This window comes from Arachis stenosperma, chromosome 5, assembly GCF_014773155.1.
Source record: "Arachis stenosperma cultivar V10309 chromosome 5, arast.V10309.gnm1.PFL2, whole genome shotgun sequence".
Classification (NCBI taxonomy): domain Eukaryota; kingdom Viridiplantae; phylum Streptophyta; class Magnoliopsida; order Fabales; family Fabaceae; genus Arachis; species Arachis stenosperma.
In genome coordinates, this window is record NC_080381.1 from 134,575,618 (window position 1) to 134,719,796 (window position 144,179).

The 144,179-nt window shown below is 36.8% G+C and overlaps 4 protein-coding genes and 2 non-coding genes across 13 annotated transcripts; 3 read left to right on the plus strand and 3 right to left on the minus strand.

The window, feature by feature from the left end:
- The first annotated feature begins 24,004 nt into the window (after positions 1 to 24,004).
- Positions 24,005 to 24,112, plus strand: LOC130984903 (small nucleolar RNA R71). Its single transcript, XR_009088807.1, has one exon. It is a non-coding gene; the product is annotated as a small nucleolar RNA R71 (small nucleolar RNA).
- An 11,162-nt stretch (positions 24,113 to 35,274) lies between these two features.
- Positions 35,275 to 38,680, plus strand: LOC130979632 (mediator of RNA polymerase II transcription subunit 18). Of its 2 annotated transcripts, none has more exons than XM_057903113.1 (6): positions 35,275 to 35,394; positions 35,515 to 35,566; positions 36,298 to 36,397; positions 37,138 to 37,195; positions 37,285 to 37,641; positions 38,377 to 38,680. In XM_057903113.1, the coding sequence occupies exons 2-6, from the start codon at positions 35,531 to 35,533 to the stop codon at positions 38,477 to 38,479; spliced, it is 654 nt and encodes a 217-aa protein (XP_057759096.1). In that variant the 5' UTR covers positions 35,275 to 35,394; positions 35,515 to 35,530; the 3' UTR covers positions 38,480 to 38,680. The 2 variants fall into 2 exon arrangements, with proteins under 2 accessions (XP_057759096.1, XP_057759097.1); XM_057903114.1 differs by having other exon boundaries at positions 35,281 to 35,394; positions 35,488 to 35,566.
- A 325-nt stretch (positions 38,681 to 39,005) lies between these two features.
- On the minus strand, positions 39,006 to 63,103 carry LOC130981768 (uncharacterized). Of its 7 annotated transcripts, XM_057905455.1 has the most exons (10): positions 62,963 to 63,103; positions 62,601 to 62,726; positions 62,383 to 62,477; positions 62,154 to 62,227; positions 61,753 to 61,862; positions 58,714 to 58,811; positions 57,262 to 57,735; positions 56,332 to 56,487; positions 40,255 to 40,667; positions 39,006 to 39,659 (listed from the first exon to the last, which is right to left on the minus strand). In XM_057905455.1, the coding sequence occupies exons 5-10, from the start codon at positions 61,761 to 61,763 to the stop codon at positions 39,075 to 39,077; spliced, it is 1,737 nt and encodes a 578-aa protein (XP_057761438.1). In that variant the 5' UTR covers positions 61,764 to 61,862; positions 62,154 to 62,227; positions 62,383 to 62,477; positions 62,601 to 62,726; positions 62,963 to 63,103; the 3' UTR covers positions 39,006 to 39,074. The 7 variants fall into 7 exon arrangements, with proteins under 7 accessions (XP_057761438.1, XP_057761437.1, XP_057761436.1 ...); XM_057905454.1 differs by lacking the exon at positions 62,154 to 62,227 and having other exon boundaries at positions 61,753 to 61,857; XM_057905453.1 differs by lacking the exon at positions 62,154 to 62,227.
- A 390-nt stretch (positions 63,104 to 63,493) lies between these two features.
- On the plus strand, positions 63,494 to 65,519 carry LOC130981457 (uncharacterized). Its single transcript, XM_057905053.1, has 3 exons — positions 63,494 to 64,010; positions 64,156 to 64,303; positions 64,413 to 65,519. The coding sequence occupies exons 1-3, from the start codon at positions 63,494 to 63,496 to the stop codon at positions 64,609 to 64,611; spliced, it is 864 nt and encodes a 287-aa protein (XP_057761036.1). The 3' UTR covers positions 64,612 to 65,519.
- Positions 65,520 to 65,593: 74 nt separating this feature from the next.
- LOC130979860 (protein ACCELERATED CELL DEATH 6-like) lies at positions 65,594 to 74,358 on the minus strand. Its single transcript, XM_057903404.1, has 6 exons — positions 74,102 to 74,358; positions 72,851 to 72,942; positions 72,037 to 72,513; positions 71,219 to 71,383; positions 67,096 to 67,508; positions 65,594 to 66,281 (listed from the first exon to the last, which is right to left on the minus strand). Exons 1-6 carry the CDS (start codon positions 74,170 to 74,172, stop codon positions 65,667 to 65,669), a joined length of 1,833 nt encoding a protein of 610 aa, XP_057759387.1. The 5' UTR covers positions 74,173 to 74,358; the 3' UTR covers positions 65,594 to 65,666.
- A 21,176-nt stretch (positions 74,359 to 95,534) lies between these two features.
- On the minus strand, positions 95,535 to 95,642 carry LOC130983895 (small nucleolar RNA R71). Its single transcript, XR_009087864.1, has one exon. It is a non-coding gene; the product is annotated as a small nucleolar RNA R71 (small nucleolar RNA).
- Positions 95,643 to 144,179: the final 48,537 nt, after the last annotated feature.

The following is a 144,179-nucleotide window of genomic DNA, read 5'->3' on the forward strand; positions in this document are numbered from 1 at the left end:
CTATAACTCATCATGGAGAAATCATCCAAATTTCTCATGGAAGGATCAACAAAAGCCTCAACAAGGCTTTAACAATGGTGGACGTAATAGGCTGATCAATAGCAAGCCATATCCATCTTCTTCTCAGCAACAGACAGAGAATTCTAAACAAAACACTTCTAATTTAGCCAATCTAGTCTCTGATCTGTCAAAGGCCACTTTCAGTTTCATGAGTGAAACAAGATCCTCCATCAGAAATCTGGAGGCACAAGTGGGCCAGCTGAGTAAGAAAGTCATTGAAACTCCTCCCAGTATTCTCCCAAGCAATACAGAGGAGAATCCAAAAGGAGAGTGCAAGGCCATTGATGTAATCAACATGGCCGAATGCACAAGGGAGGAGGAGGACGAAAATCTTAGTGAGGAAGACCTCCTGGGACGTCTCTCAAGCAAGAAGAAATTTCCTATTAAGGATCCAAAGGAATCTGAGGCTCATATAGAGACCATAGAGATTCCATTAAATCTTCTTCTGCCATTCATGAGCTCTGAATACTATTCTTCCTCTGAAGAGGATGAAGATGTAACTGGAGAGCAAGTTGCTCAATACTTAGGAGCTATCATGGAGCTGAATGCCAAGTTGTTTGGTAATGAGACTTGGGAAAGTGAACCTCCCTTGCTCATTAGTGAACTGGATACCTGGATTCAGCAAATTCTACCTCAAAAGAAACAAGATCCTGGCAAGTTCTTAATACCTTGTACCATAGGCACCATGACCTTTGCAAAAGATCTGTGTGATCTGGGGTCAGGGATAAATCTTATGCCACTCTCTGTAATGGAGAAGCTGGGGATCATTGAGGTACAACCTGCCTTGTTCTCATTACAATTGGAAGACAAGTCATTGAGACAAGCTTATGGAATAGTAGAGGACGTGTTAGTAAAGGTTGAAGGCCTTTACATCCCTGCTGATTTCATAATCTTAGACACTAGGAAGGAAGAGGATGATTGCATCATCCTTGGAAGACCTTTCCTAGCCACAGCAGGAGCTGTGATAGATGTCAACAGAGGTGAATTAGTACTTCAATTGAATGGGGACTACCTTGTGTTTAAAGCACATGGCCATCCCTCTGTGACAAAAGAGAGTAAGCATGAAGAGCTTCTCTCAGTTCAGAGTCAAGAAGAGCCCACACAGTCAAACTCTAAGTTTCGTGTTGTGAGGCCACAACCAAACTCTAAGTTTGGTGTTAAGGCCCCATATCCAAACTCTAAGTTTGGTGTTGGGACTATACAACATTGACCTGATTACCTTGTGGCTCCATGAGAGCCACTGTCAAGCTATTGACATTAAAGAAGCGCTTGTTGGGAGGCAACCCAATTTTATTTATCTAATTTTTATTTTATTCTATATTATTGTTATTTTGTGTTTTATTAGGTACATGATCATGAGAAGTCACGAAAAAATCATAAAAATTAAAAACAGAGTCAAAAACAGCAGAAAAAAATTCGCACCCTGGAGAAAGCACAGGCTGGCGTTCAACGCCAGTAAGATGCATCTGGCCGGCGTTCAATGCCAGAACAGAGCATCATTCTGGTGCTGAACGCCAGAAACAAGCAACATTCTGGCGCTGAACGCCAGGAATGTGCCCAGAGAAGAAAAGCTGGCGCTGAACGCCAGTAACAAGCATGAAACTGGCGTTCAACGCCAGTAACAAGCATGAAACTGGCGTTCAACGCCAGAAACATGCTTTACATGGGCGTTGAACGCCCAGAATGTGCACCACACGGTGTTTAAATGCCAGAATGGTGTGCAAAGGCAATTTACATGCCTATTTGGTGCAGGGATGGAATTCCTTAACACCTCAGGATCTGTAGACGCCACAGGATCACCTCAGGATCTGTGGACCCCACAGGATCCCCACCTACCATATTCCCACCTTACCTCCTAATCCTAGTTTTTGTGATTACTCTTCCCCATGTCACACTTCCCAACACTCTTCACCAATCACCTCAACTCCTCTTCCCAATCACCCCCTTCACCACTCACATCCATCCACTCTTCCCCATAAACCCCACCTACCTTCATAAATTCAAAACCATTTTTCCCACCCATTCCCACCCTAAATGGCCGAACATACACTCCCCCCTCTCCCTATAAATACCCTTCCATTCTACTTCATTTTCACACAACACAAACCGCTCTTCTCCCACTTGGCCGAACCTACATCTCTCCCTCTCTACCAAATTTTCTTCTTCTTCTTCGTCTTCTCTTCTTTCTTCTATTGCTCGAGGGCAAGCAATATTTTAAGTTTGGTGTGGTAAAAGCATAAGCTTTTTTGTTTTTCCATTACCATCAATGGCACCTAAGGCCGGAGTATCCTCTAGAAAAGGAAAAGGGATGACAAAAGCTTCCACCTCCGAGTCATGGGAGATGGAAAGATTCATCTCCAAAAGCCATCAAGACCACTTCTATGATGTTGTGGCAAAGAAGAAGGTGATCCCTGAGGTCCCTTTCAAGCTCAAGAAAAATGAGTATCCGGAGATCCGACATGAGATCCGAAGAAGAGGTTGGGAAGTCCTAACCAACCCCATGCAACAAGTTGGCATCTTAATGGTTCAAGAGTTCTATGCCAATGCATGGATCACTAGGAACCATGATCAAAGTATGAACCCGAGTCCAAAGAATTATCTCACAATGGTTCGGGGGAAATACTTAGATTTTAGTCCGGAAAATGTGAGGTTGGCATTCCACTTGCCCATGATGCAAGGAGATGAACGCCCCTACACTAGAAGGGTCAACTTTAATCAAAGGTTGGACCAAGTCCTTATGGACATATGTGTGGAAGGAGCTCAATGGAAGAGAGACTCCAAAGGCAAGCCAGTCCAACTAAGAAGACTGGACCTCAAGCCTGTGGCTAGAGGATGGTTGGAGTTCATTCAACGCTCCATCATTCTTACTAGCAACCGATATGAAGTTACTGTGGATCGGGCCATCATGATTCATAGCATCATGATTGGAGAGGAAATAGAAGTTCATGAGGTCATCTCCAATGAAATCTACAAAATAGCCGACAAGCCTTCACCCATGGCACGGCTAGCTTTTCCTCACCTTATTTGCCATCTATGTTACTCAGCTGGAGTTATCATAGATGGAGACATTCTCATTGAAGAGGATAAGCCCATCACCAAGAAGAGGATGGAGCAAGCAAGAGAGACCCTTCACGGTTCTCAAGAGATGCATGAGGAAGCTCATCATCAAGAAATCCCTGAGATGCCTCAAGGGATGCACTTTCCTCCCAACAACTATTGGGAACAACTCAACACTTCCTTAGAAGATTTGAGCCACAATGTTGAACAACTAAGGGTGGAACATCATGAGCACTCCATCATTCTCCATGAAATAAGAGAAGATCAAAGAGCAATGAGGGAGGAGCAACAAAGGCAAGGAAGGGACATAGAAGAGCTTAAGAACATCATTGGTCCTTCAAGAAGAAGACGCCACTAAAGGTGGATTCATTCCTTGTTCTTTATTTCTTTCTGTTTTCGGTTTTTAATGTTGTGTTTATCTATGTTTTGTGTCTCTACTTCATGATCATTAGTATGTAGTAACTATGTCTTAAAGCTATGAATAAATTCCATTAGTCCTTCACCTCTCTTAAATGAAAAATGTTTTAATTCAAAAGAACAAGAAGTACATGAATTTCGAATTTATCCTTGAATTTAGTTTAATTATATTGATGTGGTGACAATACTTTTGTTTTCTAAATGAATGCTTGAACAGTGCATATGTCTTTTGATCTTGTTGTTTATGAATGTTAAAATTGTTGGCTCTTGAAAGAATGATGAACAAAGAGAAATGTTATTGAGGATCTGAAAAATCATGAAATTGATTCTTGAAGCAAGAAAAAGCAGTGAATAGCAAAAGCTTGTGGAAAAAAAATTTGGCGAAAAAAAAATAGAAAGAAAAAGAAAAAGCCAATAGCCCTTAAAACCAAAAGGCAAGGGTAAAAAGGATCCAAGGCTTTGAGCATCAATGGATAGGAGGGCCCAAGGAAATGAAATCCAGGCCTAAGCGGCTAAACCAAGCTGTCCCTAACCATGTGCTTGTGTCATGAAGGTCCAAGTGAAAAACTTGAGACTGAGTGGTTAAAGTCGTGATCCAAAGCAAAAAGAGTGTGCTTAAGAGCTCTGGACACCTCTAACTGGGGACTCTAGCAAAGCTGAGTCACAATCTGAAAAGGTTCACCCAGTCATGTGTCTGTGGCATTTATGTATCCGGTGGTAATACTGGAAAACAAAGTGCTTAGGGTCACGGCCAAGACTCATGAGTAGCTGTGTTCAAGAATCAACATGCTTAACTAGGAAAGTCAATAACACTATCCGAAATTCTAAGTTCCTAGAGAAGCCAATCATTCTAAACTTCAAAGGAAAAAGTGAGATGCCAAAACTGTTTAGAAGCAAAAAGCTACAAGTCCCGCTCATCTAATTAGAATTAATATTCATTGATATTTTGGAATTTATAGTATATTCTCTTCTTTTTATCCTATTTTATTTTCAGTTGCTTGGGGACAAGTAACAATTTAAGTTTGGTGTTGTGATGAGCGGATAATTTATACGCTTTTTGACATTGTTTTTAGGTAGTTTTTAGTAAGTTCAAGCTACTTATAGGGATGTTTTCATTAGTTTTTATGTTAAATTCACATTTCTGGACTTTACTATGAGTTTGTGTGCTTTTTTGTGATTTCAGGTAATTTCTGGCTGAAATTGAAGGACTTGAGCAAAACTCTGAAAAAGGCTGACAAAAGGACTGCTGATGCTGTTGGAATCTGACCTCCCTGCACTCAAAATGGATTTTCTGGAGCTACAGAACTCCAAATGGCGCGCTCTCAACGGCGTTGGAAAGTAGACATCTAGAGCTTTCCATCCATATATAATAGTCCATACTTTTTTCGGAAATTGACGACATAACTTGGCGTTGAACGCCAAGTACATGCTGCTGTCTGGAGTTAAACGCCAGAAAAACGTCATGATCCGGAGTTGAACGCCCAAAACACGTTATAACTTGGAGTTCAACTCCAAGAAAAGCCTCAGCTCATGGATAGATCAAGCTCAGACCAAGCATACACCAAGTGGGCCCAGGAAGTGGATTTATGCATCAATTACTTATTCATGTAAACCCTAGTAGCTAGTCTAGTATAAATAGGATGATTTACTATTGTATTAGACATCTTTTGATCACTTTAGATCTGAAGAGCATCTTGGGGACGATTAGTTCTCAGATCATGGGGGCTGGCCATTCGGCCATGCCTGAACCTTTCACTTATATATTTTCAACGGTGGAGTTTCTGCACACCATATATTAAGGGTGTGGAGCTCTGCTGTACCTCAAGTTTCAATACAATTATTATTACTTTCTATTCAATTCTCTTTTATTCTTATTCCAAGATATACGTTGCACAACACTTTGATGAATGTGATGATCAGTGACACTCATCATCATTCTCACCTATGAATGCGCGTGACTGACAACCACTTCCGTTCTACTCTAGGCCGGGCGCATATCTCTTAGATTCCCCAACAGAATCTTCGTGGTATAAGCTAGATAGATGGCGGCATTCATGGGGATCCGGAAAGTCTAACCTTGTCTGTGGTATTCCGAGTAGGATCCTGGGAATCCGGAAAGTCTAACCTTGTCTGTGGTATTCCGAGTAGGATTCCGTTATTGAATGACTGTGACGAGCTTCAAACTCCTGAAGGCTGGGCGTGATGACAAACGCAAAAGAATCAATGGATTCTATTCCAACCTGATTGAGAACCGACAGATGATTAGCCGTGCTGTGACAGAGCATTTGGACCATTTTCACTGAGAGGATGGGATGTAGCTATCAACAAGGGTGATGCCTCCAGACGATTAGCCGTGCAGTGACAGCGCATAGGACCATTTTCCCGAGAGGATTAAAAGTAGCCATTGATGATAGTGATGCCCTACATACATCTTGCCATGGAAAGGAGTAAGAAGGATTGGATGAAAGTAGTAAGAAAGTAGAGATTCGAAAGGATTCTAGCATCTCCACACGCCTATCTGAAATTCCCACTATTGATTTACGTAAGTATTTCTATCCTTTTTTTATTTTCTATTTACTATTAATTATTCGAAAATCCATAAACCAATTTAATCTGCCTAACTGAGATTTACAAGGTGACCATAGCTTGCTTCATACCAACAATCTCTGTGGGATCGACCCTTACTCGCGTAAGGTTTATTACTTGGACGACCCAGTACACTTGCTGGTTAGTTGAGCGGAGTTGTGAATTCAAATAAAGCCAATTATTAAATTTCATACAAGTACAAAGAGCATGTGATCACAATTTCATCCACCATTTATCTTGTGCTAATTTGAGTGGTTTTTATCAACTCCTTGTCCACTTATCCATATGATTTGCATGATTTTACAATTCCTTCCTAGTGTTATTCTATGGTTGAAAACTTGCTTCCTAGAGTCTTTAATTTGTGTATTTTAATTCTCCTTTATACCATTCGATGCCATGATTCGTGTGTTAAGTGTTTTAGGCTTCACAGGGCAGGAATGGCTTAGAGAATAGAGAGAAAGCTTGCAAAAATAGAAGGAACACAAGAAACTAAGGAGATGACCAGCGAGCATCGACGCGCGCGCGTGGCTCACGTGAACGCGCGGAATGGAGAATGTCGCAGCAACGTGTGCGCGTGCCTGACGCGTACGCGCGAATTGGAGTCTGCACGAATGACGCGCATGCGTGGACGACGCGTACGCGTGATAAGGAAAATCACTGAATGACGTGCATGCATGACTGACGCGTACGTGAGACCTGCATGAAGAGTCATCAACTCCATTGAAGATACTATTCTAGTTTGTTTCCTTACTTGCTCTTTTATTTATTCCATATTCTTAATTCTTGTTTAAAGTGGTAGTTGGATTATTTTCATGGATTGTTGATACAGAGGATTACTTTTATTTTAATTAATTTATTATGTCTTCTTCTTATATTTTTCTGAGTATTATATTCATGTCAATGGAGTAGATTCCCTACTTGACATGAGGGTTGATTAAAAGGAGACTCTTGAGTTGGAAGGCTTAAGTGAAGATTAAACTGGAAGTTGTTGGCTACGTTAGACCTTCCCAAGGGAGAGGACTAGGATTTGTGAATAAGAGTTAGCTCAATCACTTGACTTTCCTTTATTTAGTAAGGGTTAACTAAGTGAAAACAACAACCTTTTTTATACTACACCTAAGAGATCCCAACAAGGATAGAACTTCCAATTTATCATTCCCCCAGTCAAGGCCTTTTTATTTAGAATATTAATAATCATTCTTAGTTTTTATTTCTTTAATTTACAACTATTTAATTGCTCATTATCCAAACTCAACTCTCTTGAAAACCCCTAATTAATAAATTAGCATTCTCTCTGCAACTCGTTGGGAGACGACCTAGGACTCATACTCCCAGTATTTTATTTCTAAATTTCGTGACAACTCTTTTAAATTGATACGCGAAATCTTCAGCGTCCGCACAAAGGTGTGCGTACGCACGCCCAGGAAAATTTTAAAAGTGTGTGTATGCACATGGATGTGCGTACGCACAGGTATCAAAATATAAAAGGGTCTATTCACTCGCACAACCTGTGTGAGCACCCCTAACAGACTGGCCTCCCCAACGTGTGCATGCGCACAGGTCTGTCCGTACGCACATGTTGCAATTTTTCCTTTGTTGTGCGCGCGCACAAGCTGTGCCAACACTGCAGACAGATTGCCTGCCTCTGCGTGTGTGGATGCACAGGTCTGTGCATGCGCACAGGTCACCATTTATGCAGAGTGTGCGTGCGCACACACCAGAACACTCAAAATTTTGTAACTTTGCAAAATTTTCAGATTTTTAACACCAACTTTGAATGATCATAACTTTCTCTACAAAATTCTAAATTTCACAAACTTTATGCCGATTTAAAGGGTTTTCAAAGATCTTTAATTCTAAACAAATTTCAACCAATTTTAAAAATCGAAGCAAAAGTTATGATCAGACAAAGTTCACCAAAATTCCACTTTTACCCAAAATCACAATTTTCACAATTGCATTGCAAATCGCAACCAAAATCAAACCAACCCAGTTCAAACTCCACCTTTCATCATAATCAACCTCCTTTGTCATTTTACACCAAATTTACCATATTTTCTTCACTTTTTTCTCATCCACAACATCCATATCAATACATCTCATATATCAAACTTCATTAACAATTTCCGACTACATTACCAATCATTCAACACCAAAATCACATTTATCAACATAATTCACTCCTCAATTTCATAATTTATTTATTCTCATCATATCACTATTAATCATCATTTCATCAAACATCATCATACAACCACATCCAACAATTCAACAACCATTCAAATCCAATCCTATCCTATGGATCACTAGCCTAAGTGTCCATGAATATTATATACTACACAGAGAAAACCGAAACTATACCTTGGCTGATTCCCAATATGAACCAAATGAGCTTTTGACCAAAATCCAACCACCAATGTAGCTCCAACAAGCACCAATAAGCTCCAAACTCACAATAATCAAGCTATATACATATAAATCACCACAAATCAACTTAGGGCTCATCATAAATCAAAAGTTCACAAGAGTTCAAAGCCTCTTACCTCTTCCAACAGATTTGGATGTCAAAACCCAAAGCTAAGCAAGGATTATAGTGAACCTATTCATCAAGAATCACAAAAATTCACTTAGCCATAAACCCTAGGTACCCGAAATTTTTAAGAGAAAAATTGGGGAGATTTTGACCTTACATCTATAGTTTCTTGGACGGATTTTGTAGAGCTCTTCACAAGGAACGCGTAGCCACTGACGGCACGCAAATCGGAGCATTATAGCTCAAGATATGAGCTTGGAAAGATTGAGGTGAAAAGGATTTTCTTCTTCCTCTTCCCCCTTTCTCAATTTCTGAAGTGTGTGTGTGTTTGTGAGGCTAGGGTTCATTAAATAAACCTTTATATATGTTGGACTTGGGCCCAACTTGGGTCCGATTCAACCCGTTAGAGTTTTTAGCCCGTTTTGGCCCAACTTCGGGCCAAACCTTTAAAATTAACGCCTGATTTTCCATTTCTAATATTTTTCTAAGGTTCTTGACTATTTCAACTTTTTCCCATGCAGCACTGAGCAGACTTGAACCAGTTCAACCGGTTCAACTGTCGGTTTACAGTTTTTTATGCTTTTTTGCAGGAAACACATTTTCTTACTCAGAAAGACCCAGTGAGTCCAAAAATGATGTTTAAAACATCAAATTCTCACTCTAACTTTTCGGAATCAAATCGGGACACTATAACCACTTAATTAACTGGTTCGATTAATTGCGGTTCTTACATGTACCACATGGACTATCACGTTTGAGAAGGCACTTGGTGGACGAAATTGTGATCAATGTATTCTTTGAGTAGTACTTATATAGAAATTGAAATTGGCACGAGTGAAATCACAACTCCGTTCAACTAACCAGCAAGTGTACTGGGTCGTCCAAGTAATACCTTACGTGAGTAAGGGTCGAATCCACAGAGATTGTTGGTATGAAGCAAGCTATGGTCACCTTGCAAATCTCAGTTAGGAAGATTAAAGAGTAATTGTGATTATCATTAAATAGAAAGGAATAATAAAAGGGATAGAAGTACTTATGTAGATTCATTGGTAGGAATTTCAGATAAGCGGAATGGAGGTGCTGTAGAGCTCTAGGACGCCTGCTCTCCTATTCCTTCTACCCAATCCTTCTTACTCCTCTCCATGGCAAGCTTTGTATAGGGGTTCACTATCAGCTGTGGCTACTTTCATTCCTCTCGGGGAAATAACCTGCACGGCTGTCACTCGCACAGCTAACCAGTCTGGAGGCATCACCCATGGTTGATAGCTACATCCCATCCTCGCAGTGAAAGCTATGCACGCACTCTGTCACAGTACGGCCAATCACCGGTTGGTTCCCGCTCCTACTGGAATAGAATCCCTCTTTTGCGTTTGTCACTAACGCCCAGCAGGTTAAAGTTTGAAGCACGTCACAGTCATTCATGAACGGAATCCTACTCGGAATACCACAGACAAGGTGAGACTTTCCGGATTCCCAGGATCCTACTCGGAACACCACAGACAAGGTTGGACTTTCCGGATCTAGATGAATGCCGCCATCTATCTAGCTTATACCACGAAGATTCTGTTGGGGAATCTAAGAGATATACATTCAAGCCTTGTTACACGCAGAACGGAAGTGGTTGTCAATCACGCGCGTTCATAAGTGAGAATGATGATGAGAGTTATTAGCTCATCACATTCATCATGTTCTTGAGTACGAATGAATATCTTGGAATAAGAATAAGATAGAGAATTGAATAAAAGAAAATAGAACTTCATTAATCTTTGAGGTACAGCAGAGCTCCACACCCTTAATCTATGGTGTGCAGAAACTCCACCGTTGAAAATACATAAGCAAAAGGTCCAGGCATGGCCGAATGGCCAGCCCCCTAAACGTGATCACAGGATAGAAGAATACTATCCAGGATCCAGGATGAAATTATGATAGTTAAATGTTCTATTTATAATAAACTAGCTCCTAGGGTTTACATGAGTAAGTAATTGATGCATAAATCCACTTCCGGGGCCCACTTGGTGTATGTTTGGGCTGAGCTTGATCAATCCACGAGCTGAGGCTTCTCTTGGAGTTGAATTTCGAGTTATGATGTGTTTTGGGCGTTCAACTCCGGATCATGACGTTTTTCTGGCGTTTAACTTCGGATAGCAGCATGTACTTGGCATTCAACGCCAAGTTACGTCGTCATTCTTCGAATAAAGTATGGACTATTATATATGCTGGAAAGCTCTGGATGTCTACTTTCCAACGCCGTTGAGAGCGCGCCATTTGGAGTTCTGTAGCTCCAGAAAATCCATTTTGAGTGCAGGGAGGTCAGATTCCAACAGCATCAGCAGTCCTTTTGTCAGCCTTTTTCAGAGTTTTGCTCAAGTCCCTCAATTTCAGTCAGAATTTACCTGAAATCACAGAAAAACACACAAACTCATAGTAAAGTCCAGAAATGTGAATTTAACATAAAAACTAATGAAAACATCCCTAAAAGTAGCTTGAACTTACTAAAAACTACCTAAAAACAATGCCAAAAAGCGTATAAATTATCCGCTCATCACAACACCAAACTTAAATTGTTGCTTGTCCCCAAGCAACTGAAAATCAATTAGGATAAAAGAAGAGAATATACTATAAATTCAGAAATATCAATGAATATTAATTATAATTAAATGAGCGGGACTTGTAGCTTTTTGCTTCTGAATAGTTTTGGCATCTCACTTTTTCCTTTGAAGTTTAGAATGATTGGCTTCTCTAGGAACTTAGAATTTCGGATAGTGTTATTGACTTTCCTAGTTAAGCATGTTGATTCTTGAACACAGCTACTAATGAGTCTTGGCCGTGGCCCTAAGCACTTTGTTTTCCAGTATTACCACCGGATACATAAATGCCACAGACACATAACTGGGTGAACCTTTTCAGATTGTGACTTAGCTTTGCTAGAGTCCCCAGTTAGTGGTGTCCAGAGCTCTTAAGCACACTCTTTTGCCTTGGATCACGACTTTAACCACTTAGTCTCAAGCTTTTTTTTTTTTTTTTTACTTGGACCTTCATGACACAAGCACATGGTTAGGGACAGCTTGATTTAGCCGCTTAGGCCTGGATTTTATTTCCTTGGGCCCTCCTATCCATTGATGCTCAAAGCCTTGGATCCTTTTTACCCTTGCCTTTTGGTTTTAAGGGCTATTGGCTTTTTCTACTGCTTCTTCTTTTTCTATATACTCTTTTTAGATCCCCCTTTTTTTTTTCACTGCTTTTTCTTGCTTCAAGAATCAATTTCATGATTTTTCAGATCCTCAATAACATTTCTCCTTGTTCATCATTCTTTCAAGAGCCAACAATTTTAACACTCATAAACAAGATCAAAAGACATATGCACTGTTCAAGCATTCATTCAGAAAACAAAAAGTATTGTCACCACATCAATATAATTAAACTAAATTCAAGAGCTATTTTCGAAATTTATGTACTTCTTGTTCTTTTGAATTAAAACATTTTTCTTTTAAGAGAGGTGAAGGATTCATGGAATTATTCATAATCTTTAAGGCATAGTTACTACATACCAATGATCATGTAATAGATAAACATATATAAAAAAAAAACGAAAAATAGGAAAAAAAAATTTAGAACAAGGAATGAATCCACCTGAGTGAGGGTGGCGCCTTCTTGAAGGTCCAATGGTGCTCTTTGAGCTCCTCTATGTCTCTTCCTTGCTTCTTTTGAATGATTCCTAGTAATTTTGGTGTTCCTCCCCTTAGTTGCTTCCAATATTTGTGTGGAGGACCACTTATCCCCTGAGGTATCTCAGGGATCTCTTGATTTGCAGCCACATGTTCTACCACTGAGCTATGACGGCTTATATTTTAGTCTTTCCATCTCCCATGACTTGGAGGTGGAAGCTTTTTGTCTTTCCTTTTTCTCTTTTTTTTTTTTTGAAAGCCTTTTTCCTTGTTCCTGCTCATATGGGGAAGAAGAGAACAAGAAAAGAAAGAGGAATCCTCTATGTCACAGTAAAGAGGTTCCTTATTGTTAGTAGAAGAAAGAAAGGGGATAAGGAAAGGAGAATGGTTCGGATTTTTAGATGAAGAGAAGTGAAGAGAAGTGTTAGTAAATAATTAATTAAATAAAATAAGAAAAGAAAAGGAGAATTTTCGAAAATAATTTTGAAAAATGGGTTAGTAATTTTCGAAAATTAAAACTAAAATTTGAAACAATTAATGAATTAAAAAGAATTTTTTGAAAAAGAGGGAGGTATTTTCGAAAATTAGAGAGGGAAAAGTAGTTAGGTGGTTTTGAAAAAGATAAGAAACAAACAAAAAATTAATTAGTTAGTTGAAAAAGATATTAAAATCAAATTTGAAAAGATAAGAGGATAAGAAGTTAGAAAAGATATTTTAAAATCAAATTTTTGAAAAAGATAAAATTTTGAAAAAGATATGATATAAAAGATATGATAAAAAGATATGATTTTTGAAAAGATAAGATTGAAAAGATATTTTTGAAAAGATATTATTGAAGTTAGTTTTGAAAAAGATTTGAATTTTAAAATCACAATTAATGACTTGACTCACAAGAAATCACAAGATATGATTCTAGAACTTAAAATTTGAATCTTTCTTAATAAGAAAGTAACAAACTTGAAATTTTTGAATCAAAACATTAATTTTTGATGCAATTTTCGAAAATATGATGTAAAGATAAGAAAAAGATTTTGAAAATATTTTGAAAAAGATTTTTGAAATTTTCGAAAATGATGAAAAAATGGAAAAGATATGATTTTTGAAAAAGATTTTAAAAAGATAAGATTTAAAAAGATAAGATATTTTTTTTATTTTTGAATTTTTTTTTTGATGAGAGAGAAAAACACTAAAAATACTCAATGCATGAAAATTTTGAATCAAAACACATGATGCATGCAAGAACACTATGAATGTCAAGATGAACACCAAGAACACTTTGAAGATCATGATGAACATCAAGAACATATTTTTGAAAAAATTTTCAATGTAAAGAAAACATGCAAGACACCAAACTTAGAAATTTTTCATGTTTAGACTCTATGAATGCAAGAATGCATATGAAAAACACCATACAACACAAAACAAGAAAATATGAAGATCAAACAAGAAAGTTCATCAAGAACAACTTGAAGATCATGATGAATGCTATGAATGCATGAATTTTTCGAAAATTTTATGCAAGGAAAAGATGAACATGCAATTGACACCAAACTTATGACTTGACACAAGACTCAAACAAGAAACACAAAATATTTTTTTATTTTTATGATTTTTTAATTTTTTTGTATTTTATTTGATTTTTTTCGAAAAACATTTAAGAAAAGGAAAATAAGAAATTCAAAATTTTTAATATGAATTCCAGGAATCATGCAATGTTAGTCTAAAGCTTCGGTCCAGGAATTAGACATGGCTTAATAGCCAGCCAAGCTTTCAATGAAAGCTCCAGTCCAAAACACTAGACATGGCCAATGGCCAGCCAAGCTTTAACTGAAACATTCTATACAGTAGCCAATTTGCTAAGAAAGACAAAGAAGCTCTTCTATAAGGATGAGTGAAACCTCGGTCCAAAAGAATTTAGACATGGCTTTTACAGCCAGCCAGGCTTCAACATGCTTCATGAAGCTCTAGAATGCATATTAAATTTTTTTTTTTTTTGAATAATTTTCGAAAATAGGGAGAAAATTTTGAAAAGATTTTCGAAATTTTTTTTTTTAATAAAATAAAAATTACCTAATCTGAGCAACAAGATGAACCGTCAGTTGTCCATACTCGAACAATCCCCGGCAACGGCGCCAAAAACTTGGTGGACGAAATTGTGATTCCTTCTTTTCCAACTCGAAACAATCCCCGGCAACGGCGCCAAAAACTTGGTGGACGAAATTGTGATCAATGTATTCTTTGAGTAGTACTTATATAGAAATTGAAATTGGCACAAGTGAAATCACAACTCCGTTCAACTAACCAGCAAGTGTACTGGGTCGTCCAAGTAATACCTTACGTGAGTAAGGGTCGAATCCACAGAGATTGTTGGTATGAAGCAAGCTATGGTCACCTTGCAAATCTCAGTTAGGAAGATTAAAGAGTAATTGTGATTATCATTAAATAGAAAGGAATAATAAAAGGGATAGAAGTACTTATGTAGATTCATTGGTAGGAATTTCAGATAAGCGGAATGGAGGTGCTGTAGAGCTCTAGGACGCCTGCTCTCCTATTCCTTCTACCCAATCCTTCTTACTCCTCTCCATGGCAAGCTTTGTATAGGGGTTCACTATCAGCTGTGGCTACTTTCATTCCTCTCGGGGAAATAACCTGCACGGCTGTCACTCGCACAGCTAACCAGTCTGGAGGCATCACCCATGGTTGATAGCTACATCCCATCCTCGCAGTGAAAGCTATGCACGCACTCTGTCACAGTACGGCCAATCACCGGTTGGTTCCCGCTCCTACTGGAATAGAATCCCTCTTTTGCGTTTGTCACTAACGCCCAGCAGGTTAAAGTTTGAAGCACGTCACAGTCATTCATGAACGGAATCCTACTCGGAATACCACAGACAAGGTGAGACTTTCCGGATTCCCAGGATCCTACTCGGAACACCACAGACAAGGTTGGACTTTCCGGATCTAGATGAATGCCGCCATCTATCTAGCTTATACCACGAAGATTCTGTTGGGGAATCTAAGAGATATACATTCAAGCCTTGTTACACGCAGAACGGAAGTGGTTGTCAATCACGCGCGTTCATAAGTGAGAATGATGATGAGAGTTATTAGCTCATCACATTCATCATGTTCTTGAGTACGAATGAATATCTTGGAATAAGAATAAGATAGAGAATTGAATAAAAGAAAATAGAACTTCATTAATCTTTGAGGTACAGCAGAGCTCCACACCTTAATCTATGGTGTGCAGAAACTCCACCGTTGAAAATACATAAGCAAAAGGTCCAGGCATGGCCGAATGGCCAGCCCCCTAAACGTGATCACAGGATAGAAGAATACTATCCAGGATCCAGGATGAAATTATGATAGTTAAATGTTCTATTTATAATAAACTAGCTCCTAGGGTTTACATGAGTAAGTAATTGATGCATAAATCCACTTCCGGGGCCCACTTGGTGTATGTTTGGGCTGAGCTTGATCAATCCACGAGCTGAGGCTTCTCTTGGAGTTGAATTTCGAGTTATGATGTGTTTTGGGCGTTCAACTCCGGATCATGACGTTTTTCTGGCGTTTAACTTCGGATAGCAGCATGTACTTGGCATTCAACGCCAAGTTACGTCGTCATTCTTCGAATAAAGTATGGACTATTATATATTGCTGGAAAGCTCTGGATGTCTACTTTCCAACGCCGTTGAGAGCGCGCCATTTGGAGTTCTGTAGCTCCAGAAAATCCATTTTGAGTGCAGGGAGGTCAGATTCCAACAGCATCAGCAGTCCTTTTGTCAGCCTTTTTCAGAGTTTTGCTCAAGTCCCTCAATTTCAGTCAGAATTTACCTGAAATCACAGAAAAACACACAAACTCATAGTAAAGTCCAGAAATGTGAATTTAACATAAAAACTAATGAAAACATCCCTAAAAGTAGCTTGAACTTACTAAAAACTACCTAAAAATAATGCCAAAAAGCGTATAAATTATCCGCTCATCAGCACTCTATGACTTTGGTTTAAACATAAATCTGATGCCTCTATCTGTAATGAAAAAGTTGGGAATCCAAGAGGTACAACTAACAAGGATCAACCTATAAATGGCTGACAAGTCTTTGAGGCAAGCATATTGGCTAGTGGAGAATGTCCTAGTCAAGGTTGAAGACCTATTTCTCCCTGTGAATTTTGTTATACTTGACATGGGAAAAGATGCAAATGACTCTATCATCCTAGGAAGACCATTTCTAACCACTGGAAGAGCCTTAATTGATGTTGAGAGGGGCGAATTAGTTCTGAGGATGTGGGAAGACTACTTGGTTTTCAAAGTGTTTAAACCTCTACCACTCTCTGACAAAGGAGGTAGTTACACACAGAATTTAGTGTTTAAGCCTTCTTCCTTTAGTTGGAACTGATACTATCCCCCCTGACATCAAACCTAAGTTTGGTGTTGGATGTACACTGTCCACTAAGGAGGGAGAACCCAAGAAGAAGGTACCTAAAGGCTGGAGGAACAAGAGGATCCCTACTGAGGACTTCTCACCTGGCATGAAGGTGGTGTTCATAAGAAGCCCAGTCATACCACATACTGTGAACAGAATCCTGTCACTTGAACATGTTAAGCTGATTCATAATAGTACAGGAAGGAAATTCACAATGAGGGGTGAAGATTTGAGCCCCTATGATCCTCCTCCTTGGAGGAGCTGCACGTCAAGCTAATGATGGTAAAAAAGCATTTGTTGGAGGCAACCCAACCATAAGTATCCTTTAGTTTATTTCTATTTTGATTTCAGTTTTCTTATAGTTTGAGTTCCTTTTAGTTAATTTTTATTTGTCATTGATTTTCATAGTTTTTATAGTTTTTCTAATGTTTGTGATCATGTATAGTACTTAGAACAAGGATAGGAGAGCTCAGACAAAAGAATAGAACACCGTGGAGCAAAACAGCTTTAGGCGCTAAACGCTAGGGAGGACGTTTAGCGCCAAGAGAGGGAGCTTTAGCATAGGCGTTTAATGCCCAAAAGGGGGCATTCCAACACAATTTGTTGCTCCCCCTAGGGCGTTTAACGCCCATTACTGGCGTCTAACGTCACAAAAAAAAAAGAAGTTTGATCCCATGCTGGCGCTAAACGCCAGAACTGGCGTTTAGCGCCCAGGGAGCTATTGCGAGAATGAAAGAAGAGTTTTCACCATTGGTTAAACTCCAACCCCAACCACTTTTGACCAATTCAAACCCCCTCTTCTCTCTCCTCCTTACCCACTTTTTCATCCACATTCATCCATCTTATCACCCATCAAATCCCTTGATTCTCCCAACCAACCTCCCACTTCATCCAATCCATACTCATCTTTCCCATCAATCTCTCCTTCCGACAACCCAAATTCAAATTCAATTTCCCTTCCACCCCATACTCCATAACCACTCTCCCCCTCTCCCCACCTATAAATACCTGGTGCGCGAAATTGTGATTCACTACACAACTTTGCACAACTAACCAGCAAGTGCACTGGGTCGTCCAAGTAATACCTTACGTGAGTAAGGGTCGATCCCACGAAGATTGTTGGTATAAAGCAAGCTATGGTCACCTTGTAAATCTTAGTCAGGCAGACTCAAATGGGTATGGTGATATACGAATAAAGCATAAAGATAAAGATAGAGATACTTATGTATATCATTGGTGAGAGCTTCAGATAAGTGTATGAAGATGCTTTCCCTTCCGTCTCTCTGCTTTCCTACTATCTTCATCCAATCCTTCTTACTCCTTTCCATGGCAAGCTTATGCAAGGGTTTCACCGTTGTCAGTGGCTACCTCCCATCCTTTCAGTGAAAATGTTCCTATGCTCTGTCACAGCATATGGCTAATCAGCTGTCGGTTCTCGGTCAGGCCGGAATAGAATCCATCGATTCTTTTGCGTCTGTCACTAACGCCCCGCCTGCTAGGAGTTTGAAGCACGTCACAGTCATTCAATCATTGAATCCTACTCAGAATACCACAGACAAGGTTAGACCTTCCGGATTCTCTTGAATGCCGCCATCAGTTCTCGCCTATACCACGAAGACTCTGATCTCACGGAATGGCTGGCTCGGTTGTCAGGCGAGCACTCGGTTGTCAGGCGATCAACCATGCATCGTGTATCAGGAATCCAAGAGATAAACACTAGAGCCTTGATTGCTTGTAGAACAAGAGTGGTTGTCAGTCACTTTGTTCATGGGTGAGAATGATGATGAGTGTCACGGATCATCACATTCATCAAGTTGAAGAACAAGTGATATCTTGGACAAAGAACAAGCGGAATTGAATAGAAGAACAATAGTAATTGCATTAATACTCAAGGTACAGCAGAGCTCCACACCTTAATCTATGGTGTGTAGAAACTCCACCGTTGAAAATACATAAGAACAAGGTCTAGGCATGGCCGAATGGCCAGCCTCCCAAAGAGGGTTCAATCATAAAAACATGATACAAAGATTCTAAGATTGAAAGATCTCCCTTAATACAATAGTAAAAGGTCCTATTTATAGAGAACTAGTAGCCTAGGAATGAGTAAATGACATAAAAATCCACTTCCGGGCCCACTTGGTGTGTGCTTGGGCTGAGCAATGAAGCATTTTCGTGTAGAGACTCTTCTTGGAGTTAAACGCCAGCTTTTATGCCAGTTTGGGCGTTTAACTCCCATTTAGGTGCCAGTTCCGGCGTTTAACGCTGGAAATTCTGTAGGTGACTTTGAACGCCAGTTTGGGCCATCAAATCTTGGGCAAAGTATGGACTATCATATATTGCTGGAAAGCCCAGGATGTCTACTTTCCAACGCCGTTGAGAGCGCGTCAATTGGGCTTCTGTAGCTCCAGAAAATCCACTTCGATTGCAGGGAGGTCAGAATCCAACAGCATCTGTAGTCCTTTTCAGTCTCTGAATCAGATTTTTGCTCAGGTCCCTCATTTCAGCCAGAAAATACCTGAAATCACAGAAAAACACACAAACTCATAGTAAAGTCCAGAAAAGTGAATTTTAACTAAAAACTAATAAAAATATACTAAAAACTCAACTCAAACTACTAAAAACATACTAAAAATAATGCCAAAAAGCGTATAAATTATCCGCTCATCACAACACCAAACTTAAATTGTTGCTTGTCCTCAAGCAACTGAAAATCAAATAAGATGAAAAGAAGAGAATATACTATAGACTCCAAATTATCAATGAAACTTAGCTCCAAATTAGATGAGCGGGACTAGTAGCTTTTTGCCTCCGAACAGTTTTGGCATCTCACTCTATCCTTTGAAATTCAGAATGATTGGCTTCTTTAGGAACTCAGAATCCAGATAGTGTTATTGATTCTCCTAGTTAAGTATGATGATTCTTGAACACAGCTACTTATTGAGTCTTGGCCGTGGCCCAAAGCATTCTGTCTTCCAGTATTACCACCGGATACATACATGCCACAGACACATAATTGGGTGAACCATTTCAGATTGTGACTCAGCTTTGCTAGAGTCCCCAATTAGAGGTGTCCAGGGTTCTTAAGCACACTCTTATTGCCTTGGATCACAACTTTATTTCTTTCTTTTTCTTTTTTTTTCGTTTTTTTTTTTTTGTATTCACTGCTTTTTCTTGCTTCAAGAATCATTTTTGTGATTTTTCAGATCCTCAGTAACATGTCTCCTTTTTCATCATTCTTTCAAGAGCCAACAATTTTAACATTCATGAACCATAAATTCAAAAGACATATGCACTGTTCAAGCATACATTCAGAAAACAAAAAGTATTGTCACCACATCAAACTAATTAAGCTAGTTTTAAAGATGAATTTGAAATCCTGTACTTCTTGTTCTTTTGTGATTAAAAACAGTTTTCATTTAAGAAAGGTGATGGATTCATAGGACATTCATAACTTTAAGGCATAGACACTAAGACACTAATGATCATAAGACACAAACATAGACAAACATAAAGCATAAATTTTCGAAAAACAAGAAAATAAAGAACAAGGAGATTAAAGAACGGGTCCACCTTAGTGATGGCGGCTTGTTCTTCCTCTTGAAGGTCTTATGGAGTGCTTGAGCTCCTCAATATCTCTTCCTTGTCTTTGTTGCTCCTCTCTCATGATTCTTTGATCTTCTCTAATTTCATGGAGGATGATGGAGTGTTCTTGATGCTCCACCCTTAGTTGTCCCATGTTGGAACTCAATTCTCCTAGGGAGGTGTTTAGTTGCTCCCAATAGTCTTGTGGAGGAAAGTGCATCCCTTGAGGCATCTCAGGGATCTCATGATGAGAGGGATCTCTTGTTTGCTCCATCCTTTTCTTGGTGATGGGCTTGTCCTCATCAATAAGGACGTCTCCCTCTATGTCAACTCCAACTGAATAACAGAGGTGACAAATGAGATGAGGAAAGGCTAACCTTGCTAAGGTAGAGGACTTATCCGCCACCTTATAGAGTTCTTGGGCTATAACCTCATGAACTTCCACTTCTTCTCCAATCATGATGCTATGAACCATGATGGCCCGGTCTAGAGTAACTTCGGACCGGTTGCTAGTGGGAATGATTGAGCGTTGGATAAACTCCAACCATCCTCTAGCCACGGGTTTGAGGTCATGCCTTCTCAATTGAACCGGCTTCCCTCTTGAATCTCTCTTCCATTGTGCGCCCTCTTCACATATGACTGTGAGGACTTGGTCCAACCTTTGATCAAAGTTGACCCTTCTAGTGTAAGGATGTTCATCTCCTTGTATCATAGGCAAGTTGAATGCTAACCTTACATTTTCCGGACTAAAATCCAAGTATTTCCCCCGAACCATAGTAAGCCAATTCTTTGGATCCGGGTTCACACTTTGATCATGGTTCTTGGTGATCCATGCATTGGCATAGAACTCTTGAACCATCAAGATTCCGACTTGTTGAATGGGGTTGGTAAGAACTTCCCAACCTCTTCTTTGGATCTCATGTCGGATCTCCGGATATTCACTCTTTTTGAGTGAAAAAGGGACCTCGGGGATCACCTTCTTCAAGGCCACAACTTCATAGAAGTGATCTTGATGCACCCTTGAGATGAATCTTTCCATCTCCCATGACTCGGAGGTGGAAGCTTTTTCCTTCCCTTTCCTCTTTCTAGAGGTTTCTCCGGCCTTGGATGCCATAAATGGTTATGGAAAAATGAAAAAGCAACGCTTTTACCACACCAAACTTAAAAGGTTTGCTCGTCCTCGAGCAAAAGAAGAAAGAAGAGAGTAGAAGAAGAAGAAATGAGGAAGAAGGGAGTGGCTTAGTGTTCGGCCAAATAGGGGGAGAAGTGGTGTTTAGGTTGTGTGAAAATGAAGGGGTGAAGAAGGGTATATATAGGAGAGGGGGGCTCATGGTTCGGTCATGTGTGGGTGGGTTTGGGAGGGAAAGTGGTTTGAATTTGAAGGGTGAGGTAGGTGGGGTTTTATGAAGGATGGATGTGAGTGGTGAAGAGAAAGATGGGATTTGATAGGTGAAGGGTTTTTGGGAAAGAGGTGTTGAGGTGATTGGTGAATGGGTGAAGAAGAGAGAGAGTGGTTGGGTTGGTGGGGATCCTGTGGGGTCCACAGATCCTGAGGTGTCAAGGAAAAGTCATCCCTGCACCAAATGGCTTTCAAAATCACGTTTTGAGCCAATTCTGGCGTTAAACGCCGGGCTGGTGCCCATTTCTGGCGTTTAACGCCAGGTTCTTGCCCTTTTCTGGCGTTTAACGCCAGTCTGGTGCCCCTTTCTGGCGTTAAACGCCCAGAATGGTGCCAAACTGGGCGTTAAACGCCCACCTGCTAACCTCACTGGCGTTTAAACGCCAGCAGGTTCCTCCTCCAGGGTGTGCTGTTTTTCTTCCTGTTTTTCATTCTGTTTTTGCTTTTTCAATTGATTTTGTGACTTCTCATGATCATCAACCTACAAAAAACATAAAATAACAAAAGAAAATAGATAAAATGTAACATTGGGTTGCCTCCCAACAAGCGCTTCTTTAATGTCATTAGCTTGACAGAGGGCTCTCATGGAGCCTCACAGATACTCAGAGCAATGTTGGAACCTCCCAACACCAAACTTAGAGTTTGAATGTGGGGGTTCAACACCAAACTTAGAGTTTGGTTGTGGCCTCCCAACACCAAACTTAGAGTTTGACTGTGGGGGCTCTGTTCGACTCTGATTTGAGAGAAGCTCTTCATGCTTCCTCTCCATGGTGACAGAGGGATATCCTTGAGCTTTAAACACAAAGGATTCTTCATTCACTTGAATGATTAGTTCACCTCTATCAACATCAATTACAGCCTTAGCTGTGGCTAGGAAGGGTCTGCCAAGGATGATGGTTTCATCCATGCACTTCCCAGTCTCTAGGACTATGAAATCAGTAGGGATGTAGCGGTCTTCAATCTTCACCAAAACATCCTCTACAAGTCCGTGAGCTTGTTTTCTTGAGTTGTCTGCCATCTCTAACGAGATTCTTGCAGCTTGCACCTCAAAGATCCCTAGCTTCTCCATTACAGAGAGAGGCATGAGGTTTACACTTGACCCTAAGTCACACAGAGCCTTCTTGAAGGTCATGGTGCCTATGGTACAAGGTATGGAAAACTTCCCAGGATCTTGTCTCTTTTGAGGTAATTTCTGCCTAGACAAGTCATCCAGTTCTTTGGTGAGCAAAGGGGGTTCATCCTCCCAAGTCTCATTTCCAAATAACTTGTCATTTAGCTTCATGATTGCTCCAAGGTATTTAGCAACTTGCTCTTCAGTGACATACTCATCCTCTTCAGAGGAAGAATGCTCATCAGAGCTCATGAATGGCAGAAGTAAATCCAATGGAATCTCTATGGTCTCATTTTGAGCCTCAGATTCCCATGGTTCCTCATTGGGGAACTCATTGGAGGCCAGTGCGCGCCCATTGAGGTCTTCCTCAGTGGCGTTCACTTCCTCTCCTTCCTCTCCAGATTCGGCCATGTTTATGGCCTTGCACTCTCCTTTTGGATTTTCTTCTGTATTGCTTGGGAGAGTACTTGGAGGGAGTTCAGTAACTTTCTTGCTCAGCTGTCCCACTTGTGCCTCCAAGTTCCTAATGGAGGACCTTGTTTCAGTCATGAAACTTTGAGTGGTTTTGATTAGATCAGAGACCATGGTTGCTAAGTCAGAGGGGTTCTGCTTAGAATTCTCTGTCTGTTGCTGAGAAGATGATGGAAAAGGCTTGCCATTGCTAAACCTGTTTCTTCCACCATTATTGTTGTTGGAACCTTGTTGAGGTCTCTCTTGATTCTTCCATGAGAAATTTGGGTGATTTCTCCATGAAGAATTATAGGTGTTTCCATAGGGTTCTCCTAGGTAATTCACCTCTTCCATTGAAGGGTTCTCAGGATCATAGGCTTCTTCCTCAGATGAAGCATCCTTAGTACTGCTTGGTGCATTTTGCATTCCAGACAGACTTTGAGAAATCAAATTGACTTGTTGAGTCAATATTTTATTCTGAGCCACTATGGCATTCAGAGTATCAATCTCAAGAACTCCTTTCTTCTGACTTGTCCCATTGTTCACAGGATTTCTTTCAGAAGTGTACATGAATTGGTTATTTGCAACCATTTCAATTAGCTCTTGAGCTTCTGTAGGCGTCTTCTTCAGATGAAGAGATCCTCCAGCAGAGCTATCCAAAGACATCTTGGATAGTTCAGAAAGACCATCATAGAGAATACCTATGATGCTCCATTCAGAAAGCATGTCAGAAGGACATTTTCTGATCAATTGTTTGTATCTTTCCCAAGCTTCATAGAGGGATTCTCCATCCTTCTGTCTGAAGGTTTGGACTTCCACTCTAAGCTTACTCAATTTTTGAGGTGGAAAGAACTTTGCCAAGAAGGCATTGACTAGCTTTTCCCATGAGTCCAGGCTTTCTTTAGGTTGTGAGTCCAACCATGTTCTAGCTCTGTCTCTTACAGCAAAAGGGAATAGCATAAGTCTGTAGACCTCAGGGTCAACCCCATTAGTCTTGACAGTGTCACAGATTTGCAAGAATTCAGCTAAGAACTGATGAGGATCTTCCAGTGGAAGTCCATGGAACTTGCAATTCTGTTGCATTAGAGAAACTAATTGAGGCTTAAGCTCAAAGTTGTTTGCTCCAATGGCAGGGATAGAGATGCTTCTCCCATAGAAGTCGGGAGTAGGTGCAGTAAAGTCACCCAGCACCTTCCTTGCATTGTTGGCATTGTTGTTGTTTTCGGCTGCCATGTGTTCTTCTTCTTTGAAGAATTCGGTTAGGTCCTCTACAGAGAGTTGTGCCTTAGCTTCTCTTAGCTTTCGCTTCAAGGTCCTTTCAGGTTCAGGGTCAGCTTCAACAAGAATGCCTTTGTCTTTGTTCCTGCTCATATGAAAGAGAGGAGAACAAGAAAATGCGGAATCCTCTATGTCACAGTATAGAGATTCCTTGAGGTGTTAAAGGAACAGAAAAATAGAAGGAAGAGGTAGAAGAATTCGGACTTTAATCAGATAGAGTTCGAATTGTGCATTGAGGAGGAGTGGTACTCCATAAATAGAAGGATGTGGGAAGAGAGGAAGTAATTTTCGAAAATTAAGTGAAAGATTTTGAAAACATTTTTGAAAAACTTTAATTTGATTTTCGAAAAACAAGAGTGAGAAAGAGATCAAGTAATTTTTGAAAAAGATTTGAAATTTAGAAATCAAAAAGATATGATTTGAAAAACTATTTTGAAAAAAATGTGATTAAAAAGATTTGATTGAGAAGTTATGGTTTTAAAAAGATATGATTGAAAAGATATGATTTGAAAACAATTTTAAAAAAAAGATTTGATTTTTTAAAAAAAATTGATGACTTGCCTAACAAGAAAAGATATGATTCAAACATTAAACCTTTCTCAACAGAAAAGGCAACATACTTGAAATGTTCAATCAAATCATTAATTGTTAGCAAGTATCTTTGAAAAAGGAAAGAAATTGATTTTGAAAACATTTGATTGAAAAGATATGATTTAAAAAAGATTTGATTTTAAAAAAAACTTTGAAAACTTGAAAAAAAAATTGATTTGAAAACAAAATCCTCCCCCTTGTGCCATCCTGGCGTTAAACGCCCAGAATGGTGCACATTCTGGCGTTTAACGCCCAATGCACTACCTTTTTGGGCGTTAAACGCCCAACCAGGTACCCTGGCTGGCGTTTAAACGCCAGTCTGTCCTTCTTCACTGGGCGTTTTGAATGCCCAGCTTTTTCTGTGTAATTCCTCTGCTGCATGTTCTGAATCTTCAGTTCCCTGTACTCTTGACTTGAAAATAGAACCAAGATCAAATAAACAATGCATGCAAGACACCAAACTTAAAATTAGACACTAGACTCAAACAAGAAACATAAAATATTTTCGGTTTTTATGATTTTTATAATTTTTTTGTGCTTTTTTTCGAAAATTATGTGAAAATAGACAATAAAAGTTTCAGAATTCTTAATTTGAATTCCAGGAATCATTGCAATGCTAGTCTGAGACTCCGGTCCAGGAATTAGACATGACTTCACAGCCAGCCAAGCTCTCAAAGAAAGCTTCGGTCCAAAACACTAGACATGGCCAATGGCCAGCCAAGCCTTAGCAGATCATTGCTCCAATAGCAAGATTGATAGAAATCAACAAGCTATTGTGATGATCAGTTGAAACCTCGGTCCAATAAGATTAGACATGGCTTCTCAGCCAGCCAAATTTCAATAGATCATCATGAAACACTAGAATTCATTCTTAAGAACTCTGAAGAAAAATACCTAATCTAAGCAACAAGATGAACCGTCAATTGTCCATACTCAAAACAATCCCCGGCAACGGCGCCAAAAACTTGGTGTTGTTGTCGGATCAAAATTTGGCACTGTTATTGCAGGGAACAAATGCGAAACCGTAGTTAGGACATTTAATTCCCCGGCAACGGCGCCAAAAACTTGGTGCGCGAAATTGTGATTCACTACACAACTTTGCACAACTAACCAGCAAGTGCACTGGGTCGTCCAAGTAATACCTTACGTGAGTAAGGGTCGATCCCACGGAGATTGTTGGTATGAAGCAAGCTATGGTCACCTTGTAAATCTTAGTCAGGCAGACTCAAATGGGTATGGTGATATACGAATAAAGCATAAAGATAAAGATAGAGATACTTATGTATATCATTGGTGAGAGCTTCAGATAAGTGTATGAAGATGCTTTCCCTTCCGTCTCTCTGCTTTCCTACTGTCTTCATCCAATCCTTCTTACTCCTTTCCATGGCAAGCTTATGCAAGGGTTTCACCGTTGTCAGTGGCTACCTCCCATCCTCTCAGTGAAAATGTTCCTATGCTCTGTCACAGCATATGGCTAATCAGCTGTCGGTTCTCGGTCAGGCCGGAATAGAATCCATCGATTCTTTTGCGTCTGTCACTAACGCCCCGCCTGCTAGGAGTTTGAAGCACGTCACAGTCATTCAATCATTGAATCCTACTCAGAATACCACAGACAAGGTTAGACCTTCCGGATTCTCTTGAATGCCGCCATCAGTTCTCGCCTATACCACGAAGACTCTGATCTCACGGAATGGCTGGCTCGGTTGTCAGGCGAGCACTCGGTTGTCAGGCGATCAACCATGCATCGTGTATCAGGAATCCAAGAGATAAACACTAGAGCCTTGATTGCTTGTAGAACAAGAGTGGTTGTCAGTCACTTTGTTCATGGGTGAGAATGATGATGAGTGTCACGGATCATCACATTCATCAAGTTGAAGAACAAGTGATATCTTGGACAAAGAACAAGCGGAATTGAATAGAAGAACAATAGTAATTGCATTAATACTCGAGGTACAGCAGAGCTCCACACCTTAATCTATGGTGTGTAGAAACTCCACCGTTGAAAATACATAAGAACAAGGTCTAGGCATGGCCGAATGGCCAGCCTCCCAAAGAGGGTTCAATCATAAAAACATGATACAAAGATTCTAAGATTGAAAGATCTCCCTTAATACAATAGTAAAAGGTCCTATTTATAGAGAACTAGTAGCCTAGGAATGAGTAAATGACATAAAAATCCACTTCCGGGCCCACTTGGTGTGTGCTTGGGCTGAGCAATGAAGCATTTTCGTGTAGAGACTCTTCTTGGAGTTAAACGCCAGCTTTTATGCCAGTTTGGGCGTTTAACTCCCATTTAGGTGCCAGTTCCGGCGTTTAACGCTGGAAATTCTGTAGGTGACTTTGAACGCCGGTTTGGGCCATCAAATCTTGGGCAAAGTATGGACTATCATATATTGCTGGAAAGCCCAGGATGTCTACTTTCCAACGCCGTTAAGAGCGCGCCAATTGGGCTTCTGTAGCTCCAGAAAATCCACTTCGAATGCAGGAAGGTCAGAATCCAACAGCATCTGTAGTCCTTTTCAGTCTCTGAATCAGATTTTTGCTCAGGTCCCTCAATTTCAGCCAGAAAATACCTGAAATCACAGAAAAACACACAAACTCATAGTAAAGTCCAGAAAAGTGAATTTTAACTAAAAACTAATAAAAATATACTAAAAACTCAACTCAAACTACTAAAAACATACTAAAAATAATGCCAAAAAGCGTATAAATTATCCGCTCATCAATACCCCACTCCACTTTCACTTTCACCACACCTCCACTTATCCTCTTCTATCCTTTCTTACTTACTTCTACCTTCTTTATACTTCCCACTTCCCTTTTCTTTTTAGCCAAGGCTGAAGCTCTCTTCCCCATTCTCTTATATCTTTTTCCTTATTTTCCATTTTTAATTTTGTTCGGAAACAAGAAAAACTTTTAAGTTTGGTGTTGGGCGCTCCACTTTTTGCTTCTTTACTTTATATCCATGGCACCCAAGACCGGTGAATCCTCAAAGAAGAGAAAGAAAAAGACTCCCACCTCCGGCTCATGGGACTTCCTCCGGGTCTTTACAAAGACCCATGAGAAACATTTTATGAGGTGGTGTACAAGAAGAAGGTGAATCCTGAGGTCCGTTTTGATCTCCAACTAGGGGATTATCCGGAGATCCAAGAGGAGATTCTGAGGTGGGGTTGGAAAGTTTTGACCAACCCCGTAACTGAGGTTGGAGCCTTAATGGTTTGAAAGTTCTATGCTAATGCTTGGATCACTTATAAGCATGTTAGAGGCGTGAACTCGGAGCCAAAGAATTGGCGTACCGTGATCAGAGGGCACATCATGAATTTCAGTCCAGAGAGTATGAGGGTGCCGCTATAGTTATCAGAGCCACGAGGAGACCCTCATTCCTACACTCGGAGGGTCAACACTGACCAGCGGCTGGATCAGATTCTTGTTGACATTTACCTATCCAGAGCTCAGTGGAGGAGGGATGCTAAAGGTCAACCTTACCAGCTGGGTATGCATGACCTTAAGCCAATAGCTTGAGGATGGTTGGAATTCATCCAACGCTCCATCTTCCCTACGAGTAACCGCTCTGAGGTTACCATCGAGCGAGCAGTGATGATTCACTATATCATGCTCTGGAACGAGGTGGAGATGCATGAGGTGATCCCTCAAGAGCTTTACAGAATAGCAGACAAGCCTTCCACCACTGCGAGACTGGATTTTCCTCACCTCATCTACCGCCTATGTACAGCAGTTGGAGCGCACATTGAGGGAGATACCCCGATCGACGTGGATAGGCCGATGACTAAGAGGTGTATGGAGCATGCTAGAGAGCTCGAGCAAGGACATCAACAGGAGCCAGTTCCTCCTCCTCCTCAGCAACCTGAGATGTCTCAGAGATATTACTTTCCTCCTCGTGACTACTAGGACCAGTTGAATGCATCCCTTAGAGAACTATCATATTCTGTGGATCAGCTGAGAATAGAGCATCAAGACCAAGCAACAGAGGCAGGGGCATGAGCTGGAGGAGCTGAGACGCCAAAGAGGATTTCCCAGAGGGAGCAGCAGCCACTATGACTGAGGTGGTTGAGTTTCATTCTCCCTTCTTTTATCTTATTTTGTGTTTTTCAGAAGTTTATTCTATTTTATGCTTTCTATTTTAGTCTTGCATGATCACTAGTAGGATTTTCTTGTTTTCTAGTTTAGTTGTTATTTTAAAATTTTTCTGTTATTTTAAAAGATGCCTCATGTATTACTCACTGAGCTTAAACAAAAATCAAAAGAAAAAGAAGTAGCAAAATGCATGAGATCTTGAGTTGTATATTATGAGTATTATAGTTACTTTGATGTGGTGGCACTATCTCTATTTCTGAATGTATGAACTGAATAGTGCATATTTGATATTAAAGTTGAGAATATTGGTTCTTGAGGAATAGGAATTTAGAGAAGTATTATTAATTCTCTTAAATAAGAAAGAGATTGATTCTTGAAGCAAAGCAAACAGCAAAAAGAAACAAAAAGAAAGAAAAATAAAAATCAAAAGAAAAGACCAAAGGCTTTGAGCATTAATGGTTAGAAGAAACTGATCTAAAGCTCAAAAGAGTGATTTTTCTAACCATATGTTTGTGGTGTGAAAGTGTCAAGTAACCCTTGAGACTGAACACTTAAAGTCGTGACCAATTGCTGTTATAGAGTATGCCAAAAGCTCCGAGCACAGCTGTCTGGGAGAAATAAAAAGAAAAATTAGAACTCAAAGAGTTTCCCAGTTAAGTGCTTGTGGTGTTCTTGTATCAAGTTAAGCTTGAAGACAAAACACTTAGAGTCACGGCTAGGCTCAAGATGCAAAGCACCAAAGAAAAGAAAAGAAAAACCAGTTTTCAAGAATCAATTAGAGTCAAAAGAAGAGAATCTATAATATCATCCAAGTTCTAGTTCTGAAGGATATCAATATTTCTCAACTTTAAAGGATAGTGAGATGCCAAAACTGTTCAGAAATAGAGTGTCATTAATCCCATTCAGTAACTAGACCTAAGCTTACATGATAACTCAAGTCTTAAGTATTTTCTCTTCCTGGTCCTCTACTGTTTTGGTTGCTTGAGGACAAACAACAATTTAAGTTTGGTGTTGTGATGCGTGAGCATCTTGTACCCTTTTTCTTACCATTTTCTAGTTATTTTTAGTTAGATTTTATTTAAGTTCATAGTATTTTGATGCAAAAAATTCTCTGTAGATGCTACTTTGAGTTGTTCTTATATTTTTATGATTTCAGGTGAAATTCGGGGCAGTTTGGCAGAGTTTGGAGCTGAAACAAAAAAGTTGGCGTATTCCCCTTGGGGCGCTAGCGCCAGCAGAATGCACGAAGTTACTCCCACTAAGGCGCTAAATGCCCAATATGGTGTTTAGCGCCAGCAAGCTTGGCCCAAATTCACTCTCCTTGGCATCTTAAGTGGATTTAGCATTTATTAGTTATATTTTATTTTCTTTTTGTAACTTTTTATTCACAAATAATATCTTTTAGTCTTAGGATTTATTATTATTTTTATTTTATTTCCGTATCAAATTAGGTTAGTATAAAAGGAAAAAGATCTCTTAGGATACAGATCTTCTTCCTCTCGCACGTTTTTAGAGCCATAGTTTCTCTGTAAGTCATGAGAAACTAAACCTCCTTGGTTAAGCTTAGGAGCTTTGTTTAATTCTATGGATTAAGACTATTACTTTTCTATTTTAATTAATGTACTAATTCAGTTTCAAGGATTGTTTTCGTTCTTAATCTTATGAATCTGGGTGGAACAAGAGTTTGACCCTTATTCTACATGAGTTCTTGTGATTCTCGAGAGAGTTATCTTGCATGGAACAACAGCTTGAAAACAAATTCCTCCTAAATTGCTTATTACATGAACTAATTGGTATGTGTGACATATAATCCTGCTAGCTTTGGATAATTACGATTTTTGTGACTATAAACTAGTTTTTGAATTTAACCCTCTAAGTGGAACTAAGTGACCACGAGAGTGGCAGTTAATGAAGATTAGAGGAGATTAGATCACTAAGAGATTTGGGTTTAATCATTTACAGTTTTCCATGGAATGAATTATGCATTGTTAAAATAGTTGGTAGGAACTTTTAATCCGAAAAAGTAAACATTTCCGAAGCCTTAACTGTTTTCTCATACCATTTTTACACCAAACCTTTTATTTGCTTTCTTTACTTTATTATTCATTTTCTTATGCGAATTACACCAATAATCAACCCTTTTCTACTTGCTTAACTAAGCCAATTAGATAACCATTGTTGCTCAGTCCAGCAATCTTTGTGAGATTGACTCTCACTCACCTGAGATATTATTTGAATGACTCAGTACACTTGCCGATTAAGTTGTGTAAAATCCTAATTTGCGCACCAAAAAGCAAATGAAAGCATTTCAAGAGCAAGGAAAAATTCTTCAATATCAACAACAACAATTGGATGCAATGTTTTCTCACTATGAAATTCACAAGCCACCACTTTAAGAATGAAGACTTGTGGATGGATGATGGTTGTTGATGAAGTATGGAAAATTTTATTTGTTGCACTTTATATCTTTATGCTTATGGACTAACGCTATTAGGCTTTTCATTATGCTTTATAATCTTGTATAATTGAATGCTTGAATTTGCTTATGTTTGCTTGTTTATGCTTGAATGCTTATGGTTATGCTTATTAATAGCATAACAAGTGATTAAATGATTATTTGGCTAATGGTAGATTAATAAAAGGCCAAGTTTATATTTTCTAAAACAAGTATTATGTTTGTGAACTTATTATCCCTTTTTTTTGTTAATGTCAAAAGGGAGAAACTAAGTACGTTTTGAAACTTGTTTAAAATTTTTTTGATTAAAAATAGCTTTTCAAAAACTTATATATGCTATGTTTCCAAAAGATAAATTTTAAGGGGAACATAAAATATTTTCAAAAGGGATAACATTTTTTGTTTTTGAAAACGGTGTTTTCAAAGCTTCCACATGCAAAAGGTTTTCACAAACCGATATACTTAGTTTTAGAGAGAATTTTTGCAATTTTTTCAAAAAAATTTAATATATGACATTTATTTTGTTATTTATTATGTTGCAAGCTTTTCAAAACATAAGGTGTTTATCATTATCAAAAGGAAAAAATGTTAGAAATGTTATTTTTGTTGAATTCGTACTCTTAACCTTGCATTATATGTATTATTATGGTTTTCATGAATGAAAACATGTAATCCAAAATTGTACTATAATAAGCCATAAACTTATCATTGCTATCTCTAAAGATACTACCACAAGACGCTCTGCCATCCTTATTAACAGAGCCATTCGAATTCAGCTTGATAAAAAGAAGAGGAGGTGGCTGCCACTTTATAAGCTTCTCTGCAAAAGTTTCCACCTTTCTCCTAAATCGCATAGATTCAGAATGAGTCCTGTGTCATATACTAAGTTATTTCATGAATCTTTCTTTCATCTAGACTCTATTCTTATCAAAGATAAAGGTATTTTTTTGAAATCACAAAAAATTTAAAGTACTAGTAAAGCCGAGGGGGTCATAAAGCTCCTTTGAAAGAAAGTTGGGAAGACAAATTCTCTATAACTATGGTATCAATCAAAATGTACCAAAGGATAATAATGCAGTACTTTTATTTTGAATATTTTAAAGTTTATATTAGAATATAATTATATTTAGTATGTTTATTAATATTTTATTATAAAAATAATTATTTCAGTTGAATTATAATTGAACTGATTAAACTAGTAAATTAATAAATTAGTAATTAGAATCATTTTATGACTGGTTTAATTGGGTTAACGGAGAACGAATCTCATATTAAAAAATCAATTGACAAAAAACTAGTGAAAAAACTTGTTAAATTGACAGTTAATCAATAAATTGGAGAACCGATCCAGTCTTTTAAAATGTGTCCGATTCTTTTTGATGTCTCTAAAATCTAAAGTCTAAACTGCTTTGTTTTATAATTTTAAGAGAAAAAAAAAACAAATTTTTTCCTAGTTGAGAAGAGAGACATTGCCCTAGGCCTTATCAGCCTCTCACCCCACCTTCTCTATCGCCGAACAACTCTCCGTCGGCTAGAGGGTGCCATCGCCACCGGTGTTGCCACATATTATTCTAATTTTTGTGCATTATTTATTATTCTAATTTTTTATAATATGTATTATTGTTTCTATTAGAAATGATAAATTAAATAAAAAAATTAATTATAAATACCAATAAAAATATAATTAATAAAAAATTAGAATCTAAAATAATAATAAAAATAAGATTATTAAGAGTATTTAAAAAGAATATTAAAATATATTATTTTATATATTATTTTTAATTTAATAAATAAATATTAATTTTTATTGTAAAAAATATTTATAAAATTGTTCATTTTTATGTTATTTTTAATTTTATAAATAAATATTAATTTTTATTATAATAATAAAAAGGACAATTCACCTAAATAAATTGTTTCACCTTTAAAATTACGCAAATACATTATTTCCAAAACGAATACATAAATGCATTGTTTCACATATCTATAAAAACTGCTAGTTCTCATAGATATGTGAAACAATGCATTTGCGTCTTTTTCTGTTCAAGCTAGTTCTCTCTCTCCGATTTCACTCTATCTCACCGTGGGTAAGCTTCCACTGCTTCTTTAGTTTCATTTAGGTGTAAAGATAGATAGGATTACTGGCCCTAAGTTTTATTTTGGTTTTGATAAATCCAATTTTATTCTTCAATCTCACCTAACACATTATTCTATTTTCTCGATTCAAACTTCAGTTCGTAGCATATTAGAAAAACACATCATATAAAATTCTTGGGTCATAATTAATGTCTATGTCACTTGCAATCTACCCTATAATTTCTAGACTTGTATGATTTATAGATTCAATTTTGAAGAATTCAAATTCATTTCATTATACATTCAATATTATTTAACCACTGAACTATGTTGCAAATTGGATAAACAAAAAATTTCTGTACTAAAGTTTTCACCAACTAAAAATTTAATCACTTTAAGAGATTTTGAAGTTGTGATCAGAAGGAACCACAAACTAAGTGAGCGATTCATTAACAACATCGTCATTAGTTTTTTTGTCTTTCTCTTTGGACATCTGAGTATATTTGGACTGATCTCCATTTGTCTGTTCTCTGTTTTGGTATTTTCGGCTTTTTTCTTTTTGATAGATGAGACTTGCATCATCTTTTTTTTTATCATCTGAGTATATGACTTGATCGGTTCACTAGCCAGTTCGGCTCTCATAATCTTATATTTATAGTGATACAAGCATGTGATGCAATTGTATTAACTAACTGTGCCAGCTAAGGCTCATTGTGCCAGCTCAGCCTAACTCCTTAACTGGTATTAACTAATTGTTAAGGCTAGCTAGTGAAATGACTCATCCAATCCATGTATCTATTCTCTTTCAACAGATTTCATAGAAAAACTTGTTCGTACTAGGTTTGTAGAGAAAACAATTTCACCTGCTGTTTTAAGTGCTTACAGTTTGAAAGTAAGTTTAGAATCAAGCTTTGTAAGAAGGCTAATAAAACGAGGAAATAAGTGTTTAATTACTTTTAAATTAAGACAGTACATTTTCATATGATAATACTTACAAATTCAATAAAAATTAATATCTCACTATATCATTTTTTCAATCTTCTCATTTTAGAGAATTAATCCCTAATTTTAAAATTCGAACTCAATTCTTAACTAATCCAATAAAAAATGGATAAGATTGGGTTAACATATTATGTTGAAAATTATATATACCAAATTAATAAAATGTTAAACTTAAATATTAAAGTATATAAATATTATATTATGTTTATATCAAAATAAATGATTATAAAATAAAAATAACACTATATAATATAAAAATATTACTAAAGTATAAAATATAACATTTCTTTATTAATTTTATTAGAAATATATTTTTAGTTATCAAATATAATCGGACCTCATCAAATCTACTCAAGTCCAACCAAAAATAATATTAAATCAAAAGATAAATCCAAACCGTTAAAATATGATTAACCGAATTTAGGATTAAATCCAACATTACTTGAGAGAATAGAATTTAAGGACCACAGTGCACCTTAAATAGTGTAGGTCCTGCTAAGCCCCTCTTTCTTTTTCTTCTTTCTTGATTCGTCTTCCAGAGTTCGCACACTCCGTACTTCTTGTTAGAGCATCTCAACCACCGTCCGCCACCACCGTGTACTCTCTCTCTACTGTGAGTTTCCTCTCTCTTTCCTCTTCTACGTTCTTCTTTCACATTTTTTCTATTGCATGAAATAGGGAAATATTTGACGAGTTGCATAAACAGCTTTGTAACACTTGGTGTCTAATGCAGTGGAACAAAGGTGAATATGGAATGCGTGGTTCAGGGTATTATAGAGACACAGGTGATTTTATGCATTTTCTTTTGATTTTTAAATTTATTTGTTTTTCCCTAGAGTTTGAGATGTTTCAGTTGCTTCAAATTATAGCTATCTAGGGTGTGAATTGTTCCCTTGAAAGGTAGCATAGGATTTCGGTACTCGTATAATTTCAAAAACATAGTACCTTATTGAATGTATCATATTCTTAATTTCCTGGAGTGTGTGTTTTACATTGAGAAGCTTTCATAAAGAACCAAAACTTTGACTATCACAATTATCTAAATATATGCTATTGTAATGCTCAAATATTACACGCTGATATTTGAACAGAACCTTCTAATATTATAAAAATACTCAATTTTCCTCACAAAGTATCACTTCAGCGATACTTTTCATGTAAATTGCTTTAAACCTTGTTGAATATTTATGTTGACACCTTGTGTTCTCATTATCTTTCTTGTTGGACTGAGGTATTCGACTATTTTGAATGAGTATACAAGGTGGTGTATCATAGTGGAGTTTATTTTGTTAAGAATCTCTATGTGCAAGAAAAGTAGGAAACAAGTTTATTTCTGAATCAAACGCCCATCAATGTGTGCATTTCTCTGGTTCCACTTTCTAAATAAGAATTAAGTGAACATTTCTTTTAGCTCGATAATTCTATCTTTATGTATTATTTTAAATTTTTAATAAGGAAAGGAAAGCATTGTGTTCAAGTTGACCTTGGCATCTGATATTTTGTAATCTTTTTGCAGCATGTTGAGGCCCTTGAGATTCTTCTTCAAGGGCTATGTGGCGTCCAAAGAGAGCGATTAAGGATTCATGAAATTTGCCTCAAGAGTGGTCCAAATCTTGGTTAGTTTTTTCTTGTGATAATATGTGATATTGTAGCCAGCAAGGCAAATGCATTATCTGTCAGTGTTCCTTTATTCCAAGGTGAAAGAAATTTTATTGCTAAAGAATAAGGAAATAGTATTATTTATCATTTTGTAAACAAACAGTTAATAACTCACCTTAGGAATGAGGGAAACATACTTCAATCCAACAAAGCCTCCAATCCCACTGCATGTCTATCAAAGCATACTTACTAACTTTTCATGTTATAAACTCCATAGGAAAGAGTGATAAACTATTCCATTTCATAACAATGGCAAAGATAAATGCTTGTTTTTAAGCATTCAAGCACCATTTTCTGTCTAACTTGGTGGAAGCAAATCAGGAAAACAGAATTACATCTCTAAACCAAGCCTCTGTAGGCTGAAGTGTCATGTACTCTTTTTTTTTTTCTCTGAAGTTCAGCTTGCCATGATTTGTTGATTTATCATTTCTATGCTGTTACTTAGTAACTATTGTGCTCTTCTATTGATTTTTCAATTAATGCATGAATTACCAAAGAATTATACTTATCCCAGTATATGATGTGTTTGCTGTTCTGGATTTTTCCTACATTGATGTGGGATGTTTCCACACCTTTAGTGATTCTCTTAACATTATTATTCTAGTGTTACTTAATCACTTGAAAACAACATCGAGTATATGACATAAGAATTTGGAGTTTTTCAAGTTGGACATGATTTTATTGGCTTTCTTTCCAGGCCCTGTAGCATCTGAGGTTCGACTTTTATGTGATCTTGAGCAGGCTGAACCATCATGGTAAACCATGAAGTATTATTGCCATTCACTTATTAGAACTTTTCTCATGTCCATATGAAAATCTATTAAATGCTTGGTGACTTGTTCAGGACTGTAAGACATATTGGGGGTGCAATGAGGGGTGCCGGTGCCGAACAAATTTCAGTTCTGGTTAGGACAATGGTTGAAAGCAAAGCAAGCAAGAATGTGCTTCGTATGTTTTATTTACTTGGGTACAAGTTAGACCATGAACTGCTTAGAGTGGGATTTTCTTTCCATTTTAACAGAGGTGCACAAATCACTGTAACGGTGTCATCAATCAATAAAATGCTAAAGGTGCATGCAACGGACGAGGCTGTACCGGTAACGCCTGGTATACAGTTGGTTGAAGTAACTGCACCTGCAACTGGTGAAACCTATGCTGAAGTTGCTTCTGCAGTTTCATCCTTTTGTGAATATCTTGCACCGTAAGAAACTTTTACTGTCTTCCTTCTGCAAATTTTCTATATTGTATGTTTTCAACTTTTCCGGGGCTAAAGTGGTAGCTTTTGTATACCTGGTGGCGGCTAATTGTCGGATATAGTCTATTGCCAACTTACAGGTTGAATTGGTGCAATGGTAAAGTTGTTGCCTTGCTACTTGGAACTTACAAATTTAAATTCTGGAAACAATCTTTCTATTTGTACAAGGCTGCATACACCTACTCTTTTTAGACTGTATGAGGCTAAGTTTTGAACAAATTACACTAACACCCGAAGATTTGGCGATATTACATATAAGATTCCACAATTTATAAAAAATATATGCTAATCTCCCATGAGAATAATACATACTCTGTATCCCATCATTTTATAAAATGTGACGGACCTCCCATATAAACATTTGGAGAATTCAGTGTAGGTATGACAAATCAAGGGGATCTTGTGTGATATAATCTAACTTGGGAGGTTAAAATAATATCCCCTAAAATTTTAATCTGGAATGTTTTGTCACATTGCCATGCATGCTCTTGTAAAGTCTAACTATCCTATTCGAATAAGTCACGAGGTAGATTATCATTTATGGTGGACGATATATCTCTTTTTGGACCCTTCTGTCATATCATATTTCTAACATATCCTTCTGTCATGAAGATTATCATACTTTGTATTGTTCATTCATATTACTAACACGTACAACTGTTTGACTTCAATTTTTATCAGGCTTTTGCATCTGTCAAAACCAGGCATTTCAACTGGAGTTGTTCCTACGGCTGCTGCAGCTGCAGCATCCCTTATGTCTGACGGTGGTGGTACAACTTTGTAGTGTGCTTGTAATGTATAGATACAAAATTCTTGTACACTCTTAAACTTATCATGTTACACATGATTAGTTGTTAATTAAACAAGGAATGAATCTTAATTGACACAAGTTTGTTTGGAGTGGCAAACGTTTTATAACGGAAAAGAAGAGAAATGCGTGAAAACTGTTATTGCTCACCAACTTCCAAACTTAAGTGTATTTTTTAATAATATTTGTTTGGGTAAAAGTATATTTCGAAAAATATTAATAATGCCGGTAACTTTTTAATTAATTTTATTTTATTCTTAACATTTGAAATAAATTTTATTTTGTCTCTAATTTTAATATTTTGACGATGAACATATGGTTGATCTTTTTTCCCTTTATATTATTATCATTCCGCATCCCTTATTGTAATTATTCCTTTTTTTTTACTTCATTTTTGTTGACAAATTATCATCTTCAACATGTGAGACGATCTGAATCCAATTATAGCTGTACACACAACTGGAATGTAAAATTATGCATAGAAGAAAAACCTACGTAGTACGTATCAGAAAAATGGAACCGATTTCTATTGATATACTCCCATTATTCTAAGGAAGCGTGAGTTTCTTGGTCAAGAGAGAGAACTAGAAATGTAAGCTGAATACATCATATCAAACCATAGGGGAAACTGAAGAGTTACAAATAGGGGTATTGTTAAAAATGCAACCCCAGAGATGGAACTAGGAACCCACTTCAAATATTCGTAATTTGTTATGAAGAAGGTACTACTAAATGCTAAGATCATGCTTATAATTGAGATAAATAATGCCACTAGGCCAGATATCAACTTGAGCGGTAGTGACTTGAGAAAGTCCTCTTCAGAAAAACGTGAGATGACGGTAGAGAAGAAAATGGAGACAGAGGCTAAAGATGACATCAGTGCTACGGTATCTGCTAATGCAAATATCTGGGATGCTAGTCTCTTGGAATCGTTTTGACTTCCTTTATTGTCATCATTATTGTTACCAGTTAACCAGCTGTAGCAAGCAGAGAAAATTAGGGTCGAAACAATAATGCAAGCCTTTGCGGTTTTGTTCATCCATGATACTCCTTTCTTGAGCAATGGTTCATGCTCCATGGTAAACAGTTGGCGTGGAGTAAGACCTGCATAGTTTCTCATTTCCACTGATGATGGCGGCATCAACTTCTTCACCACCTGCCATGCCAAGGATAATGCCCACATTACAACTTCAAGTTTCGATAGAATCAAATAGTTAACTAATATAGTAACAATGTTTAATTTTTGACAGGAAACTAAAAGAAAAAATTTTGAGGGGACGACTAACAATTTTAATTTATATTGACCCGTACTTTTAACCAACAACTCAATTACTTTTAGTCTAACAGTTCAGTATCATATTTATAGCCACTCTTAGATATTATTGGCCAATTACGGGCTAAAAACAATAAATTACACCGACCCTATAATATTACTCAAACTAAAGTGAAGGTTTTGTGCATTAGACAATTTTATGTCTTTCTTTTCAATATATATTAACCCATTTTTTAAGGGTGAAAATTTATATCTACAATTATTTTTATATCAAAATCATAGTTAAAAATTATTAAATAATTTATTATATTTAACTAAATTATCATCTAATAATTTTCAATTATCAAATTCATATAAAAATATCTGCACAAAAATTTCAAAAATCACTTTCTTCATTCTTCTCTCTGCACACCTCCCCCAAAGAGCCTTTTCTTTTTTAGATATATACGCACACAAACACACCCCACGCACCAAATACCTTATACCATGTCGACTCAAGCATCATTTGAAGCGTTTCTCCAGAGACCAATTTAAGTTTGTCTGGTGGTGCTAATTTTGCAGCACAATGCAATAGATTGTTTCCTTCGGCATCAATGGAAGTTACTATGGAATCTATGATTGGGCCCGCACGATGTATTAATAAATTGAAGACACTAGCATGACGATGCAAAACAGCTGCGCGGATTATGCGTTGGCTCGTGTCTTCAGAGTCCCATACCAATTCGGGGTCTATGCTCATAATCACAGATAGAAACTCAAGATTTCCTACCTCCGCGGCAATTAGTGTTACAGGAGGTGTGGACATGGTATTCGTCATCACTCTACCATCAAGGCTAATAAGTATTCCCATGATGCGTTCTACAAGTTTGATTGACCAGGTATCCTTCTTACCTGGTACATATAATTTGATATGTTTCAATGTTTCATTATATGAAAGGTCATGTATTGGTACTCGTATATATAGATAAGCTAATTTGTACAAAACTCTACAAGAGAAAAACAATGAGTACATCAAAGTTATCACCCCAATATCAAAACTATTCTTTCAAATTAAAAAAGGTGGAAATTCAGATGCAGTTGATTTCACATAAAATTGATACCTAAAAGCCGTTAGATGATTTGACTAATTTGACTAAATTTTCATCTAATAGTTCTCCGTTATAAACTTTACGTGAAGTTAACTACACCTAAGTTTTCACCATTAAAGAAACATCACCGAACTTAGGGACGGATGCAAAGGAGTGGGGAGTCAACGCCTCGGCCTCAGTTTTTTTTTAAATAATAGTAATAAGTTATTAAGTATGATTTAATTTTTTAAAAAATATATTTAGAATTTAGTCTAGTATAAAAAAAAGTTAAATCTAACTTAAATATTAATAATCTCTAATATCTAAAAAATAAGTAACAATATTAAAAAAATTTAAAAAAGATATTATTATTAATATTTTTTAATTAAATAAAATTTTTTAAATTTTATAAAGTCAATTTTTTTGTAACTGTCTTTCTTGATTCATTTGGTATTAATTTTTTTTGTTTTAAAGTTGAAAAATGATATGATACTACTTCAAAAGTTTAAACTCATAAAAGATATTTTGATAGTTATATCTTTATCGTATTCTTTCACGCAAGAGTTCTTTTCGAATTTGGCTGAACTTTTACATAAACTTCTTTTTTTAAAAAAAATGTCTTATTCTAAATTTTTTTTCTTTTGAGATAATAAGAATTAAATTTTAAATTTTTTTATTATAAATATATTAATATTATGTCATAGTACTATTTTTTTAAAAAAAAGTGAAGTTGACAGGAAGAAGAGTAGGAATAATTATATTTCTAATAAAAATTAAAACCTACTGTAAGGATAACCGTGAGATTCTGTGGGAGTTGAGAACCAATGAAAAATGTTCTCTGTCCTCCTCACACTCTTGTTTCATATTTTTTTTTTGATGACTTCTTGTTTCATATTTTTATTTATAATTATATTAGATATACATAAAAATTAATTATTAAATTAGATTTTTGTATAATATATATATAAAAATATAAATATATATTAAAATAAATTAAATAATATTTGTATATATATAAATATATAACGACTGATTTAATAGCTAATTTTTAGTATGTGTATATAATATTTTTCTTTTTCATAACTAAGAAGGCAAATCTCCGCATATATTTACGGTTTTAGTAAAAAAATTATTAAAAAACTTTAAAATAAAAACAAAACATAATAAAAATAAAACAGAAGAATTCAACTTAAAAGTTTAAAATCAATAATATATTAATGGAAAAAAAAATAAACATTCATTTATGTCATTTTGAGGATAATTTATTATAAACATATATGGAATATTGTCCAAGGGTTAGAGAGAATGACAGGAAGATCAAGAACAAGATCTCTGAACTGAGATTGGGAGCCCGGACTAGGGATTTGAGTGGTATGGACGATGGAGTAAGATTTCTAATCAAATAAAATATATATTTTTTTTGTTTCTAACAGTTTTTAAAAAGTGTTAAAAGAACCTCTAATTTCTTTTATTTCAAACATTTCAATATGTTTTAACTATATTCTCAGGACTTATCACCGTTGATGTAGATATTCAAGGGCAAAAAATATATTTATATTTATATTTAGGAATTTTTATTTTAATAAATTAAATAAATATAATAATTATTGAAATAAATAATTTAAAAAATATTTATTGAAATAGATATTTCTCTTTTATCTCGTTTATACGGTAAACGACATAATTTTACACGTATTTTGTTTACAGTGTAAACGAAATATGTGTAGTTTTTTAATTTTTATATATCTCGTTATATGTATTTGTAAATATAAAAAATATTTTTTTTAAAAATAATAAAAAATGTTAATAATATTAATAATCCAAATTTTTAGTATGCAATTAGTACTTGAAAAAGTTGGTAGAAGAGATTAAAATGGATATGTTTGATCAATTAGTAAGAGTACATAAAAAATTTTAGATTAAATTATAGATCAAATTTGATTGATTTAAATTTGAAAAATAAAAAACTCTGTATGATGTTCAAGAAAGATGAACAAGAAAAATGGAGTAAGTGGCGGTGACAAAGAAAGGAGAGAGCAGTATAAAATTGAAGAAGTACATAGAGGTTGTGAAGATGGAAGCAGTGATTTTGAGGAATCAGAGGAATTGCTTGGTGAATGGAAGTCATAAACCTGAGAAGAATGAAGAAATGAGAGCAGAGCATGCTGATGAGGAAAGGAAAATCATATCTTCGGACTCTAGTGAAGTTGGGTTTGATGTCGGAAGTGAGGCTGGTAATGAAGATCATGAGATGAAATGGCTGAGAACAGAAAGGTTTGGAATTCAACAGTGGAGTCAGGTCCGGTTTAAACAATAAATATGATGATATTATGGACATCTTGCAAGCACAAAATGAAGCCATTCGTCAGAAGAAAAGATTAACAAAGCAAAAAGATAAAATAAGAAAATGTTAAGGGGTTGGGGGTGTTGGGAGGTTGAGTACAGTGAAAAATTTTAAAAAGAAATATAGATTAAATATGTTAAATTTGGTAGAGATTAAGAAAGAAGTGGTGACTAAATTTGATGTAAAAAATATTTTAAGTAGTAGTGAAGTGGATTGGGAGTTTGTGGGATTCAAAAAAGTTATTTTTTGAGTATTATTATTAACTAGGATGGAATGATGTTTAAGATAAAAATTTATTATAAAGAAAATAGGTGATTGTGTGTTAAAGAAATTTTCATAAGCTTTTTGTTTGGTTTATGATGCTCATGTGAGAGATGAGAAGCTTGTTATGTGAAAAGAATTAAGTTATATTTTTGGATTATGTCAAGTTTTATTTTGTTATATAGAGGATTCAATGAAATTGTAAAGATAAAAGAAAGGAAGGGAGCTACTAATTTGCAAGCGTATGCGAAAGAGTTTAAGAAATGAATATAAGAGATGAAGTTGATTGACTTAGCATTAAATGATTGCAAATTTACCTGGTTTAGAGACTAATTATGTAGCTGCATTGCATCATGGTAAATTTGAAATGGTTAAAAAAGTTTTTTGATTTGGGATTAAAAAGAGGCCCCTGAAATTTGTCAAATCATTATCCTTTGATAATAGAAGATATAAGGTTGCATAGGAGTCCAAAATTATGTCGGAGTTTGGATTGCATGGTTTATTCATGAACATTTCTTGCAAATGGTGAAAGAAGAATAGAGAAGATTATGGAAGTATCATTTACTAATAAATTAAAAGCTTTGATGTTTTTTTCAAGTAGGTGGTATAAGGAGAATTTTGAAGATATAGATAACATGATAAAGAAAATTGAGGACGAGATAAAGAAGATTGATGTATATGATGCAACAATAGAGGCGAAAAAAAAGAATTTGGATTCTTTGAATTTTGAATTTTCACTTTAGAGGATAAAGTGTGATCTCTCACTCTGAATGGTTTCTCTATCATATTTTCTCTTAGTCTCACCTATAAAATAAATAGTGAGAGATCATACTTTACCCTCTAAAATAAAATTCAAAATTTAGAGGATTCAAATAGACAATAGTTGGATGTTATAAGAAATGATATGTTAGAAAAAAAAATTTGTAATAACAAAAAAATAATTAAATAAATAGAAGGTAAGTAAATTAAAAAAAGGAACCCGCTAACAATATTAATAATGGCGAAGCAAAGCAATAGAAAATCTTTGCAGTAGAGAAAAAAAAAGTAGAAGACAATGACAACGACGTCACCATCTGAGGATTTCATTGTCACCGCCGTCAAACTAGAGAGGAAGAGATAGAGAGAGGAGGAGGAATAATAAACAAGAGAGAATAATGAATAAGGATTTGGATCCTCTAAAGTTTGGATCCTCTAAAGTTTGGATCCTCTACCTTTAAATAATTTTTCTGTCATATTTATTTTTTGGTCCCATGTATGAAATAAATTGTGAAAGATCACACTTTACTCTCTAAAGTGAAATTTAAATTTTATAGGATCCAAATCCAATGAACAAAGTAGGAATTAAAGAAAAAAGAAGGGATAAAATTGAAAAAGTTTGTGTATTATAAATTGTGTCTTAGTATCTCAAGATAAAAGAGAGACATGAAAGACATGTATTTTATGTGCTCTTATGTGCCACCATGTCCATAAAAAAATTGTGTCTAATAAACTAAACGACGGACACTATCACTGTGTTCATCAAGGCTCCGTTTGGTTGATGTATACGATGAGACATAGACATAAATACACAGACATTAAAGACATGGACATAAAATATTTGTGTCTATGAATTGTGTTTGGCAAAAATAAGAATAAGCTAAGACACACATATTTAAGAAACACTGAATTATCCTTCATTTAACCACAAAATTTACCACTGTCACTGTACACCCATTACCCTAAACACTGCATCAGGGCGGAGCTTAGTTGAGGCAAGGAGGGCCATCAAATTTTTTATAAAAAATTATTAGTACTTCTTCAAAAAATAAAAAATAATTTAGTTGGCTCAAATACTTTACAATGATTTAAAGCACTTAGACTCAATCCTCATTTCTTGCTTTTATTGCACAGTAATTTTTAGTTTGAAACATTAAAAACATGTTGAATTTGGACTGAAATGGGTGGGTCTTTGTTAGCTTTCACAAAAAAAAAAGATAAAAATAAAAAAATAATCTAACAATCAAATCAAATAAAAAAGTTATCTATTTAAATAAATTAGGACAAGCAATCTTTTAAATTCTTTTCAACATTTGTTCCTTTAAACTCATTTTTTCACCATATACAAAGTGGAAACCCTAATACGAGAGATAGTACATGAGAGTACGTGAAATAGAGAGCGGAGAGAGCGGGAGAGAGTCTTCGAAGGTGAAAAGGAGGGGGGCATGCATCAGGTGAAAAGGAGGAGGATTAAAGGAGACAGTAACAAGATTCAAAGTCAGCGGATATCGTTCAGAGATAAAGTTGTTGGTGCCTCAGCAAGGAGAGTTTTGGAGGTTGCTAATTCTCTTGATGGGGATAAGATGGCTACAGTAGTTGGTAAGAAAGGCGATTCGGAGATACCAACTGTGACGTTCACTGAAGAAGCAAAAGAGATATTAGCAGAGCCCTACAAAGATGCCATCGTGATCAAAGTTCCTGGAAAAAATTTTAGCTATACGGCGATCACGCACAGGCTTAAAGGTGCCTGGAGAACCAAAGGAGGATATGAGGTACTAGATATCGATTTTGGCTATTTTTTAGTCAAATTTGATCTCTTGGAGGATAGAAAAAAAATTTTCAGGACCGTGGATGATTACTGGTAGTTATGTTGCGGTTAAACCTTGGAGTTCTTCATTCAGACCTCGTGAAAACACTTTTGGGTCTACCATGGTTTGGATAAAAATCACAGGTTTTAACATTAACTATTATCAAGAGAGAGCCATGAAAATGATTGCATCAGCTGTTGGCAAATCAATCCGCATTGACTTAGCCACCAAGTCTGCAGAGAGGGAAAAGTATGCAAGAGCATGTGTACAAATTAACTTGGGACTTCCAGTCATAAAAAAATTCAAGTTGATGGTTATATATATGACATAGAATATGAGCACTTGAATTTAATTTGTGAAAAGTATAGCTACTTTGGGCACATAACAAGAGAATGTGCGAAAGAGAACAACAATGGCATTGGAAAGGAAAGCACGGTGGATAACAACGAGAAAACAGCGAAAGGTAATCAAATCCCAGTAAAAAAAATCAAAATTCAACTTTTGAATTTAGAATTAATGCCAAATCAATTCCAATTATGGAGAAGCATGGAGCAGCGGATCTTGTGCATGACAATTTGCAATAATCACGCATGGATAGGGATACTCATGCAAAAGAGGGTGAATGGGTTACAGTTAATAAAAAAGGCAAGAAAAAGGTGGGTAAAGACCCAATGTGGTGCCAAAAAAAGCCAATGTAGCAATATGCTCTAATTTGATGAGTAAGAAATTTTTTTTTTGGGTCTAATAACATGCATGCTGGATCCTCATCAAATGCAAAGGTGAAGTCCTTATCAAATGCAAAGGTGGGGTCTAAGGAAAAGAAGGATCCTCCATCCATGCTTGACTCTTTGGGAACAACTCAGGTGACTTTCAAGGATCAGAGTACTCCCTTTTTTAAAGCAGGACACAAAAGACAGCGTCCTATTTCTCTTCAAAACTCACCTACTTAAGCATTGTCAATGGATTCTCGAGAACAAAAAGAGCTTGATAAAGCTAGTACAACAACAATCTTGGAGAATCAACCTCAACAGAAGAATGATGGTTTTGCAGTGCAAGTCCACGAGAAGACACTTAGAGACAGGGGTTCATCAACGTGAGGTAAAATAATTAAACATTCCAATTATTTAATTTTTTTTTATGGATTGTGACCATTTAAATATTATTAGTTGAAATGTAAGGGGGCGTCAAATAAGATATCTCAGGTGCACTGTAAGGAGTTGGTACAAAAATTTCAACCAAATTTTTTTTATTTTGGTGGAAACTCATATTAGGTTTGAAACTATGAAAGAATTTTGAGGGAGATTATGTTATTATCCTATAGGGACTGTAGATGCTGTTAGATACAAAGGAGGAATTTGGTTCCTCTCTGCTAATTTAAAATTTTCTTGTAAAATTCTTTGGGTTACGAATCAATGTGTAACTTTGGAAATTGATGGTGGTGGGCAAAGATGGATCTGCAGTGCGGTTTATGGAAGCCCTCAAGCCACTAATAGAGTAGAATTATGGAGTCATTTGCTTGATATTGGTTTGTGCATTCAAGACCCTAGGTGATGGTTGGGGATTTTAATGATATTTTGAGTGTTCATGAGGTAAAGGGGAGTAATTTCTATTCGAATCGCAGTAGTTGAGGTTAATTGCATGGGAGAAATTCCTATGCCATCTATTAGCCAGGATGCTTGTGATAATTTGTCTAAACCAGTAACAATGTTGGAGGTTAAAGAAGCTCTGGATAATATGAGCTCGTTCAAAGCTCCTGGACCGGATGGTTTTCAAACTTTTTTCTTCAAGGAATATTGGGATGTGGTGGGTCATAAGGTGTAGCGTACTGTTCAGAAAGCATTCTTAGGGGAGACGTTAAGCCATTCTTTGTTGAAAACTTTGATTGTTCTTATCCCTAAGTGCGACCCTCCAACTAGATTGAAGGATTTTTTGCCAATAAGCCTTTGTAATGTAATTTATAAGCTAGTGACTAAAGTGCTGGTTAATAGATTACGAGCATTTTTGGATGAGATTGTTAGCTCAACTCAGGGAGGGTTTATTCATGGTAGAGGAGCGCCTGATAATATTATTGTCGCCCAAGAAGTTCTTCACTTTCTTAAGCGGACAAAGTCTAAAAAAGGAGCTATGGCTTTTAAGATTGATTTAGAAAAGGCTTATGATAGAGTTGATGGGAATTTTCTTGAGCACACTCTTGAATCTTTTGGCTTTCCTTCTCTAATTATTCGGCTTGTAATGAATTGTGTTCAGGTCTCAAATCTTTCCATCTTTTGGAATGGGAATAGATTGGACAGCTTCCAACCTTGTAGAGGGTTCAGGCAAGGAGATCCAATTTCTCCTTATTTATTTGTTTTGTGCATGGAGAGATTGGCATGCTTCATTTCCAAACAAGTTGACGAGAATATTTGGGATGATGTGGCTGTTTCTAGAGGGAGACCTAGAGTTTCTCACTTGATGTTTGCAGATGACCTTCTCCTTTTTTGTAAAGCGAAGAAAAATCAAGTTCAGAATGTTGTGCACACTTTGGAGTTGTTCTGCAAAGCTTCAGTTATGAAGGTTAACATTGAAAAATCTAAAGCTATTTGTTCTAGAAATATCTCTAATAGAAGGAAGGAAATGTTGTCTGGTGTTTCTCATATTCCTTTTGCTAGTGACCTAGGTAAATACTTGGGGGTGAGCCTTAATCATCCTTGAGCTACTAGGTCTATTTTTTGTACTCTTTAAAGAAGATCAAGAATAGGCTGGCTAGTTGAAAAGGTCGGCTCCTTAACAGAGCATGTAGACTTTGCTTAATTAAATCTGTTACTTCTTCTCTTCCTATTTATCAGATGCAAGTGACTCTTTTTCCTACTTCGATTTGTCAAAAGATTGATTCTGTGCTTAGACAATTCTTGTGGAAGGGAAAGGTGGGGGAGCATTGCTTAAATTTGGTCAAGTGGAACAAAGTTGTCACTCCAAGAAAATATGGAGGCTTGGGAATTAGAGATACCCAATGTGTACATTTTGCTTTATTAGAAAAGTTTGTTTGGCAATTATTACATAATAAATATAAGCTTTGGGTAAGAATTTTGTTGGCAAAATATTTATTTGGGAGTGTTTGTTTTTCACCCAAATTTTCTAATAATGTTTCAAACACTTGGCAAGCGATTTATAAGACAATAAAAAAGTTTCGTGATAGTTTTGATTGGTGTACAGGCAGTATGTCTCAATCCTTTTGGTATCATGCTTGGCGACCATGTAGAACGCTAGCTCCTTTGGTTCCCTTTGTGCACATTTCTGATTCTCACTTGAAGCTAGAACATGTCTGGCACCATGGACATTGACGGTGGGATATTCTTTGCACAATGATTCCGGAAGAAGTTAAACTTGATTTGATGCTCTTTGATCTTATCAAGCAAGTAGGAGATAAAATAGGTTGGTTTTGGACAAACTCAAATATTCTCACCTACTCAATTAAAAGCGGGTATGAATGGCTATTAAAGAAGAAATTTGCCTGAAATGATAATGAAAATTGGCTTTGGCTTTGGCGCTTGAGAATATCGGAGAAGATAAAGTATCTGCTCTACATTTGCCTCAACAACGGAGTTCTCACAGCTAGTTACCGATTTCAAAGAGGTCTTGTTACTTCTGATTTTTGTCAGAGATGTTATCTTGCTCTAGAGGATATTAACCACTGCTTTAGGACTTACCAAAAAGCTCATCAGATTTGGATTAACTTAAATTTGGGAATGACCGCTGAGGACTCTAATTTGGATTTTGTGTCTTGGATTCGTTCTAATCTCAACAAAAATGAGTTTCTCTTTGCAGCGGTCTTTTGGTGGATTTGGAGAGATAGGAACAATGACATCTTCCATCAAGTTGATCCATGGAGTAAGGAGAAAATTGTTCACTTAGTTAAACATGCTGCTTGAGATTTCTCTAATGTTGTTACCAACCAAAAATATATTATTCCTCCCTCTTTGCAATATAACTAGGAACCACCTCCAATGAATGTCTGTAAAGTGAACTGCGATGTAAGAGTTTTTGAAAATAAGTAATTAGCTGGCTTTGGATGTATTATTAGAGACAACATGGGAATTTGGATAAAAAGTTGTTCTGCCAATATACCTCTTTCTAGTGTTCTCTATTGTGAGCTTCATGCTATTTGGAGAGGGCTTGTTATGGTTTGGGATTGCGGGTGCAAAGAGGTCATATGTGAAATTGATAATCTTGATGCATTTCTTCTTATTTCGCAAGGCACAACCAGCATGATTAGGAATGACTTTGATCTGCTTGACAAAATTAAAGAGATGCTCCAGCGCAATTAGATAGCTACTTTAGTGCTCATCCAGCGCACAGCAAACAGAGCGGCTGATTTAATGGCTAAGACTGCTGCTTTAAACAAGCAGGTGTACCTAGAGTGGTTACTGCCCCCTAATAATTTAGACATTATTATTAGAGAGGAGTGCTACTCTTTCTCTTAGGTCATTTTTCTTTGTTATGTTCAATCACCAAAAAAAAAAATTAGGACAAGCAACACTTCCTCTATCTTTGAGTTCAAATACAAAAAATTAGGGTTTTTTATTTTTATTTATTTAATTTAATATTATTTTATATTTTACTATTTATTTAATTTAATTTTTTATATGATAAAATATATTAGAATATTCAATAAATATTGATATTATTATACCATTATAAATTATTTTATATTTTTTATCTATAGAATTATTTATTTATTATCTTATTAAACTTAAAAAATAATTATATTTATAAATTTTATTTTAATATAAATATTATTATTAAATTTTTATATTAAATTTTTGTCCCTTCAAAATTTTGTTTCAAGCTCCGCCACAGACGGCATGTCATCACCATTAAATTTTATTTCTTCTAATATTTTTTATTTTTTCAATATCATCTTAAATTATCATTTAAATATTAAATATATAATTTTTTTAAAAAAAATAAAAAACTAAAGCTCAAAATTTATCAAAGATTAATCAAAATTTAAATAAACAAAAAAATTAAATGTATAATATTTTTTTTAAAGAAAATAGAAGGATAAATTTAGTTGTAGAATCTAAAAGAGGAAGAGAAAAAAAAAGTTTAGGGAGATAAGAAGATAAATTTTAGGGCAAATCACGATAATAAATTAGGGAGAGTAAAATTTTACATAAATCCGCCAAACTAAAATTTAGTTCAAGAATTTACCAATGCACGTTTTTATATAATTTGAACTAGATCAATTCGAACTCAAACTACACGTCATTCGAATCATATTGATTCGAACTATGTACACATACACAATTCGAATAAGCCTGATTCAAATTACACCCATGCAGGCGTTTTCAAGTAATTCGAATTTGACTGTTATGCTGTTAAAAAATTAATAATTTATTAAAAAAATTTATTAAAAAAGTTAATAATTATTAAAAATTTTTATTAAAAAAATTAATAATTTAAAAATTAAAAAATATATATCTTATTTCATATATTAAAAAGCTAACAAAATATTTAATTACGAGACTTCTTTAAAATATTAATGAGCTATCAATTCGAATTTCATATAATACTCTTTTGTTCATTTTTGAATTGGTCATGAATATTTTTTTAATAAATTTATTTAAATTATACTAAAAAAAATATTTTATTCTATGTAAAATAATTTAAAATAAATGGCTTAAAAAATGTTAAGAGTACTATAAAAATTTGTAATGTTCTAATGACTTAGGTAAATACATGCATGTACTCAAATTTTAAATAAAATACTCTACATAGTCAATAATAATTTAAAAATTAAAAAAATATTTTATTCCATACAAAACAATTAAAAAATATATTTTATTCTATACAAAATAATTTAAAAAATAGCTTAAAAAATGTTACGAGTACTATAAAAGTTTGTAATATTTTAGTGATTTAGGTAAATATATGATAAAAATATATTTTTTTTAATTTTTAAATTATTATTAACTATGTAGAGTATATCTTTAATGTCCTAAATTATTAGGACATTACAAATTTTTATAGTATTCCTAACATCTTTTAAGTTATTTTTTAAATTATTTTGCATAGAAAAAATATTTTTTTGTGGTATAATTTAAATAAATTTATTAAAAAATATTCATGATAATTTTTTAATAAAATTATTTAAATTATATGGTGAGATATTACATGATTCGAATTACTATGGGGAAGTTCGAATCACTCTTATTCAAATTATACGGTGAGCACTTCGAATTCTATACAATACTTTTCTGCCCATTCTTGATAGTTCATGAATATTTTTTAATAAATTTTTTAAAATTATACCATAAAAAAATATTTTATTCTATGCAAAATAATTTAAAAAAACATTTTTAAGTCATTTTTTAAAAATTATTTTGCATTGAATAAAATATTTTTTGTAGTATAACTTAAATAAATTTATTAAAAAATTTATTAAAAAATATTCATGAGCTATTAAAAATAGACAAAAGAGTATTGTATGGAATTCGAATTGATAGTTTATTAATATTTTAAAGAAATCTCGTAATTAAATATTTTGTTAGCTTTTTTTAATGTATGAAATAAAATATATATATTTTAAAATTTTTAAATTATTAATTTTTTTAATAAATTTTTTAACAGCATAATTCAAATTATACCATGAATAATTCGAATCAATCAAATTCGAATTACTGGGAAACGCGTGCAAGGGTGTAATTCGAATCAGGCTAATTCGAATTACTTGGTGTGTGCATGTGTACATAATTCGAATCAATATGATTCGAATTATGTGTAGTTTGAGTTCGAATTGATCTGATTCGAACTATATAAAAACATGCATTGGTGGATTCTTGAACTAGATTTTGGTTTGGCGGATTTGTGTAAAATTTTGCTCTTCCTGGCTTATTATCGTGATTTGCCCTAAATTTTAAAAATTGAAGAAGGATAAAAGAGTAAAAAATTAGTGTCTCACAAGTTATGTCTTAGTGTCTCACTAAATTAGAGGTGCACAAATTTAGTGTTTCTGTGTCTATTCGTGTCCTCCCATGTCTTTCGAAAATTTGTGTCTCACCAAACCAAACGGCAGACATGTGTTACTGTGTCCACAACCAAACACTATCCAAGTGATGGACATGTCCAGCAAAACAAACACTGCACTAGATACATCTGGGTCAAACCTTAGCTAGTAAGGACATTACTAGCTTAATGTATACTCAATATGTTAGATCTGTTATTCTATATAGACACACAAGAAAAAAGAGCTGCCCTTAAAGATGGAGCTATCCAAGTGTAGACTATTTAATTCGATTTCTATATTGAGAACTCCCTTATTAATTCACTTATTTGTATAAATACTATTTTCTAAGTAAAATATGTTTCGATAACACACTCACTCCATTTTTCTTTTAAATTTTCAGGAACATATACTCGAATACTCGAATATGTGAGTTTTTCTATTTAAAGGTAATTATGTGCACTAGGTACTTATTCTTTATTCTTTGTTGAGTTTCTAAATATTATATGTTTTATGTTACAGGTAAAATCCAACCGTATCAATTTATTTTATGTTTTTGTTAAAAATAATGTATAACGTATTCATCTTAGTACTTATAATTTATTAAAAATATTTATAACTCATTTAATTTAAATTTAAAATTGTTAGACTTGCTAAAAAAAAATTTCTGTGCACCTCTCATTATTATTTTGAACCGCGACAAAATTTATTAGAAACAGATGTTTCGATTTAGATATGCCAAAAATATGAGTAAAAATACTAGATGTTTCTATAGTGTTGCCTCGGCAAAACAGAAGAGCAATCAGAACAACCTGATTGAGTCTTTGGTGATTGATCGGAGATTGATAAAGAATCAGACAATAACCAAATTGTGATTACGGATTTCTAAAAAAAACTATATCATCGGGAATCTTCTCCTATAATTGGCTTCCATGATGGATTGGTTCGTCGAATAGATAAAGAAGAATCTTCTTCTATGGTTGACTTTCGAGATATGATGCCATTTAAAATTAATATTTAAGTATATTATTTGTAAATTTAATTTTAAAAAAATTTACACATAATAAATTAAAAATAATTACTTTTCAAACTCATTATTTAAAAAGATATTTAAACACATAAATTTAATTAAATAATTATATAAAATTATTTATAATATTAATATATCAAAATTAGATTTTTTAGTATTTATATCAAAATTAGATTTATTATTTATATTATATATATAGACTAGTGTTTAATTTGGACCAAATAATCTTTTGTCATCGTTCTTAAAACTTTTGTTTTTAACATCTATTTAATTTTTTTATTATCATATGTTATACCTATATTTAAAATTCATTATATTATACATTACATGTGTTATATAATATATGGTATTTTTAATGTCAAAAATTAAATTTAATTTAGTTATCTCTGTTAAATTCCAATTGAACTTGTAAACCTAAACTAGCAGCAGGAAATCTCATCTACTTGTATTAACACCGCATGCATATATTAATAAAATCCTTATTTAAAATATATCAGAAAAAATGCATAGCAAAGGCAAACAAACAGAAAATATCAAATTTAGTCTTTAATTTGGACCAAATAATCTTTTGTCATCGTTCTTAAAACTTTTGTTTTTAACATCTATTTAATTTTTTATTATCATATGTTATACCTATATTTAAAATTCATTATATTATACATTACATGTGTTATATAATATATGGTATTTTAATGTCAAAAATTAAATTTAATTTAGTTATCTCTGTTAAATTCCAATTGAACTTGTAAACCTAAACTAGCAGCAGGAAATCTCATCTACTTGTATTAACACCGCATGCATATATTAATAAAATCCTTATTTAAAATATATCAGAAAAAATGCATAGCAAAGGCAAACAAACAGAAAATATCAAATTTAGTCTTTAATTTGGACCAAATAATCTTTTGTCATCGTTCTTAAAACTTTTGTTTTTAACATCTATTTAATTTTTTTATTATCATATGTTATACCTATATTTAAAATTCATTATATTATACATTACATGTGTTATATAATATATGGTATTTTTAATGTCAAAAATTAAATTTAATTTAGTTATCTCTGTTAAATTCCAATTGAACTTGTAAACCTAAACTAGCAGCAGGAAATCTCATCTACTTGTATTAACACCGCATGCATATATTAATAAAATCCTTATTTAAAATATATCAGAAAAAATGCATAGCAAAGGCAAACAAACAGAAAATATCAAATTTAGTCTTTAATTTGGACCAAATAATCTTTGTCATCGTTCTTAAAACTTTTGTTTTTAACATCTATTTAATTTTTTTATTATCATATGTTATACCTATATTTAAAATTCATTATATTATACATTACATGTGTTATATAATATATGGTATTTTTAATGTCAAAAATTAAATTTAATTTAGTTATCTCTGTTAAATTCCAATTGAACTTGTAAACCTAAACTAGCAGCAGGAAATCTCATCTACTTGTATTAACACCGCATGCATATATTAATAAAATCCTTATTTAAAATATATCAGAAAAATGCATAGCAAAGGCAAACAAACAGAAAATATCAAATTTAGTCTTTAATTTGGACCAAATAATCTTTTGTCATCGTTCTTAAAACTTTTGTTTTTAACATCTATTTAATTTTTTTATTATCATATGTTATACCTATATTTAAAATTCATTATATTATACATTACATGTGTTATATATATGGTATTTTTAATGTCAAAAATTAAATTTAATTTAGTTATCTCTGTTAAATTCCAATTGAACTTGTAAACCTAAACTAGCAGCAGGAAATCTCATCTACTTGTATTAACACCGCATGCATATATTAATAAAATCCTTATTTAAAATATATCAGAAAAAATGCATAGCAAAGGCAAACAAACAGAAAATATCAAATTTAGTCTTTAATTTGGACCAAATAATCTTTTGTCATCGTTCTTAAAACTTTTGTTTTTAACATCTATTTAATTTTTTTATTATCATATGTTATACCTATATTTAAAATTCATTATATTATACATTACATGTGTTATATAATATATGGTATTTTTAATGTCAAAAATTAAATTTAATTTAGTTATCTCTGTTAAATTCCAATTGAACTTGTAAACCTAAACTAGCAGCAGGAAATCTCATCTACTTGTATTAACACCGCATGCATATATTAATAAAATCCTTATTTAAAATATATCAGAAAAAATGCATAGCAAAGGCAAACAAACAGAAAATATCAAATAACAATTGTAAATATAAACCAAGTAGAAGCGTTTTTCCTAATGCAAGAACAAGAAGTCAAGAAGGGTTATAGACACTTACATAAATGCAGGAGGTGCTTCCGAGACTCTAGATTTTGGCAGCAACAAAGTGAAGACCTACGAGCCAAGGCATGTAAAGCCGTCTCATTGTTACCACCACCGCTCCTAGCAGTAGCTAGTAGTGTTTCCTTTTCATTTAACATTTCCAAGGCTACGTCTGCATGACATTTAATACAGAGTATTACGAATAGTATGTTCATATATAAATTTCACAAGTCTTAGTATTAACAAATAACCAAAGAGCATATTTTTAAAAATATTGTACATAGTTTTTAATACATTAAATGTATTAATAATGCATTAAAAGAGTAATAAAATTTTTAGAGTCTTACTAATATATACTATAAGAGCACATTTTAAGAATAATGTAAAAAAAATATTATACTTACTTAATCTTTTTGACTTTTCAAAATAGTTAAATAGTTAAATTCTTAAATATACTCATCCAAATAAAATTAAAAAAATAATAAATTATACGAAAAGGACAAATAGGTCATTGACATTTTGACCCGCAGACATTTAAATTCTCAACAATTTAAAAATACATTTAAGTTCCTAACCTTCTTAAAATCTAGACACATCGATTCTTCTTATCACTTGGGTCGGGCAGATCCAACGAAAAAATCAAACATAACTTCTGTTGTACTGGCCTGGCCGATATACGGATGCACACGTGAAAGAATTTTTAAAATGGGACAAATTAGACCCAAGAATCAATATGTCCAGATTTTGAGAAAATTAGAGACTTACATGTATTTTCAAATCCTCAAGGATATAGATATTTACAGACTAAAAGTTCAAGGACCTATTTATCATTTTCTCTAAATTATATTTTCTATCAAAAATTTATCTTTTAAGAGTCTAATTACTTATTAGCAATATCATATTTATATTGAGATTTATTAGAAAATATAAGAAGTTTATTGCTCACCAGAGATCTGCGAGTTTACACAAGTGAGGAAGAGGGGAATCCATTCATCTTCTTGCAGTATACCTTTGGTTTGAGGGTACAGATACCGTGCCATTTCCTTTCTTCCTCGCAAGGCAGCAAGGTGAAGAGGAGTTCCTCCTTCTCTATCCCTGATTCCTGGCAACGAATCATTTTGTCTCCTCAATATCTCGGCGATTCGCACATTCCCAGCTATTGCAGCTAAGCAGAACGCCGTTCTCCCTTTTTGATCTTGCAATGCCAAGTCACCAGGTTGCAACCAATTCACCAGCTCCTTCACAAAGCGAACACGATTCGCACTCACTGCAACATGAAGGATTGTTTCCCACCTTTTTGTTATGCCATAGGTCAGCAGCGTCCGATCCTGTTCTAAGATTTTCTTAGCTTTTTTCCAGTGACCGTTTTCTGCTGCATTTTGAAGGTGAATACACTGGATGCGATATCTACGTCTTTCTTCTGCACCAGAATATAATCCAAGTCATTTTAGGGTCCATGGTTTGTACCATCCTATTTGGTTGCTTTTTATTTTTCCCAAGAACTAATCTATTTAAAAGTGTGGTGCTAGCTAATAAATTACTACATATAGAAATCAAGATTTGAATTTCAAAACTTGCTTTTAAGTCATCTTATTCTTTCTAATATTGTCATATCAGTAATATTAAAAACTCTTTTAAATAAGTTCAAATTTAGCTCAATATCTACTTCCTAAGTACATTCAAAATATCATGAGTATATAAAGTTAATTCATAATTTTATATTACATGTTTGATGTTTTTAATATCATGAGTATAAAGTTAATTTATAATTTCATATAACTTGTTTGAGAGTCAAACTTAGAGCTTGTTTGAAAATTATTTAATATGAAAAAAGAAATTCATTTCTATTTAAAATTCAATTTCATGATTTAGAATGACTATAATATATTAATAGAATGAAATTCAATTCTTTAGTTTGGAATAACTTTTATATACATTAAATTTTCTTCTTTTATAATTTTATCTTTGACAAAGTTATTTTATTAATTGTAAATAAGAATATTTTTAACATTTGACATAATAAATTTAAATTTGAAAGATGTGAGAATTGATTTGGAAATTAGATTTCTTTTAATTTGATTTACAAATGAGAAAAAAAATGACAATTGAAATTCTTAAAAAAAAATAAATCATTCATTTTTAGTGGTTCCAAAACAAAAAAATAAGTTTAACTTGAGTAAATTTTAATTTCTAACATTCCAAACAAATTCTTAAATTTTACAAATAAAATGAGCTAAACGATAAGTCGAGCTCAATTTTTGTAGGCCAAATTTAAATTTGGCATCACTCGCCTCAACTCAATTCAATTCATTTTCAATACTAGTAAAAAAAAGTCAAAATAGTTATTTATTCAAAATTAAGGGTAACGTTTGAAGATGGGGGCAGTGAGAGAGCCTACGTGAAGACATAAGATACGGAAGATCTGGCCTCACAATATGAGCTGATTCAGCACCTTGAGGCTGTTGGGAAGCAGTTGTGCCTTGTACAGACATCTCTCTGCAAAGAAAACGCACATTATAACTCTTAGTTCAGCACTAAAAACGAATTAGTCATATATTTCTTCTGTATTATATAATATCTGTTTCATTTATATGTTGTTATTAGTGATGATTAGTTATTACGAACGTATAATTAAGGTCTCTTTCACTTTAGTAATTTACTTTCAAAACTTATTTAATGTGAATTATATGACTAATGAATAAAGGTTTTAGTGACTCAGTAATAATTTTACATTAAAACTAGAATAATTTTACAGTGAAGGGAACAAGCAAACGGCAAAAGATACAACAATAAAATCTACGTGAGGAAGAAACATTATATACTTATTAATTTTTTTTATTAAACTAATGGATTAATATACAATGTTTTTGCAAACATTGTAGAGTAAATCCTCGTAATAGTCCTTGAGATTTGCGTGAATACTCAATGTAGTTCTCAAGATCCCAATTTTTTTATAGTAGTCCTCCAGATAGAACTCCCAGCACTCATAATGGTCCTGAGCATATTTCTGGTGATGAGTCATCATTGGAGCGCTTACGTGGCGTCGTTTCGCCATGTTGGAGCCAGCTTAGTTGACACGTTTCCAATGTATACCCACATTGGTCCCTTCCTCTATATTTAACCCTAAATTCCAAAATCCAAATCCCTAATCTTCTTCTCCGACAACTCCCAGACCTTGTCAAACACCGAACGGCAGTCCAATTCTTTATTCAAATGCAAAGAAGACAGAAATCTTTTTCAAAGTTCACACATCACAACAAATGCAAACATTCCATACTTCTTTTTTTCTAAGCTTCCTCAACAACCAAACATTAATCACCAAGCAAGAATGAAAAGTTCAAAACTAGAAGAGAAGAGATCAGCGAAGAGATCGGACCGGTGGCGAGAGAAAGTATAGAGGAAGTGACCGAGATTGAGAGTACCATGCAATTGGACAGGTGTGCAATGCACCCATTCATCATTGATAACTTCCGTTAAACTCTACCACCTTAATCTATCTGGCACTTTATCTCTTAGAATCTGTGACCTTCCAAGGCTAATTGAGTTGAATCTTTCAAAAAATTTTCTTTCTGGTCCAAATCCGGATGATTTTGCTAATTGCCATAGTTTGGAGATTCTAGATCTTTGTGCAAACATGCTTCAAGGAGAAATTCTAATCTCAATTTGGAATATAACAAAACTTAGGAAACTTTACCTTTGTGAAAATTATATGCATGGTGAGGTATCTAAAGATCTTGAGAACTTAGCCTCACCTGAGGAGTTAGTTATATATAGCAACAACTTAACAGGGAGAATTCCTAAATCAATTAGCAAGTTGAAGAAGCTTTGGGTTATTCGGGCGGGACTGAATGCTCTCTTGGAGCCAATACCAGCCGAGATTAGTGAGTGTGACATCTTGGAGACATTGTGTTTGTTGCAGAATAAGCTAGAAGGTTCTATTCCAAGGGAGCTTCAAAAGTTTCAGAACCTTACCAACTTGATTCTATGGCAAAGTCACTGTCCGGGGAGATTCCTCTTGAGATTGGGCACAATTGCTTGCTTTCCATATGATTTCGTTTGTCGGTGATGTCCCGAAGGAGCTTGGAAGAAAGAAGTGGGCTGCTGACAGGGTCAGAGACTGGGAGCTGTCGAACAAGAAGATTAGGGATTTGAATTTTGGAATTTAGGGTTAAATAAAGAGGGAGGGACCAATGTGGGTATAAATTGGAAACGTGCCAGCTAAGCTGACTCCAACATGGCAAAACGACGCCACGTAAACGCTCCGGTGATTACTCATCACAAAAAATATGCCCAAGGACCACTACGAGTGCTCGGAGCTCTATCTGGAGGACTATTATGAGAAAATTGGGATCTTAAAGACTACATCGAATATTCACGCGAATCTCAAGAACTATTATAGGAATTTACTCAAACATTGTAACGTTTCTTTTTTGGTATAGAAATGGAACAAGAGAAGTGTAACTAGGGGTGGCAACATTACCCGAACCCGCGGGTACCCACTCCGCCCCTATCCGTTCGGGGCGGGTTTTAGCGGGGCGGTTTCTTGGGCGGGGCAGGACAGGGTCGGGTTTAGGTTAAACCCGTCCCGGTATATATAATAGATATATAATATATGTCATATATATAAAATAATTAGTAAAATGATTAATAATATTGTATCATATTTAAATTTTTACTTTAATTTATGTTATGAATGTAAATAATGGTTATATAATTTTTAAAATTTTATTTTATTTTTTGGATTTAATAATTATTGGGACCGGTAGGGGCGGGGCGGGTACCCACAATAGTGGGTTAGGGTTTAACATTTTACTATCCGCGGGTAGAAGAGGGGCGGGTTCGATGCGGGTTTTTGTAGAGTGGAGCGGGGTCGGATAGAGCAAAAACCCGCCCCTACCCGCCCCGTTGCCACCCCTAAGTGTAACATTAAATACAATTCATATTTATCTCATAAAAAATTGGATTTTTATTGTTATATAGGCATGATCCAGTGACAAGCACAAATGCACAATGGATCCTTTAATAATTAAGCAACTTGTGATTACCATTTTTACACCAAAAGGAAGAGTTATCATGCCTTTTGAAGTTACAATTATGTTTTATTTTAATTTTCAAAATTTAAAATGTTAAATTTTGCTTCTAAAGATGCATTTTCTATGTCATTAGTTAGTTGATCAATTATTAATCAACTATTATTATTTTACTAAAGTGTCGTATTAAAAGTAAAATAGTAGTAATTAACTTACTTAAAACTAAAATAAATAGAAAATATAATTTTAAAATCTAAATTAATATTTTAATATTTCAAGAATTAAAATAAGACCCGACTTAAAATCTAGAAAGCAAATTGAAGACAATGGGTTCAGCTCCTACAAATTAATAAACTTTTGGAAAAAGTGATTAATGATCAAGTGCTTCATGTTATTGATATACTTACAGAGATATCATTTTATATGAATACTGTGTACAGGTTTTAACAGCGGAATTCCACCCGAACTTCTATACACCTGCGCTGTGTTTTAGGCTTGTAGCTAGCTTTCGCCTTCGCTGCAAGAAGAATCTACTTTATTTGCAAGCATTTTTTTTAATCCAATTAATATACAATACAATTGCGAATGCTAAGTAAAAATAGAAAGGGTAAAAATGTGAGGGTTAGTTCGGTTTGGCCTTTTTATTTTTAGTATTTACCATTTTTAAGATTTTATAAGATAAATAAAAAGAAATAGCAAAATAATAAAATTTTATTTTTTATCCTCGACTCTATTGATTTTACTTTGGAAAACCTACACTCTATCAATTAAAACATGACAAATCGGCCTCTGAATTCAGCTCCTTTACCCTTTTGTTAATGTCTCGAGCAAGACTTGACGGATTACATCTAGTGTTAGGCTTCTGAGCTGAACTGCAGTTGGCTGAAGTGGATGGTAACGATTAGTTTGGGACAACTAAGTCTCAGCATGATCATCAAAACGGCGTCGCATTCGAACTAATGACACTACGTAACCTAACAGAGCCACCTAACCTCAGGACAAGAATAAACTATGTGTGATGCAGACCAATGTTCTACCTTTCAGCGGCGTTTTGGACGGAGGAAGACTGCAAAGTTCATGGGTTCGAATAGCAATGCAAGTGGAGGTAGTAGGAGGAGAAAGTTCGAGCACCCTAGATGCGAATGTGAAGCGTACGCTGTTATGCAAGTCGATGAGAAAAAAAAGAAGGGGGGGGGGGGTGGTCTACTCAAGTAAAATTTACTTAAAGAAAATAAAATACAAACCCAGGTCACACCTTAATTTTCCGCCATTACTCGATGACCTATTCTGATCTAATAATCCCGAAGTGGATGCGAGATATACATCCTGTCCTGTTTGCAATATAGTTAGACACTAGCAGGATAGATCGGCCAAGTGGAAGCTGCATACACAACAAGACGGAATTTAAAATTTCCACACTTACTTGGGGACCATCCAAGAAAAGCATTTAAATTAGGACGTGTCCAGAAATAAATTCCCCAAAATACTTTTTCTGGTTAAATCATAACGATAAAAAAGAGCTTTTTTTTAATCCATTAACAAGCAAGGGAGAGAAACAAGGAAAAACAAGAGGGAAGAAAGAAGCAAATTTCAGGAACAAGATTTGATCATTATTACCTCTCAAGTCTCAAGAGATTCAGGAAACTTCCTTGGCTCCTTTGTTAGCGCTGCAGGGTTTATTGATTGGCTTCTCTCAGATTGCTGAAACAGAAGCAAAAGTCCCCAGTGGCGTAGTTTAGGGTCTGTCAGACCGGAGACTGGATCTTGATTTTTCTAAGTCTACCCAAAAATTATTAAAATAATACACATTACACACACACACACTCTCTCTCTCTCTCTCTCTCTCTGACGAAAATTGAAAAATTAATTACGGTAGCAATATTAAACTTAATTGCCATTTTGTAGTTAGTTTTAATTTTGTTACTCTACAGAGGTGTAAAGGACGTAATAATATGTACAAGAATATGCATGCATTATTAGCAAGATTTTGTAAACCGGACCAGATCGATCGGTTCGACCGAATCAATCGGAAATCGATTATCTGGCCGATATGATTGATATCTAAAATCGCTTTAAAAAAACCGATTAAAAATTGGTTGAACTGACCCAGGTTTTTAAATGTTTAGTTCTCTGATCAACGCTAAAACGATGCCGTTTTGGTCCAACCAAAAAAAAAAAAAAAAACCCGTCAGCTCACCCCTCCCCCTTCAATCTCTCACAAACGCCCAAAGCCTCGAATTTGACCATCCTAACCCTAACAAAGCAAAATCAACAAAGCTTTTCAGCCACCACCAGCCCCCACCACTATCGGCGGTGACAACCAGCGATTGCCATCCTCGCTTCTCGAAGGTATTCTCTCCTCCTCGCGTCGTCAAGCCGGAGGGTGCCGTCAATCCCGGACCTATCCTCGTCGTCATCGGCAGAAGGTCGTCAAGCCCGGACCTGTCCTCGTCGTCGTCGAGCCCGAGGTCCCGTCGTTGCCGCCGAACGTTTTTGTTGCTCGACGTCGCAAACGTCTACTCAGCCCTGTTCTCCTCGCCGTCGCAAACGTGCTTGTTCTCTTCGCCGTCGTTCCAGTGCCTCCAGAATTTTCCTTCCTCCAACAACAAGTTCACCTACAACTGCGACAACCACACCTTCAACTTCCTCGTCGATTATGGCTTCAGTCGGTTCCTCTCTTTTTCTCTCTAGATCTGTTTTCCTCTGATTCAATTTTGCGTATATATGTATGCATTTTTGCTCAGATGATTGTTAGAGTGGAATTCTCATTGTGTTTGAGTGATTTGAAATGCTGCATTGTCCTTTTTCAGTTTACTGTGTTGTTGCGGATGAATCTGCTGGAAGGCAGGTTCCTATTGCGTTTCTGGAGCGAGTGAAGGATGATTTTGTTTCCAAATATGGTGCCTCCCATAAGGCCGGTACTAATGCTGCCGCCAACAGCCTTAACAAGGAGTTTGGGTAATTTTGTGTTTTGTACTGTTGTGAGAATTGAGACTAATTGATTATGGAGGTTGATTTGTTTGAATTTGTGTAAATTGTGTTGTTTTGTTTTGTTTGGATGGTGCAGGCTGAAATTGAAGGAGCATATGCAGTACTGCATCGATCACCCTGAGGAGATAAGCAAGCTTGCCAAGGTTCAGAATCAGGTCTCTGAAGTTAAGGGTGTCATGATCGAGAATATTGAAAAGGTACATACAGATGCCTTGCAAGTTGCGATTTATCGGCACTGCCCACGCTGGTGTGTTAATTGGCTTATGGCGATATAGTTGTTACTGCTGAAATCGAAGAGATCAAATTGGTGGATTATAGATGTTGTGTTTCTACAAAGCATAGATGCTGTTTAAAATTTCAAAAATAAAAAAGACATGTCATAACACAGAGTGGATCATTAGAAAATTAACATAATACTTAATCATCATAAATGAGGCTGTTATATTAGTTTAGTCAGCAACTTTTTCAAACTTCTCAAACTCATGCCGTTATAGGGTTGATATTTTAACTAGCTTTGATTAAGCATGTCAGATTTGGATCCGAGTTATTATCAGTTATATATTCTTGTTCTTTTTGGATTCCAAGTCACTAAAAACGTGAGAATTTTCTTTCAATTAGATGTGCAGTTTTCTTTTCCCCATAGTATCTGTTGATCTAGTTTTGAAACTTTAATTAAAATAAAACAGGAAACTTTAGTTGTGCATGTAGCTTAGCCAATTAATTTAGTAAAAAGGAAGCCTTTGGATGAACAGGGCCAGGGGGAGTAAGGAAAATTTGGTATATTTAATTTTATATATTGAATTTTTATATAATTTTAGTGTATATTTAATTAAATCAGTTTAACTAAGGTTCAACTCCAGTTGGACTATTGAACTATTGAATTGGTCACTTGACTGGTTCAATAACCGGTTCGATTCTCACAACTTTGATTATTAGAAACTCGTGCTGTCATAACAAATAATATAGCATATTTAAAAATGATTATGCATTGCATTATAACGGTGCTATATATAAATTGATAATAGTAATACCTCTTTATTTCAAAAGAAATACTATTCCAATTTCCAAACACATTACATTACACACATAGGGGTAAAAGAGAAGGATGATATAATTTAGGGTTTACACTTCTTGTGTGCAAGTAATACTAGTTCCTCGTGTGTTCTGATCTACAATTTAAGCAAGCTTACCATGTCTCAAATTGAGTCTTAGTGTCTTGTAATCATCATAATAAGTCAAAAACAGGTAATCAGGAAATTGAAACTCACAACTTAGCAGATATATCCATTAGGAAATTCAAATTCATTACATGGCATAAGGTTTCATATTTCTAGGTAATCTTGGGTTTGCGTAGCCTAAAAAGAGAACTACAAATGTAGGTAGAATACACAATGTCAGACCACAGAGGAAACTGAAGACATACAAATAAGGGTATTGGTACAAATGTTAGTACAGAAATGAAGATAGGTATCCACTTCAAACCCTGGAAACATGTCACAAAGTAAGCACTGCTGAATGTTATTATCATGCTTATGATAGAGATGAACAGTGTCACTAATCCGGATATGAGCTTCATGGGCAGTGAGCATAGAAAGTCATATTCAGCATACCGCGAGATGAGGATGGACAAGAATATAAGTATTGAGGCTGAGGATGAGATCAATGCGGTGGCATCCGATATTGCAAATACCAAGAAAGATGGTTTCTTCAGATACTTTGGACTTCCTATATTGTCAATGTTGCCACCTGGCAAGGTGAAGGCAGCAGAAAAGACTCCGGTGGCAATGAGAGTTGAGACAACCATGCAAGATTCTGCTGTTCTCTTCATCCATGACTCTCCCTGTTTCAGCAATTCTTCGTGCTCCATGGTGAACAGCTTTCGGGGACTAAAGCCTGCATTATTTCTCATTTCAAGGTACATTGGCGGCGTTATCTTTTTCACCTCCTGCCACATCAAGACGGCATGTAATGAGTAATCCTCCACAATAAGAAAGAAATCAAGAGCAGTTAAATTCTTTTACAGAAGCTAAACTACTTGTTTATTAATCAATAGGGAACCATAACTATACCATTACGCCAAGTATAAATTTGACACTTAATACTTTTCAAACACATTACCATGTTCAAAGATAAATGTATAATTCATCACTTTCATGGGATTTATACTTAAGGAATAAAAGCTGTTACATATCCTATACATTATATAAGTATATAATAATTTAAAAATATACTTGCTTCATAAAAATAAGTATGCAGGATTAATTGGTCCTAGTTAGGAATTGGCATGTTAAGGTTTAGCCTGTGTCCAGGAAAGGAAACAGAACTGCTGATGCTTTAATTATTTATTTTTCTGTCACATGTATTTAATTATTATATATTACTAATAATAAATAATATAACCACATAACAGTCTTTTTACATTACCTAGTAAAGAAAAATTTATAAATTTGTTAACTAATGACCAAATAATTTTTATCCCGTTACTTTTTCATATTTACTTTGGAGTCTTTCTATTTTTATGTGTACGCATTTAGATTATCTATCAGATTTTTTTTTCCGAATAATGATTTATTAAATAAAAAGTTATTTAATGGTGTAACAATTACTTAAAATAACAGAGATGCCATTTGAGCCTAACTCATATATACGTGTGTTTGCGTGCACACTATCTCTCAAATGTAAGTCATGTTAATAATTTCTTATATACTATAAATTTCACCTATAAAGTAAAACATGGGAGAAGACAGTCGGAGGGATACCTCAAACCATGACAATTCAAGCATCATTTGTAAAGCAGCTCCAGAAACAATGTTAAGTCTATCTGGTGGTGCTAATTTTGCAGCACAATGCAACAAATTGTTCCCTTTGTCATCAAGGAAAGTGACTATGATATCTTTGATTGAGCCAACTTCATGTATAAGATTGAAGATGCTTGCATGACGATGCAAAACAGCTGTGTGAATTATACTTCGACCCGTTGTGTCCAATTCCCATATCAAATCAGGGTAAGTGCTCAAGAGCACAGATAGAAACTCAAAGTTTCCCACTTCTGCAGCAATAAATATTGCTTGAGAAGGTTCTGTTATGGTTTCTATGATGATTTCATCTTCAAGGGTGAGAAATATTTGCCACATCCGTTTTGTGAGTTTGAGAATGGAGGTGTCCTTTTTACCTGGAACAGATAATTTGACATATTAGCTATCTAATAATGACAAAAATCAAAGCTGCTTTTTCTCTCTCCCATAACGGTTAGAAAGTGATTAATTCCTAGAGAAGCAGCAGAAAATATAATGAAAGCACTCCCAATCTCAAAGTTACAAAACAAAATTAAAACTTCAACCCACAAAACAATACAACAAAATAAATGTGCTTGTTTGGGCGTCATTATTTTATTAAAAAAAATCTTTTTTTTTTTTATTTTTAGCGTGTTTGGCAAATTTCTAGTAATAAAAGTAAAAGCACTAGAAAAATAAAAAAAAATATCTTTTTTGAGAAGCTGTAATTTATATCTTTTTTAAAAGATTTTTTTTAAAAAAAAGGATATTTTTCATGTAATAAATAAATAAAAAAGTACTTTTATATTGTTATACCCAAACATAATTGATAGATAAAAAGATCTTTTTGCATGAGATATCCAAACATAAAATTTCTTTTACTTCTCCATAAGATCTTTTAAAGAAAGATAATTCGAAAAAAGATATTTTCTTAGAAGCTCACACAAACAAGCTATGTACACTAAAAATTAGCTACCATAAAGAATTCATGTTTACATACATTTATACACAAATATATAGTATTTTTAATAAACTATATTGATAAATATTTCTCGTTCTTCATTTCACGAAATACAATAAGATTATTGTCAATGAAAGCTCATATGGCAATCCAACAGAGACAAACTGAGAGCCAAAACTTGATCAATTTTAGTGCCATTTGATTCTCTTTTTAAGCTAATGCCATCAAGTGAGACCAGGTTTTGTTGTTATTGTTGATTTTTTTTATAAAAAAGTCCTTTTGGTTCAGTTTCTATTCTTATTTTAATTCATAAAACAAATAAAAAAACCTAATCAAGTAAGTATAAATGAACTAATAGTTAGAAATTTAAACAATTTGCATAACATTGCAAGTTAACCTTTAATGCCACCGCTTTTTCATTTTTTTTAAAAACTCAAGTTAAATATATTGGTTTTTTTTATAAATCACGTCAATGGATAATAAGAAATGCTATGTGCACACTAAAAATCAGCCACCATATATTTATGTATAAACACATATGTTATTTAAATAATTTTCAATGTGTTTTTTATATTTCAACATATATTTTATATAAATGGCTGATCTGCTAGCTGATTTTTTGTTTTCACATAGCATGGTTGATGGATAATTACATTGCTTAACATGAATATAGGAGATTATACTTCATTTATATATGTTAGTTTATATGGGAATATTTAGGTCACTATTGTTTATAGTTATCTAATAATTTTATTAGGATTCTTGAGCTAATTCACTATTTTTTTAGTAGTTTGTATTCTTCTAGGTTAACCAGTGCCCTTGGTGGTTTCTTTTCTTCTTTCTTTTCATTGCGGCAGTTTTGTTGTTCTAGTAATAATTGTGATCTTGATTGTCCAATTTTTTTAGTTATAGTGGATATTTTCCCGACTTCTCTATTCTACCTTGGTTCATTGATTTGCAAACATTTTTTAAATATGGTTTCAAGTTTTATCCTCCATAAAACCGATTTTATAGTAGATGCAATCATGGGTTTAGCCTTTTTTTTCCCTACTATAAAATCGGTTTAAAGCTATAACAAATTTATATTAGAAAACAAATTTTAAGATTCCAAACCATTAAACTGGTTTTGGTTTGTTTAACTGGTTTATAAGTCGGTTTTTACCAAATTGGTTAACCGCCTTTTTAAACTGGTTATAATTTATAAATTATTTTAAAAAACCAGTTATTTAAATTTGATTAAGGTCTTTTAACTGGTTAACCAGTTTTTGGTTTTGTTATGAACAGTCCTAAAAATAATCTGCATCCTGAGGTTTGGAACAGTACATCTTGAGGTTTACAGCTATAATACTTTAGTTGTACTACGGATGAAGATTATCTCTTCCATACAGTAATACATAGAATGGCTTGTTAATCTTTAATAACGTGATTAAATGATATTAGTTGAAAACAAAAATGTTTAAGAATGTTTAAGATTTGATAGATTATTGAGGTCCTTTCATATTAATTATGGTGACCTGGTTCAACAAGCATTTATACACTTCGCTTTTAGAAGGAAAAACATATTAATCCACCATTTTATTTATTATTACATACTTTGTTCTTTTAGTTCAGAGTCTTAGATTAAATCTTAAAAATAACAAAAGTAATTATTAGGTTTACATTTTCATTTTTACAGTTTTCAGTTTTTAGGATTTTGTAGAGGAAAAGAGAAAAAAAATAATGAAAACAAAAAAAATCCCGTTTTCTGTTTTCATTTTTTTTTTACAAAATTCTAGAAACAGGAAATGCTTAAAATTGAAACAGAAACCAAAACCAAAACCAAAGCAGAAATGGAACACAAACCAAACAACATCTAAAGTACTTACCATCTTAGTCAATGACATATTTACTACACACATTAAAAAAAAAAAAAAAAGAGATCTTGTTAACATGTTAAGGATACTACAAATGAAAAGTATCAAGGTAGGTGCTAATAAAATCAAAATTCAAGATAAGTTTAGGGCTAAAAAACTAATTTTAACCAATTATTTATGTGACCCTTAGCCCCATATAGTCCCATTCTAATTAAAACAAACTTATAGTTTAAAACCGTTTAGTGGAAGTATAGTAAAGGTCAAATATCCTAATTACGCCATGCAAAGTAATGGAAAGTGAATTCCCTATTAGTTGACAAACTTTGAGGCGGATTACACATAGGCTGGAAGTGAGTCGAGCTGAGCCGAACTAGACCAAACTCAAACTCGGCTCGTAAAAATTAAGCTCGGCTCATTAACAATGGAGCCTATTTCTTAAGCTCAAGTTCAGCTCACCAAAAACTCACGAGCTGACTCAAATAATAGGAACATAATCTATAATTCTATATCAATAAATTATAACTTATATATTTTAAGAAATATTTAAAAAGATCAATTTTATATGTTGTTTATCTATCAATAAATTATAAATTTTTTATTTATATCCTACATCAAAATTATATATATAAAATTTTAAATAATTAAGATCATTAATATATATAATTATATATTACTATTTCATATGTATATATATAATATTAAAAGTATAGATTAAATGTATATAAGATATATGTATTAATAATTTTATATATATAGAATCGAACCAGCTCATGAGTTAATGAACTGAGCTTGAGCTAATGAGCTGAGCTTATCCAAGCTCAAGCTCGACTCATTTAATTTATGAGCTTAATTCCAGGCTCAACCTTGGTTCACCAGCTCACGAGTTTAACTTATCGAATTATTAACGAGTCGAGCTCGAGCTGGCTCATGAGCTGGGTTGACTCCCTTCCAACCCTAATTACACATTGTTAAATAATAAAATGACATTTCATAGCAATATGTCGAGAAATTCTTAGATCCTTAATAGAGAACGATTTTCTTCCTCCATATGGATCTTATACTATTAAATAACATTGAAAAATTAAAAAGATATACTCCATGGAGTAAGCTAGAATTTCTCAGATGCTATTATAGAGGCTACTGAAATGTAATTTTATTATTAAATAGAACACAACTCATCTGAATGTTCTATTAGCGTAGAGGAGTTTCAAATATCAATAGATTTATGTTGGTAACAATCGAAGAGATAATCCAAAGTAAGGAATTCTTCATTGTGATAATGTTGGGAACTTACAGAAATGCATGAAGCCTTTTCCATATTGTTGACTTTGGCAACTGCAGATTGGAAGCTTCCGAGCCAGGACATGTAAACCTGTCTCACAGTCATCTCCCCTTGCAGTAGCTAGTTTGACCTCCGAAATTGGCTTGTCCTTCTGATTCAACATTTCAAGGGCTAAATCTGCAAGACGTTCCAAATTATGTAAGCTGCAAAACTCTGATAACAGCATGATCAAGGTGGGAATTGATTAACATTCGTATATTCATGTTATAGTGGATCAATGCACAGGTGAAGTGTATTTATGAAAATATTCATGGCTATGACGGATATGATCTGCAGTATGCATTTCACAAGGGGAAAAGAAATAGTAAAATAAAAACATGATGCAACTCGAAGGAAACCAATGGTTAAGAATCAAGTAGTATCCATGATATCGTAACTTCAAGCCTTATTACTATCAAAGTAACCATAAATTATAAATAAATAAATAAATAATCTCTAAATTATTATGGATTTTTGTCATTAAGCAATTAAGGGCTAAATCTTCAAATAAGCTTTTTGTTCTGTGTTTCCATGTCATAAAATTAAGAGCTTTAAAAGCTAAAAAGGGAAAACTTTCATGCAGATTTAGTCCTTCATTTTTTTTCCTCCTCCTATTTTTTAAAAATTCAATAAGGTTGGCGATTTTCACATTTAATTATCTCACATCCCTTCATTTTCCTCCTGTTCTATATCTAAAGACAGCCCCAAGCAATATGCTAGTAATCAGTAAAATGACTAGCTTAGTGCCTTAGTTTTTTCATAAACAAATGCTTGAGATCAGGTATGCCTACCAAAGAGTCCCGAATTTATACAAATGAAGAACAGGGAAATCCAATCCTCTTCTTGCAGGATTCCTTTCGTTTGAGGGAATAGGTACCATGCCATCTCACTCCTTCCTTGCATAGCAGCAAGGTGAAGAGGAGTCATTCCACTTCTAACCCTAATTTGTGGCAACAAATCGTTTTTTCTCCTCATTATCTCAGCAATCTGCACATTCCCAACTGCTGCAGCAAAGCAAAAGGCAGTGTTGCCTTTATTGTCCTGCAATTCAAGATCACCAGGTTGCATTAGTTGCACCAGCTCCTTTGCAATGTGGACGTGGTTTGCTCCCACTGCAACATGGAGGGGTGTTGCCCACCCTTTTGTTATGGCAGCAGTCAGTAGCAATTCATCATGTTCTAGGATCTTCTTTGCTTTTTTCCAGTCACCTTTCAGTGCCGCTTTGTGAAGTGGAACACAATGGGTGAGGTATCTATCTCTATCTTTTCCTGCAGCAAGTTTGAGTATGGAAATCATTTGAGTGTCTAAGCATTTAACCTGATGCGAAGCTATAGTATTCGAAATAGATATTGCTATCTATACATCCATACAAGGGATGCACTCACTGTTAGGACAGCAGTGCAGAGTAACCGCCTAATCAGGGATACCCTTGGCATGTTGCATTCAATAGATCTCATTAGTATGCAATTTACAATTTGTATATATGACAGTGTTCTTTTTGTGTAATGCTTACAAGACAGTCAAACAATGTAACAACAATAGCAATTAGTTCCGTAAGTGATAAGTACATTGGTCAGATTTAAAGATGTTGCAGCGACAGCTTACCTAAGTACACTAGGTTTGGACACCGAAATTGAGCAGGGATAGCCTGATGAAGAATTGTGTCAACACAAGCTGAGTCTACGTCAGCCATTTCTCTGCAAAGAAAGCACATATCAGACCAATTTCAGTAATTAGTTAAGTACCTTAATATATATGAGATGAAAATCTTCTCAATTCTTTTTTTTTATCTTTTTATCCTTTATGGGGGGTCTTATATGCTACTTTCGCCTTGTTAGCTTATATATAGATCAGAGGTGCATGAAAAAACTATTCCTTTTTCTTCGGGATACTCATTTTCAGGGACTATGATATCAATAATAATTCAAAATTAAATTATGTTATTTCATTGAAAACAAATTATAGCTTAAATTAAAATTGAATTTTGAAAGAAAGTATTCATGCATAAGTATATAACATTTAAATTTAGTATAATATTTTGTTTGTAAAAACGGTCTTATATTATGGAAATTATAAATACTACATTAGGGAAGCATTTTGATAGGTTTTAAAGGATAATGTAACGAACTAAAGTGGTTGCTTAACACCATGAGAGCCTTATTCAATAAACAGAGTCACTAGTGCCTAGAGTCTAGGATAAGTTACACATTGTGGTAATGAAGCTGATTGATGTTCTTCCACTCCTCACATATTAAGAAAATGAAGCACACTAGAAGTACCATTTTTGTAGACTATCCATATTTCGTGAGACCCTCATACACCAAATGACGATTTTTTTAACACAACAACCGCCATGACTTCCACCACTCCTTCATCTATTCTAATGTAGTAATGTAACATAAAAAAACTCTCAAACAAGAACATCAATAATATAATATCTATCTGCAAGAAAGCATGGTCCCACTGCAGGATGCACAGGAGAACAGAGTAGTACTCACGGATATGGATCTTCAGAATTGACTCAGCTATTCTCAGTTTTATTTCTTCATTTATCTGAAATACTTTGAAATTTCCTGATGTTACGGCTCCACGGCCGAAGCGTACAGATGTTTAGATCAAAGATATTTCCAGATCATGAACAAACCTATATAACTTTGGCAGAAGAAGAAATTCTTTCAAGATGTGTGAAGGAAAGCGTTCTAATTAACCATTAACTACTAAAAAGAGCTCAGATCTTTGGTCAATCTAACGAGATTCTTCGCAGCAAGAAAGACGGGGGGGAGGGGGGGCGCCTATAGAAGAAGAACAAAGATGGAAAAATAAAAAGCAAAAGTTACAAGATAATGTTATTATTACCTCTCACGAGATTCAGGAAATTTCTTTGTTTCCATTGTTGGAGCTGCAGCGTTTATTGATTGATTTTCCATTCGGATTGCAGCACCCAAGTGCACGATGGTACAGGCAGAAGCCCTGGTGGTGGTGATTTTGTCAAGGGAACTACAAGGGAACTACGATGAATAAATTTTGCCAAGGGAGGAAGTGTAAGTCTGGGGCTAAACGGGGAATGAAGAAAACAGCATAATCAGAAGTCAACTGGGTTTTTTTTTTTTTTTTTCAAACTCAACGTTTGAAATAAAAATAATTAAATTGGTTTAGATGGAATTGAATTTTAAAAATTTCTGGAGGTTAGTAATTTTTAATATTTTTTATTATTATTTAATTAATATAAATATTAAATTATTATTTTATTAATTTATGTGTGTAAATTTTAAAAAAAATATAAATATAAATTATATTGATTTATGGATATAAAATAAATTAATTTATGTGTATAAAATTTTAATAAATATAGGTATAATTATATATTTTTATATATAAATATCTGTAAATATAAGTATAAATTATTACTGGTTAAGTATTGATTAACAATAATAATATTTATTAGTTATGTAGTATTGCTTTTTTAATTCAATTTCATTGTTTTCATAGATTCGAATTGAAATTTTATTCTATTAGAATTTCATGTAAAATTTAAAATATCTAAAATATTTTTATAATCTAATTACTTTTTTTTAATTTTTTTTTTCATCCAATGCCTCTTACTTTTCACCACCTTCATTTCCTTTCCTTTTCTTCAATTCATTTAATATAATATATATCTTTTTTTTAAGATTTACTATGTAGATCTAAAAAAATATCGACACCTATAAATTTAATGTGTTTAACTTAGATTAATGACACTAAACATTTGTTAATACAAAATATTTCAAGTGAAATTATATCAATCATGATATTAGCAAAAAATAACATAATTTTGTTTTATTTTAATAGAATGAATTAGTTGTTATAATTTACTGTTAATAACTAATTTTTTCTTTACTTGCTATATATATATATCATTATACCACTCAGCAAATTAGTTGTTGACAATTCATGTTTGTTTTTTGTTGTTGATTTGTTGTAATTAACAATAAACAATTATTTAATTTTTTTAATTAATAATAATATTTTTTAAATTTAATATTTTTAAATTAATCTAATTTTTTTAAAAGAAAAAAATTAGTTAAAAAAATTAATTAAAAAATACAATTTTTTATTTTGTATATTTTAATAAATAAATAAATATATTTATTATTTAAATATAATATTATAATAATAAAATTAAAATTATTTTTATTACAATTTTAATTTATATAATAAATATTTTAAATACTGAAATTTAATTCGATTTTATTATTTTACTAATTTATTTTAAGCACTAAAATTTAATTTAATTTTATCTAAAATTTAATTTAATAAAATACCACCCCCAACCTTTCAAAGGGTTGAAAGTAAAGTCAAAGACAACAAGTCTGCAACTACAAGTCTGCAACTACAAGTCTTGCAACTACAAAGTCTTGCAACTAAAGTCTTCGAAGTTGCAACTACAAGTCTGCAAGTAACACTGCAGGTTTTTTTGTTTTTTCTTTTGGTGACCTTGCGATTTTTATTTTGTAATACGTTTCACACTTTTCATTAAGCAGCTGCTTGAAGCCTTCAAGTCTTCAACGCTCCCCACAAATTCAACAAAATATGGTCCCACAAAAAATATAGCCGAACTGGCAAAAGCATATTTTGCTGGCTGTAAGTATCTCATTTTTTATCGGGTAATGCTTCTAATAGGTTCCGACGTGAAATTATATTGTATAATTAAATAATATATTTGATATTAAATTAATAATAAATCATTATATTTTTTATAAAAAAATTTTAGAAGCTAATAATTTTTAATATTTTTAATTAGAGAAAATATAGAAAGACAATAACTTTTAGTATACAATTTGTATAATAAAGATAAAATAAAAAAATTAAATTATAATTAATAATCAATTTTTTTTATTAATTTTCAAATTTTAAAAAACTAAAATTAGCAATTAAACGTTTCAATACGTATAGTTACTCAACATCTCGTCAAAATCTCCTACCCATCGGTGCCCAACATTAACGCCGCAGCAACTCCAAGCCGACCGTTCTGTTGCCACCGCGCGGTTCTGACCGACCAAAACCGCACCTGGTCTTTCCGTTAATGTATCGGATCCCTTGGCAGGCCCTTCCTTTCTTCCTCGTCGCCACGGCCACGTCTGGTTATCGCGCAATCGGCAACCATTCAACGCTGCACCCCTTGGATCCCGTTGCAGCCGCAACCGGTCACCGCTAAATCCCTGTTGGCACACTGTGGTAGCAAATCCGAGAATAGGAAGCCCCTCTCTTCTCCTCATGCAAGCACGATGAGCGAAGAAAATTCTGCTACACTATCATCAATAATCATTGATGATTATATTCCTTCAAATGATAATTGTGCTTTACAGTTCCCACAAGAGACCAATCAGGTACAAAAGTGAAAGTCTTTTTTTATGCGGATGTTCATTATAGTAAGTCGGCGGATGGTTATTTTTATGCTTAATGCGGATGATTATTTACATAAGTACAATTAAAATAATCTGAATGTTCAATGCAGTAGATAACTCCGCCTATGTTACACTTGCGGTACATAGCCGGTCCCAAGCCCGGATAAAGGAGGAGGGTTGTGTTAGGTCTTCGGCAACCAACATAAAAATATAGCTGAACCCTTATGACATGAATCAAAGACATTATTGCGCTAAAGCTAGGTCGTTGCCCGGAAGCAACGCGCCGTATGGCTCGAGTACAGTGTCAAATTCAGAGTCGCTGCATCGGTGCCCGGATGTAGTGTTAAATGAGCAAGGCTTTTCGCGTTTTCGTGAACGGACAAGGGTAAATAAGCTAGTTCACAAAGTAAAAAGTAAAGGTCGAAGCAACAGAAGGTTGAGATTTGGGACATGGAACATAGGCACTCTAACAGAAAAGTCCATGGAGGTGGTGGACACCATGACAAGGAGGAAGATTAACATTATGTGCCTACAAGAAACGAAATGGGTTGGTGCAAAGGCTAGGGAGTTGGATACTTCTGGTTTCAAACTTTGGTATACAGGAAAGGTGAAGAATAGGAATGGGGTTGGAATAATTGTGGATAAGCAATGGAAGAAGGACGTAGTGGATGTCAAGAGCATAGGAGATCGGATCATCTCTATCAAACTTGTGGTGGAGGGATGTGCTTTCCATGTGATTAGCGCCTATGCACCGCAAGTAGGTTCGGACGAACAGCACAAGATAAGGTTTTGGGAGGATCTAGAGAGTTTGGTTCAAGACATACCTTTGGGAGATAAGATTTTCTTAGGAGGAGATTAAAATGGCCATGTTGGGAGAGAAGTGACTGGATATGGGAGTATTCACGGAGGCCATGGTTTCGGGGTGATCAATGCCGAGGGTAAAACTATTTTGGACTTTTTCTCAACCTTTGATCTTCTCATCGCAAATACATGTTTTAAAAAGAGAGACGAACATCTTATAACCTATAAGAGTGGCATGACAAGCTCTTAAATTGACTTCTTCTTGTTGAGGAGAGTCAACCAGAAATTTTGCATTAACTGTAAAATTATCCTAGGAGAGAGTTTGACAACACAACATAGGGTGCTCGTCATGGATTTTCGCGTTGAGAAAAAGTTGAGGAAAAGACATCATACGAAGAACCCAAGGACGAGGTGGTGGCAGATGAAAGGTGAGGAACAAAGAAGATTCCTAAGACGGGTAGGAGAAGAGGCAAAGTGGGATGGGAATGGAAGCGCGGAAGAGATGTGGAGGGAGATGGCAGAAGTTATTAGAAGAACAGCAAAAGAAAGTTTTGGTGAATCTAAAGGAATAGGACCAAGAGAGAAGGAGTCCTGGTGGTGGAATGCGAGTATACAAGAAAAGATAAAGATATAAAGGGAATGCTTTAAAGAGTGGTCTTTATGCCGCAATGCAGATAACTGAGAAAAATATAAGGCGGCTAAGAAAGAGACAAAAGTGGATGTAAGTGAAGCAAGAACAAGAGCATATGAGGATCTCTACCAGTCTTTGGGCACGAAAGAAGGAGAAAAAGGTATATATAGAATCGCAAAGAGCCGGAAAAGAAGAACGAGAGATTTGGATCAGGTTAAGTGCATAAAGGATAAGGATGGAGAGGTGTTGGCTCAAGAGAAGAAGATTAATGAAAGGTAGAAGAGCTACTTCTACGAGTTATTTAATGAGGGACAGAAGACTCTTCCGAGCCTTGGTCGATTATGCACAAGGGAAAAAGATCAAAACTTTGACTACTATCGAAGGATTCGAGACTTCGAGGTAAAATAGGCTCTAAAGCAGATGAAAAATGGCAGGACAGTAGGACCTGATAATATCCCGATTGAGGTTTGGAAGGGTCTTGGAGAAAAAGGCATCAACTGGTTAACCAAGCTTTTTAATGAGATTTTAAGGTCAAAGAAGATGCCTGATGAGTGGAAAAAGAGCACATTGGTACCTATCTACAAGAATAAGGGGGATATACAAAGCTGCGGAAACTATAGAGGGATTAAGCTTATGAGTCATACTATGAAGTTATGGGAAAGGGTGATAGAACGGAGGTTAAGAAAAGAGACACAAGTAACAGAGAACTAATTTGGATTTATGCCAGGAAGATCTATCACTGAAGCGATATACCTATTAAGAAGGATGATGGAGAGGTATCGTAGTAATAAAAGGGATCTACATATGGTGTTTATTGATTTGGAAAAAGCGTATGATAGGGTACCAAGTGAGGTCTTATGGAAGGTTTTAGAAAAGAGGAGAGTAAGAATCACATATATTCTGGCAATTAAAGACATGTATGATGGAGCCAGAACTAGTGTGAAGACTCAAGGTGGTGTGACAGAAGAATTTCCTATTAGTATAGGATTACACCAGGGATCATCCTTAAGTCCATACCTTTTCACATTAGTCTTGGAAGTACTCACAGAGCACATCCAAGAGCCTGTGCCATGGTGCATGCTTTTTGTCGATGATATCGTCCTTACGGGAGAGTCAAGGGAAGACCTAAATAAGAAGTTGGAGTTATGGAGAGAAGCTTTAGAAGTGTATGGTCTGCGCATAAACCGTAGCAAGACGGAATATATGGAATGTAAGTTCAATCTGAGAAGGGAAAACCCCAATATAGAGGTGAAGATTGGAGAAAACATCCTACGAAAAGTTAAAAATTTTAAGTATCTTGGGTGCATCTTACAGGATAATGGAAAGATTGAACAGGATGTAAATCATAGGATCCAAGCAGGTTAGTCAAAATGGCAGAGTGCATCTGGTTTTATATGCGACAAAAAAGTGCCTTTAAAACTTAAAGGTAAATTCTATCGCACCGCTATAAGACCGGCTATGCTGTATGGTACGGAGTGTTGGGCGGCTAAAGGAGAGCACGAACATAAGCTGAGTGTGACAGAGATGAAGATGTTGAGATGGATGAGTGGTCATATGCGATTGGATAAAATAAGGAATGAAGATATAAGGGAGAGAGTTGGAGTAGCACCCATTGTGGAAAAGATGGTTGAATCGCGTCTCAGGTGGTTTGGACATGTGAGAAGAAGACCGATAGAACATCCAGTCAGGAGGGTGGATGAGATGGAATATGGACAAAGGGCGAAAGGCAGAGGAAGACCTAAGAAGACCATCCATGAGGTGGTCAAACGAGATCTACATGTAAACTGTCTCTCTGTAGACATGATACATGACAGAGTACAATGACGTCGTTTGATTCATGTAGCCGACCCCACTTAGTGGGACAAGGCTTTGTTGTTATTGTTCAATGCAGTAGATATGCAGATGGTTGTTTTAATGAGCATTTGAATGATTATTTTATTGGATTTGGTTGAAGAATAAAGACTAAACATTTTGAGGGGTGATCAGTTTTATATGTAACCAGATGGTTATTTTAAATGGGGGAGGGGGTTCATGGCACTGTTGGGGCTGCTGGGGAGTAGGTCACGATGCTATTGGGGCTGCGGGGTTCACATTGTTAAAATTTGAAATTTGAAAGTTGATGGTTATTTCGTCATATATTTTGGAGGGGTTTGGTAGTGGGTAGGAAATGGTTAAAATTTGAAAGTGGGGGTAAAAGTTTTTTGTTATTAGAGTTTAGGAGGTGTTTTTTTTATTTTTTAATGTACCGTGGACCAATAAAACAGCCCATTATATACATTGTCAAGATTCTTTATTGTCTCCCTAGCAGAGTTCTTTTAATTATTATTTGTCCATTATAAATATTAATTTGTCTTTAATAAATAAAGTTTACTAATTTATGTGTATAAAATTTAAAAAATATATGTGCAAATTGTATTGATTCATATGTGCAAACCTCTAAAAAATATAAATATAAATTATATACTTCTTGTGTACAAAACGTCTATAAACATGAGTGAAAATTATTGTTGGCCAAGTATTGATTAAAAATAATAATATTTACTGATGATGGAGCATTATTCTTTTTATAATTCAACTAATATTTTTATATTAAATAATTTATTTTTTGTTTTAAAATTTTTTATTTTAATATATAAAATTGTATTAACTTGATATATCACATTTATAAAATTTAATACAACTATCATTATCTAATTACATAAATTTAAGGTTGTGTTTGGTACGAGGTATCGAGACTGGGAGTGAGCAATTGGAACTCAATATTATGTTTGATGGTCAGAGACTGGAACTAAAATCTCAGTCTTAGGACACAAAATTTCAGTCCCTTCAGTACTTCAAGAAAGTGAGGATGTAATACCCGGTCTAACCGAAATTAATTAAATAATAAGTTAAATAGGAACGAATATGGTTGGAAGATTTGGCAATTGGAATTTGATCATTTAAATATAATATTTGGATTCAGTGAATTTTTTCGAGTCAGAAAACATAATTTTCTGCGTAAAAGCGCGCAGTGGAATTTTGACCGGTAGTACCGGCTGAGATCTGTCTGGTACTGCAGTTGAGAAAATTGATTATGAGTAAATAAGATTAAGAAATGAGGAATTATAATTAGAGGAGGTAGAAATATTTAAAGTGCGATTTAGAGCGCTAATCTTAAACGGTTTTGGCCCAAAATTGGGCCAACGGACAAAAATAAGTGAACAGGGCTTAAGTGGGACTAAGACCCAACATATATAAACATTAGTTATGAGCATTTCAGCTCATTTTACCCTAAAAATAAGAAGAGGGGCGCTGAATTGAGAAGAGAGAAGAGAAGAGAGAAAACCTAACTCTCTTTGATCTTTAAACCACCATAACTTGAGCTACGGAGCTCCGATTGACGAGCTGTTTGCGGCCACGCGTCGCTCTTCTCATCTTCTACAATTCTATCTAAGTTTTGTGGTGAGTATTTGGTGCACGAAATTGTGATCTCTAATAATGGTATTCAACTTGGTGTGCGCGTTTATAACTCAGCACTTTCTTCACAACCTCGCACAACTAACCAGCAAGTGCACTGGGTCGTCTAAGTAATAAACCTTACGTGAGTAAGTGTCGATCCCACAGAGATTATTGGTATGAAGCAAGCTATGGTCATCTTGAAATTCTCAGTTAGGTGGATAATATATGGTTATGGAGTTTTCGAATGATAATAATAAATAAACAGAAAATAAAGATAGAAATACTTATGTAAATCATTAATGGGAATTTCATATAGGCGTATGAAGATGCTGCGCTCCTTCTGAATCTCTGCTTTCCTACTTCTTTCATCCAATCCTTCTTACTCCTTTCTATGGCAAGCTATATGTAGGGCATCACTGTTGTCAATGGCTACATCCCATCCTCTCAGTGAAAAAGGTCCAAATGCTCTGTCACAGCACGGTTAATCATCTGTCGGTTCTCGATCATGCCGGAATAGAATCTATTGATTCTTTGTGTTTGTCATCACGCCCAACAATCGCGAGTTTGAAGCTCGTCACAGTCATTCAATCCCTAAATCCTACTCGGAATACCACAGGCATGGTTGAGACTTTTCGGATTCTCATGAATGCCGCCATCAATTCTAGCTTATACCACGAAGATTCTGATTAAGGAATCCAAGAGATATGCGCACGGCCTAAGGTAGAACGGAAGTAGTTGTCAGTCACACGTTCATAGGTGAGAATGATGATGAGTGTCATGGATCATCACATTCGTCATGGTGAAGTGCAACGAATATCTTAGAACAGGAATAAACTGAATTGAATAGAAAATAGTAGTAATTGCATTAAAACTTGAGGTACAGCAGAGCTCCACACCCTTAATCTACGGTGTGTAGAAACTCCACCGTTGAAAATACATAAGTGATGGTGGTCCAGGCATGGCCGAATGGCCAACCCCCAAAACGTGATCACCGGATCAAAAATACAATCCAGGATGTCGAATACAATAATAAAATGTCCTATTTATACTAGACTAGCTACTAGGGTTTACAGAAGTAAGTAATTGATGTAGAAACCCACTTTCGGAGCCCACTTGGTGTGTGCTTGGGTTGAGCTTGAGCTTTACACGTGCAGAGGCTTCTTTTGGTGTTGAACGCCAAGTTGTAATATGTTTTTGGCGTTCAACTCTGGTTCGTGACGTATTTCTGCCGTTTGACTCCAGAATGCAGCATGGAACTGGCGTTGAGCGCCAGTTTACGTCGTCTAATCACGAATAAATTATGGACTATTATATATTTCTGGAAAGCTCTGGATGTCTACGTTCCAACGCTGTTGAGAGTGCGCCATTTGGAGTTTTGTAGCTCCAGAAAGTCCATTTAGAGTGCAGGGAGGTCAGAATCCAACAGCATCAGCAGTCCTTTGTCAGCCTTTTATCAGAGTTTTGCTCAGGTCCCTCAATTTCAGCCAGAAAATACCTGAAATTACAGAAAAACACACAAACTCATAGTAAAGTCCAGAAATGTGAATTTAACATAAAAACTAATGAAAACATCCCTAAAAGTAGCTAGATCCTACTAAAAACTACCTAAAAACAATGCCAAAAAGCGTATAAATTATCCGCTCATCACAACACCAAACTTAAATTGTTGCTTGTCCCCAAGCAACTGAAAATCAATTAGGATAAAAAGAAGAGAATATACTATAAAGCTCAGAACATCAATGAATATTAATTCTAATTAGATGAGCGGGACTTGTAGCTTTTTGCTTCTGAACAGTTTTGGCATCTCACTTTATCCTTTGAAGTTTAGAATGATTGACATCTCTAGAAACTTAGAATTTCAGATAGTGTTATTGATTCTCCTAGTTAAGTTTGTTGATTCTTGAACACAGCTACTTTTATGAGTCTTGGTCGTGGCCCTAACCACTTTGTTTTCCAGTATTACCACCGGATACATAAATGCCACAGACACATGACTGGGTGAACCTTTCAGATTGTGACTCAGCTTTGCTAAAGTCCCCAGTTAGAGGTGTCCAGAGCTCTTAAGCACATTCTTTTTGCTTTGGATCACGACTTTAACTACTCAGTCTCATGCTTTTCACTTGGACCTGCATGCCACAAGCACATGGTTAGGGACAGCTTGATTTAGCCGCTTAGGTATGGATTTTATTTCCTTGGGCCCTCCTATCCATTGGTGCTCAAAGCCTTGGATCCTTTTTACCCTTGCCTTTTGGTTTTAAGGGCTATTGGCTTTTTCTGCTTGCTTTTTCTTTTTCTTTCTAAATTATTTTTTTCGCCAAGCTTTTGCTATTCACTGCTTTTTCTTGCTTCAAGAATCAATTTCATGATTTTTCAGATTATCAATAGCATTTCTCTTTATTCATCATTCTTTCAAGAGCCAACAATTTTAACATTCATAAACAACAAGATAAAAAATATGCACTGTTCAAGCATTCATTCAGAAAATAGAAAGTATTGTCACCACATCAATATAATTAAACTAAATTCAAGGATAAATTCAAAACTTATGTACTTCTTGTTCTTTTGTATTAAAACATTTTTCATTTAAGAAAGGTAAATGATTCATGGAATTATTCATAGCTTTAAGACATAGTTACTAGACACTAATGATCATGAAGTGGTGTCGCAAAACATAAATAAACATATAGCATAAAATCGAAAAAAACAGAGATAAGAACAAGGAAGTTAAGGAATGAGTCCACCTTAGTGAGGGTGGCACCTTTTTGAAGGATCAATGGTGCTTTTTGAGCTCCTTTATGTCTTTTCCATGCCTTTGTTGCTTGATCCCTAGTGATTTTGGTGCTCCTATCCTTAGTTGCTCCCAATAATTATGTAGAGAAACATGTATCCCCTGAGGTATCTCAGGGATCTCTTGATTTGAAGTCAAATGCTTTACTATTGAGCTATGGATTCTTGAGATGAATCTCTCCATCTTCCATGACTCAAAGGTGGAAGCTTTTTGTCTTCCCTTTTCTCTCTTTTTTTTGAGGTTTCTCTGGCCTTAGGTGCCATCAATGGTTATGGAAAAACAAAAAAGCTATGCTTTTACCACACCAAACTTAGAATGTTGCTCGCCCTCGAGCAAAGAAGAAAGAATGGAAGGAAAAGAAGATATGGAGGAGAAGGAGAGATGTGTATGTTTCGGCCATATGGGTGGGATTGAGTGGGAAGGAGATGATGGGAAAGAGAGATTGAGGTGATTGGTGAAGAAGAGAGAATGTGAGTTGAGGTAGGTGGGGATCCTGTGGGGTCCACAGATCCTGAGATGATCTTGTGGGGTCCACAAATCCTGAGGTGTCAAGGAATTATCATCCCTGCACCAATTAGGCATGTAAAATACCTTTGCATGCAATTCTGGCATTTAAACGCCAGAGTGATGCTTGTTTTGGGCGTTCAACGCCCATTTGCAGCATGTTTCTGGCGCTGAACGCCAGTTCCATGCTTGTTTCTGGCGTTCAGCGCCAGCTCTCCTCAGGGTGTATTCCTGGCGTTCAAACGCCAGGATGCTGCTTGTTTCTGGCGTTCAACGCCAGATCCATGCTCTGTTCTGGCGTTGAACGCCAGCCAGATGCTCCTTACTGGCGTTCAAACGCCAGTAAGTCTTTCCTCCAGGGTGTGTGTTTTCTTATGCTATTTTTTATTCAGTTTTTTATTTTAGTATTTATTTTGTGACTCCACATGATCATGAACCTAACAAAAAATAAAAGGATAATAAAAGAAAAATAAAATTAGATAAATAAAAATTGGGTTGCCTCCCAATAAGCGCTCCTTTAATGTCACTAGCTTGACAGTGGGCTCTCATGGAGCCTCAAAGGTGATCAGGTCAATGTTGTAGACTCCCAACACCAAACTTAGAGTTTGAATGTGGGGATTCAACACCAAACTTAGAGTTTGGCTGTGGCCTCCCAACACCAAACTTAGAGTTTAATTGTGGGGGCACTGTTTGACTCTGTACTGAGAGAAGTTTTTCATGCTTTCTCTCCATTGTTAAAGAAGAACACCCTTAGGTCTTAAACACAAGGTAGTCCCCATTTAATTGAAGGACTAATTCTCATCTGTTAACATCTATCACAGCTTCTGCTGTGGCTAGGAAAGGTCTTCCAAGGATGATGCATTCATCCTCTTCCTTCCTAGTGTCTAAGATTATGAAATCAGCAGGGATGTAAAGGCCTTCAACCTTTACCAACACGTCCTCTACCAATCCATAAGCTTGTCTTACTGACTTGTTTGCCATTTGCAATGAGAATATGGCAGCCTTTACCTCAATGATCCCCAGCTTCTCCATTACAGAGAGTGGCATAAGATTTATGCCTGACCCTAGGTCACACAGAGCCTTTTCAAAGGTTATGGTGCCTATGGTATAGGGTATTAAGAATTTACCAGGATCTTGTTTCTTTTGAGGTAAAGTTTGCTGAACTCATGTATCTAGTTCACCAATGAGCAAGGGAGGTTCACCTTCCCAAGTCTCATTACCAAACAACTTGGCATTCAGCTTCATGATAGCTCCTAGATATTGAGCAACTTGCTCTCCAGTTACATCTTCATCCTCTTCAGAGGAAGAATAGTCTTCAAAGCTCATGAATGGTAGAAGGAGGTTTAATGGAATCTCTATGGTCTCTATATGAGCCTCAGATTCCTTTGGGTCCTCAATAGGGAACTCCTTCTTAGTTGGGAGACGTCCCATGAGGTCTTCCTCATTGGGATTCACGTCCTCCCCTTCCTCCTTGCATTCGGCCATATTGACTATATCAATGGCCTTGCACTCTCTCTTTGGATTCTCTTCTGTATTGCTTGGGAGAGTACTAGGAGGAGTTTCAGTAACTTTCTTACTCAGCTGGCCCACTTGTGCATCCAAATTTCTAATGGATGACCTTGTTTCACTCATGAAGCTTAAAGTGGCCTTAGACAGATCAGAGACTATATTTGCTATGTTAGAGGTGCTCTGCTCAGAATTCTTTGTCTGTTGCTGAGAAGATGATGGAAAAGGCTTGCCATTGCTAAACCTGTTTCTTTCACTATTATTAAAGCCTTGTTGAGGCTTTTGTTGATCCTTCCATGAGAAATTTGGATGATTTCTCCATGAAGAATTATAGGTGTTTCTATAAGGTTCACCCATGTAATTTACCTCTGCCATTGCAGGGTTTTCAGGATTATAAGCTTCTTCTTCAGAAGATGCCTCTTTAGTGCTGTTGGATGCATTTTGCCATCCATTCAGACTTTGAGAAATCATGTTGACTTGTTGAGTCAACATTTTGTTCTGAGCTAATATGGCATTCAGAGCATCAATTTCAAGAACTCCCTTCCTCTGAGGCGTCCCATTATTCACGGAATTCCTCTTAGAAGTGTACATGAATTGGTTATTTGCAACCATTTCAATAAGTTCCTGAGCTTCTGCAGGCATTTTCTTTAGGTGAATGGATCCACCTACAGAATGGTCCAGTGATATCTTAGAGAACTCAGACAGACCATAATAGAATATATCTATCATGGTCCATTCTGAAAACATATCTGCTTGTATCTTTCCCAAGCTTCATAGAGGGATTCACCATCTTTTTGCTTGAAGGTCTGAACATTCACTCTAAGCTTGCTCAGCTTTTGAGGAGGAAAGAATTTAACCAAGAAGGCCGTGACCAGCTTATCCCAAGAGTCCAGGCTATCCTTAGGTTGTGAGTCCAACCATGTTCTAGCTCTGTCTCTTATAGCAAAAGGGAAAAGCATGAGCCTGTAGACTTCAGGATCTACTCCATTAGTCTTAACAGTCTCATAGATCTACAAGAACTCAGTTAAAAACTGGTAGGGATCTTCTGATGGAAGTCCATGAAACTTGCAGTTTTGTTGCATTAGAGCAACTAGTTGAGGTTTCAGCTCAAAATTATTTGCTCTAATGGCAGGAATTGAGATGCTTCTTCCATCAAACTTGGAAGTAGGTGTAGTATAATCACCAAGCATCCTCCTTGCATTATTATTGTTGGGTTCGGCTGCCATATCCTTTTCTTGTTCGAAAATTTCAGTAAGGTTGTCTCTGGATTGTTGTAATTTAGCTTCTCTTAGTTTCCTCTTCAGAGTCTTTTCAGGTTCAGGATCAGCATCAACAAGAATGCCTTTTTTCTTGTTCTTGCTCATATGAGAAAGAAGAGAACAGAAAAGGAAGAGGAATCCTCTATGTCACAGCATAGAGATTCCTTTATGTTAGTAGAAGAAGAAAGGGAATAAGAGTGAAGAAGAATGAATAATCCAAACACAAGGGTGAGGATAGGAGTAGAGATTTGAGATGAAGAGAAGTGTTAGTAAATGAATAAATAAATAGAATAAGATGAGAGAGAGAAGTTTTCGAAAATAATTTTTGAAAAGGAGTTAATGATTTTCGAAATTAAAGGCGAAATAAAATTAAAATTAAAATTTAAAACAATTAATTAATTAAAAGAATTTTGAAAAGGAAGGAGAAATTTTCAAAAATTAGAGAGGGAAAAGTAGTTAGGTGGTTTTGAAAAAGATAAGAAACAAACAAAAAGTCAATTAGTTAGTTGAAAAAGATTTGAAAATCAAATTTGAAAAGATAAGAAGATATTTTGAAATCAAATTTTTGAAAAAGATATGATAAAAAGATATGATTAAAAGATATGGTTGGAAAAGATTTAATTTTTAAAATTAAAATTAATTACTTGACTAACAAGAAACTAAAAGATATGATTCTAGAATTTAAAGATTAAACCTTTCTTAACAATAAAGTAACAAACTTCAAATTTTTGAATCAATCACATTACTTGTTAGTTAAGTTTCGAAAATTTGAAATAAAATAAGAAAACTATTTTGAAAAATTAAATTAAAAATTTTGAAAAATAGTAAGAAAAATGAAAAAGATTTGATTTTTTTTTTGAAAAAGTTTTGAAAATTTGACTAAGTCAACTCAAATTTTCGAAATTTTGAGAGAAAAAAAAGGAAAAGATATTTTTTTATTTTTAAATTTTTAATGATGAGTGAGAGAAATACAATTATGACCCAAAATATGAAAATTTTGGATCAAAACACATGATGCATGCAAGAACACTATGAATGTCAAGATGAACACCAAGAACACTTTGAAGATCATGATGAACATCAAGAACATATTTTTGAAAAATTTTTGATGCAAAGAAAACATGCAAGACACCAAACTTGGAAATCTTTCATGTTTAGACACTATGAATGCAAAAATGCACATGAAAAACATCATACAACACAAAACAAGAAAATTTAAAGATTAAATAAGAAGACTTACCAAGAACAACTTGAAGATCATGAAGAACACTATGAATGCATGATTTTTCGAAAAATGCAAGAACAACATGAATATGCAATTGACACCAAACTTAAAACATGACACAAGACTTAAACAAGAATCACAAAATATTTCTGTTTTTTTTTTATTTTATGATTTTTTTGTATTTTCTTTTATTATTTTCGAAAAATATATAGGAAAAAGAAAATAAGAAATTCAAAATTTTTAAGAAGAATTCCAGGAATCTTTCAATGTTAGCCTAAAGCTCCAATCCAAGGGTTGGACATGGCTTAATAGCCAACCAGCTTTAGGATGGCATTACATGCATTGAGGTGATTAGTTGAAGTCTCATTCCAAAAGGATTTGGATATGGCTTTACAGCCAGCTAGGATTCAACATGCTTCATGAAACTCTAGAATCCATTCTTAAAAATTCTGAAGCCATAGAATGATTTATTTTTAATTAAATTTTTTTTTTCGAAAATAGGAATAATTTTTTTTGAAAATTTTTTGAAAACAAAACAAAAAGAAAATTACCTAATCTGAGCAACAAGATGAACCGTCAGTTGTCCAAACTTGAACAATCCCCGACAACGGCGCCAAAAACTTGTTGCACGAAATTGTGATCTCTAATAATGGCATTTAACTTGGTGTGCGCGTTTATAACTCAGCACTTTCTTCACAACCTCGCACAACTAACCAGCAAGTGCACTGGGTTGTCTAAGTAATAAACCTTACGTGAGTAAGGGTCGATCCCACGGAGATTGTTGGTATGAAGCAAGCTATGGTCATCTTGAAATTCTCAGTTAGGCGGATAATATATGGTTATGGAGTTTTTGAATAATAATAATAAATAAACAGAAAATAAAGATAGAAATACTTATGTAAATCATTAATGGGAATTCCAGATAGGCGTATGAAGATGCTGTGCTCCTTCTGAATCTCTGCTTTCCTACTACCTTCATCCAATCCTTCTTACTCCTTTCCATGGCAAGCTGTATGTAGGGCATCACCGTTGTCAATGGCTACATCCCATCCTCTCAGTGAAAAAGGTCCAAATGCTCTGTCATAGCACGGCTAATCATCTGTCGGTTCTCGATCATGCCGGAATAGAATCCATTGATTCTTTTGTGTTTGTTATCACGCCTAACAATCACGAGTTTGAAGCTCGTCACAGTCATTCAATCCCTAAATCCTACTCGAAATACCACAGACAAGGTTGATACTTTCCGGATTCTCATGAATGCCGCCATCAATTCTAGCTTATACCACGAAGATTCTGATTAAGGAATCTAAGAGATATGCGCCCAGCCTAAGGTAGAACAGAAGTGGTTGTCAGTCATGCATTCATAGGTGAGAATGATGATGAGTGTCACGGATCATCACATTCGTCATGGTGAAGTGCAACGAATATCTTATAACAGGAATAAACTGAATTGAATAGAAAATAGTAGTAATTGCATTAAAACTCGAGGTACAGCAGAGCTCCACACCCTTAATCTACGGTGTGTAGAAACTCCACCGTTGAAAATACATAAGTGATGGTGGTCCAGGCATGGCCGAATGGCCAGCCCCCAAAACGTGATCACCGGATCAAAAATACAATCCAGGATGTCGAATACAATAATAAAATGTCCTATTTATACTAGACTAGCTACTAGGGTTTACAGAAGTAAGTAATTGATATAGAAATCCACTTCCGGAGCCCACTTGGTGTGTGCTTGGGTTGAGCTTGAGCTTTACACATGCAGAGGCTTCTTTTAGAGTTGAACGCCAAGTTGTAACGTGTTTTTGGCGTTCAACTCTGGTTCGTGACGTGTTTCTGGCGTTTGACTCCAGAATGCAGCATGGAACTGGCGTTGAGCGCCAGTTTACGTCATCTAATCACGAATAAATTATGGACTATTATATATTTCTGGAAAGCTCTGGATGTCTACGTTCCAACGCCATTGAGAGTGCGTCATTTGGAGTTTTGTAGCTCCAGAAAGTCCATTTAGAGTGCAGGGAGGTCAGAATCCAACAGCATCGGCAGTCCTTTGTCAGCCTTTTATCAGAGTTTTGCTCAGGTCCCTCAATTTCAGCCAGAAAATACCTGAAATCACAGAAAAACACACAAACTCATAGTAAAGTCCAGAAATGTGAATTTAACATAAAAACTAATGAAAATATCCCTAAAAGTAGCTAGATCCTACTAAAAACTACCTAAAAATAATGCCAAAAAGCGTATAAATTATCCGCTCATCAGTATTCTATTCATCTCTGCCCAGTTTTCGAAATTCCCTACTGTTACACGTTTTTGGGTAGTTAGTATTGAAATCTTGTGATTTTGGGTGTTTAGGGATACTCCAACATGGATTCTAAGCGGGTTCTATCCTTACTTCATATGGACTGAGATAAGAAGTACTCAAACCCTTGTGGTTTATCATTTTTATGAGTCCTAGGTTGATGTATGTATGTGAAATTGGTTATGTTAGTGTATTTGGTGATTTTGATGCACAATTGGGAGGTTGGTGTTGCTTGTTGAGCTTTGGTGAGGCTTGGAGCTAAGGGTTGGTGGAGACTTCCATAGAAGAGGCTCAATTGGTTTGGCTATAAGAGGTACGGTTTAAGTTTTATTTAAGTACCGTGTGGTGTGATGAGAATTCCTAGGCTAGATACCCATAGGATTAAATTTGAATTGTGTAAATGGTTGGTGCTAATATGCATAGTTGGTATGTAATGTGAATTAATGATTGGGTTGAGAATTGTGTGGCCTTGTATGCTTGGTGTATTGAGAATTTGATGTATTGGGTAATGAGTATTGATTTGTGGTTTATGCATTTAAATTGTGAAATTGGGCCGGAGGCCGTGAATTTTGGGCCAGAGGCCGTGAATTTTGGGCCAGAGGCCGGAAAGAGATAAGAAAGGTAAGTTGATGTGTGCATTGTATGATGACATAAGTGATTGGATAAATTTCAGATAATAAATATATGAATGATTGGGTTCGTGATGAGCGGATAATTTATACGCTTTTTGGCATTGTTTTTAGTATGTTTTTAGTATGTTTTAGTTAAGTTTTATTATATTTTTGTTAGTTTTTATTTAAAATTTACTTTTCTGGAATTTACTATGAGTTTGTGTATTTTTCTGTGATTTCAGGTATTTTTTGGCTGAAATTGAGGGACCTGAGCAAAAATCTGATTCAGAGGCTGAAAAGGACTGCAGATGCTGTTGGATTTTGACCTCCCTGCACTTGAAGTGGATTTTCTGGAGCAACAAAAGCCCAATTGGCGCGCTCTCAATTGCGTTGGAAAGTAGACATCCTGGGCTTTCTAGCAATGGATAATAGTTCATACTTTGCCCGAGATTTGATGGCCCAAACCGGCATTCCAAATCAGCTCAAAACTGCCCGGCGTTAAACGCCGGAACTGGCACAAGAATGGGAGTTAAACGCCCAAACTGGCACAAAAGCTGGTGTTTAACTCCAAGAAAAGTCTCTACACATAGAAGCTTCAATGCTCAGCCCAAGTACACACCAAGTGGGCCCGGAAGTGGATTTTTATGTCATTTACTCATCTTTGTAAACCCTAAGCTACTAGTTCTCTACAAATAGGACCTTTTGCTATTGTATTTTCATCTTTTGATCACTTTGGATCTTAGGATCATCTTTGGACGTCTAGTTCTTAGATTATGAGAGGCTGGCCATTCGGCCATGCCTAGACCTTGTTCTTATGTATTTTCAACGGTGGAGTTTTTACACACTATAGATTAAGGTGTGGAGCTCTGCTGTACCTCGAGTATCAATGCAATTACTATTGTTCTTCTATTCAATTCAGCTTATTCTTGTTCTAAGATATCACTTGTTCCTCAACTTGATGAATGTGATGATCCGTGACACTCATCATCATTCTCACCTATGAACGTGTGCCTGACAACCACCTCCATTCTACCTTAGATTGAGTGGATATCTCTTGGATCCCTTAATCGAAATCTTCGTGTATAAGCTAGAATTGATGTCGGCATTCAAGAGAATCCGGAAGGTCTAAACCTTGTCTATGGTATTCTAAGTAGGATTCAAGGATTGAATGACTGTGACGAGCTTCAAACTCGCGATTGTGGGGCGTTAGTGACAGACGCAAAAGAATCACTGGATTCTATTTCGACATGATCGAGAACCGACAGCTGAATAGCCGTGCTGTGACAAAGTGCGTTGAACATTTTCACTGAGAGGATGGAACTGTAGCCATTGACAACGGTGATGCCCAACATACAGCTTGCCATGGAAAGGAGTAAGAAGGATTGGATGAAGACAGTAGGAAATCAGAGAGACGGAAGGGACAAAGCATCTCCATACGCTTATCTGAAATTCTCACCAATGAATTACATAAGTATCTCTATCCTTATTTTATGTTTTATTCATTAATTCTCCATAACCATTTGAATCCGCATGACTGAGATTTACAAGATGACCATAGCTTACTTCATACCAACAATCTCCGTGGGATCGACCCTTACTCGCGTAAGGTTTATTACTTGGACGACCCAGTACACTTGCTGGTTAGTTGTGCGAAGTTGTGATAAAGAGTTGAGATTGCAATTGAGCGTACCATGTTGATGGCGCCATTGATGGTCACAATTTCGCCAACCAAGTTTTTGGCGCCGTTGCCGGGGATTGTTTGAGTTTGGACAATTGACGGTTCATCTTGTTGCTTAGCTTAGGTATTTTTCTTCAGAATTTTTAAGAATGAATTCTAGTGTTTCAAGGTGATGTTTTCATCATCACCAAAGCTGATTGATTCTCATCAATTTAGCTCTTGAATGCAATGTCCTGCTGAAGCTTGGCTAGCCATGTCTAATTTCTTTAGACTAAAGCTTTAGACTAACATTGCATGATTCCTGGAATTCTTATTAAAAATTTTGAATCTCTTTATTTTCTTTCTCCATATAATTTTCGAAAAATCCAAAAAAATTACAAAATCATAAAAACCAAAAATATTTCTTGTTTGAGTCTAGTGTCTCATTTTAAGTTTGGTGTCAATAGCATGTTTCTGTTCTTCTTACATTTTTTGAATTCATGCATGTGTCTTAATTGATCTTCAAGTTGTTCTTGATGATTTCCTTGTTCTGATCTTTAAATTCTCTTGTCTTGAGTGTTTTGTTGTTTCTCACATGCATTTTCAATTTGTTAGTGTCAATAGTATACAAACTTCTAAGTTTGGTGTCTTGCATTCATTGTTATTTGATTTTAGTTGCATTTTGATTATTCCTCATCATTAAAAAAATTCAAAAAAATTTTTAATTTGTGTCTTTTCAAGTTAATAATACAGAGAATTGAAGATTCAGAACATACAGCAGAGGAATTACACAGAAAAAGCTGGGCGTTCAAAACGCCCAGTGAGGAAGGAAAACAGGCGTTTAAACGCCAGTCAGGGTGCCTGGCTGGGCGTTTAACGCCCAAAAGGGGTGAGTTTTGGGCGTTAAACGCCAGAATGTATACCATTCTGGGCGTTTAACGCCAGAATGGCACAAGAGGAAAGATTTTGTTTTTAATTCAAAATTTTTTCAAGTTTTCAAAATTTTTCAAAATCAAATATTTTTCAAATCATATCTTTTCAATCATATATTTTCAAAATCAATTTCTTTCCATTTTCAAAAATACTTGCTAACAATTAATGATTTGATTCAACATTTCAAGTATGTTGCCTTTTCTGTTGAGAAAGGTTTAATGTCTGAATCATATCTTTTAAATTGTTAGCCAAGTCATTAATTTTCAAAATCAAATCCTTTTAAATTGTTTTTCAATCATATCTTTTCAATCAAATCTTTTTAAAACCATAACTTTTCAATCATATCTTCTTAATCACATCTTTTTTCAAAATGGTTTTCAATCATATCTTTTTGATTTCTAATTTCAAAATCTTTTTCAAATTTCACTTAATTTCTTTCCCAATCTTAGTTTTCGAAAATCAATTACCATTTTTCAAAATTTCTATTAATTAATTCACTTTAATTTTCGAAAATTTCTTCCCCTCTTCTCACATCCTTCTATTTATGGACTAACACTCCTCCTCAATGCACAATTCGAACTCTATCTTTCTTGATAAGTTCAAATTCTTCTACCTCTTCCTTCTATTTTTCTTTTCCTCTGACACCTCAAGGGATCTCTATACTGTGACATAGAGGATTCCATATTTTCTTGTTCTCTTCTCTTTCATATGAGAAGGAACAAAGACAAAAGCATTCTTGTTGAGGCTGACCCTGAACCTGAAAGGACCTTGAAGTGAAAGCTAAGAGAAGCTAAAGCACAACTCTCTGTAGAGGACCTAACAGAAATCTTCAAACAAGAAGAAGACATGGCAGCCGAAAACAACAACAATGCCAACAATGCAAGGAAGGTGCTTGGTGACTTTACTGTACCTACTCCGACTTCTTTGGGAGAAGCATCTCTATCCCTGCCATTGGAGCAAACAACTTTGAGCTTAAGCCTCAATTAGTTTCTCTAATGCAACAGAATTGCAAGTTCCATGGACTTCTATTGGAAGATCCTCATCAGTTTTTAGCTGAATTCTTACAAATCTGTGACACTGTCAAGACTAATGGGGTTGACCCTGAGGTCTACAGGCTTATGCTATTCCCTTTTGCTGTAAGAGACAGAGCTAGGATATGGTTGGACTCACAACCTAAAGAAAGCCTGAACTCTTGGGAAAAGCTAGTCAATGCCTTCTTGGCAAAGTTCTTTCCACCTCAAAAATTCAGTAAGCTTAGAGTGGAAGTCCAAACCTTCAGACAGAAGGAAGGTGAATCCTTCTATGAAGCTTGGGAAAGATACAAACAATTGATCAGAAAGTGTCCCTCTGACATGCTTTCTGAATGGAGCATCATAGGTATCTTCTATGATGGTCTGTCTGAACTGTCCAAGATGTCATTGGACAGCTCTGCTGGAGGATCTCTTAACCTGAAGAAGACGCCTGCAGAAGCTGAAGAACTCATTGAAATGGTTGCAAATAACCAATTCATGTACATTTCTGAAAGGAATCCTGTGAACAATGGGACGAATCAGAAGAAAAGAGTTCTTGAGATTGATACTCTGAATGCCATATTGGCTCAGAACAAAATATTGACTCAGCAAGTCAATATGATTTCTCAAAGTCTGTCTGGAATGCAAGCTGCACCAGGCAGTACTAAGGACGCTTCATCTGAAGAAGAAGCTTATGATCTTGAGAACTCATCAATGGAAGAGGTGAATTACATGGGAGAACCCTATGGAAACACCTATAATCCTTCATGGAGAAATCATCCAAATCTCTCATGGAAGGATCAACAGAGACCTCAACAAGGTTTCAACAACAATAACGGTGGAAGAAACAGGTCTAGCAATGGCAAGCCTTTTCCATCATCTTCTCAGTAACAGATAGAGAATTCTAAGCAGAGCCACTCTGACTTAGCAACCATGGTCTCTGATCTAATCAAAACAACTCAAAGTTTCATGACTGAAACAAGGTCCTCCATTAGAAACTTGGTGGCACAAGTGGGTCAGCTGAGTAAGAAAGTTACTGAACTCCCTCCTAGTTCTCTTCCAAGCAATACAGAAGAGAATCCAAAAGGAGAGTATAAGGCCATCAACATGGCCAAATTTGGAGAGGAGAAAGAGGCAGTGAGCGCCACTGAGGAAGACCTCAATGGACGTCCACTGGCCTCCAATGAGTTCCCTAATGAGGAACCATGGGAATCTGAGGCTAACAATGAGACCATAGAGATTCCACTAGATTTACTTCTGCCATTCATGATCTCTGATGAGTATTCTTCCTCTGAAGAGGATGAAGATGTTACTGAAGAGCAAGTTACTAAATGACAAGTTATTTGGTAATAAGACTTGGGAGGATGAACCCCCTTTGCTCACCAAAGAACTAGATGACTTGATTAGGCAGAGATTACCTCAAAAGAGACAGGACCCTAGGAAGTTCTCAATACCTTGTGCCATAGGCACCATGACCTTTGAGAAGGCCCTGTGTGACCTAGGATCAAGCACAAACCTCATGCCTCTCTCTGTAATGGAGAAGATAGGGATCTTTGAGGTGCAAGCTGCAAGAATCTCACTAGAGATGGCAGACAACTCAAGAAAACAAGCTTATGGACTTGTAGAGGAAGTTCTGGTAAAGGTTGAAGATCATTACATCCCTGCTGATTTCATAGTCCTAGAGACTGGGAAGTGCATGGATGAATCCATCATCCTTGGCAGACCCTTCCTAGCCACAGCAAAGGCTGTGATTAATGTTGACAGAGGAGAATTGTTCATTCAAGTGAATGAAGAATCCTTTGTGTTTAAGGCTCAAGGATATCCCTCTGTTACCATGGAGAGGAAGCATGAAGAGCTTCTCTCAAAACAGAGTCAAACAGAGCCCCCACAGTCAAACTCTAAGTTTGGTGTTGGGAGGCCACAACCAAATTCTAAGTTTGGTGTTGAACCCCCACATTCAAACTCTAAGATTGGTGTTGGGAGGTTCCAACATTGCTCTGAACATCTGTGAGGCTCCATGAGGGCCCACTGTCAAGCTACTGACATTGAAGAAGCGCTTGTGGGAGGCAACCCAATGTTATATTTATCTATTTTCCTTTGTTATTTTATGTTTTCTGTAGGTTGATGATCATGGGAAGTCACAAAATCAATTGAAAAAGCAAAAACAGAATGAAAAACAGAAAGAAAAATAGCACACCCTGGAGGAAAAGATTGCTGGCATTTAAACGCCAGTAAGGGCAGCAAATGGGCGTTAACGCCATGTTTGGCACCATTCTGGGCGTTTAACGCCAGAAAGGGGCACCAGACTGGCGTTAATCGCCGGGAAGGGGCAAGAAGTTGGCGTTAAACGCCAGAATTGGGCACCAGCCCGGCGTTTAACGCCAGAATTGCCAAAAGGAGCATTTTTGCTCGCCACTTGGTGCAGTGATGAATTTTCCTTGACACCTCAGGATCTATGGATCCCACAGGATCCCCACCTACCCCACCACTCTCTCTCTTCTTCACCCATTCACCAATCACCTCAAACACCTCTTCCCCAAAAACCCCTCACCTATTAAATCCCACTATTCTCTTCACCACTCACATCCATCCTTCATACACCCCCTCTCCACTCCTATATAAACCCATCTTCACTCCTTCAGTTTCACACAACCTACACACTACATCTCCCCCTTGGCCGAAAAACAAAGCCACCTCCATCTCCTCTATTTCTTCTTCTTCTACTCTCTTCTTTCTTCTTTTGCTCGAGGACGAGCAAACCTTCTAAGTTTGGTGTGGTAAAAGTATTGCTTTTTATTTTTCCATAACCATTTATGGCATCTAAGGCCGGAGAAACCTCTAGAAAGAGGAAAGGGAAGGCAAAAGCTTCCACCTCCGAGTCATGGGAGATGGAGAGATTCATCTCAAGGGTGCATCAAGACCACTTCTATGAAGTTGTGGCCATGAAGAAGGTGATCCCCGAGGTCCCTTTCAAACTCAAAAAGAGTGAATATCCGGAGATCCGACATGAGATCCGAAGAAGAGGTTGGGAAGTTCTTACCAACCCCATTCAACAAGTCGGAATCTTAATGGTTTAAGAGTTCTATGCCAATGCATGGATCACCAAGAACCATGATCAAAGTGTGAACCCGGACCCAAAGAATTGGCTTACAATGGTTCGGGGGAAATGCTTAGATTTTAGTCCGGAAAACGTAAGGTTGGCATTCAACTTGCCCATGATGCAAGGAGATGAACACCCTTACACTAGAAGGGTCAACTTTGATCAAAGGTTGGACCAAGTCCTCATAGACATTTGTGAAGAGGGCGCTCAATGGAAGAGAGATTCAAGAGGGAAGCCGGTTCAACTGAGAAGGCATGACCTCAAGCCCGTGGCTAGGGGATGGTTGGAGTTTATCCAATGCTCAATCATTCCCACTAGCAACCGGTCCGAAGTTACTATAGACCAGGCTATCATGATTCATAGCATCATGATTGGAGAGGAAGTAGAAGTTCATGAGGTTATAGCCCAGGAACTTTATAAGGTGGCGGACAAGTCCTCTACCTTGGCAAGGTTAGCCTTTCCTCATCTCATTTGTCACCTCTGTTATTCAGTTGGAATTGACATAGAGGGAGACATCCTCATTGATGAGGACAAGCCCATCACTAAGAAAAGGATGGAGCAAACAAGAGATCCCACTCATCATGAAATCTCTGAGATGCCTCAAGGTATGCACTTTCCTCCACAAAACTATTGGGTGCAAATCAACACCTCCCTAGGAGAATTAAGTTCCAACATGGGACAACTGAGGGTGGAGCACCAAGAACATTCCATCTTTCTCCATGAAATTAGAGAAAATCAAAGAATCATGAGAGAGGAGCAAAAAAGGCAAGGAAGAGTCATTGAGGAGCTCAAGCACTCCATAAGATCTTCAAGAGGAAGAACAAGCCGCCATCACTAAGGTGGACCCGTTCTTTAATCTTCTTGTTCCTTATTTTTCTATTTTTCAAATTTTTTTAGCTTATGTTTATCTATGTTTGTGTCTTATGATCATTAGTGTCTTAGTGTCTATGCCTTAAAGTTATGAATGTCCTATGAATCCATCACCTTTCTTAAATGAAAAATGTTTTTAATTGAAAAATAAAAGAATTGCATAAATTTCAAATTTTATAACAGATTAATTATTTTGATGTGGTGGCAATACTTTTGATTTCTGAATGTATGCTTGAACAGTGCATATGTCTTTTGAATTTGTGGTTCATGAATGTTGGCTCTTAAAAGAATGATGAAAAAGGAGACATGTTACTGAGGATCTGAAAAATCATAAAAATGATTCTTGAAGTAAGAAAAAGCAGTGAATACAAAAAAAAAAAACGAAAAAAGGGAAGAAGAAAAAAGAAAAGAAAAAAAATAATAAAGTCGTGATTCAAGGCAAAAAGAGTGTGCTTAAGAACCCTGGACACCTCTAATTGGGGACTCTGGCAAAGTTGAGTCACAATCTGAAAAGGTTCACCCAGTTATGTGTCTGTGGCATGTATGTATCCGGTGGTAATACTGGAAGACAGAGTGCTTTGGGCCACGGCCAAGACTCATAAAGTAGCTGTGTTCAAGAATCATTATACTTAACTAGGAGAATCAATAACACTATCTGGATTCTGAGTTCCTATAGAAGCCAATCATTCTGAATTTCAAAGGATAAAGTGAGATGCCAAAACTGTTCAGAGGCAAAAAGCTAAAAGCCCCGCTCATCTAATTAATACTGATCCTCATGGATGTCTTTGGAATTCATTGCATATTTTCTTCTTTTTATCTCATTTGATTTTCAGTTGCTTGGAGACAAGCAACAATTTAAGTTTGGTGTTGTGATGAGCGGATAATTTATACGCTTTTTGGCATTGTTTTTAGTATGTTTTTAGTATGTTTTAGTTAGTTTTTATTATATTTTAGTTAGTTTTTATTTAAAATTCACTTTTCTGGACTTTACTATGAGTTTGTGTATTTTTTTGTGATTTCAGGTATTTTCTGGCTGAAATTGAGGGACCTGAGCAAAAATCTGATTCAGAGGCTGAAAAGGACTGCAGATGCTGTTGGATTCTGACCTCCTTGCACTTGAAGTGGATTTTCTGGAGCTACAGAAGCCCAATTGGCGCGCTCTCAACTGCGTTGGAAAGTAGACATCCTGGGCTTTCCAGAAATGTATAATAGTCCATACTTTGCCCGAGATTTGATGGCCCAAACCGTCGTTCCAAATCAGCTCAAAACTGCCCGGCGTTAAACGCCGGAACGGGCACAAGAATGGGAGTTAAACGCCCAAACTGGCACAAAAGCTGGCGTTTAACTCCAAGAAAAGTCTCTACACATAGAAGCTTCAATGCTCAGCCCAAGCACACACCAAGTGGGCCCGAAAGTGGATTTTTATGTCATTTACTCATCTTTGTAAACCCTAAGCTACTAGTTCTCTACAAATAGGACCTTTTGCTATTGTATTTTCATCTTTTGATCACTTTGGATCTTAGGATCATCTTTGGACGTCTAGTTCTTAGATTATGGGAGGCTGGCCATTCGGTCATGCCTAGACCTTGTTCTTATGTATTTTCAACGGTGGAGTTTCTACACACCATAGATTAAGTTGTGGAGCTCTGCTGTACCTCGAGTATCAATGCAATTACTATTATTCTTCTATCAATTCAGCTTATTCTTGTTCTAAGATATCACTTGTTCCTCAACTTGATGAATGTGATGATCCGTGACACTCATAATCATTCTCACCTATGAACGTGTGCCTGACAACCACCTCCGTTCTACCTTAGATTGAGTGGATATCTCTTGGATCCCTTAATCGGAATCTTCGTGGTATAAGTTAGAATTGATGGCGGCATTCAAGAGAATCCAGAAGGTCTAAACCTTGTCTGTGGTATTCTGAGTAGGATTCAAGGATTGAATGACTGTGACGAGCTTCAAACTCGCGATTGTGGGGCGTTAGTGACAGACGCAAAAGAATCACTGGATTCTATTCCGACATGATCGAGAACCGACAGCTGAATAGCCGTGCTGTGATAGAGCGCGTTGAACATTTTGACTGAGAGGACGGCACTGTAGCCATTGACAACGGTGATGCCCAACATACAGCTTGCCATGGAAAGGAGTAAAAAAGATTGGATAAAGACAGTAGGAAAGTAGAGAGACGGAAGGGACAAAGCATCTCCATACGCTTATCTGAAATTCTCACCAATGAATTACATAAGTATCTCTATCCTTATTTTATGTTTTATTCATTAATCCTCCATAACCATTTGAATCCGCCTAACTGAGATTTACAAGATGACCATAGCTTGCTTCATACCAACAATCTCCGTGGGATCGACCCTTACTCGCGTAAGGTTTATTACTTGGATGACCCAGTACACTTGCTGGTTAGTTGTGTGAAGTTGTGATAAAGAGTTGAGATTGCAATTGAGCGTACCATGTTGATGGCGCCATTGATGATCACAATTTCGCCAACCAGTTGGTTATTGAATAATAAGGTTTAAGGAGTTGAAGTGTGGAATTTGGTAATTTTGGATGAAATTATGTAGATGAGGTATGTTTGGTTTTGGTTGAGATATATTATGTGGTTATATATGTGATTATGATTATTGATGCCTTGATGGTATGATGATGCATGAGAGATATGTATGTTGTGATATATGCTTGAGGAATGATTAAGGTTGATTTGTGGGTGAAACCATGTGATAGTGAATGTGATATTGATTTTGTATAATGATGGTTGATTAAAAATAGTATTGTTGGAAACTGGGATGAGGAAGGATGTATCACATGTTAATGTGTTTGTAATTTAGCCATTTATTTGAAATGGGTAAAAATTGTTATATGGCGGTTTTGTGAATTGTGGTAAGGTGTTAATGTATGAGTTGAGGAGGCTTGATGTTGATTTTGGTATATTTTGATTGATTTCAAAAAGGGTTGAAATTGGCATGCTTTGGTTGATTTTGAAAAGGGTTGAAAATGACTTGTTTTGAAAATGGCACTTTGTGGTTTTGTATGAAAATATGGTTTTTGGGCATACTTTGACGGAATATAACTTGGACTCTGGATCCCTGTTTTGTTCCAAACTCGTTTAGAAATAAAATTGGATCTGGGGTGTCCATGCCGTTCGAAGAACGGGCGAAAAATGATTTAAAACGAGGAAGTTATGTCCGTTGAAAGATTGGGGGTTTAATCTGTGAATTATGCAGCTTTTAACTTAGAAAATTTTTTAGCAAAATGCCCCCACACGTAAGCGTGCTTGACGCGAACGCATCGCTTTTCAAGAAGGCACCATCCACGCGTGTGTGTCAATGTGCTACACCCAATGCCGAGCCATTTTTCCCGAGAGTTGTGCCGGAGTTGTGCCAGTTTTGTGCTTGGGGCACAAACACACCCACGCATACGCATAGCTGACGTGTGCGCGTCCATTTGCTGTTTTTCCACCCACGCGTACGCGTGGGCGACGCATACGCGTCGATGAACATTGTGGCCATCCACGCGTGCGCGTGGAGGACGCGTACGCGTGACCCTGATTTCATGCCAAAGTTGATTTTTGTGTTTTAAAAGCCAAATCTCATACTTCTAAGCCTCCAATCTCACCCCTTATGTATTAAATCATTATGATATGCCTAGCAATGAGAAAGGAGCTAGGGGATGTGGTAACTTGCGAATGAAGCAAGGGGAAAAGTTATGATCAATGATGATCAAAGATGATTATATGAGATATGGAGGATGACGGTGGAAGTACCATGTATGCCATGAGCCGAAGGGCTATATTTATTGATAAATGGCTGGTTCTTGATTGAACCATGAGCCGGATGGCTGAGTTATTGCCGGGTACGGCGAAGCCATGTTAATAAATTGGCTAGTTCTGGATTGAACTGTGAGCCGAATGACTGAGTTATTGCCGGGTTACGGCAAAGCCATTATTGATTATGGCTAAGTATAAATGCATATATGATTAATAAACAAATATGATAAATGAATAATGATGGAAAATGTTGAATGTGAGTATGCTTGTGTTTTCTCTCTGGTTGTAAGGGTGACAGGGTATCGATACCCTCTAATGGCGACAGGGCGCATATACCCTCTAATAGCGACAGGGCACATATTCCCTCTAATGATATTAATGCGCAACAGAGAGACTGTGCCCGGGTTAGCTACCGGACACGTTGGGTTGGCTTGATAACTGACAGATGATATCATCAGCCATAGGGCAGGCATTCATCATTTGCATATGTTTGAATTGTTTGGGTTTATCTATTTGTTTTGGATTTCTACATCATATATGCTATATTACCTGATTATGTGTTACTTGTTCTACTTGTACCTTATTTGTGTATTACTTGTATGTATTGCTTGTGTTTGTACAACTGAGAGGCCCCTCATGCTGGTGTCGGTGGATGTTGAGGGCTGTTCTTGATGAGATGAATTGATGATGCGATTGCATGATGATGATGATCATTGAATGAGATAATTTGAGCTCCCTGGGTAGACGCAGTGATGTGGTTTCACTAGCTCCAGGTGAGGGTATGGTGTATTGATATAGAATTGCTGAGGTAGAACAACTGGTGATGGTTTTGCTTATGATTCTGAGTCTGATTCGTGGAAGAGTCAGCGAGTTGGGAAACATGTGAAACATGAATTAGATTTAGAACTCCCTTATGACAGTTAACTATTCATGGATTAGCGAGAACCTAGGATGGATAATTGGTGAAGAAGTTTAGGATCCTTAGTGAGTTTTTATTGCAGTGCATTGTATTTATTTGGCACTTTTACCGTACTAGGAACCCATGGGCCCGGGGTTCTCATTCCGTATATATCTCTTATTTTTCAGATACAGGTCCAGGTGCTCAGAAGTGAGTTGTGGGTCGTCTGAGAGACGGCGAAGATCTTTATTTTCTCTACTTTGTGTTTTGCTTAGAATCTCTCCACCTTTGTTTCGAAAAGATTATATTATGTATTGAACTCTTTTGAACTCGCCTATAGAGGCTCTCATGTTTCCTTTGGGAGAGATTAGGATATACTGTTGTCAACTACTTTCATATTGTACCATAGCCGGCCTAAACTTCGCGGGTCGCGACTAGTGGCTATTTACTTATGTTATATATATATCTATCTGTTATCTATCTCTTAATCTCCTTTATGCCTTGTCCGTATATCGCTTTTGGCTTCACGATTTATCTTTTTTTTGTCGAAACGTGAGTGATACATCTTCGCGATTTTATTTCTACTCTTTTCAGACTTCTCGATTAATACTCCTTTCGAAATTACCTATATTTATATATTAAAAATCCACCTGAGAGTCGTACCACCGTAGTATCATTGATTTATGACTCGAGCATAAGGATTTGAATATTAGGGTGTTACAGAGGACATGAGACTAAAATTTCTAGAAACGATAATTGAAACTTTAATTACATTTTGTTCCTAAAATACCCTTATCCCACCTTTCACTTTCTTCTTTTCTCACTCCCTCTCCCTTCTCTCAACACACCCTCACTTATCATCATCATTGCCAACCTCCGTGCTGTGTTGCCACCTTTCTTTCATCAACGACCACCTCGCCACCGAGAACCAGTACTAGAATCAGAACCAGCGATACTCAGAACCAGCACCAAAACTAGAACCAACGATGCACAGAACCAGTGCGGTGCAGCTTAGCCAAGATTGGGATTGAACCGGATGGGGAGCCTGATAGAAAGAGCGCAGTTGTTCATTGTCTTTGATAGAGAAACGATGCACGGGAACAGAGGCACGGTGACCAGAGAAAGCATAGAAAGCAACTGAATCAGGAACTTGAGTATCTTCGTCCATCTGCAGCAACATTGTCGATGTGATGGAGGTGCTTCTTAAGAGGAGTTCTATTTTTTTATTGAGTAGTTGTTTTCAAAGAGCTTTATAGACCAAGTTGAAATTCTATCCCTCATGCTTTTTACGTTTGCTAGAAAATCTTCAAAATAGAACATATAATGAGTTGCGTTTTCTCAATTTAGGTTCAATTTTTAAAAAATTATCTTAGTCTTAAGATGAAATTTAAAAGATTGGTACCGAGTTTAAAATTTCTTCTTTTAAATTTTCTATACTATAAAATATTTTTTTAACATATTGTGATTTTTTTTTCCAAAAATTACCACTCTTCAAGTGCGTCAATACGATGCCAGCAATAGAAATAAAATTTCAAGTTAGTTTGTCGATGTGGCTATTCTATAACTTGATGCATTATTATCATTATTATTATATTATCTTACAACAGGTGATATACTAGCGACATAAATGCTAACATGACACGTTGTAGTGTCAGTATGCATATCTTTTTCTTCTCAAAATATTTTAAAAAACATCCTTTTGTAATATATGAACATTAATATTTAATGACTAAAATTTTATTAATTATCCATCATTCTAATAACTCTAATTCATATCTTTCTTATATTATGTAATAGAAATAATAGACATTTATTTTATTAGTTTGAGTCAGACTTTTGACATTTGATAATTTACAGAAATAATAAACATTCATTAACTTTCCATGCATTAGGTTTTAGCAGGAATAGACATTTAATTTTAATAATTTATAGAAATAATAAACATTCATTAAATTTCCATTAATCAGGTTTTAGATATTTAATGTTAATACAAATAATAGATATCTAATAAAATTATCGTGAATAATGTTTTAACAAAGTATCTTGGAGCCTAATTCCAATTATTAATCTTCATATGACTAAATGTTATATATAATGTTTTCTTTATCGTTCATGAATATAGGTTTTAGAATCACGACGGTTTGTTTAATAAAGTCTTAAAGTGGTCTCTGAAATTACATTTGAATCTTAAAGAAGTTTCTGAAATTAATAGTTACTCGTTTTCATCCCTAAAATTGCACTCCAAGACGCATAGTTGTCCTTCAAACATTTTATATCAACTAAGCGCCATCAAAAAGCTGATGTAGACTTCATGTTGACACGTTGGGAAATCCTAAACACAGTATTTGATTTGGCACCTAATGTATGCCAAACAACATCGTTTCATTGGCAGAAATATATTAATCATTCTCTCAACATTAATTCAATGTTTTCTCTTCCTTCCAAAACATAAACACAAATGTTTTCTTTTCCTCGTTACTCTTCAATAGTGTTTCTCTGAGTGACATTGCTGTAGTGACTCCCTTTAAAATTCGACTGGTCTCCACAGTGGACTTTATCATCGTCATCGTTTGGGAGAGTGTGTTCAGAAAAAGATTTCTGTAACAGAGGTAACCAAAAAGGATTTCTCTAGTCATAAAGATGCTCTATTTTTTGTTAATCTTGTTAATTTATTTTTTTAGTAGTTAAATAGGATTATTTATGGTTTATTATATGGGTATGCATGTTATTGTTCTGCGCTCTGTGCTAGGCCCTCCACCGTCGTTTCAGTGACTCATAAGGCTTCCGCTTAGTTCTTGAGAATGGTCATCGGAATGATTATTTTTTCTTAGTGGGTAGGGTAAAATTGTTTCTTTGATTAAGGGTTGATTTTGATTCTTGTTTCAACATTTTTAAAGTTTGATTTTGATGTGTTAGTGATAATGTGATTTAGGGTTGAACGCATTTATTGTTGACTATAGTGATTTATGTTTTACTTGTTGTTATAATAATATTGTTGAAGATACTGAACCTGATCATATATTTTTTTTCATTTGTAGATGGGTGATTCTCTCATTACCATCATATATCACTATGGAGGATCATTTATCACAGAGCAAGATGGAAGTATTTTTTTCACCCTACCAGCTAGCACTCCATCAGCAAGCATCCCACCTGCAACCACCTCCCCAGCCAGCACCAATCTAGCAAGAACTAATCCCCCTAACCCCATGCAAGGTGCAACATAGGCGACTGTATCAAGGCTTGCAAACTTCATGAGATTTGTGCCTACTCCTGGATTCAAGCCACTCAGAACCAAAAAATGATGACTTAGATTATTATGTATAGGGAATAATTGGTGCATTTGTCTCTCTACTTTGTTTGGACTATTTGCTTTGAATACTTCTTAATTAGGATCCTATAGTTGTAGCTTTATAAGGCCTTTATTTTGGCAACTTTGACATATTTGGTGAATGGATTAGTATTTAACATTGTATTAGCAACTTTGTTTTGGCAACTTTATAAGGGTTTTATTTTGGCATTTTTTGCTGTGTCTTTTATATTATGAAGATGAATTATAACTTTATTAATATTTGATATTTTCTTTTAGAGTAAGTGATGAGCGGATAATTTATACGCTTTTTGGCATTGTTTTTAGTATGTTTTTAGTATGATTTAGTTAGTTTTTAGTATATTTTTATTAGTTTTTAGTTAAAATTCACTTTTCTGGACTTTACTATGAGTTTGTGTATTTTTCTGTAATTTCAGGTATTTTCTGGCTGAAATTGAGGGATCTGAGCAAAAATTTGATTTAGAGGCTGAAAAAGACTGCAGATGCTGTTGGATTCTGACCTCCCTGCACTCGAAGTGGATTTTCTGGAGCTACAGAAGCCCAATTGGTGCGCTCTCAATGGCGTTGGAAAGTAGACATCCTGGGCTTTCCAGCAATGTATAATAGTCCATACTTTGCCCGAGATTTGATGGCCCAAACCGGCGTTGCAAATCAGCTTCAGAATTTCCAGCGTTTAACGCTGGAACTGGCATAGAAATTGGAGTTAAACGCCCAAACTGGCATAAAAGCTGGCGTTTAACTCTAGAAAGAGTCTCTACACGAAAATGCTTCAATGCTCAGCCCAAGCACACACCAAGTGGGACCAGAAGTGGATTTTTCTGTCATTTACTCATTTCTGTAAACCCTAGGTTACTAGTTCACTATTAATAGGATCTTTTGACATTGTATCTGGATCTCATGACACTTTACACATTTCTCATTGTATCTTCTACAGCATGAGTCTCTAAACCCCATGTAAAACCCGGTTAATTAACGGCTAATTAGCCCATAAATGAGAATTTATTCTAGAAAGCCTAAAATGTGATTTTTATGGCTAAATGTGATAGAGGAGACTGAGACGAGAATTTTGGTACCAATTTTATAGAATTCGGACCAAGATTGGACCGAACGGGCCAAACCGGGCCAACCGGACCCAAAGTGGGCCCTTGGCCCAACATAACTTAACCAAAACCCTAGTTTTCAGCACTCTCTCTCCTCACAACACACTCAAACACGCTGAAATGGAGGCCATGGAGGGAAGAACTCTCTCTCAAGTTCTTTCTCTCACTTGATCTTCAAACCACCATAACTTTTGATCTAGAGCTCCAATTGCCGCTCCGTTTGCGGCCACGCGTTCACCGCGGAGAGCTCTACAAAACCCATATAATTAATCTTGAGGTAAGCCACAAGTTTCTGTTCGAAATTCCAGCCCTTATTTTCGAGTTTCATGGGTAAAATGTTGAGATTTTGGGTTCTTTGATGTTATAGGACCCAACTCTCTTGAAGGAGAAGGTTAATCTTGTCTCCTTGGACCTTGGGTGTGATAAGATTCTCAACCCTAGTGTAATTTTGTTGTTCTATGATGTTTGGGTTTTGAGATGTTGTGTATGGGTATGATGGTTGTGGCTTAGGTTGTGTATGTGTGGATATTGGAGCTTGATTGGTGATTTTGAAAAGCTTGAAAAGGGTTTGGTGGTGAAAAATCTGTTCTTGGAGGTTTTGAGGCCTTGAGAGCTTGTGGATAAGTGGTTTGGAAGTGCTCCGGTGGAGCTTGGGAAATTCGGCTAAGGTATGGTTTCGGTTTCCCGTATCTAATATGTAATGTGGTAGGAAATACTTAGGCTAGAGGCCCTAAGATAGGCATTGAATGGTTGATGTTGTTAAATGATTGAGATATATGATGTGGTCATATATGTGATGATGATTATTGATGCCTTAATGGTATGATGTATGAGAAGTATGCATGTTGTGATATATGCTTGATGATTGGTTATGGTTGAATTGTGGGCTGAACCATGTTGATGGTGGATATGATATTGATTATGTATAATGATGGTTAATTGAAATTGGTATTGTTGAAAATTGGCATGAGGAATAGTATATGATATGTCAATATGTTTGAGTTTGAGCCACTTGGGTGAAGTGGGGTAAAATGATGAGATAGTGATTTTGGTAAATTGTGGTAATGTGTCAATGTGTGAGTTGAGGAGGCTTGATGTTGAATTTGATACATTTGATTGATTTCAAAGAAAAGGGATGAAATTGGCATGTTTTGATTGATTTTGAAAAGAGTTGAAAATGGTTTGTTTTGAAAATGGCATATTGTGGTTTTGTATGAAAATATGGTTTTTGGGCATACTTTGACGGGACATAACTTGGACTACGGATCCCCGTTTTGTACCAAATATGTTTAGAAATGAAATTGGATCCGGGATGTCCACACCGTTCGAAGAACGGGTGAAAAACGATTTGAAATGAGGAAGTTATGTCCGTTAGAAGATTGGGGTTTAAATCTGTGAAATTCTGCAGCTTTTAACTTAGAAAATTTTTAGCAGAATGACCCCTTGCGCGTGGGCGCACCTGGCGCGTACGTGCCGATCTTCTGAGAAGTGCCATCCACGCGTACGCGTGATGTGCGCGGGCGCGCCGATTGTACTGCACCCAATGCCCAGCCATTTTCCAGAGAGTTATGCCAGAACTGTGCCAGTGTTGTGCCTGGGGCACGAGAACACCCGCGCGTACGCGTGGTTGACGCGTGCGCGTCGATTGGCAAATTTTTAATCCACGCGTTAGCGTGCATGACGCTTGCGCGTCGATGAGTTTTTGAGGCCATCCACACGTGCGCGTGGAGTGCGCGTACGCGTGGCCCTGTTTTCATCCCAAAGTTGATTTTTGAGTTTTAAAAGCCAAATCTCATACTTCTAAGCCTCCGATCTCACCATTTATGTCTTAAATCATTATGACATGCCTAGCTATTAAAAAGGGGCTAGTGAATGAGGTAACTTGCGAGTGAAGCAAGGGAAAAATGAATGATCAATGAGGATCAAGATGATTATGTGAGATGCGGAGGATGGTGGTGGAAGTGCTTGTTATGCCATGGGCCGAAAGGCTGTAATTGTTAATGAAATGGCTGGTTATGGATTTAACCGTGAGCCGGAATAGCTGTGTATGCTATGAATATTGGCTGGTTATGGATTTAACCGTGAGCCGGAATAGCTGTGTATGCTATGAATATTGGCTGGTTCTGGACTGAACCGTGAGCCGGATGGCTGATATGGATGTTGATCCATGGATGAGAATTCATGCATGTTGATGCTGAATTATTGATAATTGTGAATTGCACTTCCACTATCAGAGATACGAGTTTCCCTGGGTAGTAGCAGTGGCTAGCCACCACGTGCTCCAGGTGGAGGCTCGAGACTCTGTTGACCCTATGTCGTAAGTGTGGCCGGACACTGTGAAAGACCCGGATGAGCTCGCCCCCGAAATATTCACCAGTGAGGGTGATGGATATGGATCATGTTTATGATCAAGTTTATAACGAGTATAACTCGAGTTGGGGATGCGCGACAGAGGGACAGTCCAATGGTTAGTGACCAGGACTTGTCGGGTTGGCTCTATAACCGACAAGATGATATCATCGGCCACTAGGGACAGGCATTCATCATATGCATACTATGTGAATTGTTTGAGATTGCCTATTTGACTGCATATTACTTGCTAATTGTCTAAATGTCTTAACTGTTCCTATTTGTATATTCTTTGTCTGATATAACTGTGTTTTCTATAATATACTCCTGCTGGTGGTTGGGAGGTTTGAAGGAATTGGAAAGGGAAGTATTAGTTAGACTGAAGAATCTTTAGTCAGATGCCCTTATATGGTTTAGCTTGTTTATAAGCTTTGATATTATCTGGAGGGAGTTCTAGGATTGCCTTCGGCTTTCCTCTATTATTATGTATTATATGTGGAAGCTGCTACCATGCTGGGGACCTCTGGTTCTCACCCATGCGGATTTTGTGGTTTTCAGATGCAGGACGTACGGTTTCCCGCTGAAGCATGCTGGAAACTTCTAGATTCGCGAAGATTCCTTGTTCTTGGGGACTCTGTTTAGTTTATATGTTTTGCTTAGATACTTTTATCTCCATTAAATAATACAAACTGTGATGACTCCTCTTATGGGAGATTTTGGAGAATAGGTTTTATGTATTTGTGTCCCTTTGGGTTTCCTTTGGGGTTTTTCTTATTTTATCATATGTATATATTGCTATGCTCGGACCGGTTATCTTCGCAGCCGGATCTTGAGTCTTGATATTCCTGTTTTTGACACTCCTTTGTATATATATAATCTCGCGTTGGTTATCCTTGTTCGTTACGTTATCGATCGGAGTGATACGCTTTTGAGTTGCGATTTTTGTTTACCCCCTTTTTCTACAAAGGCTCCTAGTTATAATCAATCATTCATACTACTATACGTACTAAATTTTTATTTTAGAGGTCGTAATACCTTGCCATCTCTGAATTATGACTTAAGCATTAGACTCTGTATGATAGGGTGTTACATTATGGTATCAGAGCAGTTCATTCCTATAGAGCCTGAGGGATGGACTGACTATGCTTCTGTGCATTCTCTGTGTGTGTGTTATGTGCTATTAGTATATCTATTTGATATAATTGGCATAAACGTTCATGAGCATGCATTTGGGACTTTGAAGCACTAGACTTCCGATATTGAGACTGATCAACTTAATATCGATTGTTGGGTGTGTATAGGAACCAGATGGCGCCTCGTGGACGCGGTAAAGGTAGTGCGAAAGGCCGTGCGAATGCTCGTGCACCGGAGAATAACCCTAATGACCCGGTGAACTTTATGGCTGCATTGGAGAACATGGCTGCTGCTATGCAAGCCACTGCTGAGGCTCTTGGTCAACAGATGAACAACCATGGAAATGATGGAGGTGGAGTTCAAGGCCCGATGACACTGGCAAACTTTTTGAAGGTTAATCCGCCTAAATTCAAGGGAACTACTAGCCCGACTGAGGCTGATACATGGTTTCAGGCTATAGAGCGAGCACTGCAAGCACAAGTGGTACCTGAAGGACAGCGTGTCGAGTTTGCCACCTATATGCTCACAGGTGAAGCGTCGCATTGGTGGCAAGGCATCCGACGTCTTCTGCAGCAGGGTGATGACTATATCACTTGGAATGTCTTCCAAGAAGAGTTCTATAAGAAGTACTTTCCGACTTCTGCTAGGACGGCTAAGGAACTTGAATTGTTACAGCTGAAGCAGGGTACTATGTCCATATCAGAGTATACTGACAAGTTTGAGGAGCTGTTCAGGTTCTCTCGTATGTGCCAAGGGACTCCGGTGGAATATGAGGAATGGAAGTGTGTTAAGTATGAAGGAGGACTCCGGAGTGATATCTTCAGTTCAGTGGGACCAATGGAGATTAGGACTTTCTCCGAATTAGTGAACAAGTGTAGGGTTGCTGAGGAGTGTGTGAAAAGGGCAACCGCTGAGAAAGAGAGTCACAAAGGATCATTCCCACAGAACCGAGGGAAGAGCTTTGCACCTAGAGGTCCGTCTTTCAAGAGGGAAGGCTCTTTCAGGAGGCCCAACAACAACAACTCCCAAGGAAAGAAGTTTGGGAAGCAGCCTCAGAATGATCAAGCTTGCACTAGGTGTGGGAGTCACCATCCGGGAGCACCATGCAAGGCCGGATGGGGTTTGTGCTACAATTGTGGAAAAGCGGGGCATAAAGCCGCCAGTTGTCCGGAGAGGCAGAAACAAGGTGCTGGGAAGGCACAACAGACTGGTCGGGTGTTCACCACTTCAGCTGTAGGAGCTGAGGGATCCGAGACGCTTATTCGAGGTAACTGTGAAATAGCTGATCAAACTTTAAATGCTTTATTTGATTCGGGAGCATCACATTCATTCATTGCATTTGAGAAAGCCCATGAGTTAGGGTTGAAGATTGTAACTTTAGGTTATGATCTAAGAGTGTACAATGCTACCCATGAAGCCACGGTAACTAGGCTAGGATGCCCGGAAGTTTCCTTTAGGTTCAAGCAGCGTGATTTTATTCATAATTTAGTCTGCTTGCCGATGATCGGTCTTGATCTTATCTTGGGATTGGATTGGTTATCTAAGAACCATGTTCTGCTTGATTGTTCTACAAAGTCGGTGTACTTTATGCCGGAAGATATTGAAGGGCCGGTCGTGGTGAATAATTATTACTTGAATTCGATGATGGTGAACTGTTCTGGAACCGAATGTCAGGGTATCATGTTGCTAACCGCGGGTGTTTCGGGTGATGATCAAAGGTTGGAGCAGATTCTGGTTGTGTGTGAGTTTCCGGAAGTGTTTCCCGATGATATTGATGAGTTTCCACCTAACCGAGAGGTTGAGTTTGCTATTGAGTTGGTGCCCGGGGCGGGGCCAATCTCAAGTGCTCCTTATAGGATGTCACCGTTAGAGATGAACGAGTTAAAGTCTCAGTTAGAGGATTTGTTGGGAAAGAATTTCATACGACCAAGTGTCTCTTCGTGGGGTGCTCCAGTGCTACTAGTAAAGAAGAAAGATGGGAGTATGCGGCTCTGTGTGGATTACAGGCAGTTGAACAAGGTTACAATAAAGAATAAGTACCCTTTGCCAAGAATTGATGATCTCATGGATCAGTTACAAGGAGCTGGAGTTTTCTCCAAGATTGATTTGCGATCCGGTTATCACCAGATAAGGGTGAGGGGTGAGGATATCCCTAAGACCGCTTTCAGGACTCGTTATGGTCATTACGAGTACACTGTAATGTCCTTTGGGTTGACGAACGCTCCTGCGGTATTCATGGATTACATGAATAGAGTTTTCCGCCCGTTTCTGGATAAATTCGTTGTTGTCTTCATTGATGACATACTGATTTACTCCAAGACTGAAGAAGAGCATGTGGAACACTTGAGGACCGTGTTGCATATTCTAAAGGAGAAGAAACTCTATGCAAAACTGTCTAAGTGTGAGTTTTGGAAGAGTGAGGTGAAGTTTTTGGGGCATGTGGTGAGTAAGAAGGGAATAGCCGTAGATCCAACTAAGGTGGAGGCTGTGATGGATTGGAAACAACCAACCACCGTAACAGAGATAAGGAGTTTTCTGGGTTTAGCTGGCTATTACCGAAGGTTTATCAAGGGCTTTTCACAGATAGCTTTGCCAATGACAAAGTTAACCCGCAAAGACACTCCGTTTGTTTGGACTCCTGAGTGCGAGGAGAGCTTTCAGACATTGAAGAAAAAGTTGACCACTGCACCTGTGTTAGTGTTACCTGAGCCGAACGAGCCTTTTGAGGTGTATTGTGATGCCTCATTGAAGGGTCTAGGGTGCGTGCTGATGCAGCATCATCAGGTGGTGGCGTATGCCTCACGACAGTTGAGACCTCATGAAGTTAATTATCCTACTCACAATTTGGAACTCGCTGCGGTTGTGTTTGCCTTGAAGGTGTGGAGGCATTATCTCTATGGGGTTAAGTTCCAAGTTTTCTCTGATCATAAGAGCTTGAAATACCTCTTTGATCAGAAAGAGCTTAATTTGAGACAGAGAAGGTGGATGGAATTGCTGAAGGACTACGACTTTGAGTTGCATTACCATCCGGGAAAGGCGAATGTAGTGGCGGATGCATTAAGTCGGAAGTCGTTATATGCAGCTTGGATGATGCTTCAAGAGGAGAAGTTGCTCAAGGGATTCGAGAGTCTGAAAATTGGTGCTCGAGAAGTATCCGGAACTTTGTGTTTGAGCCGACTAGAAATCTCAAGTGACTTTAAGTCCGAACTCCTAAAGGCTCATCAAAATGATGAAGCATTATGGAAAGTGTTACCGGCCATTGAGCAAGGAAAACAGTGGAGAGTGTCGGAAGAAAAAGATGGGTTATGGAGATTCAAGGGTAGAATCATTGTACCGGATGTTGGCACTTTGAGGCAAGATATTTTGAAGGAGGCACACAAAAGTGGATTCTCCATTCACCCGGGAAGTACTAAGATGTACCATGATTTAAAGGCGATGTTTTGGTGGCCGGGTATAAAGAATGATGTGGCGGAATATGTTTCAAAGTGCTTAACTTGTCAAAAGGTAAAGATTGAACATCAAAAGCCTGCCGGTATGTTGCAACCTTTAGAGATTCCACAATGGAAGTGGGAAAGTATTGCAATGGACTTTGTGTCAGGATTGCCAAGGACTAGGGCTGGTTTTGATGCTATCTGGGTGATTGTGGACCGACTGACGAAGTCAGCTCACTTTTTACCCATTCGTATGACTTACACCCTTGAGGAGCTAGCACGGTTATACATAAAGGAGATTGTGAGACTTCATGGTGTACCTGCTACTATAATCTCTGATAGAGATCCTCGTTTCACTTCAAGGTTTTGGGGTGCTTTTCAGAAGGCTTTTGGAACCCGATTAAGCTTGAGCACGGCTTACCATCCTCAAACAGATGGTCAATCTGAGAGGACGATCCAAACACTAGAGGATATGTTGAGAGCTTGTGTTTTGGACCAACCGGCGAGTTGGGATCGATATATGCCATTAGTGGAGTTTGCATACAATAATAGTTATTATGCGAGCATCGGAATGGCGCCGTACGAGGCCTTGTATGGGAGGAAATGTCAATCTCCGCTATGTTGGTATGAAGCTGGAGAGAAAGGCTTGTTGGGGCCGGAAATGATAGCTGAGACTACTGAACAAGTCAAGAAAATCCGAGATAGGATGCTTATGGCGCAGAGTCCTCAAAAGAGTTACGCCGATCAAAGGCGAAAGCCCTTAGAATTTGAGGAAGGAGACCATGTTTTCCTTAAGGTTACTCCGACCACGAGAATAGGTAGGGCGATTAAAGCAAAGAAGTTGAATCCTCGATACATTGGTCCATTTCAAATCCTGGAGAGGATTGGACCGTTGGCATATCGGATGGCTCTACCACCTTATCTTTCGAACCTGCACGACGTGTTTCATGTGTCGCAGCTTCGGAAGTACACTCCTGATGCTAGCCATGTGTTAGAACCTGAGTCGGTTCAGTTAAGGGAAGATTTGACGCTTTCGGTGGCTCCGGTCAGAATTGATGATACTAGCATTAAACGGTTGCGTGGAAAAGATGTTTCACTAGTCAAAGTGGCATGGAGTCGAGGCGGTGTTGAGGAACACACTTGGGAACTTGAGTCGGAGATGCGATCGGATTATCCGCATTTATTCTCAGGTAATTGCATTTGAATTTTGTGGGCAAAATTCCCAATTAGGTGGGTAGAATGTAAAACTCGGTTAATTAACGGCTAATTAGCCCATAAATGAGAATTTATTCTAGAAAGCCTAAAATGTGATTTTTATGGCTAAATGTGATAGAGGAGACTGAGACGAGAATTTTGGTACCAATTTTATAGAATTCGGACCAAGATTGGACCGAACGGGCCAAATCGGGCCAACCGGACCCAAAGTGGGCCCTTGGCCCAACATAACTTAACCAAAACCCTAGTTTTCAGCACTCTCTCTCCTCACAACACACTCAAACACGCTGAAATGGAGGCCATGGAGGGAAGAACTCTCTCTTAAGTTCTTTCTCTCACTTGATCTTCAAACCACCATAACTTTTGATCTAGAGCTCCAATTGCCGCTCCGTTTGCGGCCACGCGTTCACCGCGGAGAGCTCTACAAAACCCATATAATTAATCTTGAGGTAAGCCACAAGTTTCTGTTCGAAATTCCAGCCCTTATTTTCGAGTTTCATGGGTAAAATGTTGAGATTTTGGGTTCTTTGATGTTATAGGACCCAACTCTCTTGAAGGAGAAGGTTAATCTTGTCTCCTTGGACCTTGGGTGTGATAAGATTCTCAACCCTAGTGTAATTTTGTTGTTCTATGATGTTTGGGTTTTGAGATGTTGTGTATGGGTATGATGGTTGTGGCTTAGGTTGTGTATGTGTGGATATTGGAGCTTGATTGGTGATTTTGAAAAGCTTGAAAAGGGTTTGGTGGTGAAAAATCTGTTCTTGGAGGTTTTGAGGCCTTGAGAGCTTATGGATAAGTGGTTTGGAAGTGCTCCGGTAGAGCTTGGGAAATTCGGCTAAGGTATGGTTTCGGTTTCCCGTATCTAATATGTAATGTGGTAGGAAATACTTAGGCTAGAGGCCCTAAGATAGGCATTGAATGGTTGATGTTGTTAAATAATTGAGATATATGATGTGGTCATATATGTGATGATGATTATTGATGCCTTAATGGTATGATGTATGAGAAGTATGCATGTTGTGATATATGCTTGATGATTGGTTATGGTTGAATTGTGGGCTGAACCATGTTGATGGTGGATATGATATTGATTATGTATAATGATGGTTAATTGAAATTGGTATTGTTGAAAATTGGCATGAGGAATAGTATATGATATGTCAATATGTTTGAGTTTGAGCCACTTGGGTGAAGTGGGGTAAAATGATGAGATAGTGATTTTGGTAAATTGTGGTAATGTGTCAATGTGTGAGTTGAGGAGGCTTGATGTTGAATTTGATACATTTGATTGATTTCAAAGAAAAGGGATGAAATTGGCATGTTTTGATTGATTTTGAAAAGAGTTGAAAATGGTTTGTTTTGAAAATGGCATATTGTGGTTTTGTATGAAAATATGGTTTTTGGGCATACTTTGACGGGACATAACTTGGACTACGGATCCCCGTTTTGTACCAAATATGTTTAGAAATAAAATTGGATCCGGGATGTCCACACCGTTCGAAGAACGGGTGAAAAACGATTTGAAATGAGGAAGTTATGTCCGTTGGAAGATTGGGGTTTAAATCTGTGAAATTCTGCAGCTTTTAACTTAGAAAATTTTTAGCAGAATGACCCCTTGCGCGTGGGCGCACCTGGCGCGTACGCGCCGATCTTCTGAGAAGTTCCATCCACGCGTACGCGTGATGTGCGCGGGCGCGCCGATTGTGCTGCACCCAATGCCCAGCCATTTTCCAGAGAGTTATGCCAGAACTGTGCCAGTGTTGTGCCTGGGGCACGAGAACACCCGCGCGTACGCGTGGTTGACGCGTGCGCGTCGATTGGCAAATTTTTAATCCACGCGTTAGCGTGCATGACGCTTGCGCGTCGATGAGTTTTTGAGGCCATCCACACGTGCGCGTGGAGTGCGCGTACGCGTGGCCCTGTTTTCATCCCAAAGTTGATTTTTGAGTTTTAAAAGCCAAATCTCATACTTCTAAGCCTCCGATCTCACCATTTATGTCTTAAATCATTATGACATGCCTAGCTATTAAAAAGGGGCTAGTGAATGAGGTAACTTGCGAGTGAAGCAAGGGAAAAATGAATGATCAATGAGGATCAAGATGATTATGTGAGATGCGGAGGATGGTGGTGGAAGTGCTTGTTATGCCATGGGCCGAAAGGCTGTAATTGTTAATGAAATGGCTGGTTATGGATTTAACCGTGAGCCGGAATAGCTGTGTATGCTATGAATATTGGCTGGTTATGGATTTAACCGTGAGCCGGAATAGCTGTGTATGCTATGAATATTGGCTGGTTCTGGACTGAACCGTGAGCCGGATGGCTGATATGGATGTTGATCCATGGATGAGAATTCATGCATGTTGATGCTGAATTATTGATAATTGTGAATTGCACTTCCACTATCAGAGATACGAGTTTCCCTGGGTAGTAGCAGTGGCTAGCCACCACGTGCTCCAGGTGGAGGCTCGAGACTCTGTTGACCCTATGTCGTAAGTGTGGCCGGGCACTGTGAAAGACCCGGATGAGCTCGCCCCCGAAATATTCACCAGTGAGGGTGATGGATATGGATCATGTTTATGATCAAGTTTATAACGAGTATAACTCGAGTTGGGGATGCGCGACAGAGGGACAGTCCAATGGTTAGCGACCAGGACTTGTCGGGTTGGCTCTATAACCGACAAGATGATATCATTGGCCACTAGGGACAGGCATTCATCATATGCATACTATGTGAATTATTTGAGATTGCCTATTTGACTGCATATTACTTGCTAATTGTCTAAATGTCTTAACTGTTCCTATTTGTATATTCTTTGTCTGATATAACTGTGTTTGCTATAATATACTCCTGCTGGTGGTTGGGAGGTTTGAAGGAATTGGAAAGGGAAGTATTAGTTAGACTGAAGAATCTTTAGTCAGATGCCCTTATATGGTTTAGCTTGTTTATAAGCTTTGATATTATCTGGAGGGAGTTCTAGGATTGCCTTCGGCTTTCCTCTATTATTATGTATTATATATGTGGAAGCTGCTACCATGCTGGGGACCTCTGGTTCTCACCCATGCGGATTTTGTGGTTTTCAGATGCAGGACGTACGGTTTCCCGCTGAAGCATGCTGGAGACTTCTAGATTCGCGAAGATTCCTTGTTCTTGGGGACTCTGTTTAGTTTATATGTTTTGCTTAGATACTTTTATCTCCATTAAATAATACAAACTGTGATGACTCCTCTTATGGGAGATTTTGGAGAATAGGTTTTATGTATTTGTGTCCCTTTGGGTTTCCTTTGGGGTTTTCCTTATTTTATCATATGTATATATTGCTATGCTCGGACCGGTTATCTTCGCAGCCGGATCTTGAGTCTTGATATTCCTGTTTTTGACACTCCTTTGTATATATATAATCTCGCGTTGGTTATCCTTGTTCGTTACGTTATCGATCGGAGTGATACGCTTTTGAGTTGCGATTTTTGTTTACCCCCTTTTTCTACAAAGGCTCCTAGTTATAATCAATCATTCATACTACTATACGTACTAAATTTTTATTTTAGAGGTCGTAATACCTTGCCATCTCTGAATTATGACTTAAGCATTAGACTCTGTATGGGGGTGAGGAGCTCTGCTGTGTCTTGATGGATTAATGCAATTACTACTGTTTCTTATTCAATCATGCTTGCTTCCGTTCTAAGATATCACTTGTTCTTAACCCGGATGAGTGTGATGATCCGTGACACTCATCATATTCTCAACTATGAACGCGTGCCTGACAACCACCTCCGTTCTACCTTAGATTGAGTCGAACCGAACCGAACCGCTTCTTAACAAAACCCTAAAATTAAAACCACCCCCCACACGGCCACACCCACATACCCCCACCCCCACCCCCACCCCCCAAACGCGTTACAGGGCCTACAGCTGCGCGAGCGAGTCCCTCCCCTCCCCCATGGAAACCTAACCCCGCCGCTGAAACCCCAGATCGGAGCCAGCCACCACATCTCGGCCACTCACCCAAACGGCCAGCGCCCAGCATTCACCCACCCACCCACACCCAAACGGCCGGCAGTCACCCACCTTCTTCACTCCTTCTCCCTGAAACTCGAAGTCGAAGCCACTCAAGCCAGTCGCCCTCCCACCCACCGCGAAGACGAGGACGAAGACCCAGTCACCGCCTCCCAGAAAGCCTTCAAGTGCATATGGAGCCCGAGCCATCTATTCAGGTAAACTCTACTAGTCTACTGAATACTGATGCATTCTTGCCTTGTTGTTGGTATTGCTGCTTGCTGGTCTATGTTGTTGGTTGTATCAGGAGGTGTTGCATGATGAAATTGAAATTTAATTGTCTCTGTAGCGTCTGATTGAAGTTGAATTTTCTGTGTTTTAGGTCTGGTTGGTTCATTTCTGTGTTCAGTTTGTTCAATGCTCAGTTTGTTGACATGAATACAGTTTAATGGTTAATGGTTATTGGCATTGCTGCTTGGTTAATGGTTAATGGTTATTGGTGACTTTGCTGGTTAATGGTTAATGGTTAATGTTTAATTTGTTCATTGCTGGTTTAATTTGTTTATTGTTTGGTTTATTGCTTGTTCACAACATTATCAAGTGCCAATTCTGTTTGGTTTATAGTTGGTTCAGGGCTGGTTCTATGCCAATTCTGTTTGCCATGTATTTTTAAATGTTGTGAAAGCCATGATTTAATTATGCAGTTAGCTACATGAATACAGTTTAATGGACAATGATTAATGGTTATTGCTGCTTGGTTAATGGTTAATGGTTATTGGTGACTTTGCTGGTTAATGGTTAATGGTTAATGTTTAATTTGTTCATTGCTGGTTTAATTTGTTTATTGTTTGGTTTATTGCTTGTTCACAACATTATCAAGTGCCAATTCTGTTTGGTATATAGCTGGTTTAGGGCTGATTTATTGCTGCCTTGCTGGTTTAATTTGTTCATTGTTTGGTTTATTGCTTGTTCACAACATTATCAAGTGCCAATTCTGTTTGGTTTATAGCTGGTTTAGGGCTGATTTATTGCTACCTTGGGGGTTTAATTTGTTCATTGCTGGTTTAATTTGTTTATTGTTTGGCTTATTGCTTGTTTATGTAGTTTGACGTCAGTTCAAGTGAGAATATGGGCGACACTGGATTGCCTCCAGTTCCTATTCCGAATGAATCAACAAGCATCAGATCTCCGACTGCTTTGCCTTCTGTGCCAGCTCCTCAACGAAACACAAGGAAGCTTGCTAGAAGTTGCACCCACTCGTGATCCCAATGAAGAAGATTCTGGTGTTGAGTCTGATTAAAGTACATCTTGTTAAGTTTTATGGTATGAATTGTTCTCCTTATATTATTATTATTATTATTATTATTATTATTATTGTTGTTGTTGTTGTTGTTGTTGTTGTTGTTGTTCTTGTTGTTCTTATTATGTAATTGTTTTTTTTTTAATTTCAGGTTGGTTTGCATTATGAAGTTTTAGCTATTTTATTGGAGAAGAAGAGACCATAACTTTGCTAATTGCTATCAGTTTAATGACAATTTATTTTTATTTTCAGTTGTGTTGACTGTTGAGCTATTAAACTTCTTTAATTGTCATATTTGAATTCTATTGTCGTTATATTTCATTAGATCAAGACTTTGTTAGCTATTGTGTATTTTGGCTTGTTGATTTCAATCTTATGACATTGCATAATAGTATAGTAGAATGTTTTTATTTGATTGAAAAAACCAAACAAACCGAACCAAACCAAACCGATTTTAATTGGTTTGGTTTGGTTCGGATGACCTTGAAAAAAAACCGAACCAAACCGAACCGCGGCTTAAATAAACGATCGGATCGGATGACTTTTTCTTCAAAAACCGAACCAAACCGCACCGCGAACACCCCTACTTCGTTCTACCTTAGATTGAGTCGATATCTCTTGGATTCCTTAATCAGAATCTTCGTGGTATAAGCTAGAATTGATGGCGGCATTCAAGAGAATCCGGAAGGTCTAAACCTTGTCTGTGGTATTCTGAGTAGGATTCAATGATTGAATGACTGTGACGAGCTTCAAACTCGAGATTGTGGGGCGTTAGTGACAGACGCAAAAGAATCACTGGATTCTATTCCGACATGATCGAGAACCGACAGCTGGATAGCCGTGCCGTGACAGGGTGCGTTGAACATTTCCACTGAGAGGATGGGAGGTAGCCATTGACAACGGTGAAACCCTATATACAGCTTGCCATGGAAGGAGCCTTGCGTGTTTGAAGAAGAAGACAGTAGGAAAGCAGAGGTTCAGAAGACAGAACATCTCCAAAACCTCAACCTATTCTCCATTACTGCAAAACAAGTACTTATTTCATGTTCTTTTGCTTTTCACAATCAATCCTGATAATTTTTGATATCCTGACTAAGAGTTACAAGATAACCATAGCTTGCTTCAAGCCGACAATCTCCGTGGGATCGACCCTTACTCACGTAAGGTATTACTTGGACGACCCAGTGCACTTGCTGGTTAGTTGTGCGGGATTGCAAAAGTGTGATTGCAATTTCGTGCACCAAGTTTTTGGCGCCGTTGCCGGGGATTGTTCGAGTTTGGACAACTGACGGTTTATCTTGTTGCTTAGAGTAGGACTGTTTTATTTTTGTTGGTTTAGAGTCTTTTATTTGAGTTTAGTTTTATATTTTAAGTTTGGTGTCTTTTGTGCTTTTATTCACTTAAAAATTTTTTCAAAAATTTGTTCTTGGTGTTCATCTTGACATACAAAGTTTTCTTGTTTGTTCTCTTTGTTTTGATCTAAAATTTCTAAGTTTAGTGTCGTTCTGTTGTTTTTCTCTTTCCTCATTAAAATTTAAAAATAAAAAATATCCTTTCCTTGTTTTACTCATAATTTTCGAAATTTTGCATTAATTTAGTCAAAGATTTTCAAAATCAAATCTTTTTATTTGCAATCATATATTCTCAATCATATCTTTTTAATTAACTAATTGATTCAGTTTTCAATTTGCTTTGATCTTATTTTCTGTTAATTTTCGAAATTTTATTTTAACTTCCATTTATTTATTTTATTTTTTTTCTTTCGGTCACTTTTAATAAAAAAAAATAATAATAATATCCACATCATCTCCCTTTCTCCATCATGGATCTAAGTGGAATTGAGCAGTCCAGAAGGACTCTGGGGTCATATGCTAACCCCATTACAGCTGCATATGGGAGTAGCATCTGTATACCTCCCATTAAAGCAAGCAGCTTTGAGCTAAATCCTCAACTCATTATCATTGTGCAGCAAAATTGCCAGTATTCCGGTCTTCCACAAGAAGAACCTACTGAGTTTCTGGCACAATTCTTACAACTTGCTGACACAGTACGTGATAAAGAGGTGGATCAGGATGTCTACAGATTATTACTGTTTCCATTTGCTGTAAAAGATCAAGCTAAGAGGTGGTTGAATAACCAACCTACAGCAAGCATAAAGACATGGAAACAGTTATCAGACAAATTCTTGAATCAATTTTACCCTCCAAAAAGGATGACACAGCTAAGGCTTGACATCCAAGGCTTTAAACAAGAGGATAATGAATCCCTTTATAATGCCTGGGAGAGGTATAGAGGTATGCTAAGAAAATGCCCCTCTGAAATGTTTTCAGAGTGGGTACAGTTAGACATCTTCTACTATGGGCTTACAGAAAAAGCTCAGATGTCTCTAGACCACTCAGCTGGTGGATCTATACATATGAGAAAGACAATTGAAGAGGCTCAAGAGCTCATAGATACTGTTGCTAGAAATCAACATTTGTACTCTAGCAGTGAGCCCTCTACAAAAGAAGAAGTTATGGCAGTAGCCACTGATCCTAGTCCTCAAGAACAGATGATTGAGCTTAATCAGCAATTACACCTGATGACAAAACAGTTAGCAGAATTTAAAGAGATGCTCCAAGAAACTAAAATTGCTAACAAGAACATAGAATCATAGTTGAATCAGGCAAAACAGCAGCTATCTAAACAGATAACAGAAGAATGCCAAGCGGTTCAACTGAGGAGTGGGAAGACATTGAATAACACTGCTCAAAGTAGCAAAAAGCCAATAAAGGAACAATTGACAGAAGATAGCCAAACCACTATCCAAAATCCCTCTGAGGACAGTAAGAGCCCAGAGAGGAATACTCTTGGCGTTCAAACGCCAGAAAAGGGGGGAAAGCTAGCGTTAAACGCCCATTCCCTGCCCAGTTCTGGCGTTCAAACGCCAGAAAAGGGGGAAAAGTTGGCGTTAAACGCCCATTTTCCACCCAATCCTGGTGTTCAAACGCCAATAGGGAATCAGACACCTGAGAGTGCTGATAGTAACCCCTCTAAAAAGGCTTCTCCAACCACTTCTGTAAGGAATAATCCTGTAGCAACTAAGGTTGAAGAATATAAAGCCAAGATGCCTTATCCTCAGAAACTCCGCCAAGCGGAGCAGGATAAGCAATTTGCCCGCTTTGCAGACTACCTAAGGACTCTTGAAATAAAGATTCCGTTTGCAGAGGCACTTGAGCAAATACCTTCTTATGCTAAGTTCATGAAAGAGATCTTAAGTCATAAGAAGGATTGGAGAGAAACTGAAAAAGTATTTCTCACTGAAGAATGCAGTGCAGTCATTCTGAAAAGCCTACCAGAAAAGCTTCAAGATCCAAGAAGCTTTATGATACCATGCACATTAGAAGGTGCTTGCACCAAGACAGCCCTGTGTGACCTTGGAGCAAGCATCAATCTAATACCTGCATCCACTATCAGAAAGCTTGGGTTGACTGAAGAAGTCAAACCAACCCGGATATGCCTCCAACTTGCTGATGGCTCTATTAAATATCCATCAGGCATAATTGAGGACATGATTGTCAAGGTTGGGCCATTTGCCTTTCCAACTGACTTTGTAGTGCTGGAAATGGAGGAGCACAAGAGTGCAACTCTCATTCTAGGAAGACCTTTCCTAGCAACTGGACGAACTCTCATTGATGTACAAAAAGGGGAAGTAACCTTGAGAGTCAATGAGGATGAGTTCAAGTTGAATGTTGTCAAAGCTATGCAGCATCTAGACACATCAAATGACTGCATGAGCGCTGATATTATTGACTCTTTGGTGGAGGAGGTCAATATGACTGAAAGTCTTGAATCAGAGCTAGAGGACATCTTTAAAGATGTTCAGCCTGATCTGGAGGAACTAAAGGAAATAAAAGAAATTCTGAAAATTCCTCAAGAAGAAGATAAGCCTCCTAAACCCGAGCTCAAGCCACTACCACCATCCTTGAAATATGCATTTCTGGGAGAAGGTGACACTTTTCCAGTGATCATAAGCTCTGCTTTAAATCCACAGGAAGAGGAAGCACTAATTCAAGTGCTGAGGACACACAAGACAGCTCTTGGGTGGTCCATAAGTGATCTTAAGGGCATTAGCCCAGCAAGATGCATGCACAAGATCCTATTGGAGGATGATGCTAAGCCAGTGGTTCAACCACAAAGGCGGCTAAATCCAGCCATGAAGGAGGTGGTGCAGAAAGAGGTCACTAAGTTACTAGAGGCTGGGATTATTTATCCTATTTCTGATAGCCCCTGGGTGAGCCCTGTCCACGTTGTCCCCAAGAAGGGAGGCATAACAGTGGTTCATAATGAAAAGAATGAACTAGTTCCTACAAGAACAGTTACAGGGTGGCGCATGTGTATTGACTACAGAAGGCTCAATACAGTCACCAGAAAGGATCATTTTCCTTTACCATTCATAGACCAGATGCTAGAGAGACTAGCAGGTCATGAATACTACTGCTTTTTGGACGGCTACTCAGGTTACAACCAAATTGCAGTAGATCCTCAGGACCAAGAGAAAACAGCATTTACATGTCCTTCTGGAGTATTTGCCTACAGAAGGATGCCTTTTGGTTTGTGTAATGCACCTGCAACCTTTCAGAGGTGCATGCTCTCTATCTTCTCAGATATGGTAGAAAAATTTCTCGAAGTCTTCATGGATGACTTTTCAGTATTTGGAGACTCATTCAGCTCCTGCCTTAACCATCTAGCACTTGTTCTGAAAAGATGCCAAGAGACCAACCTAGTTTTAAACTGGGAAAAATGTCACTTTATGGTGACTGAAGGAATTGTCCTTGGGCATAAAATTTCAAACAAAGGAATAGAGGTGGATCAAGCTAAAGTTAAAGTAATTGAAAAATTACCACCACCTACCAATGTTAAGGCAATCAGAAGCTTTCTGGGGCATGCAGGATTCTACAGAAGGTTTATAAAGGATTTTTCAAAAATTGCCAAACCTCTGAGTAATCTGCTAGCTGCTGACACTCCATTTATTATTGATAATGAGTGTTTGCAGGCATTTGAAACTCTGAAAGCTAAGCTGGTCACAGCACCAGTCATCTCTGCACCAGACTGGACATTACCATTTGAACTAATGTGTGATGCCAGTGACCATGCCATTGGTGCAGTACTGGGACAAAGGCATGGTAAGCTTCTGCACGTCATTTATTATGGCAGCCGTATTCTAAATGATGCACAGAAGAACTACACAACCACAGAAAAAGAGTTACTTGCAGTGGTTTATGCCATTGACAAGTTCAGATCTTATTTAGTAGGATCAAAAGTGATTGTGTACACTGACCATGCTGCTCTTAAATATCTACTCACAAAGCAGGATTCAAAACCCAGGCTCATAAGATGGGTGTTGCTTCTGCAAGAGTTTGATATAGAAATAAGAGACAGAAAAGGAACAGAGAATCAAGTGGCTGATCACCTGTCCCGGATAGAACCAGTAGCAGGAGCATCCTTCCCTCCTACTGAGGTCTCTGAAACCTTTCCGGATGAGCAATTGTTTGCTATTCAGGAAGCTCCGTGGCTTGCAGACAGTGCAAACTATAAGACTCAAGGTTCTCCTTCTGTAACCATAGAGAGGAAGCATGAAGAGCTTCTCTCAAAACAGAGTCAAATAGAGCCCCCACAGTCAAACTCTAAGTTTGGTGTTGGGAGGCCACCACCAACTTCTAAGTTTGGTGTTGAACCCCCACATTCAAACTCTAAGTTTGGTGTTGGGAGGTTCTAACATTGCTCTGAACATCTGTGAGGCTCCATGAGAGCCCACTGTCAAGCTACTGACATTAAAGAAGTGCTTGTTGGGAGGCAACCCAATGTTATATTTATTACTTTCCTTTGTTATTTATGTTTTCTATAGGTTGATGATCATGGAAAGTCACAAATTCAATTGAAAAAGTAGAAACAGAATGAAAAACAGAAAGAAAAATAGCACACCCTGGAGGAAAACCTTGCTGGCGTTTAAACGCCAGTAAGGGCAGCAAATGGGCGTTTAACGCCCAGTCTGGCACCATTCTGGGTGTTTAACGCCAAAAAGGGGCACCAGACTGGCGTTAAACGCCAGGAATGGGCACCAAGCTGGCGTTAAACGCCAGAAATGGGCACCAGCCCGACGTTTAACGCCAGGATTGGTAGTAGGAGCATTTTTGCTCGCCACTTGGTGTAGGGATGAATTATCCTTGACACCTCAGGATCTGTGGACCCCACAGGATCCCTACCTACCCCACCACTCTCTCTCTTCTTTCTTCTTTTGCTCGAGGACGAGCAAACCTTCTAAGTTTGGTGTGGTAAAAGCGTTGCTTTTTGTTTCTCCATAACCATTTTTAGCACCTAAGGCCGGAGAAACCTCTAGAAAGAGGAAAGGGAAGGCAAAAGCTTCCACCTCAGAGCCATGGGAGATGGAGATATTCATCTCAAGGGATGCACTTTCCCCCATAAAACTATTGGGAGTAAATCAACACCTCCCTAGGAGAATTGAGTTCCAACATGGGACAACTAAGGGTGGAGCACCAAGAACATTTCATCCTCCTCCATGAAATTAAAGAAGATCATAGAATCATGAGAGAGGAGCAAAAAAGGCAAGGAAGAGACATTGAGGAGCTCAAGCACTCCATAAGATCTTCAAGAGGAAGAACAAGCCGCCATCACTAAGGTGGACCCGTTCTTTAATCTCCTTGTTCTTTATTTTCTATTTTTCGAATTTTTATGCTTATGTTTATCTATGTTTGTGTCTTATTACATGATCATTAGTATCTTAGTGTCTATGCCTTAAAGCTATGAATGTCCTATGAATCCATCACCTCTCTTAAATGAAAAATGCTTTAATCACAAAAGAACAAGAAGTACAGGATTTTGAATTCATCTCTGAAACTAGTTGAATTAGTTTGATGTGGTGACAATACTTTTTGTTTTCTGAATGAATGCTTGAACAGTGCATATGTCTTTTGAATTTGTTGTTTTAAGAATGTTAAAATTGTTGGCTCTTGAAAGAATGATGGAAAAGGAAAACTGTTATTGAGGATCTGAAAAATCATCAAATTGATTCTTGAAGCAAGAAAAAGCAGTGTATTAAAAAAAAAACGAAAAAAAAATGAAAAAAAAAGAGAAAAAGAAAGAGCAAGCAGAAGAAGCCAATAGCCCTTTAAACCAAAAGGCAAGGGTAATAAAAAGGATCCAAGGCTTTGAGCATCAGTGGATAGGAGGGCCTACAGGAATAACATCCTGGCCTAAGCAGCTAAACCAAGCTGTCCCTAACCATGTGCTTGTGGCGTGAAGGTGTCAAGTGAAAACTTGAGACTGAGCGGTTAAAGTCGTGATCCAAGGTAAAAAGAGTGTGCTTAAGAACCCTGGACACCTCTAATTGGGGACTCTAGCAAAGCTGAGTCACAATCTGAAAAGGTTCACCCAATTATGTGTCTGTGGCATGTATGTATCCGGTGGTAATACTGGAAGACAGAGTGCTTTGGGCCACGGCCAAGACTCATAAAGTAGATGTGTTCAAGAATCATCATACCTAACTAGGAGAATCAATAACACTATCTGAATTCTGAGTTCCTATGGATGCCAATCATTCTGAACCTCAAAGGATAAAGCGAGGTGCCAAAACTGTTCGGAAGCAAAAAGCTACTAGTCCCGCTCATCTAATTGGAACTATGTTTCTTTGATATTTTGGAGTCTATAGTATATTCTCTTCTTTTTATTCTATTTTGATTTTCAGTTGCTTGGGGACAAGCAACAATTTAAGTTTGGTGTTGTGATGAGCGGATAATTTATACGCTTTTTGGCATTGTTTTTAGTATGTTTTTAGTATGATTTAGTTAGTTTTTAGTATATTTTTATTATTTTTTAGTTAAAATTCACTTTTCTGGACTTTACTATGAGTTTGTGTGTTTTTCTGTAATTTCAGGTATTTTCTGGCTGAAATTGAGGGATCTGAGCAAAAATCTGATTTAGAGGCTGAAAAGGACTGCAGATGCTGTTGGATTCTGACCTCCCTGCACTCGAAGTGAATTTTCTGGAGCTACAGAAACTCAATTGGCGCGCTCTCAACGGCGTTGGAAAGTAGACATCCTGGGCTTTCCAGCAATGTATAATAGTCCATACTTTGCCCGAGATTTGATGGCCCAAACCGGCGTTGCAAATCAGCTTCAGAATTCCCAGCGTTTAACGCTGGAACTGGCATAAAAATTGGAGTTAAACGCCCAAACTGGCATAAAAGCTGACGTTTAACTCCAGAAAGAGCCTCTACACGAAAATGCTTCAATGCTCAGCCCAAGCACACACCAAGTGGGCCCGGAAGTGGATTTTTCTGTCATTTACTCATTTCTGTAAACCCTAGGTTACTAGTTCACTATTAATAGGATCTTTTGACATTGTATCTGGACCTCATGACACTTTACACATTTCTCATTGTATCTTCTACAGCATGAGTCTCTAAACCCCATGGTTGTGGGTGAGGAGCTCTGCTGTGTCTTGATGGATTAATGCAATTACTACTGTTTCTTATTCAATCATGCTTGCTTCCGTTCTAAGATATCACTTGTTCTTAACCCGGATGAGTGTGATGATCCGTGACACTCATCATATTCTCAACTATGAACGCGTTCCTGACAACCACATCCGTTCTACCTTAGATTGAGTCGATATCTCTTGGATTCCTGGTGGACGAAATTGTGATTCAATATTCTTAATATATTATTCTATCTTTTGAGCTTTGGCATGTACCCTTGGGGCACTGGTTGAATTCACAACTCCGTTCAACTAACCAGCAAGTGTACTGGGTCGTCCAAGTAATACCTTACGTGAGTAAGGGTCGAATCCACAGAGATTATTGGTTTGAAGCAATCAATGTTATTTTATTTGGCTTAGTCAGGATACCAATAGGATTCTTTAGCCTCGTATTTTCGTTGCCAATTAGAGCGTAGAATAAGTAGTTATTACTTTAATAATAGAGAATAAAAGCGTTACTTGTTGTGCAGTAATGACGAATATGTTGGAGTTTTGGAGATGCTTTGTCCTTTGAATTTCTACTTTCCCTAGGCGTCCTTTTCTCACACGCATTGTTCCTTCCATGGCAAGCTCTATGTAGGGTGTCACCGTTGTCAATGGCTACTTCCCATCCTCGCAATGAAAGCTATGCACGCACTCTGTCACAGTACGGCCAATCACCGGTTGGTTCCCGCTCCTACTGGAATAGAATCCCTCTTTTGCGTCTGTCACTAACGCCCAGCAGGTTAAAGTCTGAAGCACGTCACAGTCATTCAATCCCGGAATCCTACTCGGAATACCACAGACAAGGTTTAGACTTTCCGGATTCTCATGAATGCCGCCATCAATCCAGCTTATACCACGAAGATTCTGATTAGGGAAGCTAAGAGACATTCATTCAATCTGATGTAGAACGGAGGTGGTTGTCAGGCACACGTTCATGGATTGAGGAAGGTGATGAGTGTCACGGATCATCACCTTCTCCACAGTTAAGCGCGAATAAACATCTTAGATAAGAACAAGCGTGTTTGAATGGAAAACAAAGGAATTGTATTAAATCATCGAGACGCTGCAGAGCTCCTCACCCCCAACAATGGAGTTTAGAGACTCATGCCGTCACAAAGTATGTAATTCAGATCTGAAAATAGCATGAGGTACCAGATAAGTCTGTAAAAGTTGTTTTAGTAAACTAGTAACCTAGGTTTACAGAAATTGAATAAACTGAGATAATTGGTGCAGAAATCCACTTCTGGGGCCCACTTGGTGTGTGCTGGGGCTGAGACTAATGCTTTCCACGTGTGGAGGCCTTTCTTGGCGTCAAACTCCAGGTTTTGACGTGTTTTGGGCGTTCAACTCCGGATCATGACGTTTTTCTGGCGTTTAACTCCAGACAGCAGCGTGTACTTGGCGTTCAACGCCAAGTTACGTCGTCAATCTTCGCGCAAAGTATGGACTATTATATATTGCTGGAAAGCCCTGGATGTCTACTTTCCAACGCCGTTGAGAGCGCGCCAATTGGACTCCTGTAGCTCCAGAAAATCCATTTCGAGTGCAGGGAGGTCAGGATCCAACAGCATCAGCAGTCCTTTTTCAGCCTAAGTCAGATTTTTGCTCAGCTCCCTCAATTTCAGCCAGAAAATACCTGAAATCACAGAAAAACACACAAACTCATAGTAAAGTCCAGAAATATGATTTTTGCCTAAAAACTAATATTATTTTACTAAAAACTAACTGAAACATGCTAAATCTACATGAATTACCCCCAAAAAGCGTACAAAATATCCGCTCATCACAACACCAAACTTAAACTGTTGCTTGTCCTCAAGCAACTAGATAAAAAATAGGTTTTAACAGAAATAAGAAGTAATAATATTTTAGAATTTTAAATGAAGCTTAGATTCTTATTAGATGAGCGGGGCTTGTAGCTTTTTGTTTCTGAACAGTTTTGACATCTCCCTGTATCTTTTAAATTTCAGAATGATTGGCATCCTTAGGAACTCAGAATTCAGATAGTATCATTGACTCTCCTAGTGTAGTATGTTGATTCTTGAACACAGTTATTTTATGAGTCTTGGCTGTGGCCCTAAGCACTTTGTTTTCCAGTATTACCACCAGATACATAAATGCCACAGACACATAACTGGGTGAACCTTTTCAGATTGTGACTTAGCTTTGCTAAAGTCCCCAGTTAGTGGTGTCCAGAGCTCTTAAGCACACTCTTTTGCTTTGGATCACGACTTTAACCACTCAGTCTCAAGCTTGTAACTTGGACCTTCATGACACAAGCACATGGTTAGGGACAGCTTGGTTTAGCCGCTTAGGCCTGGATTTTATTTCCTTGGGCCCTCCTATCCATTGATGCTCAAAGCCTTGGATCCTTTTTACCCTTGCCTTTTGGTTTTAAGGGCTGCTTGGCTTTTATTCCTTTTGATTGTAAATATATTTTTTTTTTTATTATTATTATTATTTTTTTATTTTTATTTTTATTTTTTTTTGAACTGCTTTTTCTTGCTTCAAGAATCAATTTCATGATTTTTCAGATCATCAATGATATTTTTCGTGTTCCTCATCCTTTCAGGAGCCAATATTCATCAAATTCAAAGTACAATTTATGCACTGTTCAAGCATTCATTCAGAGAACAAAAAGTATTGCCACCACATATAATTAATTATAGTCTTTATTACTAAGAACTCATAAATATAGATTACTTCTTTATTCTAAAAAAATTTATACTACTTTATTCATGCCTGATGATGATGAGAAAAATAAATTATAGCTTAATTGGAAATAAATTCAAAATAGACATACTAATTACTACTACTACTATATAACTTCTAAGGTAAAATCCTATAATAATACTATCACAGAGTTAAAGCTGGAATTAGAACTTAACAACCTGTATTTTGGGAAGTGGATGTTCCTCTAGTCTGTGGGGTGCCTTCAAGAATTAATGTCTGATGCTTCAGCTCCCTTAAGTTCACATCCTTGCTCTTCCTGTTCTCTTAGGTGCCATGATCTTAATGAGTTTTAGCTCAGTGATCATGGCAAATCACACCAAATTAGAGGTTTGCTTGTCCTCAAGCAAAAGAAAGGAAAGGAGAGGAGAAGGAGAGGTATTTTCATAAAAAGATAAGATGAGTTGAAAAAGATATTAGAAGAAATTAAAAATATTGAAAAAGAATTGGATTGGAAAAAGATATAATTTAAAAAAAGAAAAAATATGAATCAAAATTTAAAAGATATGAATTGAAAAATATTTAAAGATTTTGAAAAGGATTTTTAAAAGGAGTTAAAGATGTGTTGGAAACAATTTTGAAAGATGATGGATTGAATTGGAAAGCCATTTGTTCTTTTGGTTTAAGATAAATCAAAAAAATTTGCAATCATTGGATTTTAGAAATTAGGATAAACTTTTTGGAATTGAAAGTGATAATTTAAATATGTTTATGCAAGAAATCATGAATTAAAACATAAAAATTTTGAAAAATTGCAAAGAAAAACGAAATTGTACCTCCTCCCACCATCCTGGCGTTAAACGCCCACATGGTGCATGGTTTGGGCGTTTAACGCCCACATGTTGCTTCTCCTGGCGTTCAACGCCCATGTGATGCTTCTTCCTGGCGTTGAACGCCAGGAGGTCCTTCTTTACTGGGCGTTTTTCTAAACGCCCAGAATGCTAGCAGATTGGCGTTAAACGCCAGAAGGTGCATCTTTCTGGCGTTTAACGCCCAGAAGATGCTTCTTCTTGGCGTTTAACGCCCAGAAGGCTACCCTTACTGGCGTTGAACGCCCAGTGGGTGCTTCTTTTGGGTGTTTAACGCCCAAAGTATTTCTTACTGGCTTTTTCATGCCAGTAAGCTTCCAAATTTCCCTGTAACTCTGTGACTTTAACCATTGCTATTTCACCTTTTGAAGATACTTGGACTCAAACCTGTAAAGAAATAATTATTAATTAATACGAATAAAATTAAATTTTGTGATTGGCTGGGTTGCCTCCCAGCAAGCGCTTCTTTAATGTCTTTTAGCTGGACTGAGTTTTAATCAAGTCTCAGTTTTGAGCATTCTTGCTCAAAATTGCCTTCAAGATAATGTTTGACTCTTTGTCCATTAACAATGAACTTTTTGTTAGAGTCATTATCCTGAAGCTCTATGTATCCATATGGTGACACGTTTGTAATGACATATGGACCTCTCCACCGGGATTTTAATTCCCCAGGGAATAATTTGAGCCTAGAATTGAATAGCGGAACTTTTTGCCCCGGATCAAGACTCTGGATGACAATTTCTTATCATGCCATCTTTTCGCTTTCTCTTTGTAAATCTTTGCATTTTCGAAAGCATTGAGTCTAATTTCCTCTAGCTCTGATTCGAGACTCTCAGCCATATTGACCTCTCTTACCAGAGAGTCAATTATATCAACATTCATGCAGTCATTTGGGGTGTCTGGATGTTGCATGGCTTTAACAACATTCAGCTTGAACTCTTCCTCATTGACTCTCAAGGTTACTTCCCTTTTTTTGGACATCAATGAGGGTTCGGCCAGTTGCTAGGAAAGGTCTTCCTAGAATGAGAGTTGCATTCTTGTGCTCCTCCATTTCCAGCACCACAAGTCAGTCAGTAGGAAAGGCAAATGGCCCAACCTTGACTATCATGTCCTCAATCACGCCTGATGGGTATTTAATGGAGCCATCAGCAAGTTGAAGACATATCCTGGTTGGTCTGATTTCTTCAGTTAAACCAAGCTTTCTAATAGTAGATGCAGGCATTAGGTTGATACTTGCTCCAAGATCACATAAAGCTTGCTTGGTGCAAGTGCCCTCTAATGTGCATGGTATCATAAAGCTCCCAGGATCTTTAAGCTTCTCAGGTAAGCTTTTTAGAATGACTGCACTGCATTCTTCAGTGAGGTAAACTTTTTCAGTTTCCCTCCAATCCTTCTTATGACTTAAGATCTCTTTCATGAACTTAGCATAAGAGGGTATTTGCTCAAGTGCTTCTGCAAACGGAATCTTTATTTCAAGAGTCCTGAGGTAGTCTGCAAAGCGGGCAAATTGCTTATCCTGTTCCGCTTGGCGGAGTTTTTGAGGATAAGGCATTTTGGCTTTGTATTCCTCAACCTTAGTTGCTGCAGGTTTATTACCTACAGAAGTGGGTTGGGAAGCCTTTTTAGAAGGGTTGTTATCAGCACTTGTATGTGACTGATTCCCCACTGGTATTTGAATGCCAGTGGTGGGAGCTGGAGTGGCGTTAGACGCCCCTCCTTGTTTGTTACTGGCGTTTGAACGCCAGCTTTGTCCCTTTCTGGGCTCGGACCGTCTTTAGGAGGATTCTGAGTATCCCTTGTTCATTTCTTGGTTTCCTGCTGCTTTGAAGTGAGGTATTTAATGTTTTCCCACTTCTTAATTGAACTGCTTGACATTCTTCTGTTATTTGTCTTGACAGTTGTTTTTCTGTCTGCTTTAATTGTACTTCCATGTTCCTGTTAGCCATTCTTGTTTCCTGTAATATTTCCTTGAATTCGGCTAGCTGTTGAGTTAGAAAGTCCAATTGCTGATTGAATTCATTAGCCTGATCCACTGGACTGAGTTCTGCAGTTACTGTTTTAGTTTCTTCTTTCATGAAAGATTCATTGCTTAAGTACAGATGTTGATTTCTGGCAACTGTATCAATAAGCTCTTGAGCCTCTTCAATTGTTTTTCTCATATGTATAGATCCACCAGCTGAGTGGTCTAGAGAAATCTGAGCTTTTTCTGTAAGCCCATAGTAGAAGATGTCTAATTGCACCCATTCTGAAAACATTTCAGAGGGGCATTTTCTTAGCAACTCTCTGTATCTCTCCCAGGCATCATAAAGAGATTCATTATCTTCTTGTTTGAAGCCTTGGATGCTTAGCCTTAGCTGTGTCATCCGTTTGGGAGGGAAATAGTGATTCAGGAATTTTTCTGACAGCTGTTTCCATATTTTTATGCTGTTCTTAGGCTGGTTATTTAACCACCTCTTAGCTTGATCTTTTACAGCAAATGGAAACAGTAACAGTCTATAGACATCCTGATCTACTTTCTTATCATGTACTGTATCAGCAATTTACAGAAATTGTGCCAGAAACTCTGTAGGTTCTTCATGTGGAAGACCGGAATACTGGCAGTTTTGCTGCACCATGATAATGAGCTGAGGATTCAGCTCAAAGCTACTAACTCCAATGGAAGGTATACAAATACTACTCCCATATGAAGCAGTAGTGGGGTTAGCATATGACCCCAAAGTCCTCTTGGACTGTTCATTCATATTGTCTTGTCCATTCATACTTACTTCCATAATGGAATACAAGAGATAATTTATATGTTGATATTATTTATTTTCTAGTTGTGGAATAAAATAAATAAAGAGAAGGAATATATATAAAAATATATTTTGAAAATATTTTGTGAAAATATTTTTTTTTTTTTAAAATAAAATAAAAACGAAATAAATAAAAGAAAGTGGAAATATTTTGAAATTGAAAATTGAATTTTTATGAAAGATTTTCGAAAAAAAAAATTAGTTCAAAATTAGTTAGAAAAATAAAAATTTTTGAATTTTGAATTTTATGATGAAAGAGAAAAACACACAAAAGACACAAGACTTAAAATTTTTAGATCTAATGCTCCTTATTTTTCGAAAATTTTTGGAGGGAAAACACCAAGGAACACCAAACTTAAAAATTTTAAGATCAAAACACAAGAAAACTCAAGAACACCTTGAGATTCACAAGAACACCAAGAACAAAAGAAAGAACACCAAACTTAAAATTTTTAGAAAACTTTAATAAAATTTTCGAAAATTATGAAAGATTAACAAGGAAACACCAAACTTAAAGTTTGGCACAGATTAAACCAAGAAAAATTATTTTTGAAAAAGATTTTCAAAAGAACTGGTGCCCAATTGCCAAGAACATAAGCCAACACTATAACCAACTGAATTAAAAATGTAATGTATTTTAAAGATGTATTATTTTTATGGATAAACTAAATTTTGAAAACTAATGTTTTGAAAAAGCACAAGAAAAACAAGAAAAGACACAGAACAAGAAAAATTCAAGATCAAACAAGAAAAATAAGCAAGAACAACTTGAAGATCAATGAAGAACAAAGAACACAAGTCGAAAATTTTAAAAGAAAATATGAGATATGCAATTGACACCAAACTTAGAACAAGACACTAAACTCACGAAAATTTAACAATTAATTAAGAAAAATAATATTTTTGAAAAGGAATTTTTTTGAAAATAAACTATCCTATCAAGATTTAATGACTCTATAACAATAAAAATAAAAATAAAAATAAATTATTCCTAATCTAAGAAATAAAATAAGCCTTCAATTGTCCAAACTCAATAATCCCCGGCAACGGCGCCAAAAACTTGGTGGACGAAATTGTGTTCCTTAATTAATGGCTCCTTGGCATGTGCCAAAGAGAACTAATTTAACTAACTGATTACTTGCTCAGAGCACAATTCCGTTCAACTGACCAGCAAGTGTACTGGGTCGTCCAAGTAATACCTTACGTGAGTAAGGGTCGAATCCACAGAGATTATTGGTTTGAAGCAATCAATATTTATTTTATTAATCTTAGTTAGGATGTCAACAAGGATTAATTTGGATTAAAAGTGAAATTACTGGATTTCATAAAAGAGGGAACAATGTTACTTTGATTTGCAGCACTGGGGAATATGTTGGAGTTTTGGAGATGCTTTGTCCTCTGACTTCAACTCTTCCTTGAAATCCTCTTCTCACACGCAGGTTCCTTCCATGGCAAGCTCTATGTAGGGTGTCACCGTTGTCAATGGCTACTTCCCATCCTCGCAGTGAAAGCTATGCACGCACTCTGTCACAGTACGGCCAATCACCGGTTGGTTCCCGCTCCTACTGGAATAGAATCCCTCTTTTGCGTCTGTCACTAACGCCCAGCAGGTTAAAGTCTGAAGCACGTCACAGTCATTCAATCTCGGAATCCTACTCGGAATACCACAGACAAGGTTTAGACTTTCCGGATTCTCATGAATGCCGCCATCAATCCGGCTTATACCACGAAGATTCTGATTAGGGAAGCTAAGAGACATTCATTCAATCTGATGTAGAACGGAGGTGGTTGTCAGGCACACGTTCATGGATTGAGGAAGGTGATGAGTGTCACGGATCATCACCTTCTCCACAGTTAGGCGCGAATAAACATCTTAGATAAGAACAAGCGTGTTTGAATGGAAAACAAAGGAATTGTATTAAATCATCGAGACGCTGCAGAGCTCCTCACCCCCAACAATGGAGTTTAGAGACTCATGCCGTCACAAAGTATGTAATTCAGATCTGAAAATAGCATGAGGTACCAGATAAGTCTGTAAAAGTTGTTTAAATAGTAAACTAGTAACCTAGGTTTACAGAAATTGAATAAACTGAGATAATTGGTGCAGAAATCCACTTCTGGGGCCCACTTGGTGTGTGCTGGGGCTGAGACTAATGCTTTCCACGTGTGGAGGCCTTTCTTGGCGTCAAACTCCAGGTTTTGACGTGTTTTGGGCGTTCAACTCCGGATCATGACGTTTTTCTGGCGTTTAACTCCAGACAGCAGCATGTACTTGGCGTTCAACGCCAAGTTACGTCGTCTATCCTTGCGCAAAGTATGGACTATTATATATTGCTGGAAAGCCCTGGATGTCTACTTTCCAACGCCGTTGAGAGCGCGCCAATTGGACTCCTGTAGCTCTAGAAAATCCATTTCGAGTGCAGGGAGGTCAGGATCCAACAGCATCAGCAGTCCTTTTTCAGCCTAAGTCAGATTTTTGCTCAGCTCCCTCAATTTCAGCCAGAAAATACCTGAAATCACAGAAAAACACACAAACTCATAGTAAAGTCCAGAAATATGATTTTTGCCTAAAAACTAATAATAATTAACTAAAAACTAATTAAAACATGCTAAAATCTACATGAAATTACCCCCAAAAAGCGTACAAAATATCCGCTCATCAGTATGGAAGGACTTTTGTTGGTTTAGAAGCTATACTTGCAACGGAAATTTATTCTGAATTCTAGACCATGCAAAAATCCTCTCATCAAAATGGCGCCGTTGCCGGGGAATTGCAAACGTGTGCCTTATTATTGGTTATTGTAAATATTTTATTTTTGCTTGTTTATTTGTTTTTATTTTTGTTTTTATTTTTGCTTTTTTGTAAATTAAGAGGTTATTGATTTTTATTTTAAAATTTTTATCTTATCTTATCTTATTTCAAAAAATCAAATTTCAAAATTCAATATTTAAATTTTAATTTCAAAATTTCAAAATTCAAAGTTTTAAATTTTTTTTTAAAATTCAAAATTTCAAATTTCAGATTTCAAAATTTAATTTTCAAAATTTCAAAATTTAATTTTCAAATTTAAAAAAAATTTAAAATAACCTTTTAATTTCAATTTGTTTTTGTTTTTGTTTTTAATTTTTGTTTGCTACTATGAACTCTCACCCCTTTGGCTATGAGTCTGGTTATAATTATGTTACAGGAAGAAGAAATTACAATGAGAACAGGCATCAAGGTTGGAACAATCAAAGATGGGAGGAGCCACAAGGATTTGATCAACCCTCATGGCAACAACCACCTCCAATGAACTATCAACAACCACCACCATATGACTATAAACCCTCTCCTCAACACAACTTTGAACCACCACACTCACAAGCCAACTACCACCATTCACCTCCATATGACCCTAACCTTCAACCACCATACCAACCACCTTATGAGCCATATGAACCATATATAGAACCACCCCAATTCCAACCCAATTACTCACAAAAACCACCACTTCAATATTTACCATCTCCATATCCATCAATCCAAGAGCACTATGATCCTATTTATGAAAGCCGAGTGCATCAAGAGACAAAGGATCGTTTCAAGGAAACAGTGGATCGATTTCAGGCAACCATTCATCAATTGGGGCAAGCAATAATGAGTCAATTAGCTTCCCGATGTTTGGACACTCAAGGAACTCCCATGGCTTCATGTGGACAATCTAATGAAGAATGTAGCATGAAGGAGATACTAGAAACTCCAGTGAACGGTACGGAGCATGACTTTGTACTGAAACAAGTGGAGGAAGCCGGAATTATTGAAGAAGAAGAAGTGGTTGAAGATTTAGGAGATGCAGAACCTCCATGGGAAAGTCCAGTCATAGAACCCCCTTCCAAGACGTTTGAAATTGATGCTGAGGAGGGTGTACAACCTCCAAGGTATATCACAGTTGAAGACTTGGAAGAGGTTGATCAAGAGATGGAGATTCAAGAAGAAGAAGCACAACCTCCCATGCCCTTGGAAAGCAATGAAGAGAAGATTGAATTGGAAGAAAGCTACCAAGAGGAAGAGGTTGAAATTAAAGAAGCTTGCAAAGAGGTGGTAATTATCAGAAAAGAGCACAAGGGAGTGGAGTTTGCAATTTCATTGAAGATACCTCCCCCTAAGTTGCCATCATCCTTCACAACATTCAAGTGGATAAAATTCATATCCCTTAGCTTTCTAATTCCACGTGAATATGGGCTACTGGAGACGGATGGTCAACTTAGAGCTCTTTGTGACATTAAGAGTAAGAGGAAGATGTCCGGTGGTAAGAATTTCCCTGCAACGTTCATTATGGTTGGAAGCTTTAAGTTTAAACACAAAGCTTGGTGTAAAGCTCAACTGAATGGGTCTAGGAAGCTGTTTGGTAGCTGCAGTGAGAATTTAAATTACTTATCACACAGTTGGAAAAATACAGATCCCAACAAAGATGGGTGTAAAAGCAAGATTTGGGATCCTGGAATCTGCTTTGACACTTGTTACCCAAGAGCCTAAGAATCTGTTTGAAGCTTCTTAAGGGCTTTACATGCTTAGTTTGGGATCCCGGAGGTTACTGGAAGTACAAACACTGGTGGGGATTCTTGGATGAATACAAGCATAAGCCACCATAACAGGAAGCTCACCAAATGTCCAACTTAAGGACTTTAACTAAAAGTGCTAGGTGGGAGACAACCCACCATGGTATGATCGTTCCTTTTTCATTTTTATTTAGTTTTATTTGTTTTCAAGTTTTATTTTATTTTATTATATTGAATTTGGAGTTCTGCATCACATTCATATTACTACATTCTGCATTTTTTATTTTTCAGATATAAAAAAATGGGATTTTCGCACGCGACGCGACAGCGTCGCCGACGCGTCCGCGTCGTATGTGCGTTTGGAAGAAAATAAGGTTGAACAGAGAGTCACGCGAAAGTGTGGCTGGAGGCGCGCTAATGGCACAAATCGATCCACGAGACCGCATCGCTGACGCGTCCGCGTCACATGAGAAACATGCCTCCCACGCGACCGCGTCACCCACGCGGCCGCGTGACCTGAAAATCGACGTCAACCAGGTGCATGGCCGAAAGTTGAGCTGGAGTTGGGCTAGACTCGTGCTGGAAGCCCAAGCCTCACCACGCGAACGCGTGCCCCATGCATCCGCGTCATATCCCCATGATGGCCACTCACGCGATCGCATGCCCCACGCGATCGCGTCACCCAGATTTTTGGCAAAAAGAGTTTTGAACAGAAAGTTGCGCGACCGCGAGGCTGCAGCCGCGCCAGTCGCACAAAACAGGCCACGCGTCCGCGTGCCCCACGTGTCCGCGTCACCTGACCTTATTGCGCACCCCGCGATCGCGTCACCCACGCGACCGCATCGCCAGCGTCGCACAACCTATCCAGATTAGTGCCAATTATCCTATCCTTTCTTTTCTAATCCTTACTTCTTCTATCTTTCCTTCTTTCTTCTTTCTTTCTCTTCTTCTTCCCCTCTACTCTTCTATCTCTTTAATTTAATGCATTTATTTGTTCTTTCCCTTTTCTTTTTCAATTCTTTTTCATGTTGGTGTTGGAGTTTTATTTTGATAAGTGCCTTATTTTATTTGAGCACGTGGCTACTCGGAGAAGAGATTTGACAATTGACGTTTACTTATGGCTCTCATATACATTTAGATTATATTATTTTCATCCCTATTTTAACTTGCACACCCAATGTATTTGGGATTATCATTCACAATTGTCATCATTACACATGCTCTTTGATTTGGCACATTTATTACTTGATGCTTGAGCTATGCTTCTCATGCCTATTATTTGCATGTTTTTACCCTCTTGCATCTAATTATTTTGAATTGTCATTTTTAATCTTTATTGTTGTCTTCCCTACATGTTGTAGCTACCATGTAGATGGACTATCATCTTTCCTTTGGCATTCTTTATCACTTGAATTTCCTTCCTTGCGGTCTTAGTTTTCTATATTTCACACTCTTCCTTTTTCTTCTTCCTTAAGCATGGGTACCAAGAAAGGAAAAGAGAAGGCCACTGACAAGACACCAGCAAGGAAAGGAACCAAGAGATCTCCAACCAAGACACCTCCATCTACAAGCGTCAGTTGGAGCAACCCGTCCACCTGCACATCTCAGCATGCACCGAGGACGGTGCACTCTTTAAGTGTGGGGAGGTCGATACCGATCTCCACGGGTTAGTTAGTCCCTTCTTAACACCAATTTTTATTTTTCATTATTGCATTTGCATATCTGATTGCATATTTTCTTGATTTTGTGCATATTTTACCACTTGGTTGAAGTAATATTCTCTTTTTCAAGAAATTCTTATAGTATTTCACTAATTTGAATAAAACTTTTTGAAAAACTTGTAAGAAAGAAATATTATTTTGGAACATGGTTTAAAGCTTGAACACACAAAACCAGTGAGATTTTGAGCCTATTTGATTGGTTGCATTTTATCAACCAATATTTTATTTTTGTGTGTGTTATTCTCTCTAAAATTGTGATCTTTGTCTTGCTTGATTCTATATTTTCATTATTTGATGTATACATTCACTTATATGATTGAGGCCTTGTTTCACTGAGCTTACATACCCATATGGCCTTCCTTTCCATTATCCTTTGCAAACCAATTTGAGCCTAATACACCCATTTGTTCTTTACTTTAGCACATTACTAACTTTGAGAGAAAAACAATAATGTCCTTAATTTGAATCCTTAGTTAGCTTAGACTAGTAAAAGTGCTCATGATTTAAGTGTGGGGAAGTTGGGTTTGGAAATATTTGGTTTGAATAATTGGGTGCTGTATATTTTAGTGAAAATGTGCAAAATAATAGTTGAGCACATGTTATTGCATTCAATACTTTAATCATGTGCATTGAAAAAAAAGGGTGAAAAAGAAAAGAAAAAAAAGCAATTAAGAAAAGGGGACAAAATGCCCCAAAATAAATAGTGAGATCAATGCATATGAGCTGTACTCAAAACTTAGAATGCATAAATATGTAGTAAATATAGTTAATGGAAAGTTAGATTTTGTATTTTAATTAAATGGATTGTCTTAAGTTAGGTGGAAAGTTTATGTTAATTAAGGATTCAAATTTTAGTCTACTTGGCCAAATACAATCCTACCTTGACACTAACCCCATTACAACCCTTGAAAGACCTCTTGATTTGTGTATTGGTGCATTAAAATTTTGTTGATTGTTAGATGAAGAGCAAGCTATAGAAAGCAAGATTAGTAGAGAATTGAGAGAATTGACCCTAGACACTTGAGAGTTATAATGATATACACTACCAGTAAGGGTTCAGTGCTCAATTCTATGTTCCCTGCTTTCATGAGCTATCTTTTTCTTGCAAGTTATTTGTATTGTATTTTGTGATTTGAATTAGTGAAATCCAGTTCATACTTGTTCTTGAAAGAATTATTTGCTTTTTCACCAAGAAGGTAGAATCATCTTTGCATGTAGTTGCATTCACATTCATAGGTTGCATTGCATGAATCTTGCCTTTCCCT

Bases quoted from the DNA above. Each gene is read 5' to 3' on its own strand.
- LOC130979632 (XM_057903113.1), top strand. From the start codon at position 35,531: ATGGAATGCGTGGTTCAGGGTATTATAGAGACACAG. The intron at 35,567-36,297 runs GTGATTTTATGC...ATCTTTTTGCAG, and splicing joins AGGGTATTATAGAGACACAG to CATGTTGAGGCCCTTGAGAT. The intron at 37,642-38,376 runs GTAAGAAACTTT...AATTTTTATCAG, and splicing joins TTTTGTGAATATCTTGCACC to GCTTTTGCATCTGTCAAAAC.
- LOC130981457 (XM_057905053.1), top strand. From the start codon at position 63,494: ATGCCGTTTTGGTCCAACCAAAAAAAAAAAAAAAAACCCGTCAGCTCA. The intron at 64,011-64,155 runs GTCGGTTCCTCT...GTCCTTTTTCAG, and splicing joins CCTCGTCGATTATGGCTTCA to TTTACTGTGTTGTTGCGGAT. The intron at 64,304-64,412 runs GTAATTTTGTGT...TGGATGGTGCAG, and splicing joins AGCCTTAACAAGGAGTTTGG to GCTGAAATTGAAGGAGCATA.
- LOC130981768 (XM_057905458.1), bottom strand. The intron at 40,668-56,331 runs GTAAGTGTCTAT...TATATGTACCAG, and splicing joins GAAGCACCTCCTGCATTTAT to GTAAGAAGGATACCTGGTCA. The intron at 39,660-40,254 runs GTATTTGGTGCG...TTGGCATGGCAG, and splicing joins TTGAGTCGACATGGTATAAG to GTGGTGAAGAAGTTGATGCC.
- LOC130979860 (XM_057903404.1), bottom strand. From the start codon at position 74,172: ATGGAAAATCAATCAATAAACGCTGCAGCTCCAACAATGGAAACAAAG. The intron at 72,943-74,101 runs GTAATAATAACA...CTTTCTTTGCAG, and splicing joins TTTCCTGAATCTCGTGAGAG to AGAAATGGCTGACGTAGACT. The intron at 66,282-67,095 runs GTATCCCTCCGA...TTGATGTGGCAG, and splicing joins TTGAATTGTCATGGTTTGAG to GAGGTGAAAAAGATAACGCC.